The sequence below is a fragment of the Ochotona princeps genome, chromosome 23 (genome assembly GCF_030435755.1).
Source record: "Ochotona princeps isolate mOchPri1 chromosome 23, mOchPri1.hap1, whole genome shotgun sequence".
Taxonomy (NCBI): Eukaryota; Metazoa; Chordata; class Mammalia; order Lagomorpha; family Ochotonidae; genus Ochotona; species Ochotona princeps.
In genome coordinates, this window is record NC_080854.1 from 27,858,784 (window position 1) to 28,002,962 (window position 144,179).

Genomic DNA, 144,179 nt, shown 5'->3' on the forward strand with positions numbered 1-144,179 from the left:
AAACATCTATGTTGAATGGAATTAGGAAAAGACAACTTAAAAAAATTCTTTATAGAAATTTAGGATTTTTACAGAAAGTTAAACTACAGAAAAGGAAAAGATTTCATATTTGAATACTTACTGTGAATTCAGGGAAGTGAGGGAAGGGGGCTTGTGTTCTAACTATACCTATGGACTGCACAAGATTATTGTATTAATGTAAAAGAAGCATATGTAATCTTTTAGTGTTGCATAATTTTTACTGTTTATTTCTTTTTGTTGGAAAAGCAGATATACAGAAAGGGAAGCAAAGGCAGAGAGGAAGGGCGTAGCTCTGTGTCCTCAAACATTTCATCATTTCTCTGTGGAGAGAACTTTCAAAATCCTTCTACAGGTTTTCTTTTTCTAAGAATATCCACAGTACATTTTTTTATTATCATTATGTGCGGTCATCGTATTGTGCACTAAAACTCCAAGATTTCTTACAGAATACATATTAAATAAACTTTCAGTGTGGCCAGACAATCAAAAAGGCCTCAGTGTGTGTGAGAGAAGAAGGCTGCTTCTCTGAACAATGCAGGCAGTCCTTTGACACATTGAGCTCCTGTATTCTTATTAACTTGCTCCAGTTTTGAAACGCCTTTCTGAGTGAATGCACCAGCTTCCGTACTGCTGTCATGGTAAAATAATGTGTTGGCAAACAGCATTGAAGTTTTAGAATAGGTAAGATCAAACTTTTGGGTTTACGGTTCTGCTGTAAGACTAAAGTTGAAAATGATCATTGTTTCACAAGTTGTAAAATTCTCATAGGCTTTGCCTGGGTCTTGAGCCAAGCTCGTGGGCATTTGTGCTTGTTACGCCTTTTCTCCAAACATCTTGAACCACCAGCTCACACTGACAGGGCATACACTTCCCCATCTCCTTTATTTTCTTCTTTTGGAAACTCTAATTCCTGCAAAGCTTGTGCTCAGTGGGTCTTGTCCTGTATGATACCACAGACTGTAATTTAATTAGCTCTTTTCTTACTGTGAATCAAGGGGCAATACCTCATTTTTAATTTCAGCCGGATGTACTTTGGAGGGGAGCCATAATTCTACCGACCTGATAATGAAGTTAACATTGTTTTTTCTATTTCCCTGGGGTTCTGTTGCCTGCAACCACCTCGCCTGCCAACTTAGGTATTGCTCAGAGTTTTGGTGAATCAAGTTTCTGCAGTGAGATTCATGTGTGGATTTCCTAATTGCAAAGGAGGCCCCAAAAGAAGAAGAAACTTATTTCTTCTTCTTTTTTCTTGGGAGTTAAAAACTAAATTCCAGTCCATTAACTTAAGTTAGAAGAGAATTGACAGTAATGGTAAATGGGTACTATGTAATTCTTAATTTTCCATTGCATATCACTAATTCATTTTAATATTGGTTCTCAGGTTTTTTCATTAAACTGCCTGAAAACTTTTATCAAGTGGTTTTCAAGGTGTTTTTTTTCAACTATTCATAATTTTCCTAAATATGTTGACTTGCTATGGTTATCACTTTGACATGGATTATTTTCATTGATAAGCATTTTAAATTTGTAAAGACTTGGCATTCTCATATGTAATTTATGGTGTTATGTTTTTATACCTGTTTTTATTTAGAAACTGGTAAGATCCTAGATTTTGGTATTTTGTCTTGCTTCTTCTGCCCCACTCCCAAAACCCTCAATAGAACTCCTGATATTTTGTTTTTCAAACTGACATAAAATTAGTTTGTGTTGAAATTATAGTCATAACTGAGACTCATTGTCAAGTACGCACTTTGGTGCAAATGGTGATGTTTTCTGTGTTTTATTTCACTGTTTTGTGGGAGAGAGTGGGTATGTATCTCAACACAGAATCAGAAGTCATCAGAGATAGACTAAAGACTGTGGGATTCTGTGATGGATATTCACAGGCTACTTGGTCAAAACTTGAAATCCAGGGCAGTTTTGGGGGTAGAAGAAAACAAAAACCAGTCAAGTTAGTTAAAGCTATGGCCCATAATCTGTGGTTAAATGGTAAAAGTCAAGAAGCCCAAGGAAGGACTTAAGTTCTTCCAAAGCCAGGAATCATGAACAGGGGCACCTGCTGCCCGCTTTGGCTGACAGAGATCACTGTCCAAGCTTGTCAATTGTCTTTTAGATGTGGAAATGACTGTTATCAAAGTGGGTTACAGTTTACTTCTGTATTTGAAACAGTCAGACTAGCTATTGTTTCTGGAGAAAGGTTTCATACGTGGCCCGTCTCCCCAACCTGAAGGGCAGATACAGGAGCATTAGAATTGACTGAGCTTGAGTTACATGAACAATGGCCATGCAGTTCCAGATGCTTATGATACAATTTTTTTAATGAAAGGAGACTTAAATGGATAAAGTATTATATAGAATGGAAGTACAATAAAAAAGTGAAAGAATCTCTTTTTTTATACAAAACTATTGTCTATGATATCTTTGAAAACCTAAAATCCATTCATTTGATAGTTGGCAGGGAAAAAATAGTGTGTGCACTGTTAGCATCAATGTAATATATGAACATGCCACAGAGAGAACTTAGTTGACACAGAGATTGGCAAATTTAAGACTTTGGCGCATTGGTTGAATAGAAATAAGAATTTGATACGTGTGTTTATCTGTAATCAATGAAAGCATCTATGTGCCCCCCACAGCATTTAGGGTAAAAAATTTTACTTTGAGTTTTCAGTCCTCATGGAACAGCAACAATTGACTGTAGGATTTATAAGTTAAACCCAGATTTTCAAAAGAATTGCAATTTAATATTATCTCATACTATATAGGAACTTTATTCTCATTTATTAGTGTTATTGAAATAGGCACTTCTATGTTTTATACTTTTCTCTTCTTTTTGTTTCAGTTTTTTTAAAAAAATTCTTCAAGTATAGAATATATTTTTAGTTTTTTTCCTTAAATGTAAATGATGTTAAATATCATATGGTTAATTGTAATCCAGATTTATTGGTTAAAATCAGATTTGTGATTTTTGTTAGCCTTACAAAGCAAAAATGTTCATTTAGTAACTAAAGTAGAAGCATCTCCATATTGCCTAGTCTCTGAAGAAGGAAAAATTAACCAGCTTTGTAATTTACTGTATTAAATGCAAATAGTGTCTTCTAAACAAAATACAGTCTTTTCTATTTATTTTAATGTTTTGAAAAGAAATGCATACAATATTGTGCAATGTTTAGTTTTTTGAAAGTATATTAAAAAGCCAATGCTTACAAGTAAAGGAACATGGGGTGTGTATGTCACTGATACAATTTGGCTTAATTCCAGAGCAAGGCCATTTTAACATCTTGTAATATGGAAAAATGAATTAGCTTTCTATGGTTGAACTCATAGACTCTAATTTGCCACAGTATCTGAACAGTAAGTAAGTTCATCTCCCAAGATGAACAAGATGAATTACAGTGAATAGCGTCTTAAGCTCCAAGTTATAGTTTCTATACTATTTGGCATACGTATCCTTGATCCCTCTGTTGGGTTGCATGTATCAGTTAATGCACACAGGGAGGGCAGTCCAATGGTCTGGCATAATGGTGACAAGCCACGAATTACCTAGACAGCAGGTGCAGAATAGGCAGCTCTGTTGACCCTTTAATATTGTATTTTCCAGGATACTTTTTTGACACACCTTGAGATGCATTCTTGAGATGTATGGGATGGCTTAAGGAGATTTCTGATTTCTTTTGAACACTAACACTATTCTACTGTTTATCCCGTGTAGTGTGATACTTTATCACCACAAAATGATCAAAAATTCATGCTCAGCAAATTTGGTTCTTTAAAAGCTGAGACGGTCATCTCAGTGTCCCCACCAGTACGGACTGAGAACATCTTCAGCAGCTGTCCCCAAAGGTTCTGAGGACATGCTTTCACTGTTACAGTAAAGGAGAGCTCTCATTTCCCTTGCAATTTTTTTTCTAGCAAAGAGGATGCTTGCAAGTCAAACAATAAGGGAAAGAATACAATGAGCAAGATTTTGGAACCACTGTGCAGGAAAGAATGGGAACACATCAAAAACAAGGATGATTTAATCGCTCATTTTTCAGGATGGCTATGAAAGTGAATCATCCTGCAGTGACAATAAATCTCCTATAACCATTCATTATTTCTACTGCTCAAAGAGATAGTAATAAAAAGTATAAATTGTTCATCTATTTTCTAGATATTTTTCACTTTTTGCAATTGTAGTAAAAAGAAAAAAAATGGAATGTTAGGCATTTGTTATACATTGCTTATACCTAAACCTCTCTCCATGTGTATTATGGCTTTGTGACATAAGAAATAGATAACTCCAAAAAGGCTGCAATGGGAATCATAACGTTGCATTTCTGTGTAGACGTATTCTTGAATGTTGCTAAATTATAACACTAATCCACCCAAATCAACCACTGGCCATTTAAGTCAGAAATGGTAGATATGGCCTGAGAGAACTGTGTCTTTATGGTTTGCAAACAATGGACTGCTCCAACGTGGTGCAGAAGCCAACTTGTCCTGAAAAAAAAAAAAATCAAAGCCAGAGAAGTACTACTCCATCAAAATCGGTGAATATTATATGTGTTTTAAAATGGCATACAAACTAACTTGTACTCTCAGAATTCAGTAGTCTTATCAATTTGTTTATTGACTCCTAAGGATAGATCACTGAATTAAAGCTATCTTAAAAATTACTTTAAATTTGTATAATTATATGTGTGTAAAGTTGAGTTCTAAGTAATTTCAGTTGAGTTCTAATTTTGTAAACACCAGCGTCTCATGTAGCCTTATTTTTTCGGTAAAGATAATTCAAAAAAGAACATCAACACATTGATCTATTATTTATTGACTATACAAACACTATCATTTTATGACACTGAGAGCAAATGATTTTCAGTCAAATGGTGCCATTGATTGAAACATTTTTCTCCATTCATAAATGGAAAATTATTTTTTGTTAAAAAGTATGACTTTGCATTGGTGATATCATAAGCAGTGATACTTCCCCCAAAATAGTATCTATTTATTTATTTATTAACTTATTTATTTTCATTTTATTTGGAAGGCAGAGAGATGGGGTCCGTGAGAGAGAGAATGTCAGAGAGAAGGAACCCTTAACGTTTATAAAGGTCAAGAGATCTTCAATCTACTGGTTCACTCCCAAAATGCTAACACAGTGGGGACTGCACTACCCTGTAATCAGGAGTACAGCACTCAATCTGAATCTCCCGTGGTAGCCTGGGCTCAAGAGGTGGGGCCCCCACTTGTGCCTCAGAATACGCATTCACAGGGAGCCTGAATCTCCAAGTGGAGCCAGGACTTGATCTGACACTCATTGTGGGATGTGGACATCCCAAGTAGCAACTTACCTTGTTGAGCAACACCACCCACCTCCACACTCCTTTTAAATCATTTTGCTTGCTCTTATATTATACATATAGCAATGTGTAACATTACAGACTTAATTAAGATAATTTTCTGTGATGCATCTTCTACTTTGCTTTCTCACATATGTTTATAATATAATCAAAGTATAATTCTGAAAGGAGATTGAACAGGTTTCTACGGGCAGAGGGAGAGCTGTTCAAATGCTCCGAGGGGCTATGCTAGGACTCAGGCAGAAGCTGGGACACATATTCCATCAAAGGTAGCCATGTCCAAATATTGCAGCTGCCAACTGCTGCCTCCCAGGATGCACATGTGCAGGAACCTAAAGCCAAAGAACAGTGTTAGATGCAGGCATCTGAAGGTGACCAGAAGGAAAGCTTTGGATTCCTGTTGGAAGATGACTGTTAACAATAACTGTTCAGAAATGTAGGAAACAGAATATCTTTAACAATTTCTGCAGTGATATTGTCTTATTACTTATCTAAAAGCGACTTATTTAGCTGTTTCTCAAGTTAAGATAAATCTTGTTTGAAAAGAGGGTAATAAAGAGGGAAGTGAAACACCAGTGAAACCCCAGGTTAGCCATTTGTTAGCTCTATGGGATAAAACATATTCCTAAATCTCTCAGCCTTGTTTGACTTATCAGTGAAATGTGATACCTTCCTACAGTGACTTGCTTGTGAGCATCTTACAAGTGAACATAAAAATATGTGTTACCATCTAAAACTTTACTGAGGAGATATCCAAAGATCTACCCTAGATCTAGTTCTTTCCCAGAGATGTGAACTATCAAAATGAGAAATGATAGGTGCTTTTAAGAGTTCCTTTATTTATTTAAAGACAACAGATGCCCTGAGTTTCATCTATACAATTTTAAGCACACAATGGTACCAATAGTGTTTTAAAGTATATAGAAATGTGCCTGAACTAAAAAGACATTCCAAAAATAATGACCCTGAAGACTGCTTTTGTTCTTTTTCTACTTTTATCTTAGTAACACTGAACACCAAGCCTTACAGTATGTCATAGCTCATACCCAACAACGAGTTGCAAAGGTGTTAGTGTGATAATCTTAGGAGCTGGCCAATTAAAGGTGCAGCATCCGTTTCTTCTTTAGAACTCCAACATTCTGGTTTACATTTTCCTACTTCCTTCCCATTTTAAAACTTTCCATTCCTGGGCCCGGCGGCTTGGCCTAGAGGCTAAAGTCCTCGCCTTGAAAGCCCCGGGATCCCATATGGGAGCCGGTTCTAGTCCCGGCAGCTCCACTTCCCATCCAGCTCCCTGCTTGTGGCCTGGGAAAGCAGCCGAGGACATCCCAAAGCTTTGGGACACTGCACCCGCGTGGGAGACCCGGAAGAGGTTCCAGGTTCCCGGCTTCGGTTCGGCGCGCATTGGCCCGTTGCGGCTCACTTGGGGAGTGAAACATCGGATGGAAGGTCTTCCTCTCTGTCTCTCCTCCTCTCTGTATATCCGGCTTTCCAATAATAATAAAATCTTTAAAAAAAAAAACAAACTTTCCATTCCTGTCACTGACATGCATTCAAAATTTTCTTAAAGGTTTGAATTGAACAAAATAAAGTACTAGAGATTGTGACTATTGCCAGGAAATATCACGGTTTTTCTGTAAACAAATTAAATCAAAATATAAAGCTATATATTAGGGAGTGCAATTCCATTTGCTTGGGCTGTTTAACATACCTATTCAGATGAAACAATGTTTTATGCATGTAGTTGTGAAATAGGGGCCTAACATTCATATGTATAATATTAAAAAAATCCACATTAATGTTTAAATATCTGTCACTAGATTTAACCAAATAAAATTAGCATATTGGTCACAAAAATATTCTAGCCCATACCACTTTTACATGGACTCTAACACTACTACTTGTTGGAAGTTAGATTAAAAAATCCTCTTGGTATTTAAGAAACTATTACCATGATATTCTTTCTATGGATAAGCATGTAGATTTACTATTCCTTGACTTAACTTCCCTTCTTTATGTAATTATGCATTTACTCCACAATTTGAACAATTAAAATTCCCTTGTGAAAATACCTTGCCAAATTGTTGGCATGTAATAAATGGTCATGTGGAAAATTATTTTCCAGTGAAGTCATAATATAAAATAGTTCAAGTAAAGGATGAGATGCTTGGCTGCAAATCTGCAAGGAAGTGTGCTTAGGTGGCATGTTGGGGCTTCCGTGGAACTTGCTGCTGATCGATTTTCAGTGTGTGATCCTTTCTGTCTGTTGGCCTTGTACTCTGGTTTGCATTATTGTGGCTTCCAGCTGTTGTAGACTGAATCCATGCAGTGATGACGGAAAGGTTGGGCAGGTATCTGAAAGGCAGCGAAAAGCATGAGCAATTTTTGATGCTGTTTATGAACTACTACCTCAACACATATTGAATTGTCTGTGTCTATACGAGGCTGCTGTCCAGTTTTAGTGTCAATTGTTATCATCAGCCATGTGTTAAGTACCACTACATCTGGGCATCTATTCCTCCTATCTTTTGGCCAATGGTCAGAGAGAGTAACGAGAGGCATAGAAGCAGAGATGGTGAGAACCCAAGTGTGCTAACTTCTATGATCATCTTTCTGTTTATTGTATTGAGAGATATTCTTTAGAATTTCTTTTGTCTCATGGGGTGAGATTTGTACACCTTATCTTTAGTTTTCTTTTTTACTGAGATTTATAACTGGTTTGCAGATTTAACTGTTACCAATTTCCTTTTTCCATCAGTACACTGAAGAAACACTATTTGGATCTCATCACTTTTGCTATTATACATGCATTCTATCAACATCTTGGTAGCCCAGCATAGAATGCTAAAAGCCCAAAGAAAAATGTCAGATCAATATGTGCAATATATCTTGAGAGGGATCTTTAAATGTACACGTTTTAATAACTTTAAACATTCTATTCATTATTTTACACTGTTTTATTTCTCTTTCATTTTACTGAACTTCATTTAAAACAATGCTCTTGTGACTTTATATTCTCAGTTTATTTTAGCATCTGCTTTACGTAATGTATTAAATAATGTTTCATTGAAAGAATTAAATAATTGGGGGGTAAACATTTTAAAATTTGCTTTCCCTGAAAGTTTCAAACAATGTAATTGTCACTACATGATTGTTTGCTGCGATCTTTTACTAAAAAACAAAAACAAAACAAAACAAAAAACTCAGAATATAAGTAAAATTAGTCATAAGAATTGGAATTCTTTGTATCCACAAACTCAGGTAATATGGCTCATTTTGGTTCCATATTCTTACTCATTACAATAAATAAAATGTGTTTGCAATTAACTTCTGTTTTATTCGTAACAATATAGCTGTACTACCATTAACTAATTTAAAATATCTCCCCATATATTCTATATATTTTATATTCTACTAATATTAACTCTTCTTGTCTTAGATACATTGATACTGAACTGTTTTTTCAAATATTGTCAGAGAACTCAAATGTTCTCAGATAAATGAGATGCAGAGGTCCTACCTTAAAACATAAAACTATGTAATAATTCTGAGATTATACATTTTATGGCCTGATAATTTTTAATATTTAAGTCATACTAGTAGCTAAAATATTTAAAGTGCCAATAAAATGTTTTTCTGTAAATGATATTTGCCTTTTTGTTTATATGAACAAAGGTTTCATTTGTGTGATTTCAGATGAAAAATATTTCCTAGCTCTATGAATAATACATATTTCAAACTTAGCTCCTTTTGGGAAATTATTAATTTGACCTTTTTATATAGCGTTTTAAAAGAAAAACTAACAAACATCCTTAGAAAACATGTAAAATACAGTACCTAGAGATCTAACTCATATACTTAACTTTCTCTGGGATGTCCAAGGGATTGTAAGAAAGCTTAGTATGTAAGTCATAAAAATATTATTTGTTATTGATGCCTTTCGTACTTCCCTTCTCATAAATAATGCAACTCTGTCAAGTTCATTTCCCTAGTTGGCTTTCCTGAAAGTACGCCTTTCGCTGCTTTTGTTCTGTTCCATCAGTTACTTGTAAATCTAAATCCCTTTGAGAATAACGTTCCCATCCTATGTCTGTCTCCAAGGGAAAATGTGATCTTAGTTCAGTCATCTAATTAGGAGTAGGAGTTCCTGTGCTGCAGGCGTCGACATCAGCACGAGCCTGATGAGCCAGCATGCCGACATCAATGAGCACTTGATTGAATTATTCACTCCCCTAAGCAGGCGCAGGCTTTCAGAGCCCTGATATTTTCTGCACTATTGCATTGACCCCTGTTTACTGAAACACAGGGTATCCAGGCCAGGCAGAAGACATGATGTCCTAATGAGGTTATGGAGTTATATTTTTTAGAAGATATTTGGCATGCTGTTAGGAATGAGGTTTAGACAGTTGTTTTGACAGCTGATAACTAGCCAGAATCAAACAATTACAGGAAACAAGGTAGACTGAACAATTTAGAGAATATTTTTCTTTGGAACACCAGTGTCTTACAATAGCATAAAAGAATAACTGACCTAAATAAAAAATATGAAATGCTGACTCACTTGGATACTGCATGTGTATAATTAATACGTAGTAGGCTTTTGTTTATAATTTATAAAATTACAGAGTCTTAAAAGTTTTTAGCTATTAACTACTTGATAAAGGAGGATACAATTCTTTTTACAATTCAGCCTTTTGCAATAAAGTCACCCTAGCAGTTGCACGATGCTACCTCATCGTAGGCTTGGACCTAGGTTTCCACAATGATGGTACTATTGACTATTATTTCACATGCTGGTTGACTTTTTATATTTTGAAAGAATTTATATTTGGTAGATTTTATTTTTTTTACGTAAAACTTCTATGAATATTGAAAAAATGCCCACAGTGAACATCTTCACCCTCCCTCAGAATTCCTTTGGATTGCTTCTGATGACAAGTTCTTCATATTCAGTGATCTGTCTTGCGTCTTTATGGCTGTATTTTCTCAGAAACAACACAGAGATTGCATCCCACACTGCACGTTGTTTTGAATCCAATTTCTTCTTCAGAGCATAAAAAGTGCATTTGAGATCTACTCATGTTATTGTCTAAAGCAACAAATCTTTCCATTTTTGAAAAAATATTATGCCACATTACAGATCTAAGGAGTCACAGTATTTTGGTTGTTTCCAGGTTTGATTATTACATATAAAGCAATTACAACCATTTTAATAAGGCTTTATGTCAATAGATTTTTTTTTAAATTTCTCTAAACACATATATAGGACATTAAGGGTGCATCAAATGATTGGCGTGTATATGTAACATCTTTTTATCTATTTTTATTGGAAAATCAAGTCTACAGAGAGGAGGAGAGACAGAAAAAGAAGATCTGCCTTTCCCTGATTCACTCTCCAAGTGCCACAAAGGCCACAGAGTTGAACAGATAAGATGGCAGGAGCCAGGAGCCTCTTCCACCTGGATGGGAAGCAGGGCCACAGGGATTAGACCCAGCACCCATATGAGATTCCGGTGTGCCAGAGACCAGCTCCAGCTGACTTGAGAGCTTGCAGAGGATGCGTGGATCAGCATGACGATAAGAAGAAGAGGCGGGACGTGGACCACTATGGCATGATGCTCATAATGGACAACTCAGAAAAGTTGCCTTCTTTATTTATGCATATATGATCACAAGCTTTTGCACAACATCCAATTGTTTCATTTTTACTTTATTATAAAAGAATGATTACAAAATCAATCCTAAAAAACATTATTATTATTTTACTTCAGAGAAAATATTTTCAGCAAGCTATTATTCATTCAAACCTGCAGTGACCTGGCTGAAGCCAGGAACTCCACGGTTGGTAGCACATGCAGTTACACAGTGACAAGTGATTTACTTATATCCAAAATCAGTTTTCACTAAACACAAACTAATATTGCTTAAAATGTCAAGAGTACAGAGTTAAAAGATCATAAATGAAAGGAATTTGTAAAAGCATATAACATAGATTCTTTATTAAATCTTATAATTGATCATGCCTTAATTACCATCACCTTCACCTAGTGTTGATTCAATTGTTTTTTGTTCTTTTGTTAAAGGGCAGTGACAGGGATCAGGGCAGCTCAGCCAATCTACAAACAGAGGGCCTTTAGGAGAAACTTCCTTTCATCTTTATAAACTGTTTTCTTTCCCTAAATATGAGTGCCAATATAAGGCAGAAGTTTTCATACACTGTTTTCTTTCCCTAAACGTAAGTGTCAATATGAGGTAGAAATTTTAAGCCATTTTTGGAGAGTTCACATTTGTCTTCCTTTAGAAGATGCCCCATATACTTTCTGCTTTCTGTGGTGAAAAACCAAAATGCATCATTTCATGTGTTGTGACGGTTCAAGGCGCATGGTAAACAAACTCTTTGTACCTCCATGATTGCCATCTGTTCCAACATATTATCAAGCCGTTTCTTAAGGAAAGCATTACTTACATTAGGGCAAGCTTCAAGACAAAGTTGAGCACACAGCAGGATGTTTGGGGACATTGTGGGCTCAATTTACTATTGTATGCTTTTAGCTGTTTGTCATTCCCTTATGTCGCTGAAGATGTCTTTATCATAACATAACTGATCAGTTTGAGGAGTTATACCAGTTACAGGAATCATTTCACTTTTGCAGAAAGACAACAACACCCTCAGGAGAATTCCATGCAACACCAGAGAGGTGATTGAGTGTCCATACAATGGGGTGAGGCAGCAATGAGGTGACCAGAGACATTCTGCCAGGCCTTGACACGCAGCTGGAAACTCCTCATAGCTTTGCTAAGCAAGGAGCGGTGCTCATCACAGACCCATGCCATTCGACCCAACTGCATGGCTCCCCACACCAGTGCTTGTGAGGCAAGGACTTTAGCCACTAGGCTATCTCAGCAGGTGATGTTTTCTTAAAGATACTATGCCATTTTGCATCACACTAGGAAAGTGTAATGATTTCAGTGGTTCTTCTTGGGATGCTCTATAATACCTTCTGGAAATGACATTGTAGATATTTTCATTTAGTGTTGGGATATGCATAGCATTTTAAATTTTTAAATTAATTTTAATAGGCTCTGTAAAGTTCATATATACAATTTTAACATCATGATACACCTTTCCTCCCCCTTCTTTCCTTTATTAGTCTTTGAGATAACATATTCTAAATTTAAATTATAATAGAAAGGTTACTGCTTCATTAAATAATAAGTTTAACAAGTAAAAAGTGAAAAGACCGCAATTCAGTAGGAATATACACAACAAGTATGTATAATAATTGGACAGAAAAATGACCATTATAATTGTAATGTTCAAATTGTCATTTCACAATGAAAATGACATTGAGCTCATTACACGATCATCATGACTCTTAAATTTTTGAAATTTTTTGACTACTTCTGATTAGATTGTTTTAAGTTACTGAGATTTAACTTTTGAATTAAAATATTTCCTTAGGTAGAGAGGAAGAGAGTGAGCTCCAATCTACTGATTCATTCCACAAATGTCTACTATGGTTTGGACGTGGCTGGGGCTGAGAGCAGGAGCAGGGAACTCAGTCCAGATCTCTCACCAAGTGCAGGGATCCATTTGCTTGAGCCATCACCACTTCCTGCAACACTCTGCAATGGCAAGTAACTGGAGCCAAAAATCTAACGGAAGAACTCTAATGTGGAACAAGGGCACTGTAACCACTATTTTAAAAGGCCACTTTGTTCTCATCGGTTCTGCTGGTCACTCCCAAAATGGCACAGCAATTGATCCTGTGCTAGCCAAGCTTAGGAACCTGGAATGCCATCGTGGTCTTCCATGTGGGTGGTAGGAACCCAAGCTCTTATGAAATCTTCACTGCTGTTCCAGACACATCAGCAGGGAGAAGGATCAGGGGAAATGGAGTTCCTGGGAATTGAATTTCTGCTTACATGGAATGCTGCCGTCTCAGGTGGTAGCTTTACCAATAATGCCACAATGTCAACTCCATCCTTCCTTTAATTATATTTTACTGTATTGAGGCCAGGGTTATTGCCTTTATAAGATGTGCTTGGATGTGTTTTGTGAAATAGGAAAGGGAGGTGAGTGATTCTGCTTGGTTTGTGTTGGGATCTAAAGATAAAATGTGACAATTGAATTAAATGCTCTTTACAACTAAAGCTGAGCAAAGCAGAATCTGACCCCTTGGTCAAGTGGGGTCCTGTGCTTCTTGATCACACTGTGATTTCTGTTTTTCATTCCACAGATGTTTCATTTTCCCCAAAAGTCATTCTATCCTTTTCCTCCATTTGAAAAAAAATTGATATCATCTAGTCTTTAGAGTATTATTATCAGATGAACCTTCTATAACACAAGATTCAGCAAGACATTAATCAACACGATATATTTTAAAAGGTGACTATACATTATTACAGAATGCATTGCAAGTAATATTAAATTAATACAGAAGGCCTTCATTATATAAAAGTGGGCCTTGAGGTACATGTTTCCCTTTGATGTCTCATTCTCATTCCATACTTGATTTATGGGAGAGTGAAAGTGAAAAATTCAATCTAAGTAAACTTAAAGTTTTTTTTTTTTTCTGTTTCTCTCTTCAGCTTCTCTATCTCCCAGAATACATTACTTTATATCCCTAGGTTGTATTGTGAGTCAGGGGGATGTCAAAAGGAACTCAAGAGGGGAGTTTCTCATTGATTAACTCAGTCCATTAAAGATCAACACACACACAAACACATACACGCACACAACAGAAAAAATAACATCCCCAGTGTGCAGAGTGTCTATTTAGGAGAATAGATGAAGCACGAAGTCCCCTGTATTAAGAAAATTTGGAAGTCATTACTGAAACATAACAGAGCTATCCCCCATACAATGTATATCAGCCATCCAAATGAGTTAGTACATGCTGAGGAACACTGCCTGAAACTAAAGGAATGGCACTTTGCAGATTATGATTTGATAGTCCAGAGTGTAGCTATACTGCTTTGTCTGTGGTACCAATTGCAGCCCACTCAATTTCTACTGAAATGATGACTCCAATTTCACAGCAGTTGTGACTCAATGTAGGACCAGTAGGTAATCATGGATGTGCACAAAAAGCTCCCAAATTCCATTGTCTTCAATAAGTGTTGATTTTTGCTGCAACAATATGTTTAGCGTTACATTATATTCAGGTGCAAGATAGTTCTGTACAATAGATTTGTAAATTGATATTTTCTGATGACTAAAATAATATAATTATGTTTTGCACATTGGTGTATGTGCTATAAAAATTTCCAGACATACGGGTACAAATTACAGTAGGTTGAGGTGAGTGATTGTGAAATGAAGCAGTTGAAGCTTTATTTCAATTGGAATTCCAGAAGGATAGCAGGAGTTTGTCAGTAGTCAATTCAGGATCACGGTTTGAATTTAATCAAGTTGGGAACCAGCAGTTTCTGTACTTTAAAAAAATTTTTTCAAAAACTCTTTACTCATTCAAACTTTTCTCCACTGACACATTCTTTAAGAAGAAAAAATATTGACCATTTGCCTCAAGGGGATTCAAACAGCAAATATGTAATATGTTTCAGATAAAATTCAATCTGTGGATTCTAGATGTGGAAAGGAAACTTTGAAAGACTCTTGGGAAATCGTTTATCCAGAATCTTACTGTATGTATTACATATTTTTGTCTATACTTCATACATTATTGTGGCATAAGAACTGTCACTCCTCGCAAGTCTTTCTTCTTCTTGCTCATCAGACTGAAGGCTTGCAGGGATGTTTCCTGGGTAAGAACATGGAAGTGTAGATTTTAATCATGATAGCACCTATTCATTACTAACTTATGTAGATTTCAGAACATATCAAGGAGAATCTGGTCATCCAAGTTATTTCTGGCTATGACACTAAATGCTTGAGACTGAAAAATCACATAGTATTACTCTTGGAAGGATTTCCATATGCGTCAGATCTATTTACTCTTAAGGTCTGTGTCAAGTAGCTTGTTCATTTATTATAGTGGAGGCTCAAAGCTGAATGTCGTCATGCATGTAGAGACCCATTAAATATTATTATCTGTTTTAGAATCAAAGAAAATGATGTGTTTTTGATGAGAGATGTATTTGAGTTTATAATTCTGCTATGTATTTTTTAAATGCATGCAACTGTAAAATATTTTTCCTGGTTTCCTCCCTTCCTTCCTACCTGCCTTCTTTCCCTCTTTCCTTCCTTCCTTCCTTCCTTCCTTCCTTCCTTCCTCCCTCCCTTCCTTTCTTCCTTCCTTCTTTCCATCTATCCCACCCACCCTTTCTTTCCTACTTTCATTTATGGAGGAAAGAGCTCATTAAGGCAAAATGTCCAAGACGCAAGATTATTACAGTGTCATGGCCAAGGCAGGGAAAATTGTGACTTTAACCCCACACATTGTAAAACGCCTGTGCCTAAATTTAGTTTTGAATTTAGTTACTTCAAGGTTGTCACATAAAGTGAAATGCAGATTTAATCCATATACTCTTCCCCATATTCCTGCAATTGGCACATTCTTTTCTGATTACATTGCAGGTCACAGAACATAATTGTATCTCATTGTGTTGTAACAACCTCCACATTGGGTAGGATACACGTGCATGCACACACACATAGAATACTCAACATTAAGGACAATCCACTCTATTTTGTGCTATCATCTGCTCATAAATTATTTCTATCCCTTTTCTACTCCCAAGGAAGTGAAACTGCAAAAAGTATAATATTATTCCAACTTTTATTTTGATTATATAAGCAAATTAATACAAAATTATTTTCTCTATAATGGGTTCTCATGTAGATAAGATAGGCAATCTACAGTGAAATTTTAGTATTGTGAAAATGTTGAAATCTAATTCAAATTGGAACTTAGTGCTGATATTTTTATGCCTCTTTTACTTATGCCTGGTTGTCTCACAAAGAGATCCAACGAAGATGTATTACATGATTACTGAGCTTACCTTAATGTATGTAACTGTGATGTGTAATTGTGTTTTGGCAGGTTTTTTTTTTTTCAAATGGAGAGAGCATAAACAGGAAAAGGGAGAGAAGGAGTGGGTAGAGAGAGAGAAGCAGAGAGAGCTTTGAACTACTCTAGTATTCTCCAGATTCTCCTTTTAACTGGTACTGAAACAAGCCTAGTTGGGTTCTAGAGACTCAGTTCAGGTCTCTTGCATATGGAGCAGGAATGTGCTTGTTGACCCACCACCTGCTGCCTCCCAGAGTGTACAGAAAGATCAAGCTGGTAGCAGAAGCAGGACTCAAACCCAGGCACTGTGATAACAGATGCCAATGCCCCAACTTGTTGCTTGTCACTAGTCCAACTTCCTGTACTGTATTAAGTATATTTTCACCGTCCAATTTTATATTTCCTTGCATTTATATCTTTGGATGAATTTTGCAAACCAATGTCAGTTTTTTTTAAGCATTCAGTTGTAATAACAAATCACTTCACAATACATTTAATCTCAGCTTAGGGAATGTTTTACATACAAAGATAGTAGAATAGAGTAAACTGGGCTTTTTTTTTCTACACACTAAAAGTACTTACACAGAAAACTTTCATAGAAATAGAAATGATTTCAGTGGCAAATTATCTCTAATAGATGATTCCTTTCAGCTTTTTCTCATTTTTTAAGAAAGCATTAAATGAGAAAAAAAATAACGGGTGAAAATTCCAAAAACATTCCCAAATCTTGCTCTCATCCATTTTCTCTTTGTATTACACAAGCAGTTCAAGTCCTGGATGAAAGGAAATGGGGGTACCAGCTGGCGTTTATCTGAACATTTTTAGGTTACCCTGAGAGCATTCCTCCCACCAATTTCCACCTAATGAAATAAATCCTTGTTACAGCGAAATGAGACTTCCAGGAGGAAGCAGGTGCAGCCACACAGCTGTACTGACATTGCTAAGCTGGTTGTGGGTAAGGTTGCATCTGGGACTGTCACATTTGCTGCGGAGTTAAAAAGGATGTTGAGAGAGTAGCAAGAACTCTGGGATGCAGGCATCTCATAAATAATGGCCACACCAAGTTTGTACCTCATTAACCAAGGTGTTTCTTTACCCCTGCCACATGCTTTATCTATGCATTGCTTTACATTTCTGTGCGTTATGTCTATCTGTGCAAATTCGCATGTAAGGACATCACTGTGTGCTAAAACTGGAAAAGAACATTACTGGTTTGTGTGCAGGTCACATTCCTGGAGACTAAAATTAATTTCCAACGGTTTTGCTTGAAGGGGAGTTTTCATCTGAGAAGAATAACAAGAACCAGAGTTTCTTCAAATTATTTCTGCATTTGTGACAATCCTAGCAATGTCCAATAACTTATCTGAGACAAGCAAATCTTATGCTAAATATTTCACTCAACCATAGTATATCGATAACTTGTTTGATTAATGTTTTGTGTGAGTTTTTCATGTTAAATACAAGTCAAACATAGGCGCAGCACCGGCCGTGGCGGTTCACTTGGGGAGTGAATCATGGGACAGAAGATCTTCCTCTCTGTCTCTCTTCCTCTCTGTATATCTGACTTTGTAATAAAATAAATAAATCTTAAAAAAAAAAGAAAATACATAATTCTACATTGAATATTTAGTATTCTATTTTCACTATTTGTTTTTGAATTTCTAATAAGACAGAAATTTTAAAATGCAGTATTTATATCCTGCATGCAATTTTACCAATATAATTATGCATACAGTGCTAAATACTTTTCCAATAAATGGACTATACTTTTTCTAAAAATTTGAGTAAAAAGTAAATGTGTTATTTTCCATAAAAAGCAAACAAAAATATATCAAGGACCATTGATAAATCATTGTATACTTATTTTTCTTTTTTTTAAGATTTATTCATTTTATTACAGCCAGATATACACAGAGGAGGAGAGACAGAGAGGAAGATCTTACATCCCATGATTCACTCCCCAAGTGAGCCGCAACGGGCCGGTGCGCGCCGATCCGAAGCCGGGAACCTGGAACCTCTTTCGGGTCTCCCACACGGGTGCAGGGTCCCAATGCATTGGACCGTCCTCTACTGCTTTCCCAGGCCACAAGCAGGGAGCTGGATGTGAAGTGGAGCTCCGGGATTAGAACCGGCTCCCATATGGGATCCCGGGCGTTCAAGGTGAGGACTTTAGCCTCTAGGCCACGCCGCCGGGCCCGAGAACTATGTATTTTCTAAAGCATTAGTGTACAGTGAGTATTGTAATAAAATTTTGAAAATATGATCAAGCATAAAATTTCTTATCATTTCAGTCTTTAGTGCAATGCTTTGATCCAGCTATCTCATGAACTTGTAACATCTGAATACAAAGAAACAATATAGTTTCATTGGCTTATGTTACATAAAAATACCTGAATGATATCACTTATTTCTCCATGTTGAAATTTCATTAAAATATATTGGTTATATGAAACTAAAATTACGAAAACTGCTCTCCCTTTAGGCTATAAATTTGGTCTCAAAACTCTTTTGCATTTTCCATGACTATTAGAAATGATAATTAAAAAAACATTGGCATATTAATCTCCAGATCAACATAATCAATTGACTGAAGAATGACTAATTATTTTTATTAGCTTGGAATGGATAGTTGCTCAATTCATCAACTGTGATGTGTGAAGCTTTAATTAGTAATTGAGATGTGATGAAATGCCCATTACATTATATTGTGTGATCTGCTATTCTTGGCTGCCTATAAAATAAAATTAATAAATTATAGAGAAACCCTGCAATTGTGAAAATAAAATGAGATTTAAAAAAGAAAATTGCTTCAAAATGTACGTGCAAGGTGGCATGATAAAGAGAAAAATTGCTGTCTTTTGTATCACTTTGAATACAAGGTTTTCTTTGGTTAAGAAAAAAAAGGCAGAAATATCCAGAATAATTAAAAACCATGTTCTACCTTTTCCAGCGTCTTGAGGAAGGACTGTAGCTGTTCTAAGCCTGTGTTTCAACTGCTTTTCAGAAGGGCAGAATTTTTCTTCCCTGGCCAGACCAACAGGATGGTTGCAGAAATTCTACATGTGTATTAAAATTGAGACACATTGATTTAAGTTAGCGTGGGGATTCTGAAAGCTAAAAGATGGCTTAGTAATTCTTCAACTGTGACACAATATTTGAAGTAAATTATGTTTGAAATTAAAATAAAGCGATGAGATTTGGGAATTATTTCTTAAAAACCGAATTTGTCAAGTGAAAACTACATCATGGAATTTTATTTGTTTTCAGTATTTTTAATTCACTTGATAAATGTTCATCTCACATGCTTTGGTTGCATGCACTTGAATCCTTTCACTTATGTGGATTTGCAATCTCAAACACATATAATTATTTCTTTATGAAAATCACAATCTATAATTCAGTTTTGTTTTCATAATAAATAGTCTACCTCTTCAGAATGGCTCTTTCATAAGCATATCAATTAATTACATAATTTAAGAACATTTGAAGAAATCCAATATGTTGTTGAATTATACTTTATTAGTGAAGTAGTGTATACATATAGATATGTGAACATAAAAAGTTGAAACAAAAATTAGAAAGTATGTGAAATCAATTTAAAATAGTTGTATGGTTTCAAATACTGGAATGAAAGATGAAGTTCAGATTTTATCTTCCTAGTAGAAGGCATGTTCAGAATGTAATTGATTTCAGTCTAGGTGAAGTGGGTTTAGGAAAATTAATTTAGCTAACACCCTGTAGGATACATTTTAAATAAGAAAGATTACGGCTATGAAAATGTGTTAGTTGATACTGCAAGCTTTTGCATGAAATGATGATCATTTGCAGTAGTTTAATGATGTACCAAAGATAAAAATGAAAGAGATGAGCACTATATAAAGAACAAAATGGAGTATATTTACTGACTGACTGGTGGAATGTATACTTGTTTAAAGGAGAATATAAAAGATATTTTCTAGTTTGAATTAAGTTATTACAAAAATGACTACTCATGTAATTTATGATAATGCTTTGGAATTTGTTCGAGTTCCTATAATTCCTTATTTTTATTTACACTTGTCATTAGTAGTTTTATCAAATACTTTTATGTAAAACATACTTTGTTGTTTTAAATCAGATTTAAATAATGTATGGTGCTAATGATTGTTCTCACTAAATCATTGAAACAAAAATTGTGAAACATCCCCCAAGCCCTGGGTGGAACTTATTCACTGGCAACTTTTGCTGAGGCAGTCTCATCTCTTTTGTTCCACAATATTGCTGACTCATCTTTTGAACACTGCTAATTTAGTTATAATTACATTGAGAGTCATCACCAACACAGACTATAGTGCTGTAATTTTCTTGCTGTTAATGAAAAAGGAAACAGTCACGAAATGAGGATGACTGAAGCTTTTGCAGAGGAAACCACAGTTAAATCCACCTTGACCCTAAAGGACAGCGTAAATTCCTGACCAACATGTTAAAAACAAAAACAAACAGACAAATATTATATAAGGGATGGGAGAGAGAGAGAGAGAGAGATTGATTTCACCCACAGGAGGCTCCAGGACCCAGGTAATCAGTCCATCTTTCACAGCCTTCCCTGATATTTAGCAGGGCACTGGTTTGGAACCAGAGCACCCAGGTCTCAAACTGACACTTCCATATGATATTTTGACATTTCAGGTAGTGGCTTAATCCACTGTGCCACTACGTCAGTCCAGGAGACCTTGTCTGTTCATACCACTCAAAATCCAATCAATGAATTTTTGTGAAGTCAGTATTCTATGATCTAAGACTATTTTAGGCCTGAGATCATTGCTAAATTCATGTGGTGGAGTGTTACATGGCACAATTTAATTTTACGTCTGTCATGTTGTACGTCTTCATCTGATTTGGATTAATGCACTATCATTCAACACAATAAAGGGAAATACTGTTTAGTGTGAATTGTCTATAAAGCAGATTTACCGTAACCCTTAAATCTTCCTAATACTAAAATAAGGAGTAAACAGTTTGCTGTCAAGTAATTGTGGAGGAAAGCATAAGAGTAAATGCCGGGGTATTTATGGCACATTGCTATATATATACTGGAACTCAATCTTTGTGTTCCTCAAACCACTTTAAATAACAATTTTTTGTCACATCCTGGAAAAAAGAAAAAAATCTTTAAAACTGTTTTAGATAAAATAATATGCTAACTATAATAAAAGGAAAACAATGTAGTCATTTTTATTTTGTAATATGCATTTCCATTCATGCATGATGATAACAATTCAGATGTAATAGCTGTTGAATGGCTGTATCAGCTCATCATTTGTTCGTTCATTCATTAAAGTTGCCAATCTGGTATTTGTGAACCTATTTTACTGCAAAATTTTTGAAATATATGTATAAAAAAGATCTCCCAAAAATTCAGGAAAAATATGTATTTGGGAAAAAAAATTCATACAAAAATTTCAATGTTTTGCATCAAAGTAAATCCTTTTAATTCCATTATTTCACAGTTATTAAAAGTACCCTTATAACAAATGCAATGGCCAACTGTAGACTATTGATTATAGTTGTAAGGGAGAAGGTAACACTTCCCCGTCCCTTGATATTGCAGCAGGGAGATGGGGTATGAGCAAATTAAAATACTTTCATATACTGCAATATATGTATGAGTCCACTGCAGAATTACACCAGGCCAAGGGAACAAGTGGGCAGGCCGTGGGTGAGGGAAGCATGGGAAGAATACTGCTACAGCGTAAAGCACAAAGGACTCCGTAGCCAGCGCTACTGGTTGTGACTAAGCAGGGGACTGAATGTCAGTGTCAACCATGAAATCTCAAGGTCAGAGCAGAAGACAATGGAATGGAATGATCTGACATATTCTTTAGTGGAATTGCTTGCACATTTTGTTGAGAAAGCAGTGGTAGCTGTCGATTGGAGGAGGCTGGGGTGTGCGGTGTTCCGGACCAGGTCAATGGCAGCAGGATCAGTCGCAAGGCACAGATTGTGTTGATGTGTCAAAGGCACAAGGGGCACCAAAGCACATCATCCTTCCCGACTGGGCTCACTGTTGTCGTGAAGAGTGTTTTCTGCCTTAGGCGGTGGTGTTCCACAGACTAAGAGGTCTTCAGCTGAATCACTCCTTAAACAAACATAAACATTATTACATTGAGAAACAGAATGCATGATTTCTCTAGTTAATTTAAATGGTATATGTGTCCATGTTACAAGGAACTATAAGACCCGAATGGCAAAAAAAGGGATAATGTTGTGCCTTATAGATTATCCTAAAAATATCTACAGTTCTGCTATCTTATGTTGTTGACATCTCAGTGGTAAAGTCGTGTTTCTACAAGATCATTATATTATGAAAGGGGAAAAAACAAATATTTTGTTTGCTAATACTAGTAAATCACTTTCCACTTAAAGTAGTAAACAGCATTCACAATATCACCGACTGAATTCTTTTTATTTGTTTGTTTGAAGCTTTTGGAAGCATGAAAAAAATCATCAATGAAATGTTGGAAACCAGTTGAAACAAAGTGAAATTCAATCCAGTAAGTTAGAAGTGCTTTTTCTTCATCCACTTTGGGATTTGTCAAGAAGTGAACTATGACAATATATCAATTTTTGCTACTGTTTCTACTGTGGGAATGCCTGCCACATTTATGTTCTCCAGAGATAACATTCAGAAGGACTCCTGTGCCACAGCGAAGAGTTTTAGATGCACGTGTATCAAGGAGTGATGGCAAAATCCTGCACCGTCAAAAACGTGGTTGGATGTGGAATCAGTTTTTCTTACTGGAGGAATATACAGGATCCGATTATCAATATGTAGGCAAGGTAAGTATCATTGAAATGGCAAATATATGCAAAGGAACTTTGAAGTTCATCGTCATCATGATCTTAGGTCTATTTTTGAAATCTCTGAAAGACATTATTTATGAAACACAAATTTCATTTGGATAAAGTGAGGGATGAGAATAAATTTAAGAATTCACTATTTAGAATTAGTTCTGTCAACAAATCATGAGATAAAGAGGTGACAAACGTTGTAATTTCAGAATTTATAATTTAAAGTGGTAGAACATTGTCAATATTGTTATAACTATAATATTTGAATTATATATACTCATATTGTTGCTGTTTTGAAATGCATACACACATTGCTACTGGCTTTAGCATAGAAAAAAAAGAATTATTTAAACAGTTAATCTTGGGTGTGGGCATGTGGTACAACATTCTACACCACCAGCTCAGCACACCCACATCCACAATGGGAGTGCTGGTTCCAGTCCTGGCTACTCTGTTTCTGATCCAGATCCCGAATAATGTGCCTGGAAAGTTGGCGATCATGTGCAATCGATGAAGTTCCGGTCTGCTACATAACAGAATCAGATGGCATTTCTGGCTTCTGACTGGTTGCTTTGCCCAGACCCCACCCCATGGTCATTTGAGAAGGGAACCAATAAAGGGGAGATTTCTCAGATTCTGCCTTTCTAATCACAAATAAACCTTAACAACCAATCTTCCCCAGTCAGAATGAGAAATCAGCTGTGGTTATGCAACAAGGTGGAGGAATCCACCATGGTGGGAGGGTTTGGGGAGGGGTGGGGAGAACCCAAGTATCCATGTAACTGTGTCACATAATACAATGTAATTACTGAAGTTAAATAATAAATAATTAAAAAAAAATATGACCTTAGGACAAAAAGTACAATTTGTTTATAATTAAAATTATTCCAAATATTTTTGTGATTTTCTTAAGACACATGAGTAAATTTATAAACGAAAAGCAAGTAAGACTAACTGGTAAAAACCAGATGACAGAAGTTGAGCTTTCATTGCGCTACATTATAGCTAAAATGTTTATTCAATAAAAAAAGTTTAGAAATATTTCATTTTCATTTATTTTAAAATCTTTGGTGTCTAGTCCTTTTCTGATTATTTTGGTCTTTTTAAAAAGAGAAAACCTGACAACTTGAAAAAAGTGTCATTAAAAGAAAAGCCAACAAAGCAGTCTTTTCACAGAAAACACAAAGCAATAGACCAAGCACAGGTGTCACTAACAGAACTTTGAACACAGGGAGTCAGCAGATCGTGTTGGTTAGCGGAACCAGTTACATAAGACTGTGATGGAAATCAGGGCCACAGAAGCTATAAACAATGTCCTTTCTTCCTATGCTTTGTGTGCATCTATTTTCTTTCAGTTAGTCCTCAATGAGAATTCAGTAAGTGTAGGTAAATTGAGCTGGAGCATTTGCCCTGGACACTGTCGACCTTTGTTGTCCATCACCAGAGGATTTGGGAAATGGTAACAACAGGTGCTGGCAGGATGTGTTGGTAGAGGGAGGGGCTAACGACCCTGGGTCATTAAGCTAATCATGGCACTGACTTTTAAAAAATGTCTTCTCTACAGAAATTTGAGAAGTTAATTGAAACACAAATATATAGAAATTTCCTACCTAATAGGCCCCCAATTTTTCCACCTTCCAAGGAAAAGGTTTCCAGAGTTGAACTTGAAGAAATGTGCTTGTGAACTGTTGCATTCATATTACAACTTTTTATAAACATTTACAATTTTTCACAGTTTAATATTGAGACATGTTGCAGTTATAAACTTTAGTTTCGGGTTGGTTTAACATCTTCTTATACGTAATTTCCAAGCATGTGTAATTTCTGTTGTCTTGTTCAGCTTCCCTGAGTAGATCATTTCAAATTTCTTGTGTTATGTGTTATGTGTTTTCAGGGCTAAAATAAATAATGGCATTAAAGAGTACACACTTGAATCTACATTTGCTATGCAGGGATGTTCTTGGTTTTATATAGTAATTAGTCTCAAGTGGTACAAATCATGCCAAAATAGATTTTATTCAGAAACTGAGAAAATCCCCAAACAGCAGAAAAAAAATAATAATGTAAATGGCAGCAACAAATCTAATTCTGAGTCACTATAGTAAAAACAGTTCACTGTAGGAAGTAAAATATTACACATGAATATTTAATAGGTTAACTAACTACAACTTCTTGAAATAATAAAAGCATAAGGCATTCAAAGAAGTGGTAGGAGATAGGTCTCTAGGCCATTTTAAACTAATAGTATCTCATTGATATTCTTCCCTAAATGCTGAATACATTTGGTATATTAAATGTTAAATAAATTTCCATGATTATTGTTAAGTTCTCAATTGCTTAACATTCTTAAAAAAACAACGTGTACTCAATTATTCCTTAAATTCATATCATTTTTCCCTAATATGTTTGTAGTGGGCTAGAACAACAGTGATGGCTTTCCACTTTAGCAGAATCAGAATTTTGTTGGTATTCATAGTTCGAACTACTAAAATTACTTGAAATTCTCTTCTCATCAGGGAGTCACGTTATTCCTTACAGTTCACCCTAGTTTCATTTATTGAAAATGCACAACACAAGATAACCTTCATCTTCCATCTTGAGCATTCAATGGAAAGACCCTTCCTGCCTCAAAATGGATTATTTAGTCAGTTTAGAGGGAGCATTCAGTCCAGAAAGGGTACTTGTGTTGGCATAAGGATTCTATAGTCACTCAACTTTTAAATATTTCAGTTCTCAGTCTCTGACTCTGAACTGTAGATCTTTAATACTGTTTTTTTTAATATCCCCAGAATGAAAATGGTGATCTCAAAATATCCTAGATCAATATTTGCACCTGCAGTTACTTTTGCCACCCAGACAACATTTGCGTTTGGTTTTCATAACTTGGGTGTTTATGGGGCAGTTGTTATTGAGGTCTAATGTGTGCTTACAAGCAATGTTGTTAAAAATCCTACAATAATTGGGCACACTGTGGCTACAATGCCAGTATCCTCTATGGGAAGTGAATTGCTCAGTCTCAGCCATTGCAGCCATCTGGGGAGGGAACGTTGATAGAAGAGTCTCATTCTCTCTCTCCTTCTATGTAACTTCAAGTTTCAAATAAATACATCATTATCATTATAATTATTATTATTATTATTATTATTATTATTGTATGATACTGTTGCATAGGCTCTGGGATTTCTCTTACTCCTTACCCGAATCTCCCCCACCCCGGTTTGGATTCCGCCTATACTGTTACAGTAGTATAGTTCTTCACAAGAAAGAACTATACTATCATTCTGCTCTTTAATAAATAAATCTTTTAAGCTTTTTGCAATTCCTAAAATTTGTATATAATAAATGCATATATTAACATATATATCATATCATGTATAATGTATAATATATGGAAATATATAAGAATACCATGTAATGCTTAAGTTGTCAATATATATATATATATTGATGAGACTGAGAAGTTCTCTTCTAAACCTTCATAATTTGCCAGATTTTTGCCCTTTCATAAGCAGCTTCATGGACTATTGCCTCTAAGCCTGCTCTCAATTCTGATCATAATCCTTACTTTCAAGGTTTCCAGTAGTATTTGCTTTCTTCATTTTGTCCTCCTGTTGATGTCCTCTGTTAAATTATTCAGTTCTCCTTCTCAATACTCCTCTGGCATTAAACATATGGTGGTGAAATTACTATTTCTTTACTTGCAAATCCTCTCGCTTTAACAGAGGGAGAAGAAAATAAAAGTAACAGGAAGTTATGGGATTTTTTTTTTTTTTTTTTAGCTCAGGTACAGCCACTGTTTCCTTGTTTGAATTCTGAACTATCAAAACCTCTTGAGCAGGATCCTCAGAGCATGCTCCTCAGCAGGGACCCTGTGACGGTGTTGGGTGTCTGTCCTCCATCCCAGGGTATGGAGGCGGTTGGGAAACTGGGTGTGGCTTCTGCCTTTATCTCCCCCCTCTACCCCCAGATACAGGAAGAAAAGCAGAGAATGTGGAAATAATGGTCTCACTCACCTTCCTGTAACCCTTGACCCTTTGCACCCTAATCAACTATGCAAAAATCATCAAAAATGAAAATAATCATATTTTAAAACAGAGTGCCTCTAAATTTATGGAATATGTGAAACAATGATTCAAAGAATTGCCATATACTTCCATCCATATATCCCTACCAAAAAAAAAAAAAAAACTCTTGTCACAATTAATGAAGTACCTGACTTTGTTCTTGTTATATAACATTATTTCTGAAGTTTCTTAAGGCTGTCTTTAAACATAACAAAATGAATCAACCTTCAATCCTAGTGTCTTGTGTGCTTTTGCTCATAAAGATCACATTTTTCAGAATCATTTGCATATTTACTGAGCTGCTGTTTTTCTTTCACTAAATCAATCTGAGCGAGATTACCTTTTGTCATTTGGACTAAACTTGAAGATCCAGAAACACGACAATGATATAATGTGCTTGTATTATTGTCTCCAATTTGTTCATATTTTGTTTGAGATATTTGTCTTTATAAAAAAATCACTCATTTCCATACAAGATGTCACCCTCTGAAATTCATTTTTCTTTATTTCTACAGGATTGAATAACAAGCTTATAGTAATCATACAAAATAGGATATTATTACCACATTTTCTTATTAAGGTTTGACAGAATTTGCTACAGATCTAATGATATCACAGCTTTATTGTAGAAAATTTACACTGTTGTTTCATCTCCCTTGATGGTTAGGGAGAAATGTAAGTTGTGTTTGCTTCGTGTCTTAATTTTAGTAAACTGATTTTTTGACATTTATTAAATATTAGCTGAATCGAATAAAGCAATAGTGCTGAGGAAACAGTGTGACAATTTAGATGCAGTTTTGCCCTTCAAAAATTGTATTTTGGCAAGAGCTCAATTTCAAGGACCTATGAATAAAGTCAAATGACCATTCTGCCCACATTTAGACAACAATTCGTGAGAAATTTAAATTTCAGATAGGAAGCGGCAGACATTTTAAAGGAACAGTTAGCTGTATTATCTCCAATCAGCCTGAATGACTGAGAAGTTTACCAGAAAAACATTCGTAAATATGATTAATTTCACTTTTATACAGTCTATGGAGATTCTTGTGCAATGAATGTTCTTGTGTGACAAATGTTAATTTCTGATTTCTTTTTGTATCATCTGCTTTTAATTCCTAATCTCTCTTTCATCTACATACCAACTTTTGAACTAACTGAAGTTTTTTTTTTTTTTAAAGCTTTATTAAATTGTGAGAGAGAGAAAGAGAGGGAGAGAGAGAGAAGGGGCTAAGAGAGAGAGAGAGAGAGAGAGAGAGAGACTTTCTACCTACTAATTTACTCACCAAACGGCTGCCACAGTCAGTCTTGGGACAGGCTGAAGCTTGAAGCCTGGGATTCCATCCAGGTTTCTCTCATTGGTGAAAGGAACCCAAGTCCTAAGGCCTTCTTCCTTGCACTGCCTGCAGCAGAGAGCTCAACTGGAAAAGGAATGGCCAGAAGTTAAACTGTGCTCTGAGATGACACAGCTTAACCACTCTATCATAAGTCTAAAGTATTCTGGTCAGACATTCATGCTTAGTGCATAGCAATGTGCCTCACTTGGTTTTCAGTACTGTTCCAAAAACTGTCTTTTATTCCTACACATTGGCTTTAACTATTTCGTTAACTCAGTGCAGGAATTGATACATTTTGATAGCGTGCTAACTTGGAAAGACAACATTTTAGTCCACTATCAAATGATGATATTTTACTTGAATATAATTTTGTTGGTAAATAACAATATGTTTATGGGCTGCACTGTGACATTTTAACATATATATAGAATAATCAAAGGACAATCTACCTTTGTGTCCCCTTCTTCCCCCACCCTGCCAAGTTGCTACAATACTGTGTGCATACTAAGGGTTTTGAAAAACGTAGCTGTTTTTATCTGAAAAGTGGAGTCACAGACAGAAGGAGCCATAGAGAGATATTCCATTTGTGGCTTCAGTCGTCAAATGGCTGCAGTGCCCAACCTGAGGTGATCTGAAGGCAAGGGATGGGAGTTTTTTCCTCAAGTCCCACGTTGGTGCAGGGGTCCTATGACTTGACCCACGTTCTGCTGCATTCCCAGTCCGTCAGCAGGGAGCTGGGTTGGAAGCTGAGCAGCCAGGGCAAAACCTGACCTATATATAATGCTGATGATGCAAGTGGAAATTAGCCTGCTGAGACACCTGTCAGTCACAAATCGAGAATTTCTTAGAAATCCAAAATGTAAGAATCTCTGACATTTGTATTTCTTTGTATGACTGTTTAACATTATATTTTCAAGTTCCTTCAATTTTGCTGAAAATGACAGATTTTTTGTTTATTTTGTTTTGTTTTTTAGTAGTTGATTACTATTCCATTGTGTATATATAGCAGTTCCTCTATCAGTTCATTTGAGCCAATAATACATATAATTTTTAAAATATTTATTGAATTATTTGAAAGGCAGAGTGGCAAGTAGATAGAGGGGAAGAGAAAGTTAGATACATCCACAGGAGAGGCAGAGAAAGAGAGCTCTTTATCTTCACCTGCTGGTTTACTCCTCAAATCCCCACCACTGCTACTGGGCCAGGCCAAAGGCAGGAAGCTGAAATTCCATCTAGGTCTCCCAAATCAGTTGCCTCCCGGGTATGGATGGCAGGAGCTAGAATTTAGAGTGGAGCCAGGACAAGACTCCTTGCACTCTGTGAATATCAGATGTTGACTCTAACAAGTTTTTCATTGCTTTTGCCATCTTTTTCCATTTCTTGAATATTGATTTTTGAAAGTATGGATTTCTTAACCAAACTAAGTTTACACAAACTTGACTCCATCCTTCTGTAAATATGATTTAGAATCCTGTCTTGGTTTCCAAATATGTATTACCTATCTATATTGTAGGTATTGTAAATATATACAAAATTCTGCTAATACCTACTGGCAGTAATTCAGTATTAATTATTCAGGATTTTATATGAAAACTGATGTCATGTTTGTGGTAGGGTTGTTAAGTGGGGTATGGGGAGGTATTTACACCACAGAAATGGGCAATAACTACAAATCATGCCTTCAGTAAGCTGTTAAAATTTGGCAGCATCATGACATTCATTTCACAGAACTATTGCTAGACTCAAAAATAATCATTAGTGGGCTATATTAAATATCTTTTCTGGCATAATATAAAATGTTCAGGACACGCCCTCCTTTTCTTGCCTTTCTATACTTATCTCATCTGAAACAGTTATTAATTTGAAAGCAAAGAAAAAGGGAAAGACAGGGAGAGAAATCGATCTTCCATCTACTGTCTCCCTCCACAAATGGCTACAAGCTGGGAGTGTGGAACTCTATTGGGCCTTCCATATGGGTGACAGGGACCCAAGTACCTGAACCGTCTCCACTGTTCTGCTATTGCTACTAGCATGGAACAGGGTCAGAAGGGAAGCATGTGAGATTCAAACCAGTGTCTATTCGGATCACTGCTATTGCACACAGCAGGTTAACATGCCATGCCCGTTGCTGGCCACTACGGTTCATTCTAATCTAAAATGCATTACTTTTGAATTGTTTCATGGTTCTTATGCTGACACTGACTCAAAACTGAAAATAATGCTTTCCTGCCTTCCGGCTGAATTTATTTTCTTGTCACATAACTGCTTAATTATTCCTTCCTGTGAGGTGTTTTCTCACTGCTGACCCATGTGGCTTTTATCATTAATCAATTTCTTTTTAGTTTAGTTGAAACTATTCCTATTTTCTTAATCCTATTTTTTTAAATGTTTTCCAATATCTTAAAAAAAATCGTTCCTTTATGTTCCTCAGGGCTCATCCTAAGCACACAATCAGAACGTACTGAGCCCATTTCAATTATTAATGTATTTATTCCAAATACATTCCACTGACTACCCCAATGTTGACTGTGATGATTCCATAATAGAAGAGGACTACTTCTCCTTCCAGCTCTTAATATAGATCTTTACTGATACAGAGCTCCATTTTAAGACACATGCTCCTTCTCCGTGAAGAATGAGTAAAGCTATACCATTCTTCTTTTGTATTCAGATCAAGATTTTAAAACAGGCCTTAGGGAACAAGTCCTTATTAAAATAGGTAATAATTCCACCAGGTTTGAAAGCCAGAGGCTATGGTTCACCCTGAACATGACAGTTAGCCTAGCCCAGTCATAAATGCCTTCAGAAGAAATAAAAAGAATAATTACATATGATTCACAGAAAGTGATTGCTTCTGAGGAGTAAGATTTAGATGGTGCCAAAGCACATTCTATGGGAAATGTGAAGCTGGAAACAATGATAAGCAGACATTTTGTATAGATTCTATAGAGACAATTTTGGATCTAGAGATCTGAGTACATAGAATTGCAAAGATCATTTTTATTTTCCCAATACAAATGATTTACTGTGGACAGATAAAAGGATAATAATGTATGTTTCGTGTTACTCAGAAGCAACTTTCCGAATCTGTAATAAGGGAGAGGTCTTGCTGGAAACATCTGTGGGAGGGAGATTTATGCCCCGGGGCAGGACAGAGCGCTGCAGGGCGAAGCTGCAGCCTGGACAGGCTCAGCCCCTGAGTCAGGTCGCCACACCTTAAACAGCCTGTCAGATTCACCCTCCACCAACCGCAAATGGCCGCGTCCCTACTTCTATCAGACCCTGCATGGGAGTCACCCCCGCCATGGTGACCTGGACGAGGTGGCCCTGCACGTTGAAGTGGTCCTTGCCTGAACAGGACTGCTTCTGAAGACGAAGAGATCCAAGGCAGGACTGAGGTTGGTGACTGCACAAACCACAGCCGGCTGTGTTTGCCTGAGTGTTTTCAGCAAAAGCCAAGCCGAGTGCAAAACAGTATCAGTTGTGAAAGTCCAGCAAAAGCATCCAAAATCAATCATCCCTAGGAGAATAATAAAATTGGCACAACAGGAAATTAGAACGATTTCAAACCAAAATAACTCTCGCAGAAGGCACACGCTTGCTCACAGAATAATGCGCATAAACAGCAATGAGTCCTCTCACTGAAGAATCTATGTTTCAAAAAAAATGTAAATATGTGGAATAAGTAGGGGAAGTCTCTTAAATTTAGTGAAAATTTGGCAGAAAATTGCACAGTGGTTCTAAATAACAAAATTCTGCACCCATATTTTAGGAATGTCAGTAAAGGCTCTGAGGTAGGCCTACATTTTTGACCAAAAAAAAAAAAAAAAAATCAAACTATGGCATGGAATCTTTATTTTTAATTTTAAAGGCATTTAATTAAACATTAAATTCTCAAGGTCACAACAAATGAATGATAATTAGCACAATGCAGTTCTCATGTTAATGTGATCATAACCCAAAAAGCGATTCAATGTAGTTTCCAAATACACTTCTTCTATACACATGTACGTATAGCTTTAGTTTCAGAACTGTGTAAAAGGAAGTCCACACTGAATTAATTTGAATTTTCAGGATAACAAAATTCCTAGTTTTTTAATTAGTTATTTTCACAAATTATTCATAAAATAATGTCATTTTAAGTGTACAATTAACTAATATTATTTTGATAGCATTATACAAACATCATCATTATCTATTTCAGCATATTTTCATCATCTGTGCCCTTTAAACAATATTTCTATCTAACTCTCTTCAAAGATCCTCATGGTTATTATGTTATTCTCTGTGACCTAGTGTGGGTGTCTTGGACAAGTGAAGTTGTGTAGTATTATCAATTTCTGTGTTATTTCTTTCATTTAGAATATCATCTAGGTTTTAATGTTGAGGCATGTCTTCTGAAACCCCTTGTAAGGCTAATGAATATTTTGTTGTGTACATAGAAAACCCATTTTGCTTCTCTAGTCTATCAGCTAGTGTTGCGGTACCCCAATCCGTCGACTCTTGTGAATACTGTGTTTCTAACTGGGGCAGATAACAAATAAGCTGCTCAAACATGTACTCAAATCCTTGCACTCATTTTTCTTGTATGTATTTCCAGAAATAGAATTGTTGGATCACACTGTAATTCTATATTTAATGTTTGATAAGTTATGATAGTGGAATTTCCATTGGTTAAACCATTCTACCTTCCCAGAACCAATGTTTAAAAATTCCACATTCTCCTCATCTTCTTCAACCCTCGTTTTATTTTTCCTCCTTTGCTCATAATAACCTTCCTACTGGGTATAAGCAATACCTCGTTTTAATTTGATCAGATCTTCTAGTGTCTAGAGATGTTGAGTGTATTTTTGTGGTTTTTTGCCATTTGCATGTCTTTGAGAAATATCTGTTCAGATCATTGGCTCATTTTTTATTTTAACTTTAATCATTTAATGCTGAATTTTATTTCAAGCGAGCTAAAGTTATGCTCCCTATGCTCATTTTTTAATGGAAGTAATATATTCTATGTATTAACTTCTTCCCTCTTGTTTCTATTGCATGTTTTTATTAATTTGATTACAACCTTACTTTAAGGCTTACTTTAAGTTGTTTATAATAAAAACTAAGAATGTAAAAACAAACATAGCTAAGGCAAGTAATGTTAATGATATTTTTCTGTAGAGTAGATCATGAGACATCTCTCTCATTTATTGATCTGAAAGGCAGAATTAGAGACACACAGAGAGAGAACAGATGAGAGAGAGAGATCTTCTGCCAGCTAGTTCACTCCCCCAATGGCTGCAGTGGCTGGGGCTGGTCCATGCCCATGCCAAGAGTAAGAAACTCCATCCTGATCTCCCACATGAGTCTCAGCAAACCAGTAGTTGGGACATAAGTTGCTTTCCCAGGTGCGGAGTCTCCCGCACAGATTCCTCTAGTACCCCATTGCTGGAGGGGTGAGCCTGCAGCCTGCCACCCAGCCTCCCGGCGCGGGAGAGACAAACAGATGGACAGGAGTTCTGTCCAGCAGTTCCAATTTCTTTGGGAGTACAGATTCTAATATAGGGTAACAGATAGCCTCAGGCCAGGAATTTTAGGAATTCCAGGAGGGGAGAAACTAGTAGCCAATTGTCATCCTCACAACTGTGGAAGGCACCTCCCGTAGGTCAGGGGCAGGCAAGCGAAATGGCCCTGGCCAGTCTTGCTTTGAAAGAAGGTTGACCCCTGCCCTGGTTCACGTCCAGGGCTCTGTCCTTGGCCGCCAAATGCTCACCACGTATAACCCCAGTGACCTTGACTGTTAGTTGCCATCTTGTTGACATAGTAACCCCTTTGCCCCTGAGCCCCACACCCAGGTGACGTAGTATGAGCTGGGTCAGAAGAGAACAAACAAAATATTTAAAGTTTGGCAAAGAAGACAGTTTATCAGTCGATCAAACTATAACCTGTAAAGAAACAGTTAAAGCTGTGTGTTTGTTGGCAAGCAGTAAAAAGACAGGGACATCTCTTAGATTAGCCTGCCAAATTGCCTAATCTAAACCATGCAGGAACCACACACCCTAGACTGGGGCAGATACACAACACAACTCTTGTGCAGTTGCTGGACTTTTCTAGATCTTCAAGTTAAGAGAGTTTGGGTCTCCTTGTTACTGTCAAATGCTGAATGCAAAATAAATCTTACATTTTCATTTTCAACACACTCTAGATCTGTATTTGAAATATACTTTCAAAACAGTGTTTTCCCCCCCTTTTTTAGTTAACATACCTATTGTTTTAGGCATAGATCTCGAAGTGCTGAGAGGGAACTTTCTTGTCCAGTTTGATTCTAGGCAGTCATCATTTCATCTTTCCATATTGTAACGTATTGCTCACTGCAATGATATGTACAGAAGAAATAGAAAATTAGGCTGTTGGTTTAATACAAAACAGAAATATGAAGGGAGGGTGAGCAGTCATAGATTTTACTTCCTATGGGTCTTTACATGAGATATGTTAAGCTTCATATTCTGCTACTGATAATAAATATCGTTGTGAGCACATCATTGAATTCCTTTGGTTTTAATTTGGCTAAAAGTAAAAAATCTGCTAGTGGGGTGAGGTGAAATTTTACTCATAATTAATAGCATGTAGTTCCATATCACATTGCTGATAAAATAAAAGCAAAAGATGGAAAAATGCACTCATGATTACAGAAAAAAAAGAGGTAATAACTCTTGGCTTACTCAAACTTTCTACAGAAAAGCTCTAAAGACAAGTATGTTCAACTAATGACAGAAGATTTACATTCAATATGGTCAGGTAAAAATCATGTGTAGCTTCGAAGCATATTTTTTAACTTACATGAATGGTGTTTTGCCACTTTTTCTGGTTTCATTGCTCTTATTCTACTCATTATTTTTCATTAACACAAAAAATATTTTAAGGAGTTATAATTTATCAATATATTGTTACATGTTTACTATTGCACGGTCTAGCATAACATACATCTTCCAAATTAAAAAATGAAATAATAAGCCAACAGATTCTGATTCAGTTTGACTAGAGTAAATAGTAGAAAACTTTTTTTCCTTTGTTTTATCCTTTACCTCTTGTTTTTGCTTTAACCTGTGGGCATGGTCCACAAAGCCAATAAGAACATGGGACTGATCCTCTCTGGGGTTTTGAATTCCTGTGTTCATGGTGTTATTCTGGTCGTTGTCCCATGACTCCTAATGCAATTGTGGTATTTTGCTCATAGTTAGGATTTCAGATTGTCTGGGGAATTAATGGATCCATTAGTTGTTGCTGAGATTAGCTTCCATTTACCTTTTAAGACACTTTGTAGCTTCTGTTCTAATACACCAATAACTTTATTCTTGAAAAGCAGGCACATCATTTCATTTCCATCTACTTGTGAGAGAGAGGATGACTTCAATTGGGAGAAGCATTGTGGAATTTGTACACGAAGGATAAAAGAGTGGAAGAATTCAATAGGTTCACTAATGATGGCTCGTTTGAAGCTAATCACCAAGCAAATTACCCTTACATTAAGTGCAGAGTAAATTAAGTGTAACACTTCTAGAAATGCGGATAAGTAATGTCTTTTGTTTCCTCTCATCGAAGTTGTCCTCATAATTGCCTCATAGAATTATTTGAACATTACATTTCTGATTATGAAAAAAATTAAAATTGATATCAAATGCATGTTTCTGAAATGACTAAAATAGAGCATAGAATTTTTAAAATCCTGCAGACATTACTGCTTTTAAACTCTGTAATATTCTTTTCTATTTTTAATATATACTGGCATAATATTAGTATTGTTTCCAAAGGTGAAATATAATGTAAAATGTAAAATGTAAGTGTGAAATGATTAAAAATAATACTAGTTATCACTTCTTAAAGACAATACCCTAACGACGCTACTAACACTTTACATATCATACTTTTCTTTTTCAATTTTTGATTTATTTTCCTTTCCTTGAGGGGTGGTTAGACATAGACAGATAGCACCTATGGGTTGCTCCATTCCCTTAACGCTGCTAGAGCAAGGCCAGTTCTGAAACCAGGAGTAAGGGATACAAGCCAGGACTGCCACACAGGGAGTGATCCAAATGCCTGTTGGGCCCACATCACTGTCTCCAAGGGTGCACATTGGCAGGAGCGTGGAACCTAGACGAAAGCCTAGATTCAAACCCAGGAAGTCACATCTGGGATGCGGTCATGCCAAGGGACATTTTAACCCTAGGATTAAATGTGAGTCCTTGTTCCATTGTCTTACCACATTGGCTGGGGTCATTCCCACTTCAGTGAAGACATTGCTATTTTGCTAGTAAATTACAAAGTTAAGATTCAGATCTAATACCATATAACCAAGAAGATGGATTGCTTTACGGTTTCCATTTGGGAAACATACATAAAATATTAGAGTAATTACATTTTTTCTATTATGTTTTCTGTAGACATGATTCTCATTGACTGCACAAATCTATTAGCAGTAAATCATCAGATTGAAATTGCTTTTTTCTAAAAATACACAACCAATTACATTGAAAAGAATCCTAAAGCTTCAACTTCAGCAGGGATAAATAGCCAAGATTTCTTGAAAGCATGACCTAATCTCTCAGTGCCTCAATTTTCACATTCTTAAGTGAAATAACAGGATCTAGTCTTGCAAGTTGTAATTTTAGAAATCAAAATTAGATGGTAAATGTGCAAACTCTTTAAAAAAAATCTACCAAGACTTTCTCAAATGCCCAATATCACTAAAACTTCAGGCACACAACAATGGAATAGCACAATAGCTTCTACTAAAAAGCATATTTAATTCAATGCCATTTTAATTGTAGAGATGGCAAGAGGAATTTGAAGGAAATAGAAATGGAAGTGGCAGCAGAAACTATTAATTGCATGTTGGCAGTGTGCTGTGTTGGTCGATGGGCCTCTTTCCCGGTATATTTCCTGCTGGCTTGTTTAATATGCTGGAAACACGAAAGCCAAAGGAAATGTGAGAATATTGAAGCATACACACACACACACACACACACACACACACACACACACACACCTAGAAAAAGTTTCAAATGAAACAATTCCTTTGTAGCATACGTTTAATTCAATCAGAAAAGGTAAAGTCCTTGGCTTGATGAAATGAGATCATAAATTACTAAACAAAACACCATTTAAAATGTTAAAGGAAAAGCACAAATCATCAGATGTTCACAAATTTGAAAATAAAATAATGAAAGCTGGTATTCATTTAAGAGCAGTGATATAAAAGCAAACATTTAAAAGTCACACTTTAAAATATAACATGTAGGACCATACGGTTAAGTTGTTTTCTGGGCAATGGCAATAAAGCAACTGAAATATGGCTTATAAAATAAGAAACTTCATGAATTTTGGCATTTTAAGCATTTAAGCTATTTTACATGAAGTGATTCATATCGCGTTTTCGACAGTAATTTTAAAGTAGATAGCAATATTTTCTACTTAAGAATTGAGACTTTGGTTTCAAAATACCTATTTTCACCCAGTTTGTTTTCCAAACTCATCAATTACAATTGTCTCCTGTTCCATTCTCATGCAAAACTACATCTGTTTTTGGTAATATTTTAAGCACAACTTCACTGTTTTGTAAAGAATTGTTTCTTCTTTATTTTTTTTTTTTCTGTTGGGTTTTTCTTTATCTTGTGCATGCTATGTTTTCAGTGGCACAAAATACTCTGAGTTTGTTTTCAATAAAAATATGTTTCAGTGTACACAAATTTCGCGTCAGTTAATTAAATAGTGGATGTTCTGAAGGAATGTTGTTGCCTACCACTTCACCCCCTTACTTCTCAAAGAATGAGGTATATATATTAAAGGAATCATTTCAGGAAAACTTGGAAGGTACAATTACTTCAGATATATATTTCTGTTATGATATTTTAATATGTATATATATAAAGAACTTTAAATTTAAAAGGTTTCACTAAGTTTGAAATAGTTTTAATCAAGTGCTGGTACATGTCAAAAACTTTTTGAGAAATTCTAGAAATCAAGTGCATATGTACTAATTATTGGAGTATTATCAGAGTATTACAAAAATAAATTATTCTCAATTACTTTTTTCTGTAGTAGAATGGTCAGCATAAAAAATAAATGGACTTATTTTTAATGAAGCATATTAAATACTTTATTAAATTATATTAATAGTTTTATTCATTACTTATAATTTTCTAATCATTAAATTTTAAAAAAAATCACCCAGGTATTTGCCATTTAATCATTAGTTCAATCAAAATTTTTGTTTAATAATTGTTAGTAGAAACACTTTTAATGTATTTTTCACTAATTGTTGAGCTATAGCTATCTCTTTGATTTTAATTAAATCTTACAAACAAGACCTGGTCCCATAAAACATTTAAGAGATTTTAAATATTCTTAACATTTGAATATTTTATCACAAAACAAACTTAACACACTTTAACAGCTTTGTTTGATTTAATAATGTAAATCAGTCTGTAATTATTATTAGACAAATTTGAGACTAGGTTCACTTCAACTCAGTAGAATTGCATGATTCTTTTTTAGAAGGTATCTATTTTAACATGATTATCTCCTTTCTACTGAAAGCAAAAATAAAGTGACCACTTAGGTATAAATTAGAAGCCCAAGAAGCAAGCTGGTGATCACATCAGATTAATCAAAAGCACAAAGAATTTTTTCAAGATTAGAAGTGGATAGGACTGCTGCCAGCAATATCCAGTGTCAGAAGACGGAAGAACTGATAAGAGCAGTGTAGAAGAAAGTTGATGAGCAAGGGACATCTTCTTAATTACAACTCATTTTATTTACTTCATTCTCAACAATCAACTTCTTCTACCTCCCCAGCTTCTAAATGTTTTAATCAAGGCACATCTTCCAATAAGATCTCTTTCTAGAAGAAACAACAGCTCCTGAGTTGAAGATGATTGCTAGTGTCCACACTGATATTTGTGCTGAAAAGTGGGGATGGGAATATATCTTCATATCTTCCCATTTACATAGTTTATCTTGAACTCCGCTAATCACTTCTCTCATTTCTTCCCTTCTGGTATCAATAGGTAATTCATCTAAGTTAATACACGTTCTAGATGAGTACAAATATTAAATAATTTGCCCGACAGTTTTATTTGAGCATAAAACATAAAATCCTTCCCTAATCATTCCCAACAAAAATGCACTTCCATTCCAGGGGAATTCATTTAATGCTAGACATTATTCTGGGAGTTTTCTGAGCTTCACGTATCTTGGTTGTCATGCAACAGTGATACAGGCCCATAACGTGCTCCATGGATGAGTGAGACTTCACCCTCTCCATGGGCCACAGTAGGACAAGAAAAATGCATTAAAGGTGAACCTTGCAAAATTTACTCATTCTAAATGCATTTGATCCCAACATTTAGTTAGTCACCAAACCTGTGGAGCGTGTGACAAACCCACTGCAAAGCCACTACCCTGCTGCTGCCTACAGAAGGCTAGGTGCTTAGACAGTGTGAAGTTTTTCTCTTCATATGTTGGTCAGACTTGTAAAGAAACAGAAAAGTCGCAGAAGCCTATAATCGCTCCAGAGGATCAACAAATGAACCATAATATAATAAAAATGCTTCAGAGTCATTAATTATCTTTTTTAAAAAGTAGGGAACAGGTGAGACTATAAAAAATCATTAAACTGAAGAAATAGCAAATACCAAAGAAAATTTTAATATGAGAGGGTCTGGATAAAACAGCTGTAAACTGAGATATTTCTATGGGGAAACAGAGAGAAGAGTGGAGAATAATGGTCAAAAAATGAGAAGAAAATAAAATATTAATGAGTGTAATATCTTTTTTCTGAAGATAATAATTTTAGACTGAAGGACTGGAAATATTACCATGTAAAATGAAGGAAATTAATTTCTAGTATTGTTATCATGAGATTTTACAACTGCAAAGCTCAGACCTGCACTCTTAAACATTCTCAAAATGATCTTTGGTTTTCAACTTCATTATATGAAAATCAGATAACGACTTTTCAGCAGAAACATCAGGTTTTAGAAGGAAACAGTTCAATTTCTAAGATTTCGGAAAAATAGTATTTGCCACATGAAGTTTTATATCTGGTTAAATTATTCATGAAGTCATTGGAGGAAGGTCATCAGGAAAAATAACAGAATAAACACACAAACAGGGAGACAGAAACAATTTGAAAGGCTTAGAATACACACACAAGAACTATGATTTTATTATTTGTCCTGATTCCTGTGATACAGGATGTTGAAAAGAGGTTAACTGGATGCTTCAAGCTTAGAGTTTCACGTGTGTTGCTGTGAGTTAAAATGTGAAATAGCTCCTGAGGCTGGTTGGATTTCTCTCTCTCCTCTCCTCACTCTTTCTTTCTGTCATTCATGCTGTTGCTCTAACTTTCACTCTGTCTTCCTAGGGTCCCCTTGCTTTTCCATGTGTTGTTTGTGTGGCTTAGTAGGTGTTCCCCTGGCATTGTTGGCATTAGAAGCCATGCACTACTTTTGTAGTGATCTGGTTTAGCACTTAATGAGCACCACGACACAGGGCAGGGCTTCTTTGCTTTTTAAATTCAGTGTTGGAATGATGAAGCTGCAAGAAATTCGAGAGTAAAAGAAATGGTCTCTACCCCTTGGTTAGGATTTGAAGAGAGAAGCATTAAATTCTTTTTCTTTGACTGGCAATTGATGAGGTATTGAAAAAGGATTTTAAAAAGAGATTTTTGTTTTGTAGCTACCAAGGAAAACAAAGCTCTATCTCAAAAGACATAAAAAAATCCATATATAAGAAAATATCAATAATAAAAATCTCAATGAAGAGGGTGGAGAGTAAGATTCAAAATATCCTAACATTAACAAGAAGACAAATGTGCATGACAGGAATATAAGTACAATGAGGTTAAGGGAAAGACATGAGGAATAATATGTTAAGAATGAAATAAAACCTTAGTTATAGGCAACTGCCTCAGTTGCATTGTATCTAGACAAGTGTTACACTGCCAGAAGAAAAGGCACCAATGGCTCACAGACATTATGAGCCTGGTTAATGTCAAATTTGTGTTAACCATAACTGTATGCCAGCATAGTTGATTATTATTATTTTTTAAGTGGCCAATCATGTTACAGAACTCACAGGTAAATTATGGGGCTAAGACCAGGTAGTTTAGAAGTGGGAAAACAGAGGACATTTCTGGGTCAAACCAATGTACCTGCCTTTGGAAAGATTTTCTCAGCCTTGGAGCAGCAAACCCAAAAGCATTTCAGAACTATCAAAACATTCAAAGAGTATCTTTAAGACAGTCTTCTCTACATTGAAGTTTCTTAGATGACATCAAAAGAATATTCCCCATCCCCGGATACTGATGCAGTTTGACACCTGGTAATAGTTCCCTCTCCCTCCTTGCCAGCCCCTTTCCCAGGCTGCTTCCAGGTGGATACAGGAAAAAGGGGAAGAAAAGGAAATTTGGGAGCATTTGACCCATCCACCTTCCCACATGCCTTAGCCCTCTCCATCTTAATTAGTGGTCCTCATGACCATTCATTCAAGATAGTGAAATAAAAAAGTAGAAACATTACATTAATAAAACATTGCTAAATGTTTCAGTACGGAATTACCTAAGATTGAAAATTGAATGGGCCTACGGGGGCATCATGTAGATTTTTGGTTTTTTAGAGAGATCTTTACCCAACATGCCACAGCTCCAGCCCCAACATCATGAAGTTTTGATAGAAATATCAATGTACCCCAAAGCAGCACTATACATTTTCAAGAATTTGGACAAAATATTCTATAAGCTTTCCAAAAGAAGTAAATCCCTGATTTTTTATTTAAGGAAAGCAGATCAACATGACTACATATTTCTTAACAAGGGGAAGACACTAAGGAAATGATGCATTCAGTAGTCTCAAGAAAAATAAAGTCTAGCCTTGACTATTTTTACTCAATGATAGAATACATGTGACATCCAGTATTTTCATGTCACATCAAAATCAAAGAATAAACAACAAAAAAGAGGAAAAAAATAGATATTGGAAAGGCCAAGGATGCTATTGAGAAAATATCCCAGGGTGACAGATGTATAAAAAGTTCTGACAGTTATATACAAAGTTTGACTTTTGCACTATACTTTTTGTAATGTGTCAGAAGGCTCTGAGATTTGTCTTTGGAAAGATGAAATCCATTTACCCTCTGAAGCTGAAGAAGAAATGTAGTCCATTTACTGAAGAATTTATGACTGGATCACTAAATGAAAAACAACCCAAGAAACAAGAGATGTGAGGAAATTAAAAAGTAATATTTATTGAGAAATAAAATTAGTCATTGTGGTGGTTGAAGAACAGAAACAAAAATCAGCTCTTAAAGCAAGTGTCAGCCTTAATAATATGAACAAAATTATATTGATATTAATACATGGGAAAAGATGCACTTGTCAAATAGCAACAAAAAGGTAATAATAATGTGATAATATGCAAAATAATTACTGAAGATATAGGGAAATATGATATTAAAAACAGAAAAAAAGTTATAAAATTCTCTACAGTGATGACGAAGTCTTATGAGACATATACAGGGAATATTCTTTAAGTATTAGAAGGATTAGCAATCACGTTTACTAAAAAGGACCACAACCAATGAAAAGAGTACATTAAGAATATCTCACAGTAACACAGATTCTGGAAACCTATTAGAAAAATAGAATGTCAATGTCAGAGGTTGAAATGGAAGAAGTGAAATAAAGTACTAAAGCAAAAAGGTAACAGTATATTGAAGGGCACTGAAATGGTCTGAGAAGTGGACATATTCACGGGATTGATGATATAATGAAACTAAATTTCACCCAGTTATATCTGAAAATTTTTTGTTTGGTTTAGAATTCAGACGAGTGAATCTGTGCCCAGGAGAGCAAGTCCACGTAAGAGGTCGATCCTGGCTCCTCCCTGCTTCATTGCTTCCTTCTTTTCTTTTTAAAAGATTTATCCATTTTTACTGGAGAGACAGACAGGACAGAGAGAGAGAAAACGACCTTCCCTGACCACAACCCGAGCCCACACAAACCCAGGAGCCAGGAATTCCCTCCTGGTCCCACATGCAGGTTCAGGGTACCAGGCATCTTTGGGCTGTCCTCTACTCCTTTTCCAGACCATAAACAGGAAGCTGGAATGGAAGTGGAACAGCCAGGACATGAACCTGGCCATCATGCAGGTGGGATCTTGGCCCATGCAAGGCAAAGACTTTAGCCGCTAGGCTACAGGGCCGGCCCCTGATGTTTCCTTTCTTAGCATGTCTCTTTCACATGTACCGTGTTGCTTCTTCCACGTGACTGTTTGCCATGGTATGATGCATCCAGAAGTCTAAGGTCCTCATTACAGAATGAACAGATGGCACTGTATCTTGGAGTTTTGGCTTCCAAAACCTGGCATTAAATAAAACTCTTTTTGTTGTAAAATTCCTAGTCTGGGCTATTTTTATTGTGACACAAAACAGACTTAGACAGCCAGTATATGATTGTTAGTCATTGAAAAGATGATGGGAAGGCATGAGATGAAGAAGAAAGGCATTTGACTTGTAAAATAAGTCACTCCAAAAGGACACATTTCATGTTTTCCCTGATTTGTGGTTATTAATACACAAATTGAAAAAAATGTAAAGTGTGTGAATAAAATTAACATTTTAAGATTTGATGGTTGCCTATACTCCTGAGGAACTGTCTTGATTATTTGTTTTAATTTGTTTGCTTATCACTCCTTGAATTCTTTGTGTAACAGGAGGCGAGGCTGTGATTACAGAGTAAATTGAATGTATTTCATTGCACAAATTAAAAGTAAAACAGGAGGACGTATGGGAGTGAGGGAGAATTCGATGCCCATATAACTATATATATGGTACAGTAATATTTCAACGTCTTCAGTAAACATCGATAAAACTATTAGGGGACTGTCTGAAACTGTGAAATAGGTATGATTATGTATAAATAATGTACTTTTATTTCACTTAAATACATTTGTAAAATCATGAAAACAATATACAAAATCATATAAATGAAAGCCTCAAAGGAATTATGTCATTAAGTTTTTGAGTTGAAATGACCAAAGACTGGAGGAAACAAATAGATTTCTAAGCATGATATAAACATAAGAAAAACTTTATACAAAATACATAAAATTTTTCCTTTATATAAAATTTTTATATAAATTTTAAAAATTAAGGAAGGTGAAACGCAAGGATTATGTCATTATAAATGATGTAAATTAGGCTAGCGTGTTTGAAATGCAATGAGGAGCCTTCAGTGAATTTTGTGTGCAAGTAGGACTATGTATCAATTTGCATTTTAAAATGATTGTTTTGGCTAGAGACTGATCCCAGCACAGAAATAGAAGCAGAGAGAATGATGGCAGCGTAGGTGGCAGCTTATGCTGGCTTGTGTTTTAATGGTAAAAGTGAGGACTATGATAAGAGATTAGAGGTAAACGTTGAAATCATAGAAGATTTGCCTACCGAATAAATGGGAAGAGTAGGGGAAGGATTCAATAACCTTTGGTTCATTAGCTTGAACAAATGACTTGATACCATGTGGTTTTCTAAAGGGAGAGGGAAGGCATGGTGTTTGGTAAAGGAATTGATATATTCTGTTTAAGAGAATTGTTGCTACTCAGTTGTTAAAACATGAAATACAAAAGGAAAAGATGCACACTGCTCTCATGATGGTACTTTATAAATATACATAAATATTCATAAGTTACAAATAAAACTTAAGCTGGATCTTGGGTACCATATTAGATACCGAAAAAGAAACTGTAATTCTATGTTTCGATACAAACATTGAAATTTAGAGTTTTAAGTGTTTACTTATTGATTTCTATGGTTTTTAATGTGCTGTATATCTAAAGATATTCCTCTTATTGTTTTTGATATTTGGTAATGATTCACATTTACCATATTGTGTTCTCTTTAATTTCATTTTCCTCTGCCTGGAAACTTACGTTTAGCATTGCTTTTACAGAAAACACGTTGTGGCAGATACCCTCAGTTTTGTCTAAGAACATACTTAAATTGCCTTCCTTTCAAAATCCATGTTGGCACAATGATTGTCTATCACTGTCATTCAATCATTTGGCTTCCAGCATTTCTTTTTAGAAACCAGCTTGCATTCTTAGACTTGGTGACTTGATGTTAACGTGTCTTTTGTTAAAGATGCTAAATCTTTCTTCCAGAAGAATTATTCTTGCAGTTTTACAACCTGCTGCAAAACTCTATTCATACTTATAAAGTTCACACATTGATATTTTTAAATTTTTGAATGATCTTTTATTTCACATGTTTTTACTTTTCCACCTTTCCAATACATTTTCAATTATATTATCTTTGTCTTCCAAAGCCAGTATGTCAATTGGCTGCATTTCCATTTTCTGCTGTATTCCCTATGTATTTCCCATTTCACCACGCCTTTTGCATGTGTAATTTTTAAATTCTTTACCAAGCACTATGTATTAGATCATAAAACTTCAAAAATTGGTTACTTTTCACCAATTTTCTCCTTTTTGCTTATTAGATGGCATTTTTATCACATGCGATCATTTACTTTGCATGTCAGTTTGTCAGTTATTTGACCAAACCTAGTATCAATGTAGCTGTAATGATATTTCTTAAATGGCACTAGCGGTTAGGATGATTAACATTGCATGAGGATTATCCTGCAGAACGTCTGTGGGCCTTATCCACATAGTGGAGGCTTTAGGATTAAAGAACTGAAGCTATCCAAAGGGCAGGGAATAATACCTCAACACCTCAATATAAACATCACTATTGCATTTTTTAAAGATTTATTTTATTTTTATTGGAAAGTCAGATATACAGAGAGAAGGAGAAACAGAGGGGAAGAGCTTCTGTCCATTGATTTATTCCCCAAAGTGGCCACAACAGCTGGAGCTTTGCAGATACAAAGCCAAGAGCCTGGAGCCCCCTCCGGGTCTCCCACGTGGGTGCAGGGTACCAAGGCTTTGGGCTATTCTGTACTGCTTTATCAGACCACAAGCAGGGAGCTAGATGGGAAGAGGGGCAGACAGGATTAGAACCCACTGCCATATAGATCCTGGCGCATTCAAGGCAAGGACTTTAGCCATTAGGCTACCACATTGGACCCCATCATTGAGTTTTTAACATGCTATTCTGTCCTGTGAATTTCTGACTCAATATTGCAGCATCAACGTTTGTCCCAATTTTGCTAGCCACCTTTCCCCACAGCTTTGAGGGTGCTCATTCTCAGTACTAACATTAGCCACTTCCTTGTTTGCTCTCTCCCTCCGTCTCCCTCTTCAGCCTTTCTCTCTCCCTCCCTCTTCCCCTAACTCTCCCAGTCTCTCTACCTTTCCCCCTGCTCTCCGTCTGTGTTGTTATTGCAGGATGCCCAAGAAGACGTCTCTAGTTGTAGAGGAAGTGGGAAAATGTTTCCAAAGTGCTCAGTGTCATTTTCAGGCCACAGAGAACACTTAGCATGATTTCAGGATTTTCAAGACAAATGGGAAGGAAGACAAGAGCTTCTACAAGACATTATCCTGCTCTCCTGTGTCCCAAATAACTTTCTTTAAAATGGACAACATAAAACTAGAAAACTGATGCCCACTGTCTATCTTCCAAACCACTTAGCATTGTTTAATTTCCCCTAAAATATTATTGAAATCACTGAACTTGGAAGCAGATAATGCATGTAAAATAGCATGTGTGAGAGTGAAAAACTTAAAACAGTCCATTCAATGTAATGTTGGTATGTTTACAGCATTAACAAGGAAATATATCTAATTTCAGATGAATCAAGATGTAACTATTTTAGATAAGTGTTTTTATGTAACTCCGTAGTCTTCTTTGCTAGGGAGTTTGAGCTGTTGTCGTGTACTGATTCTTTCAAATGCAGAGAGAAAAATAGAAACAGAGCTACAGAGTTACCTGCTTTACTTCCTAAATGCCCACAGCAGGAGGGCAGGGCCATGAACCCCACATACATGACAAGGACCCAAGTACTTGGATCGTTATCTAAAGAACTGATGCATTGAGACAGGCATAAAATGTTGGGAGATGTTTTCCAATGCCATTCATACCAAAACAGTGCCCAGAAGAGGAAAACACCATCTCAAGATGTCTTCACAAGCACATCCAGCAGACTTCACACATGCTAGTTCACTTCCTTGGCCTCCTTGCTTGGTTTCTTTCCAGGACCCACCAAATGAGTAATTACTTATTTATTTCTGACCAGATTGTTTTTGCTGGTTTTAACAAGCTTTCAGACTGCTTTCTGGTGTCGGGCAATCATCACTAGTATTTTTGTTGGATGCAAATTCAAAGAGGTTTGATTTAGTGATTTATTTTCCAATTGATATTAAATTACTCACTGGAGCAATTAGAACAGCATGCTAATGTTGATGCTGCCACAAGAGAACAGCATATTTGCCATATTCTGGATTTTCTAAACAAATATGAAATGTCTTGGCTGTTTGAAAGACAAGCAGACATAAAATTATCATGGTACATTAGGAAATCTGTTCAATTTCTGATAATTTCAGGACGAATGCACACAAAAAAAGAAAAGCAGAAATTGTTAAATTTCACTCACTGGTTTTCTTTTGATGGTCCATTCTCCAAAATTTGTCCATTGCAGAATTATTCAAGATAAGTTCTGATACAACTCTTAAAATACAATTCTGACTTTCTACAGAATGTTCTCGCAGTTTCCGCAATGTAGTCAGATTACCAACAACTATTAATGTACAATGATATAAATATTTTGGATGAGAAAGATGATCTTCAACATATACCCAATATACAATTTCTATACATAATTTTGTAGTGGCAGTATTGATCAATAAAATTCTCCAATTTTTAAATTGTCCTTCAGATTCTCTTCTAGCCTAAGGTGTCCCTCCTGGGAACAAATTACTTCAGGGAGATTGCTTGCCCTCACATGTGGGATGGGTCCTCTCTAACAAGAAGCAGGTCCTCGAATGACAGCACTTCCGGGCGTGCCAGCACCTGGGGCTTCCTCGACTCCCAGAACCAAGAGAAATAAACTTGTGCTATTTGTTGTCCAACAACACGAGCAACAGAAACAAAGTTCTGAAACACAGTAACTACCTTGAAGTATAATATTTCGTTATACGAATAGCTTTCAATATATGGATTACAAATGGACCTAAATTTCTTACTATTAAAAAGATGATCTTACACTAGATAGATCACAAGATTCTTTTTATCTTGCAAACATTTCATACAAATATGTTTAGATGAGCACTTAGCAAAAAAAACGTTACAAAATTTTTGGAACCTAGTCACAGTTTGAATTCCCAGGCTTTCATTAAGTAATTGATGGTTAAAATGTTGCTTTAAATTCAACTTAATTGTTTAGTTATAAATATTGGTGCTATTCAATATAACAAACACAGGGTTAAAAATAAAAATATTTGAATAAAAATCTGATAATAGGAAAATGACTTTTAAATGTGCAGTACCAGTTGTTCAGTTTTCATTAGTTGTCTTATAGCTTGCCATGTCCTTTATCTGCTTTTGAATCTACAAGGAACGCAGCAGGTTGTGAATTTTTAATAGGCTTTTCTCAAGGAAGGAAAAGGTCAGTATTAACATAAAATTCTTCTTAAAGATTTGTGGCACAAATGTTTCACACCGGAGAACAGGTGTTACTGAGAAACTAAAGCCACAACAATTTAATATTTCTTCTGTTTAAAGAATAATGCCTCATATAATAAAAATAGCACAAGACAAATCAATATAAAGTTATTTCTCTCAACATTGATGGTTCAAGACTTTTGGCACATGATTTATTAATCCTTCTTCCCTGGAATACAAACAACTGGTTTTATTCAAGTGAGTGTTTAATAAATTCAAAGACTGATATCTAATATTTAATTTAAAAAGTAGGCTAATAAGAAAACTGCAGTTACAAGGACTGATTCCCTCTGATTACTTTTTAGTAAATGACCAGGAATGGAAAATACAATTGTGGCACACAAATAAGAATTGAGGGAAGAAGTCAATACCACTCTAAGGGTGTACAGTATGCAAAAATGAGATAACTGAAATGACAAATAGAAACATTGAATGTAAATTTTCTACTTCTTTTTTAAGAAATTGGGATTAAATATCCCTTATAAATGTGTCTAGATTTACATTCTGTTTCCCAAGAAGCTCCTCTAAGCTCCCTCCCCTCCATTGACTGCTTCCAAGCCAGCTTTCTACTACTGCACACCCTGGGCGACAGCGGGTGTTACATAACTCAAGCAGTTAGATTTCTTCCACCACCGGAAGACCTGGCTTAGATTGAATGTCCCCAAGCTGTGCTCATCCAGTGCATGGTTGTGGTAGATACTCAGGGACATAGCCTGAAGATGGAGAACTTTCAGCCTCCCCCTCCTTCTCTGTCTCTCAAATAATTAAAATAGACATTTTAAAATAAACTTTGGAAGAAGTAGGGATACATGGGAAATCGACTGTATTTAAAGAATTTTGACCATTACTTTGTTTCTATAAATGCCAGGAAATCATTCTGCATCCATTTACCGGTTATTATTTAACTCTAAGAAGGCATTTGCGTTGTCAGCCAGAGATGATTCTCCATGTTAGGAGACCTGGAACACTGATATCTCCCACACTTGCTATAAAGAATAGCTTTCAACATCTTTAGTTGTCCGTTTTCAAATTTGTTTGGTTAAGATAATCTTTTGTTAAATAGGGACTATCATCGTGTTTCCGCCATGATAATTTTGCTCTTTATTCTAATGTTCTATTCATCTCCTAGATAAGAAGATGTTTAAGGGCAATTTTTCATTAATGCAAGGTCTAATACAAGAAACACTTCTTAAAATTCTGGCTTCGGGCCTGGCGCAGTAGCCTAATGCCTGAAGTCTTTACCTTGCATGCACCAGGATCCCATATGGATGCCAGTTTGTGTCCTGGACGCCCCACTTCCCATCTAGCTTCCTGGTTGAGGCCTGGGAATGCATTGAAGGATGCCCCAAAGCCTTGGGACCCTGCTCCCACGTGGGAGACCCTGAAGAAGCTCCTGGCTCCTGGCTTTGGATCAGGTCAGGTCTGGCCACAATGGCCACTTGGGGAGATGGCCAATTGATGAAGACCTTTCTATTTCCTTTTCTTTAAGTCTGTTTTAAAAAAGAAAAAGAACTGGCTTCTTAAGGTTGAAACTTACACATTCACAGGTGCAATTTTCTTTTTTTTAAATTATAGTTCCACAAGCGAAAGTAGAACTTCTTTCATTGTTTTTTTATTAATTTCATTGCATTATGTGACACATTTTTTTTTATGCACTGGAATTCCCCCCACCCCTTCCCAAACCCTCCCCCCGCCACGGTGGATTGCTCCACCTTGTTGCATTTCCATAGTTCAAATTCAGTTGAGATTCCTTCATTGGAGGTTTTGACCAATCATAAAGTCCAGCATCTTATTGTCCTGGTAAGTTCATTTTTGATTCTCAGAAACACAACCTAACTTGATATCCTTGTTTCTGAATCTGTATGGCCATGTTCAATTTTCTAACACAACAGAAACTCCCACAGTATGTGGTCCAATTACAAGACTTCATTTTCACTCTCTGCAGTACAAGTGAAGATAAAATCCTGCTGAGATTTAAATTCAGAAAACTGAACTTTATAAAAGTAATAGCTCACCATCCAAAGAAATGTTGAGGTTTTTTTTTTTACATTTCTAACAGAACGGAATGGAGTAGCTCATTGTAACGATTGTACCTTACATTATCCCCTCCCGGAATCTGTTTTTGCATTATTTTGTTGTGTATTGTTCTTGTTCAAAGATGTAAAATTTGTAAAATGTACCAAAAACAAGCAAACAAACAGAAAGCCAGGTTCAAAACTGCATGCATTATTTATCTGGCTTAAGAAATGTTCAGTCATTACTCTGGGTTTTGTGCATTGGCTGTGCCGTGACGCTTACGCATGCGCTTTCAATTCCATTGAACTAAAATGAAGTGGCTGATCTGTTATCATTAGTACCTGGCTCTTACAAGAGTAAATAAATATTATTCAATTAAAGTTACTGAAGGAAGAGACAGTAATATCATCACTGTCTACTACAAACAACAAAGTTATTCAAACAAATGACTGAGAAGATCAATAGTTCTTTGAATTATTTTGATTCCCAGAGAGAACGAGGAAATAAATACTGCTTAGATCTGTCACTTAGGAGCTTGTCACCGAGTTGCACTTGTACATAATCACAAAGTTCCCAGGCAACTATGTGCCTTTTGCATCATGACAAAGCCGTCTTCTGACGTTCTGAGAGTGATTCCCCAGACAATGCAGTTCTGTGTTGCTTTTAAGAGCTTTTTACTGCAGGCAGATATTTCCTGAGTTTCTCATCTTTATCATTTTTGAATAGCAAAAGGCACGGTAAAAACATTTTTATTTGATTTTTAAAACATTTTTATCTTAATGTACATACCGTCTTGGGGATTATCATCTGTATTGATGAAAATGAGTTATATATCCAGAAAATGGCTTATTCAGATTTGATGTCTACATGCTAATTGTTACAAACCACTAAGAAAAAAATAGACTGTACTGTAGAAACACAGATAATTAGTAGCATACTATTAACACTACTATGCTTACTTTAAATATTTTGGTTGTCTACCTCAAAAATTTTCAGTTTGCCACATTGCATTTGTTCCCATAAACACAATTCCCTTTCAATGCGAGCAAAAATCTCATTTACTTAGTACATAATTGTTTTGATATTCTTACACTTAATTATATACAAGTATATGTTTAAGTAATTTAATGAATAAAAATGAAGGCGATTTAGATCAATATCTAACTGAATAATATTTCATGTGATTGGAGAGTATTATCTCCTATTTTTAATTCTCAGAGCTGAATGTGTCTTCTCTGTTTAAATCTGCAGTTTAGATTCATATGTGTTTTATTGTTTAGGACAGTGCCGGGATGTGCTCATCCCATGTAAAGTGTCTGGATTTCAGTCTTGGATCCATTCCACATTCCAGTTTCTTGTTACTGTGCTTCCCGGGAGGCAGCAGGTCATGAATCAAGTGGTTGAATCCTTGCCATCCATTTGGAAGACACGGATTGTGTTTCTGGCTTCAGCATGGCTCAACTTGCCTGCTGCATGCATTTGAGCAGTAAATCAACAGATGGAAGATTTCTATCTGTAGCTATCTCTCTGTTTCTCTGCCTTTTCAAAAATGCTAAGTAAAAATTTAGAAACAGAAGTGGAAAAACTAAAAAGTAAATGAAAATTAAATGACATGTATCTATGATGATATTTCAGCTGTAATAAATGCTTTGCAGAAGTTAAAAACTACACTTGTTTATTTCTTTTTAATAAATAATGTAGTTTTTCAAAAGTATGTTCTCTTCTTCTTTTACATGCTTGTTGTAATTATGTGACATACAGAGTTAGAGTAGGGCTGAGACAGCGAGATCTTTGATTTATCAGTTCATTGCCAACCATGTGTAAATAACAGAAATTAGAGCAGGCAGAAGCCAGGGACTCCTTGGTATCCCCTGCGTGGGTGGCAGGGGCCCAAGCACTTAGGCCATCATTCACTATTTTCCTGGGTGGATTATCAGGGTGATGGATTGGAAGAAATGCACACAGGTCTCCTGTTTATACAATGATGCCTACAAGTGCGAGCTTAACTCCTTGCCCTCTAAAATTGCCCCCGTATATATTCTTTTGTTATGTATAATAAAATAATTATCATAATGTATAAAACTGTTTGCTGATTGGGTTGATCAACTACAAGAGATTTTTTTCTTTCTTTTTTTCTAACTACAAGATAATTTACGCTCATGAGCTTTGTCAAAGCCAAACACTACTCCTGTGATCAATGCCCCTCCCTTTACAGTAAGAAACTCATAGGAGGCAATAGATATGCTCATGTATAATATCCTTATTGAACTTGAAATATATTCATTATTCTTTGTCCAAAGACCCTTGAAAGTGTTTCCAGACTTAGAAAAGCTTGTTCTCCAGGTCAGGAATAAGAAGGTCAATCTCACTGCTGTACATACCCATACACAAGCCCGCTAGCCTTTGGGCATCTGTTCTCCAAAAGAATGGAGGGATCTCACCTAAGGGACATGGGCTCCTGGGCTAGTATTTATACTGGGACAGAGTGTGTCCCGGGCACTGCCCACAGAATGTGTGAACACTGCTGTAACAAATACAGGTTAGCTCAGTGTGGTTCCTATAGCTATACTCAAGGGACCAGGAAGTTGTCTAGCCCAATGCTGCTTTACTTCTACACAGAACTTGCCTTTTGACAATTTTATAATGTCTCCGAAATGATTGGATATTATAGGTTGTAGTGTTAGTTTATTTAGAACATTAAGTTGTATAGACCCGTATTTTGTTGACATTTATCTCTATTCCTGCTCTGAGTATCTCAATAAAATGTTTATAGAATAATTTTTATGACATACAACAAATGATATATGATGTTCTTAAAGTAGGAGCAATGTCACACATGGCTTTGTGTAAAATATTACTTATTTGCCAGAGCACTGTAGTCAATATTAAGATTATAGCATAAGATTTTCCTTATAGTAAAATAATTTTCTACATCCAGACATAGATGAGATATCAGTAATTATAACAGTATTCATAAACTGACAGTTAATGTCTTTAAAAGGATTTATTTGCCCATGACAATGATTATTTACCAAGCTAAACAAAGAAGTAAAATTTTCATTATTTTTTATTTGAATTTAAAGTCATGCTGATATACTGAAGGTTGTTCCTAGTGCTGAAAGTGTGAAAGCTTAGTGTGTTCAAACTTATTCCAACCTCATTTCATGAAACAAGATAACTGACCCCATTATTCTGGGATGGGATTTGAATGACCCTTTTTGAATTCTTTGAGCATTACGTGCCTTTAAACATTATCAAGGATATACTCTTTTTTTATTTCCCCTAGCTTCATTCAGACCAAGATAAAGGAGATGGATCACTCAAATATATTTTATCTGGAGATGGAGCTGGTACTCTTTTTATTATTGATGAAAAAACAGGTGACATCCATGCCACACGAAGAATTGATAGGGAGGAAAAGGCTTTCTATACTCTGCGTGCACAAGCTATTAACAGAAGAACTCTAAGGCCCGTAGAACCAGAATCTGAGTTTGTGATCAAAATCCATGATATCAATGACAATGAGCCAACATTCCCAGAAGAAATTTATACAGCTAGTGTTCCTGAAATGTCTCTTGTTGGTAAGTTCATTTACATAATTTGTGATTGTTTTAAAATATTTAAACATATTTTAGCAGTTCATGGAACTTGGTATCATCTTGCATTATTTCTAAGTTTAGAATCCATCTATTCATAAAGTTTTATCCTAGAACAGATGTTAATTATATTTAATTATTGGGGAGGGCACATATTTATTCTTCTGTGACTAAATATGCCCTTTCGTGAAATAAATCTACTGTGTGAAGATGAATTTGAATATCAAGCCTGAGCACTTATAAAATGACTGCATTTATTATATGCTGATATATTGTAGCATTATCCATAGAATGCATAGAAATATACTGTTGGCTAAATATTGTATATTTGCCTCAAAATGTACTTGTAACAATAATATGTACAATCATATGTGAGTACGATTGTCAGAAGACTAATATATAGAAGTTTCGTTAAGAGGTCATTATTAAAGCCAAAAATCATTCAAGTCTTCAATGAAAACCAGTGCTTTTGCTCCTCCTTCTGGTACTGTGCAGAACTAAGCTGAATTTGGATACTTCAGGTACTTCCGTGGTGCAAGTCACAGCTACAGACGCCGATGACCCTTCCTATGGGAACAGCGCCAGAGTCATTTACAGCATCCTTCAAGGGCAGCCCTACTTCTCTGTGGAGCCTGAAACAGGTCAGGACCGATGAATCAGTGCTTGCTATTTTAATCATCTTTATGACATTTAGAAATAGAAAGATGGGAGTAAGAGAACAAAACTGTAACCTTAGTACGCAGAGAAAGGTGAGGTTGCAGCACTTAAAGATGTTAAAAATTTAACATTCATAGAAAAATAACTGCTTTGTTATTTTTCTGTGTGCATTTAGATCACCGTGCAGGATATACTGTTATTTGAAGATAGAAAACTATTACAAATTATCAAGTATGTAAATATGTCTATAACTATATACAATCAATTTTAAGTAAAAATTATTTATAAGTCTCAGAATGATTGCTTAGTGGCTAAATCCTCAACTTGGATGGCCCAAAGCTTTGAACACGGCACCTGTGCAGGAGATCTGGAAAAACTCCTGGCTCCTGGCTTCATATTAGCTAAGGTTTGGCCATTGCGGTCATTTGGGGAGTGAGCCAGCTGACAGAAGACCTTTTCTCTGTGTCTGCTTCTCTCCATAAATCTCATCTGCTTTTCCAATAAAAATAAATAAATCTTTTAAAAATAATTTTAAAGATCATAAGTTTTAAAAAATATTTGTAAGCTTAATCAAATCATTGAAAATTCAATGAAAATAACAAGCATTTGTTTTTCTAAGGCATTATCAGGACTGCTTTATCAAACATGAACAGAGAAAACAGAGAGCAATACCAAGTGGTCATCCAGGCTAAGGACATGGGGGGCCAGATGGGCGGCTTATCGGGGACCACCATGGTGAACATCACGCTGACTGACGTCAATGACAACCCTCCTCATTTCGTCCAGAGTAAGTGCCTTTGAGTGGTTGTGCTGCAGATTAACAGATGTAATGGTTTAAAAAAAAATAACAAAAGAAATGAATGATGAAGATTTCACTTAAAACATATTAAAATATTGTACACAATTATATATATATATATATAAAATACACTATTATTAAAGAGAAAGTTAAATATTTCAGCTGTCTTTATGGAAACATAGAAGAACCTGCTGTAAAAACCTTTTCTTATACATGCCTTGCTTTTATATCCATAATTTTAAGAGTTATTTCTATCATTAGAAAAAGAAAATAATGCTTTCTTGGAAAATACAAATAAAATTTACAATAAACTTATCTCAATTTTCATGAAGAAGATTCTAAACTGAGGACAAATTGTTTCAATGAAACTGTGATTTGGTAAATATTAAGGAGTCTTCCAGAAAGAAATGCATGACAGCTTTTCAAACTAATGAGTCTTGAATTGACTGACATTGTGGAATGGCAAGCACACCAAAATATTTTATATTCCTGATCTATATGTGTATCGGTTCTGAACTGACCTTTTCTTTTCTTGAAGTAGGTTTAAGATGTTAAAAATCATCATCTTCTGAACATAAAAACATAGATTTTTTTTTCTTTCACACATTGGATAGACCACATATCTAGTACCGTACAAGGCAGTTTGAAATTTAACCTGAATGAAGGCATCAAAGACTCAACCAGTTTCATATTATGCTAGAAGATCCTAATTTTTGGGACATAATTTCATGTCAAGTATGAGAACCAGGGCAGACCTGGCTGGACAGGCAGTGATACCCTCTGGCATGAGCATAGACTAGAGGATGGAGTTTGTTGGGTTGAGCTAGTATTCAATATCCAATGATGTGCATGAGATCTAAATGGGCCGTGGATAACCCCATTCCTGCAGACCCAGGAACCAGACCTGGGTGCCGACCCAGGGGGAGTTGTTTGGAGTCACTGACTTGGCAGCTCCCCCTGCTGTACTTGAGGGCTGAGCACATGCTGGGCAGGGTTGGGCTGGGCTGCAGCACCCTTTGGTTAGCAGAGGAAAGAGGGCGGAACAAAATGATCAACTACCCAGTGAAATTTGAAAGCAAACTTCTGGATGAATGGAGACTTTGAGGCAGACTATGTTAGCCAATTGACTTTGGAAGGATTTCATCATCCTTTGACAGCTATATCAACAGCATCTCAGAACTGTCAAAATCACTTGAACAGAACCCTCGGAGCATGCTCCACGACAGGGATCCTGGGATGACATCAGGTGCTGGGGAGGCTGGGTGTGGTCTCTCCCATTGTATCCTCCCCTCTCTCAGATACAGGACGAGGAAAATATGTGAACAATGATCTTGCCCAATTTATCCTGATCTTTGACCTTTCCCACCCAGATCAACTATGTAAACATCATCAAAAATAAAATCAAATACATACATAAAAGAAAAAATAAAATCAATTAGTATAAATAAATCATTTATTAAACATAATAATAAATAATTACTATTTATTTGTAGTGAACAGACATTTGGCTCCCCTCCACAGCTGACATTTAGAACATGTTAAGACATTTTTGCTCGTTTTAACCGGTGAGTATTACCAGCACTGAATAGGAGGAAGCTAAGGATGCTGCTAGACTTTCTCACAAATAAAATAATGAAGGATTACCTAGGACAAGATGTCAGTAGTGTCTATATTGAAAAATTTGCGTGTGTGACGTGAAGAACTGTTTGAATGAAATGAAAAAAATAATTTATCTAAAAGCATTTCTCTAAGAATGAGCAGATAATTTTGAAAGCTAAAAGACTAAGAACAAGGACTCTAGAGTGAATTTTCTGGAGGAGTCAAAGATGTAATTATTCCTAAAAAGCTACATTTCACTGTGCTGGTGTAAAAGACAGATGATATCTCTATGTGTTCCATTTATCTGGCCTTCCTCACTAAATATCTCAGTCCCATTCATATCCTCTCATTTGCTTCTCCTAACACCAGAAAAATAAAACAGACTTCCTACCAAAGGTCCAGGAAAAGCTTAACTGACTGTCACCTGATCACTGTAGTGCTTTGCAAAGCAAAGAGAGCAATAGGGTTTGTTTCCTAACAGCCTTTCTCTGAAGAGCGCTCCTAGGAGTATGTCACTGTATTGATTTTCTTCTGGGCCAAAGATGGTGATTCACAATGGCTAGTCTGCAAGGGCAGGCCAGATCCACCAAGCCTGACTTGGCGCTCCAGAAAAGGTTTGTGTTATAAAACTCCGATCTATTCAGTTGAGAAGCACAAGAGAGAGGCACGAAGAATGGTCAGATCTAATCACTCTCTGTTATCTTTTCCCTGAGAAATACTGAGAATGTAGCAAAAATCAATGATTGTTCATGATTACGATAATTCTGAAAATTAACACAAAATTTATCACTTAAAAAGAATACTTGTATTGATGATACATTATAGGTTTTAAAAAAAGTTTTTTTGGATGTAAAAATATCATCAGATAATATAAAAAGGCTCTCATTTCTTGAGTATGTCAAGACTATGCTTTTATATTTTCCATCAAATGATCTCTAAATATCATATACAACTGAAATCTATTTAGGTACTATAAATAACTCCAATTCTCAGCTCTAAATAGAACTTTCATATCTGTATGTTTGTTGTGATTATTTTTGATGAACTAATGATTTCAAGCCACTAGATTGATTAAATAACAATTATCTTGTAGCCCTATATAAACACAGCAACAGTGTGAAAATAACAGCTATAGTTCTTGCTGTAGTATATTTCAAGTACCACAGAATGTGACAAATATTAAATCAGTCTTCACAAGATCCCAATGAGGTAGACATCAATGCTTTTTTTAGGTAAGAGAACCAGGTATCATGTCAATTAAGTTACTTGCTCATGATAGTGCAGCTAGAAAGAAATAAGAGGCGGTTGAAGGTTCTAGGTTATTGGACTTTCGAAAATATTCTAATAAGCACCAAAAGAGAAGCTACTGTATCAAAAATTCTTTAACTTCTTGGGATATCCTGTTTACTTAATGATGTACAAATTACTTCATGCAGATTATAAGACCAACTTCAGGCAGGGCACTTATGATTTTTTTTTTCCCCACTGGATACAAAGATAGGAAAGCCATATCTTGGTTGGTTGTTCTGGTTTGAATCACGACCCAACTTGCATAATTCCTTTTTTTTTTTTTTTTGCGAATTCCTCACACTGAATTGCCAGTTATAATAAACGAGCTCGCATCAGGCAAAGGCACTAAAGGAAATTTATTATATATACCATAGACATATAGATAAATGACAGGTGTACTCTGTGAGCTGGAACACTACCAAAATCCCTACCTGGAACAAGATATTTGCTTTAATAACTGCTGACTTTCATTTTGTAAATAGAGTCAACCATTCATCCACAGGGATCCAAGATAATGTATGCCGCAGGCTGATCTGCATATTTTAAAACCATCATGCACTTCGCCAGCAGAACAACTGTAGGGTGCAATTCAAGGCAGATGATTCCATATGAGAAAAAAAAAAGCAAATGGACTTTTAAAACATCTCTTTTTTTCATTGTTATCATCCGGAATATTTTAAAATATCACTCTATTCAAAAGCAATTGTCTGTTACTTATATTGGTTAAATGTAACGCAATTTTTACTCTGATCACAAAGTACCCTCAAATATTTGTAGAATTTTCCCTTATAGTCACAATGCCTGTAATTGTGGGAATTAAAAGAAATGACATTAGTAAAGCATTTGTTAATTTGTTCAACCTTGACTAAAGTGCTGCTATGCATCAGGAACTATCCTAGGAAATAAGTGCAATGATCCTAAGAAATATGACATAGGATACACACACAAGCAATTTGCCTTTGAGCATGTGTGCAGCTACTCAAACTGCATACACAGAGAGTACTCTTACCTTGTAGTTTCTTAAATATGTATTGGTTATCTTTAACATTACTGTTCAAACTTTTGTGTTATGTGTATGTATACTTTTATTTTATATATGAAGTTTATATATATAAGTATATATGATTTATTTGAAGGCAATTTTAAGTTGATGTGGACACTGAATTTAAAAACTTGTAGGAAGATACAGAAATATTTATGCATTTATAATAATAATGATCATCAAAATAATATATTCACACACAATTGAGGAATAATAAACAACATATTTGTCAAGTACATCAAAATAATATATTCAACATATTTGTCAAGTACATCAAAATAATATATTCACACACAATTGAGGAATAATAAACAACATATTTGTCAAGTACACTGAATTTTAATAAGATATGTTCAAATCCAAAAGGATCAGAAAGAAAACAAATTCACTTAAAAAAACTGTTTCTAAAATAAGCAGGAGTTTTCTGGTTAAAAAAAAAAAAAGGATTCTTCAAGAACGTTTCAGTTTGGGAGAACAAAAGGAGAAACATGAAAATGAGTGATAAGTGTGTAATTTGACAGGCTTGGATCCCAAGTTGCAAAGCAGAAATTGCGAGAGGTGGGGATTTTCCTGTGAGCAGTGTAAGCATCAGGGAGAAGTTAGACACAAAGACACACTGCTAGATGTATTAACTGAGGGACCTTTTTCTTAGAGCATTAGGTATAGTGCTTCCTCATGTCTAGTTATCCTGGAGGCAAAAAGCACACTGTTTGCACAGGACAGAAACGGGATGAAGTAATACTGAGACGCAAGACGTGAAAACACAATATATTTAAGGGAATGATCCACAGGCCTCTGCAGTTATCACCATTAAAGATTTGAGGATTAAGAAGATTTTTACACCAAGTATAAACGATGATTTGAACTTGCACATAAAATTCATTTGAAGGCAAATAGCTCCAAATCAATTTGAACAATGATTTCATATATACCTGTAACAAGATGTAAGCATCTGTGAAGGGAAATGTATCAATCAGAAATGCCTGTGGACCATATGATAACACTTCAGAAAGTTTGTGGGAAAATAAAAGCTAAGTTTAAGCATAGGTGTTCAATGCATTGGCTAAGACATTCTTTGTGGTAACAACATCCTATTCCAAGGCTTCAGTTTGAGTTTCATCCCTGCTCCAAATTGCACCTTGCTGCCAGCACATCTCCTGGAAGGCAGTAGATGACGGTTCCAATAATTGGGTACCTGCCACCCTTGTGGGAGACACAGATTGAGTTTCTGGTTCCAAGCTCCAGCCTGGCTTACCCTCAGTGTTTAGTCAATGAAGTAGTAGATGAAAGATTCATTGTCTCTTTCATATAAATATATTTTCCAAAACATAAAGTTTTGGCATAAAATATTTAATTTCCTGCATAATCATTCATGAGCTTATTGAAGATTCAAGTACATTTGCAGTGAAAATAGAAGTGTAAGATCTCACCTTACCTAAGTATTGACTGACAGAATCTAGAGAAATATACAATGTTCCATATACAATGAAACATACAATTTTCCATACACAATAAAGTGCATAGTTTAATGAGAAATTGTGTACATACAATTTACACACAAACCCACTTGGGGGCCCAGCACTGTGGTGTAACAGGTTAAACTGATGCATGCAGTGCTGACATACCACACAGTCTCCCATTCAAGTCCAGACTGCTCCACGTTGGATTCAAGCCCCAGGTGCAACAGTGGAAAATGTCCCAATTCCTTGCACCTTACAGCCGGGTGGGAGATATGGGTCCTGGCTTCTGGCTTCTGGCTGCTGCCTGCTGCTGCCTGCTGCAGCCCTAGTCATTGTGGAAAATCAGAATAATGCTCTCTCACGCTCTCATCATTTCTGTAACTCTGATTCAAAGTAAACATATCTTAAAAAGGAGAGAAACACTTGAAATTGTCTTTTTACTTCAGTGAGAAGTGGCCTATATGAAATGACATATTTGCAGTTTGTATTGTGGTAGCCTCTAGAACCCTCTTGAACACTACACCTGGGTAGATGTATATATAGAAATAATGAAATTCAGCTTAAAAATGTATGAGTGAACAAGATTTATCTTAACTTCCCCCAATCCTATACTTTTTGGTTTGTACAGATTGCAATTATGTATATGTATTTATGTACATAGATGGATATCCAATAAGTTGGAGACAATTTCAAAGAAATGTATCAAAAAGGATTCCCTAGATTTGGCAAATCGGTGCTGGCTGCTGCAAAGGCTGCGTGGTATTCTTTCCTCAGTGGCATACTCAGAAACTAAGATACGATGTGTGCAATTCAGTGAAGCATCCTGTTTTGCTTTAATTTAACTTAAATGCTCAAATCTGTTAGAGATCCTGTCTCTACTGCTCACAGATTTAGGCTTTTCTCTTTTCTCTGGTGAGAATCTTCAATTCCGTAGCCCTGGTAGTTTGTCGCTCTCTGGTGTGACTTTCAACTCTCCTCTGCTTTCTCCTAAATGCCCATTTAGCATTGCACAATTTCCTTAACTACTCTGCAGTTGCCTCCAAGGAGCTTTATCTGGTTTTTAATTTCTTCCTGTTAAGCTCATTAAAAAACATTTTTTAAGCATTATACAATGGAATGGTTTATAAACATGCATAATTGTGTCATTTTTCTTAAAGCAAGTATTGTTTGAGATTAGTATGCAGCATAGAGATGTTCCAATATGATTACACACAAAACAAATTAAAAAATTAAACTAATGTTAAATTATTTTGTTGATTCATACACCTGATGCTTTTTTAATCCCAAGTTTGGAAAAGTGGAAAGTTCTTATGCAAATGAAATTATCAACAAAGGCAAGGATAAAGAGATTATACTTCTTCAGAACTTTACTTTTCCAATGCATGTATTTGTGGCCACGTTCACTGCTTGCAGGTAAGCTGCTATTCTGCTAGTTAAGCTCAGGTTAGTCTTTTGTAATTCTTAAGGAAGTCACCTTGTCTACACAATCCCATCTTTTTTTAATTTACTTTGTCTCTCTTGTGGCTTTCATTCAAAGTCTCTTATATTAACCTATTATATTATTCATAGTAATTTTGTACAAAGTGTAAAATATATATATTCTACACCCATATACATGCATGTGTGTATATACAGTATAAACCAAAGAGATACCTCCTCAAAGGCTCACAGCAGCAGTGACAGAGTCAGGGGTGAAGCAGCAGATGGAAACTCAATCCAGCTCTCCACAATGTCTTGAGTCATCATTACCACCTGCCAATCACAGCAGGCTGGATTAAGATACAGGGGTCAGGAGTAGACCCATAATTCACAAGAAGTCCTATTGATTAGATGTTGATAGAGTAAGTGCCCTGCAATATCGGTCTCAAATCCTAGCTAACAAGCAAAACATAAAAGAAAATTAAAAATCTTTAAAAATAAAAGTTCATATATTATGTGAGGTTATTGATAGCTTGAAAATACGTTAATTTAACTCACTATACTTTAGTCAGTTCATAGGAGCGCTTCTTTGCAATATTGTCTTTTAGATTTTTATGATTGAAATACAACATTCCGTATATGAATCAGAAGTGTTAATTGTTTGTCTCCTCTTCATAAAAATGAACAATCAGACTAGGAAGATACTCACCAAGTAAAATAGTTACCCACCCTAAACTTCACAAGAGAAGCAGGTAATTCACTGTGACAACCAGGAAGAAATTGAAAACAATTCTAAATGGGAACTGATAGGAAAATGTACCACATAATTAAAGTTCCATCAACTCCAAGATAAAAAAAAATGAGTATGCAAATAGATGTCCTAAGGGGGAAATGAGATGTAAGGGTTACTGGCACTCTGCTGCCATGGTCAGTGTGGCATCACCGTCTAAGCTTTCTGTCTGATTCCACTCTGCCGCTCACCTCACATGAAAAACACCTCTGAAACAGGGGTACACTGGTTCTCAATTGAAGTGAGTTTTGTTCATTTGGCAAAACTAGCATTCCTGAATTCAACATGCAATATTTGAAAATAATGAGTTGTCAATGAGCTACCCTTCCTTACATGTAAACTATAGGAAATTTTAAAGTTTGAGATACGTCCAATAAATCTTACCATTAAAATGATTTCTCAGCATAAATGTAATTAGAGTGAAAATACTGTCAAATTTTACAAACCTGGTGTCGGTCAGTGAATAAATATGTATTGAATGAATTAACCACTAAAGTTGCCTAATAATTAAATGAATGTTAAAGCATGTGTGATTGGCATGTAATCATATATTTTATTTATAGTCACCTGACTTACTTGACAGAACTAACTTTGTTTCATTTTGTTGAGTGCAGTCAATATCAATGAGAGCTTTTCAGGTAGTTGGAACATGGCTGAAACATTCGTATTAATGTTTTAAAGAAAACAGATAATATATGCATATTATGGCTTTCTGTTCTCTAAAAAAATTGGAGATAATAGATGATCATTTTCATTCCAACAATGAAACTATTAGAATCATAATACAAATCAATGGGAAGTGGTAATTTTTCTGTAAAAGCTTCAGAAGATATTACACTAGGAGTGGGGCATTTGTCCAAGGAGCTAAGAATTAAAGTCCAAAGGCACTATGCCAATGTCCTTATGAAACAGGACACTCAGTTTTCTCACACTGACCTGATCTGGTAGATGAAAACAGAGCAGTGATAGGGCCAACCAAGGAGAAGAAGTTCATGTAACTGCAGTGACACACCTACGTGCCAAGCACAGTCATAAAATTCTGACTTTAAGAGAACATGGTCTGCTCAGAATTTCAGCCTGCAGTGCGGTAAGGAAAGATCTTCCATGACAATGTTCCTACTTCTTTGTGATATTACCACCCAAATATTAACTCTGCATTTGCTGGGTTATACTCTACTTTTTCAGAGTTATTAATTTCCATCACTTGTGGGTAGAATCTGACAGACACAAGGAGAGGCAACCAGGAACATTTCCCCACCGGGATTAGGACAGGCACCCATATGAGATTCCTGCCTGCTCAAGGCAAGCACTTTAGCCGCTAAGCTACTGTACCAGGCCCACTATGGATATTCTAATTGTTAAGCAGAAACATATACAACATTGGCAGAGTGGAATATCTCATCACTTGAAAACTTCACAGGCATGTTTGTGAAGACTATGAATGAAATATTCCACTAAATGTTAAAATCAACTGATCTTTCAAATGACATATGTACTTTAACTTTCTTTATGCTAAAATATATACACATGTTATATAAATAGGTTTGTATGTGTATATACCTGCATATATGTGTGTATATATTTACATGTATGTGTATGTGTTATTTTTGCATATGGTGTGTGTATGCACATATATACCGTTTGCAATTAAAGTTTGATATCACTTTTATTTTAAAGCAGCTGTCCTCAAGATGGCTTAGTGTATCTTAATAGTGGCCAAAGTATCACCCATAATTCCTAGCAGTTAAAGATGCCTATAGAAATATTGCAGCTTATGTGATCTGAGCCCATGCCATGAATCATCAGGAATATCCTGGGTCCAATGCTTCTTTTGCCTAGTGCAGTGTCCTTTGGTCCTAGTTGACTGGCAGACTGTTGGCTGCTCCAGTAAGCATGGTATGAAATGACTAAAATGGGTCTATGCCCCCTGACCTGAAGTGATTGAAGAAGCAAAGATCAATTCTGTAAAATGGTAAATAGCTGTGTCCCAGGAGGGGAAGAGTGTCCACCTATTTCTCTAAGATCCTCGTTTTCTTCCAATTTGGGGATTTTTTTTTTTTGCTACTTTTATATATCGTTCTCTATCAGTAATTCATTAACATTGTCTTCTCATCTAAATAAATCAACTAAATGATCTAAATTACATTGAAAGAAACAATGTTGTACTAAACACCCATCTTACATACAATTAATAAAACTATAGTGTACTGTCTGGTATGACTAATTATACCAGGAAAGATTAAAAGTGCAATTTTCCCTGAAAATATTTCCAGTTAGATTACAGTTGAAAACCTTTAAGGGATCATAGGTGAGTAGACATTAAAGCAACTGAGCATGGTCATTGGCACATCTGGGGTGTTGCCAAACAGCATCCCAAATTGGTTGGAACCATGCTGTGGAACCTCCATACTTGGTCCAGCCACCCAATGAGCAGAAAGCTAATCATACACCTTTTGGTGGTGGAATAAAGTAGGTGCTTATTGCAAAGCACAGAGCAAGGAGTTGGATAGCTACTTGCTAATTCCCCTGGCTTTCTTGAGGAAATAGGGTTGAGGTTTCTTGTAGATTTAAATTGGGAAAGAGAAGTATGGAATCAGATTGTGTGTGAGTTCCAGGTTGGCCAAGGGAGCTAGTGAGCTTCCCTTAACTGGTCAGCAATGCTCTGCTTCTCAGGGATTTTATGATGGCCAGGTGGACTCCAGTTGGCCTAGGGCTAGGGAAACAGAAGTTTCATCTTTTTACAAGGCTTCCAGGGACAAATCTTCTAAGGTGAAGCAAAAACAAAGAAAGAGACAGGCAAAGCCAAGGAATGCATTGAGAGTTACTTGGAATGCTGTGTTATATGAGGTAGATCATAGAAAATGACAATATGAAATTAACTGGTATGTGATGGCAGTTTTAATGACATCCTTTGGGAAATAGCTTCCAAAACTGAGTGGACATACATGCCTGTGTTAATTTTTCAGGGTTGCCAGCACATTAATTTTTTAGGGCTGCCAGCACAAGGTCCCAGAGACCAGGAGTGTTTAACAGGATAAATTGATCATCTCACATTATTAGAGGTTAGAATTCTGAGGCTTCCCTTGTTGGCTTGACAGAACACCTAAAACTCTCAGCCCATAACAGTGTTAATGACTAACGCAAAGGATTAGTAAAGGACAATATAATTATATGAGGACAATGGGAAATGAATTTTATGTGAAGGAAATGGCATGGCAAAAACCATATAAAATGATGCATTAAATTAAATTTTGACTGGAAAATGTAAAGTCCATTTTGGTGTAAAACATTTGTGGAAATAACTAAAGGGGGAAAAGTGAATGTTAGGAAGTATATAGCCAGGCAGGAGTAGTTAAGAGGTCTGGGCTTTATTATGTATATTAAAGAGAATTATTTAAAGTTTATGAGCAACCAGGTGTTATAATCAGAAGTGTAACTTCAGGTCAATTAATCTGTCAAGAACAGGTAGTTTATGATGAGGTGCTAAAGCATAAATCTCATTAGCAGGAGAGGTTGTTCATGCTGCAAGCACAGTGAAGTACACCGAGGACTTCGATAAATTCTTGTTGTGCTCTGCAGTGAAGGGGAGTTCGTCAGAATTAATGCTTTGACTCTGACATGGTGAAGGGCATGTTTATATTTCTCCCAAAGACTGTCTGTTCTTTCCGCTGTCACTGGTGGAAGAGGGATTCCCACACATCACGGCTGATTTCATAAGAATATGAAATGTTTTTTTTTCCCATCAGGTAAAAAAAGTGAAAATACCAAATAGCTAAATTTAACAAAGCCGAAATAAACCAATTAGCAACAAGTACTGTATGTTCTGTGGTTTACTGTGATTGCATAAATTCACACAGGTACATATGTGCACTAAATAATGAAAAGACAGCATGCACAGTTTTGGTAATAAAACTTATGATACTATCATAGGTTGGCAATCACTGTTCATAATTGTGTGCACATCCATAATCCCCGGAGGTTCCATCTTTTCTGTTTGTTGATTGTAATCTTATAAGTATAACGCATATTCAGTTTATTAATTGGTCAACAACTAATGCAGAGTGTAAGTTTTATAATGCTGTTTCCTAGATATTTTTCTTTAGACATTTTTACTGTGAAACTTCTCTATCCATCTCCTTTCTTTCCCAAACTTATTTGTTACAGAAAATGTTCATCTTCGGGTGCTTGAATCTTCCCCAGTCGGCACAGCGATTGGAAGTGTAAAAACCACAGATGCGGATATTGGGAAAAATGCTGAAGTGGAATTTCGCATCATCGATGGTGATGGGATGGATATGTTTGACATCATCACTGAGAAGGACACGCAAGAAGGCATTATAACTGTGAAAAAGGTACCCAGTCTCCATTTAATAAGCACCTGAATGTTCAGTGAGTAGAATTATTGCTGTGTCCTATTCACTCACGCATGCTCCATTCACATGTATTGCCATCATCTTCATGTGTGATTTGTGTTATGGTTCAGCAAAACGGACATGAAACTAAAGTGCTCCTAGGATATTTAGAACACCTGTTCATATTTATTGAAACCTGAAATCAAACATTACACAAGAATTGAAGACAAGTTAATACATACATGATTAAGTTTCTAAGGAATGTTGAAAGTCTACCAAAATGATATATTTTTTTTCTTTAAAAGTAATTAACAGCTGATAATGGCAATATTGCATCACAGTTGGAGGCATAAAAAGTAACATGGCACCCAGATGTGTGAAACAGTAATTGGAGTTGCCAGGAAGAGAGACAGACTGGATTGGAACATAATTTAATTGTTCACATTTTCCCTTCTGTTATATAAATTAAACTTTTTGGCTAACATATGTTCAGTGCTACAATTTAAAGGTAACCAGCTTTTTATTACAGAGGCAGTACTGTTGTAATAAGAGAAAAAAGGAACAATAAAATTTAGATGCTAATGAAATGTCACACATAAAGTAACCATTGGGCCTCTAGTTGACAATAAAACTATTCTGTGTTTATGTTGCAAGGCACAATGTTCACAGCCATCATTTAAAGATCAAACACCAGCGAAGAGGGGAGTAACTTGCCTGCTATTTTTTCATGACCGATAGTAACAGTGACACAAATAGAACGCAGGGTTTCTCAGAATAAGGTGGAAGAGAAAAAGAATCTACATCAATAATATATTTTTGTGTAAGCAAAATACACTTTAGAGAAGAAACTTGCTTTTATATTTATTTTTCACACCTATGCATTTTGTAATCATGTCAATATTTATGACACCTTTTTATCTTATGATATACATCATTATCAAGTGGCTATTAACATTTTCCCATTTTGATTATATATTTGCTTTATTTTAAATACTTCATGTAGTTGCTGAAAATTTATGTTAGTTTTCAAAACTTGGAAAAGTTTGTGCAGTGGATGAGCATGATACGTTGGACAAAAATATCTCACCAACAGTTTTCAGAATAGCAGAAATTTTTGCCCTCCAATTGAACATTAGACATCAACTGAGGACATACTCAGAAACAATCCACCAGGCCATTTTTCAGGATGAATCATCATTTATGAGATACTTTTGAATACACATCCCAGTTTTATGAGATTTAAGTGTAAATGTTACATGCCAAATAAAAATAAATGTTAAAATCTATTTTTTCTATTTAAAATGCTTTATACTTGTTATTCAAAAATAAAACATAAATTCTAAATGGTGTCTGATGATTATTTGAATTATTTAAAACTTACCCTTTAATAATACTGATTTAACCTTTTAAATTAAAAATAAATTTCTATAAACAGATCTCACATATTTCATCTGTACAATTTTAGATACATATTGATATTTATGAGTCTTCCTCCCTAAATTTTTCCTCATTTACATTTTAAAATATTATACTTTTCTATTTGCTTTATTGTCACAGGCTTCATTCCACCAAATAAAATATCTCAGCAAGTGTGACTGAGAAAGACCACGGTTTTGCAAAAAATGTAGACAAAGGTTATGAACATAATCAAAATGCAAACATCATTTTCACTCATGTATGTTGCCTTTTTTTCTTGTACTGTATATATTTGTAACTCAACAAATCAAAGGAAAATGTATGATATTTGGGGTTTTGTTGAAGAGAATCTAGGTTATTTCGCTAAGCATAATGCTTAATAAACAAGCTGTCAGAGTGTGACCACGATTTAAAAATCACAGTGTAACTGGAGGGGATCACGTCATCACGTCCCTCACTCTAACTGGGTGATTGTTTTCATTGCATAGCCACTGGACTACGAAAGCCGAAGACTTTACACTTTGAAAGTGGAAGCAGAAAACACCCACTTGGACCCGCGCTTTTATTACCTGGGGCCGTTTAAAGACACTGCAATTGTGAAAATCTCTGTTGACGATGTGGATGAGCCTCCCGTTTTTAGCAGATCTTCCTACCTGTTTGAGGTCCATGAAGATATTGAAGTGGGCACCATCATCGGCACTGTGATGGCAAGGGACCCAGATGCTACTTCCAGTCCCATCAGGTACCTATGCCTGTGTTTATGAGAGGAAAGCTCGTGCAGCTAAAATACACGCAGAGACCATGAAATTCTATCTAAATAAGCTAAGGCAAAGGAAGACATAGACGCACCTGCACCGGTTGAATGTGCATTTGTTGAGCACAGGGTTGAAAGCAGATCATTTCGATTATGTTGTGCCAGGGTGGGCACAGGCTGCATTGTTTGCTAGGCTGGGCGTGAGCTTTCGGCAGGCACCTGGCCTCTGTCACCTCCTACTCTCTGTCAGTGTTTGCTGAGCTCATCCTGGCATGGACCAAACCCACAGTCTGCTGTGCGTTTACAGGGCAGTCAAGTCACTTGTGTTTCCAGGTTATTGAATAAAATGTGTGGTGGTGAGAAGTTTTTCTGTTTGAACAAATTACTATGTTGCCATGCAGATATATTATGATTTCAGAGACTCCTTTTACACTGGTCATTAAAGAAGGGAAGTTTATCTGTGTCATCATTTTGTGATATTGTTTCAAAAGCATTAAATTACTCCTGAGCAGTCTTTTCAATATTTTTTTACTTTCCTAAAAGCATAGAAGATGTGATCAACATAAAAAATTCAGGAGGATGGAAGTTTTCCTCAGCATTTGTCATGTCTTTAGAAAATATATGTATTATCTCTGTACAATGACAGCATATGAACAAGTGCTTATTTTAACCCAAGTCCACCATGCTTTGGATTATCATGTGTTTCCCTAATTCTCAGTAGGTTTGTTTGTTTCCCTGTAACCCAATCAATAATTAGTTCAATTGGTTATTGCACAATTTCTTAGGGACCTCTTACACATGCAGCTTAAAGAACACAGCCTCCAAGCTTAAATCCCCTGGAACTCTCGAATGGAGTTAGACATTCTGGAATCTGGGGTGGACACTTAAGGTAGCAGTTATGATGATGAAATAAACCAGTTTTCCATAACAAAGTGCCTGGGTTCCTGTTGGACTCTGGCCCTGGTTCCGTGTTCCTATTCGTATGCACCCGGGGAGAAAAGAGTGGGCAACCCAAAGTAGAAGGATTCCTCCAATCATGTGGGACCCCCAGTGAATGTAAGAATGGTCTGCTTTCCATCTGTGTTTCTCTATCTTTCAAGTAAGATACAAAAAGTTTAAAATTCTATATTTCATCATTTCCTAAAAGAGAAGTCAGATGTGTTTTTATATTACTTCATTTGCATGATTTTGCAGAAGTGTCATGTATATTCACATACAGCACCACAAGTTACACATCTGCAGGTGAAGTCTGTCCATGTTAATTACATAGAGCTCATGTTGGAAGCCACAGTTTCCTTAAATTGTTGCTTTTTTTTGGATTTTTTTTCTGTTGAAGTTTTAACAGCCAGTTTACACGCTTAATTTTCCCCATTAAATACTTACCAAGTATTGGCCAGGAAGAGATCCTAAATAAAGCTGTTTTTAGGGTTTTTTTTTTAATTTAAAATGGTATTTAAATATTTCAGGGTGGCTTTTTCGTGAATTATAATGCAATCAAATGGCATTATTAAATCACAGAATCAAGCTATTTTCCCATACAATGAAATAGATCTTACATATGCATATGTTTATTATCTGTCAAATATATATGTATTTTTGATGATTGAAAAACAATTAAAAATGGATTAAGATGCACAGCTGCGAAGAGTAGGAGGACAGAATCCATTCACACGTACCACATGAAAATAATAACTGCATTACTTATAACAAGAATTGTATAATTTGACTTGTATAGTGTAGCTTGAAACAGAAAATGTTCATAAGATGTTAGTGTGGTAGGATATGCAAATAGAGAATATTGAGATATGTGAAATATGTTTAATGAAAAATAGTTTTATGAATGTAATGTATTTATGAAATAGATCAATCTGTGCATGGCATTAAGTGCGTTGCATATTATGGAAATTAATGTAATTACCAGTGATTTTTAATTGAAATGTATTTGGTTGAAATGGCAAAAAGAAAAATAAATTAGCACATAATTTGATAAGAGAATTAAGAGATACTTACAATTACATTTGAGAAAGAATAGCTATGATCTCTTTGTATTTTCTAGGCAATGAATATAATCCTATATAGATCATAATCTTTAATCCTATAAAGATTGCCATTTTGTCTCCTTGTTTTTAAAATTTTATTTTTATTATAAAGGTAGATATAAGGAGAAGGAAATAGAGGGAGAGGTCTTCTGTCTACTGGCTCTCTCCCTAAGTGGCCACAATGGCCAGATCTGAGCTGATTCAAAAGCAAGAGCCAGGCACCTCTTTCAGGTGTCCCATGTGGCTCCAGGGTCCTAAATTTTTGGACTGTCCTCTATCGCTTTTCCGGCTACATGCAGTGCGCTAGATCGGAGGTGAGGAAATCACGACATAAGTTGTCGCTCATAAGGCATCCCAGAATATGCAAGGCAAGGATTTGGTCACTGACCCAGTGTGTCTGACTGTTATTTTGTTTTTAAAGTGAATCACGAAGAAATTATTAAAAACACATGTGAATGGATTTGACAAAATCAGTGACGCATGCTAGCCATGGAGTATTAATCTATATATTACAACTTTGTTTTATATTTTAAAGAAACAAGGGAACTTATATGCCAAAAATATCCAAGAATTCAAACATTTTCCATTTCTCTTAGTAGGCAATTGTGAGTCGCTGAGTTGGATACAAACATGTGAAAGAGAAGTTTCAGTGTTAGCATTAAACAGTATTTTCTGAGCTTCTGCTAAAATATCATCCTTGGTGTTTTCATAATCTGTTTTCTATTTGGACTATGAGACTCTAAGTTGGCTGTTTCCATAATAAGCTAGTTTGTCAACTCAGAATAGATTTTGGAGATTATTTCAGATACAATAACACAGTGATTTTCTTTATTTGTGGGTCATCAGCTATAGTTTGATAAAATGAAATTGATGCCAATGACATCAAAAGATTGATAAACCAAGTGCTAGCCTTTAGAAGAGCATCCAACATATTGGCTAAGAACAATCTTCGCTGTAACTTTTCTTCCAAAAAGTACATATAAGCTTTAGGTATGCATTTTAGAAACATTTATAAAAATCATTTTAACATTTTTTTATTTTAAAAAACTTCCCAGTTATAAGTTACCCATGTATAATTACACATATAGTTAAGTCACAAGAGATGTGTGATACAATACCAGGAAAGTACACAATAACATCATAAATCGATGACTTACTTCTCTAAAGAAAAATTGATGTTGTCTCCTATTGTCTCACCAAGAAAAGTATTTTACTTCTGAGAATGATCTTTAACAATAGATTCTTGTGGTAATTCTTCAGTAAAACCCCTCAATCACCAAGTAAAGTCAATGGTAATGTAATCTCTGTAATGCAAGCTATTTTGTGGGTAAATATATCAAAATTATGTGACTGTGTAGAGCAATAGATAATTATTTAGATACCACAAAGATTCAGAAGACTGGCATTTGAATACAAGACAAAGTACCAGTTCACACTTTAGAGAGAATATGTGTTTGTGTCTGACAAATCGATGAAACAGTCTACATCCTACAATAGTATTATCTATTTCCTGTAATTATTGGTTAGTTTTGTGTCTTAGTGCTCCATCATTTTCTCTTGCAAATGATCCATAACACGGCTGTTGCTTTTTTCTTTGCACTCTATACTCAGATTCTCCTTGGATCGCCATACTGACCTTGACAGGATCTTTAATATACATTCTGGAAATGGATCACTTTATACATCAAAACCCCTTGACCGAGAGCTATCTCAATGGCACAATCTTACTGTTATTGCTGCTGAAATCAGTAAGATGAATTTTATGCATATATTTATGCTTTTCATCTTTATATTTGATAGACATATTTCATTGTTGTCAATTTATATCTGTAGATGTATTGTACATTAAATATTCTTCATGGTGTATTACATACTAAATGTATTTCATTAAGTATGCCTCATGTGCATTCTCTTTGCATGTACAAATTATCATTTTGATTTCTCAAGAAGCCTCACAACAATTGTTTTTTTCTTAATCATTGAGAGAATGATCTGTATTGTAGGACAAGCAGAAGTTATTGTTCACAAGACTGGATGCATAAATGGTGGACTTATTTTAAAATGAAAATATTAGGTTCTTAAAACATTCTTGAGGAATGTAAGAAGAGCATGTTAGAGAATTAAATCAAGTCCTTCTCAGGATTAAGGCCCTGTGGAAGTGAAGAAATCACATGGCCAAACACCTGCAAATCTTGTTGGGATTTCTGATTCCCAAGCTGGGTGTAAATCATGATGTAAAATACACGTATAAATTCCACATTTGAGACATTAAGTTGAATCTACAAACAGATATTGAATAAAAGTGATCTGAAGTAGTCATCCCAGACCTTGGAAGGTAAAGGACTGAAATAGAGACACCAAGTATACCAAAAGGATAATATTAAGTTAGACAGATAGTCAACAATGAATTCATTATTCTCTGCTTCAAGATCAAGTGTTTAACTGGGCTTCTCTTTTTATTTTTCCCTGACATAGAGATTGACCTTTAAGTGATCCAGTCTTCCTATAATTATATTTCATGTGTTCTCTCTGACATAAGTCAATGTTCATGCAAAATATAAACAAATAAATATAGAGGTGAACACGCACATACACACGCTCACAGGTGAACTGGATAACGGAGAGTAGCGTCCTGGGCAGTGAACACACACTGCAGTGTGCATCTCTACTCCCAAGGAAAAGGACTCCCACTTGAAGATTTTACACTGGATTTTCTTCCGTTACCTATGCCTACAATGCCACGATATACTTGGAAATAGCAGAATGTTGAACTTGTGGCTGTTGCTGAAGGACTGTCTATGGTAATAGTATGAAGGAAAGGAGTAGGGAAGACGGATGAGAGCTGGAGGTAAGGGATGCAGAGGGACCATCCCTACACCTGCAGAACCATGTCATGGAAATCATAGTAAAATTCAAAAGAAGAGTCCTTTGGAGACAAACGGGAAGTTTCAGAGGTTTTCCTGTCAGCAAAGTTGTTCTTTGTCTGTCTCCACATTCCACTGTTAGGTATGCCAACATGACACTGATCATTCCAGAACCCTAACGATTTGTGCTTCCTGCCTGAATCAGCATCTTCATTCATGCCCAATGAGCTAAAAATCGAATTTTCTATTAAAGATACTTGGAGAAATTTAACTTCTAAAGCTAGCTGAAGTAATTACAATTCTGCATAAAGCTAAGCCAATTACTTCTTCTTTTTAAGAACTAAACCTATTTTTTTTTCTCCCTTAAATGGATCAATCTGTGGAGCAATTGCCAAGAATGCCTACCTGCCACACCACAAGAAGGCAGGGCCCCATTATGTTGTTCTGGGTACTAAATGCAATGAGCATAAGAGTGGAATTCATGTACAGGGCTGTTTTTTTAATTAACTTTAACCACTGGCTTTAAGGTAACTGTCTTCCACACTAAGCCGTGAGCAGGACAGAATAAGCTTTCTATCAATGTGTTTCCAGGCTCTGCCTCTAACATTTCACAAAATGACATGGCAAAGACATCTGCAGGCTGTATGTAGTCTGTCACACCAAAAAAGTTAAGTTTAGATGCTCAAAAGTGAGAGTATCATTTTTTGTCTCTTTAAAATAGTTTGCAATGCTAGTTGTAGAACAACAACAAAACCATAAAAAATTAGTCACAATCAACGATGCAATAATACATTTTGGAATTAGGTCACATGTTTGGAAGAAATCAAATTGTTGAACCATGTGTATGACTGGGGTCCATTATCTTTGTTTAGCACAGATTCTTACACTAAGCAACCAGGAATGGTGTGTCTTTCTAAAGCCTGGGAATTCTTTCCACACAGTGTTGTAAGTTTTCCTGATTTAGGAGATAGGAACAAGCCTTGGTGCATAAACACAGTCTCACCTTAGGACATACATTTTTAGGTTTCTTTTTCTGGCTGCCACATTTTTCTACATTATAGCTTCCCTGAAGTGCTCTGTAGGAGAGGCAGCTGCTAACTGCATGCCAGCTGTTATTCAGAGAGTCTTCCTTGGAATGTGTGATCCTCTTATTTATACATAAGCTGCATCATCTGCCAGCAAAAACGATTAGTGTAAGCCCTGTGTTTTGGACAGGTAACTCCAGGCTTGGTGCTTCACAAAGCACAGCCATCCCTGTGGATTTAGCTTTTGTTTTGAAGAGCCGTGAGTTATTTTTAAAGAGGCTGAAGAACTCTAATATGTGCTAGGGAAGGGTTGACACTGTCATTTTCTTAGGTACAGAATTTTTCTGTCTCTTCTGGCTGACATGGCATAGTTAAAATGTGATTCACTATCAGCAAGAGATATTTTTATTTTGAGCCATATATGTAAAAATATTGTGCTTCCGTCTATCTACTCTGCAGTTAGGTTGAGACTGCATTCTATACAATATGGAGGAAACCTATCTTCCCACTCTATCCCGCAGCAGCAAGCAACTAAAAAATTTCATTTGCAGAAAAACATTATTTTTTTGCATAGTAGAAAAATCATCTAGAGAGCAAAAAAAAATAATAAAGGAATTATATTTTTCTCGTTTTCCTCATCTTTCAAATTTTGCCCAGATATGACCATCTTCAAACATGAAGAGTTGGAGTAAAGGTGGTTAATGATTTTTTTTATTTTGTGAATATTTTATATGGGGAAAGCTGGTATAGTTCTTACAGAAGTGAAGTGATATGATAGTCACAATCAATATGATTATGTTCATAATCATCACATTTCATTACTGATCCATATGCATCATAAAACTGATACCTTAGCAAGAACTTGTTTTGTAAAATAACTCACCTACGTCCCCAAAGCACGGTGAAAATGGAGGTTTTACTTTATGCATATTGAATAAAACAGATTACTAGAAAGTTGAGGTAAATTTACCAATGTCACAAAATCAAATTGTATTAGAAAGAGAATATCAGTTGGAATCCTGGATGTGAATTTTCAAAAAAACAAAAACAAACAAAACTACTTATTTAAAATGTAGAGTTAAAGAGAGACAGAGCGATCTTCCACCCTTTGATTCACTCCTCAAATAGCGTATAGACCCGAGGCTCACACAAGCAGAGGTCAGGAGCTGGGAGCTTCATACATGTCGGACATCTTCCTTGTAGTTGCAAAAGCTCAAACCCTTGGGCTTTCTTCCATTGATTTCCAAGACATATATTGAAGGAGCAGGTTTATAATTAGAGCATTCAGGAGGACTGGAATCAATCTGGGGTGCTGCACTGCAGGTGTCTGCTTATCCCTTGCTGCCACAGCACTGGCTCTGACATGGACTATTAATGCCCCAACTTGTTGGAAAGTGAACAAATTACAACATTTTATTATCAAATAAAAAACATCTGATTCTGACAACTGAGTATGTCTGTGAGTTAAGAGTGCTGAATTTGGTTAAAAATGTATCAAAGATACGTTTTATATTTTCATTGAAGAGAAAGGGAAGATAATCACACTTCAGATAAATTTAGAATACTATCTCTCGCTGTTTTTAACTATGTCCCTTCATAAATGTAAGTGGGAATCAGTTGTTACCTATTATATTTAGAATGCTGATTTAATTATTCTAATAACATTGCAATGATGTGAACAAAATGGTAGGATAAATTATTTTGCATAGCGATACACTCCTTATCTGTATGTGATGGTGTGTTTTAATTGGTATCAGAAAACTATTTAGGTGACATTTAAAATTCAGATAAGTTTCACAAAGGTAAGTGTTACTACTCATACCCCATATTGGTAGAAACCCTTTAATTAGCTTGCTCATGTCTTCGTTCCTCTATTTTTTAAATAGTTTTGCTTTTAGCTAATTATTTCCTTTCTCCTTTTATATTGCCCTTAAGCTTAACTTTGCCAAAGTTCACACACATTTAGCCTGTGCAAAGGCTGTAATATTAATATCACAAAGGTCAATACTTATAACCTGAATTTGAGATACTTTTAAAAGTGAAATATCTCAAAAAACATAATTGAGCAAACTGCAATTATGATAAATTATCCAAAGCTAATGTATAGAAATAGACCTGTCTATTTTAAAGTTACATTTATAAATCAAAACAGTTTTAAAGGCATATTTGTGGGAGAATTTTACGTACTTGATTTTGAGCATTTGTAGCAAACAAAATGATTATAGTATATGTTGTTATGCTCATTCAGAAATGAGAAATGGTTATGCATAACTGAGTCAGAATCGCTGACAATTATATTCACAGCATATACGAGCTGTTTATTTCACTGTACATTTTCAAATCAATTTGTGAAGTTAGTAACTGTGTGCCACATTTGTTTTTCTTACATATCTATTGCTTAATTTGAAAGAAAGAGTAACATAAGAGAGACTAGAGTTAGAGACAGGAGAGAGGGAGAAAAAGAGAGAGAGAGAGAGACAGAGACAGAAACAACATCCATCTCCTGGGCAACACCCAAAATGACTTCAAAGGTCAGGTGTTCCATGTGCCTCATGACGCATGGGGCATCCTCAAGTGTTTGTCCCTGCTCTTCCCGCTTCTGCCAATATCAGCGGAGAAACCGGAACAGAAACCTTATCCCAAAGTTAGCTCAAATGTGTTGTAATTTCTAAAAGGTGAATTCATGTACATAAGGTGCTTTATTCTCCAGAGTACTACAGGCCAAGGTCAGTGGGGCTTGGGGTCCATGTCCCCATGTTTGAATAAAGTGGAGAATAAAAAAAATAAATAAATAATAAAAAGGTAAATTCAGAAGTAGCTGTTGGAATACACTTTTGATCTAGGTAGACAATGCAGTAGGTTCTAATAGAATGACTATCATTTAGAAGAGAGTGGCCTGGAGCAAGTGAATAATTTTTTTAAATGCTTATTTTAGCCAAAATGGTAAAGATTCAAAGATACAAGTATATACAGTAAACTTTTAACAAATAATTTTCCCTATTTTATATATTTGGACAGTAAGGACATAAATATAATACAGACTCAAAGCATTTTTAAAAGGATTTTCTAGAATCAAAATAGCACCCTTGGGCCTAATAATAAATGGCGGGCGAGTTAATTGCATTTGTTTATGTTAGTAGATCTAATGCAATGCTTATTGCATGTGAGCCGTTAAGATTCACAAGACGCCTGTATAAATGAAATCTGGTATACAAATATGTCTCTAAACACAAATGTTCTTCTTTTCCAGATAATCCCAAAGAAATGACACGTGTGGCTGTTTTTGTGAGAATTCTAGATGTCAATGACAATGCCCCACACTTTGCTGTGTTCTACGACACTTTTGTGTGTGAGAACGCCAGGCCAGGACAGGTGAGGACCACGTGCGAGGTCTTCAACTGTGTGCTCAATCTATGTATTTTTTCCTTATTCTTGAGAGGAATGATAACAGAGATACAAACACTCATACATTTTCTCAATAATACTGTAATTTAAAGAAAAAAAAACTTGACAATGTTGTCAAAATTGAAAATATATTAAATATCCTAGGCTTCATGTTTTCTTTTAAAGTTTGAAAACAATGATAACATTAAGATTTTATCATCGTCCTGAGAGTTAAAGTGTAAGACATCTCTCAGTTATAAGATCTTTAAGAAAGGTAAAGCAAGTCCCTGAATTCCTGGCATGACACTAGATAAATATTGATAATTGCTAAGCTTATGGGAAATTAAATTTGGAGGAAACACGGAGACAGATGTATGAGTTCAGCAAAACAATGAATAAATGCTCTGTAAATGCAAATATGATTTGGAATAGGGCAGTCAAATTTGCTCCGTAGTCCTATACGTTGCATCCATCATTGCAACAGCCCACAAGGAGCTTAATGACTTAGCTTAAGTCTTTTAAAACATTTTTCCTACATCAGCTTTGTTTATAATTCTTGAAGTCTTTGCCTCGATGGACTCATTCTGTTGTTTGAAAAGCTTCAGCTTATATGTCTGAAAGAAATGCCCTTAATTGGTTTGAGTGCTATGTTCACAGAAGGAGGCTGCATGTTATAAATAATAATTGGGAATCAAATATGTTCTATTAGAGAGAGGAGCCGTGGTGAAACTGCATTGTGTTTTGACATCACTTGATGTTCTTTATAAAAATCAATGTCGTTGTTACATTTTTATGCAAATTATATTGTGGAATCGCTCAGATGCTTCCTTTAAAAGATGCTAACAAGTATTCAATAGCCTGTCTGTTGTTTGAGACGGTGAAATTGCTGCAATTGGATTCATTTTTCTTACTTGAAAATGTTATGGAAATGTTTAATTTGGAATATTTAAATGACTTAGCTGCTTCCAAGTTACTTCTTAATGAAACTATGCTTGTCCTAAAAATGATATTCCAGATAGTTCTCTGCCTGGCAGGCTCAGCATGATACAAGTTGAGGTTTTCAGAAATAAATTTGCTACTGTTGCATGCACCGCTTGCTCTATGGTTCTTCTATTTGATGTTTAAGAGATGCCCTTTCAGAACAGAAGAATTATTAGCAATAATGATTTACAAATACGTTCAAAATTTATAAAATACACGTTTTTGTACTTGTGGCATTTGTGGAAAGTTCTCTGTGTAGTACTTGGCTGATTGGGAAAGTCTCTAAAAACTCCCCAGGTTCACCTGGAAGCACAAATCACTTAACTGGGAAACCTGTTGGACCATGAGAAAACACATCCTAAGAAGGAACTGCCATTTACAAGTTTATGCCTTGGATTGTAGTCCCTTACAAAAGCAGTTGACATGTGACTGTCCTCTTGCCCATTGTTCTCTTGAAGCCTTTACAAAAACTGCTCACTTTAGCTAACTCATCTGCTGAATCACTGAATTCTTTAAACCAGCTGCAGTAACACCAGTCTCAACTTGCTGCTTTACACAGAACTTTTTTTTTTAACTTATTACTGACTCAATAATGCTTCCTACTTCCTAGGCGTTTAAAATTTAGTTGGCCTATTTAAGAAAAATGATACAATGAAAGATGACTGTAATAATAAAAGCAGTTAGCCTGTCTTGACCCAATTGATAAGAAGAACATGATTAATAATTGCTATATTATTTGTTGCATTTGTAATAGACTCACTTAATAGTTATTTTTAATAAGACTAGATTGTTGAATACCATTGGTTATTTACTAGCCACTTACTGGTTGCATTTGCTCCAAAAAAAAGTTGTATATTTACTCATAAGAATTCTGGTATAGCATCGAACCTAGCTCAAAATCTCAGTGCTCCTTTAGATGGATTTCCGGTGCTTTTAAGAAATTCATTTAGTCGCTTGGTCCACCTTCCTCCTAGGAAAGAAGCAGCAGTTTAGGACTTCGAAGGTGCTTTAGTTATTTATGTACTCTTTCAGTCCTCCCAACAGCTGCAAATTCAGCACTTTTTACTACTTCTAAGGACAAAACCTGGGGAATAATTCCATTCATTTGGTGTGTAGATGGAATGAGAAGAGAAATAAAAGCAATTTTCACTCTCCTCTTTTTTGCTCCCTGCTATTTCCTATTCTGTGACCTAAGCAGCAGTCAGAGACTTTGCTCCTGGGAAAGTCTGCAGCGTGTAACAGACTTTGTGAATCCTGCTCTCCAGTGCCTAAACAAGGCTACTCGACTACACGCTTTTCCTATTTAGAGTGGCAGGAGAACTGGGAATAGGAACAAGATGGACCTAGCTACTTTTCTGTTCTTGTATCATTCCTCGCACATGTCTATTCCTCCTTCCAACAAACTATGCTTTAATAAGCTTGGTCTCAGGATTGCTGTCAACATGGCTGGGATGCTCCTGCTACTGCACTGGAGAGCCCTGAGAGATGACTTATGCCCCTGCAATCCATGTGAGACAACCCCCCCCCCCCCACCCCCCAGCTCATGACACTCCTGGTTCCTGGCTGGGGCCAGTGGCAGCTACTGTGACCATCTATGGAGTAGACCAGTGAATAAGAAATTTGAACTTTCTCTTCTTTTTCTTTCTCTCCCTCCTCTCTTCCCCTTCACCTTCTCTTTGTCACCATTTAAATGAGAGAAAGGGATCTAAAAAAAAAATGCTGTTAAATAGCTAGAGACAAAGCTGCATTTTAATTTCATAGTGAAATTTGCAAGTAATCTCCACAGATAGAAATGCAACTTATATGCATTTATTAATGATATTTAACCAAATTAGCACAAACACTAAGAATAAATATGGAGCCAAATAGCAGTCAAGCTCTCACCACACCAAAAACAATTACATCTCACATCCCCAAACCAACAATGTTGAGATGCTTCCTGAACAACTGACAGAAGTGCACATTACCCAAACAAAGGGAATTCCAATCCTCCACAGAAACAACCTCAACCTTTCAGCAGAAGCAACTAAACCACAATGAACCTGAAACACATGTTTCTCACCTTGAATTATCTTAACATTCCTTCATTGTTCCACAAAGATTTTGGCCACTGACCCATCCCTCCAGGTATTGATAGATTATAATCAGTTGATTCTATTTTTTAATAAAGAGATAAAGAAAAAAAACAGAAAACAAACTAAGCCTTATTTTTGTCTCTTCATATTATTGAAATCAATATAGATATAACTCATTTTTGTATGTTTCCTAATTGTGGCAATATCTTTTTAGTAGAAATGGATCAAAGTGAATTTTTCTTTAGTTGAAACAAAATATATTAGGTAGAGAGCTGGGGGACTAGTTTCATTTCCTTTTTTCCAACTGATTTTTTTATTCTGACTGTTTATGGCACATTTACACAAATTAGCATTGCCATTTGTGTAGTTGGAAATGATTTGAATAGATTGAGAGGAAAATTTTAAATGTAAAGAAGGTAGATACCAGAAACCAAGTTATGCCTAGAGTAAAATGACAACAAAAAGTCAAAATGAAAGATAGCAATTGCAAAATAGTATAAATTATGTCACCTTTCTAAAAACTCCAAAGTCATAATAATATCTTATACATTATAAACCTGGAAATGTGCTAAGTACATTCTTTTCTTCTTTGCAGCTAATACAGACTATAAGTGCAGTAGATAAAGATGACCCATTAGGTGGACAGAAATTTTTCTTCAGTTTAGCAGCTGTCAATCCAAACTTCACGGTGCAGGATAATGAAGGTAAACTTTGAGATTTGTTTATTACCATTTCAGTGAATATTCTTGGATATTTCTCATAATGTAGCTACTATTAAACCATGCGATGTGTCAATGTATCAATGTGAGTTACAAAATTTGTTTCCATTTGATGCATGATGCTACATTGTCATAAGGTCTTATTTGACAGTATTCAATTTCTAGAATTTAAAATAATGAAATTTGTGAGAAGTTGTTTTAACTACTAAAGAAAAAAACTGAATCAGGGACGGTGCAGTAACCTAATGGCTCAAGTACTTGCTTTGCACGCACCAGGATCTCATAGGGGCGCAGGTTCTAATCCTGGTGGCCCCATTTCCCAAGCAGCTCCCTGCTTGTGACCTAGGAAAGCAGTCCAGGATGGCCTAAAGCCTTGGGACCCTGCACCAGAAGAGGCTCCTGTCTTCTGGCTTCAGATCAGCTCAGCTCTAGCTACTGCAGGACCTTGGGCAGTGAATCATCTGACAGAAGCTCTTCCTCTCTGTCTCTCTTCCTCGCTGTGTATCTGTCTCTCCTCCTCCCAATATTTTCCTTTCCAATGAAAATAAAATAAATCTTAAAAAAGGAATCTTGAAAAACCAGCAAGACAGAAAATCCCTTTAAAAAAGATTTATTTTATTTTTATTGGACAGTCAGTTTACAGAAAATCGTTATTGCAAATAAAATAAAACCAGTATCTGAAAATCCAGTAAATAAAAAACTAGAATCTTATATTACTCAAGCTAATGTATCTTATCTACATTTTGGTTGCACTGTGTAATTTATAGGAAAATCTTTAACAATCTCATATAAGCTATTTTTATGTCTATTTTAAATCATGCGTAATAGGATGAAACAAGATTATTAAACAAAACTTTATAAATATTACATTTATTTTAGATAATACTGCCAGAATTTTAACCAGGAAAAATGGATTCAACCGACATGAAATAAGTACCTATCTCTTGCCTGTGGTGATATCAGACAACGATTACCCCATCCAGAGCAGCACAGGCACGCTGACCATCCGGGTGTGTGCCTGCGACAGCCAAGGCAACATGCAGTCCTGCAGCGCGGAGGCCCTGCTTCTCCCTGCAGGCCTCAGCACTGGGGCTCTCATCGCCATACTGCTCTGCATCATTATTCTGCTGGGTAAGACACTTGGAAGAACACAGGATCTCTTTTATAAGGAATGCTTTAGAGTGACTCCAGACAGCAAGTCTGCTCTTGGAGAAATTTCATTCCTGTGACCAAGGTGCCAGTTGTGATACTGACTTCCCATATCAGAGTCCCTTCTCTGCCTCCAGTGCGAGCCTCCTGCTAACGGGAAGCTTGGGTAGCAGCAGGCTCAAGCACTCAGGTCCATCCCTCCTTTACACAAAACCCAGGGAGAGTTAACGTCACCTGGGTTTGGCACAGTACAGGCTCTTATGGGCATTTCAGGAATGAAACATCGTTTGGAAAATATTCCTGTCTCTGCCTTTCAAATAGACAAAATAAATGAAGACAAATTACAAGGAGTTTAAGGATAGACTATTGTTAAAATACTTCTAAAATGCTAATTTAACTACAAGTTGTTAAAAAAAATTTCTTCTGGAAGATGATGCAAGACAAGAATTTTCCTGACATTACCAGAGTAATTAACATGGTGTCATTTATTAGACTGCATGAGAACTGATAAATTTCACGTTTATCATTCAACTTGTTTTTAATGTAAGAAAATATTTTGAGGAAAGATGATAAACAGGCTAGTAATTGAATACTCCAAATAGTTATGTGGGGAATTTATATTTTGGCTTTCTAGGGAAAGTTATTCTTGAAATATATATTGAAGATATAATTCCCAGTAAGAAAAAGGATAGCAAGCTTTAATTAAATATTATTAACAGTCAAACACTATAATTGGCATAATATTTCCAAAGCTTTTTATTTTTTTGATTTACTATGTAGGTTTACTTTCTTTCCTTCTTTTCTATTTTTTTTTTTTTACATAATGGAGTTGAAAGTCACAAATTCTCAAGACGCATTATTTCCAAGTGATTAAAATAAGGCACATTGCAGTTAATCACCATGTATATAGGTTTCCAGAGGAATCTGAAGTTGATTTCCATCTTTTCTCTGCTTATGACATTTTGAGCCCCTTGTATGTTGTATCTTCACTGAAATCATTACATTAACCTTTTACTTGATTTGCTTGCCCCAAAACAATGACACTTGAGTCTATAACCTAGAGAAAATTGCTTCTTAACTGCTTTGGAATTAAAAATCAAATTAAATTTACTCTCTAATTACATTAGCTTGAAACTGTTTTTGTGAGTATCCCTCGGACCTTAATCAAAAAATACCATACGCGACACTTCAAGAAGTAAGGAAATGAACTTGGACTTGAAGCCAATCTTAGCAAATTTCCATTATTAGACACTTTTTTTTTCCTTCTCACTGAGTAAAATAATTTGGCAGATAATAAGCAATCTGAGGCTTAAACTCTTTGCAGCATTGACCTGAGGAAGATAAAATGCTGTATTTTCTTTAAAGCTTCAGGAACAAATGATTTTCTCTTTCTGCATTTTTTTTTTTAGTTCAGATTATAAGGGGGTTAAAGATTTCCTTTTTTTGTTATTATTTATTTTTAAAAAGTGTTTGTTTTCCCTCTCACACAAGCTTAAACATAAACAGATTGAGTGTAGGTTGTCAATAAAAGGAGAAAATATAACTCAAGACACCCTTCATAAAACAGCATAAGAATTTCCTTACAGGGCCCGGCGGCGTGGCATAGCAGCTAAAGTCCTCGCCTTGAAAGCCCCGGGATCCCATATGGGCGCCGGTTCTAATCCTGGCACCTCCACTTCCCATCCAGCTCCCTGCTTGTGGCCTGGGAAAGCAGTTGAGGACGGCCCAATGCATTGGGACCCTGCACCCGTGTGGGAGACCTGGAAGAGGTTCCTGGTTCTCGGCTTCGGATCGGCGCGTATTGGCCCGTTGCGGCTCACTTGGGGAGTGAATCATCGGAGGGAAGATCTTCCTCTCTGTCTCTCCTCCCCTGTGTATATCTGGCTGTAATAAAAATGAATAAATCTTTAAAAAAAAAGTAAAAAAAAAATGAATTTCCTTACAGTTCTTACACTTTAAACGGTTATCTAAAGTGGCTAAATACAGATACTTCCTCATAGAACAACTCAGAAACATTCTTAGCCTGTCTTTTTCATAAAAAAAAAAAATTCACATTCACTTCTGAATTAATTTAAAGTGTTAGAATGGCATTTTTGGTGATCATGTGTTAGGGTGGGAAACTCTAATGCTGTCATGTTTGTGTATTTACACTTATTCTGCTTATCATGACCATTTTTTCTGGGGTAGGGGAATGTGTCCTTTCCGAGCAATACAAACTTCTACATGTTAGATTTATAAGTGTTTGATATTCATTGATTCAAACTTCATATACGCTTTGAGGAATTAATTCAATGTATTAGTTTGAATATATTCATCGTTGCCAGATAATCCTACATTTTTTCAGGTTTGTTCTAAAAAGCATACATTGCCATGGAAGACTTGAAAAATGTCTTAACTTATGTCATGTCTAAATAATATAGTCTTTCTTAAATGTTAAGGAATTGCTTTTTAGAAATTAAAAAGAGAATTAGTCCATCAGCAAAATCAGCACTCCATATCTTGTGAACAATGTTGCTTTCAGTATTGTGGTCAAGTTGCAAAAAAGGGGGCACCACTCTTTTTTTTTTTTTTAAAGACGTATACATTTACTAATTGATAAGCCACAGGTGTGGAGAGAGAAAGAGAGAGAGAGAGAGAAAGAGAGAGAGAAAGAAGAAAGTAAGAGAAAGATTTCCATATACCAGTTCTTGGCCTAAGAGGCCTGTGGCCAGGAGCCTGGAACTCCATCAAGGCGGTGTGATCATCCACTGCCTTCCCAGGCATCTTAGCAGGAGGCTGGATAGGAAGCGGAGAAGGTAGGGCTCAATGTGGTGGTCTAACGAGATGCCGACATCAAGGGCAGCCGCTGAACCCACTGCACCACAGTGGTGATCCCAGTTTGGACTTTCTTAGCTTATTTCAAACTGAATTCAGCTTGTGTCTTTTAACTGTAATAGGCTCCTAATGTGAGTGGTAAATTTTCTTTATCATCAGTAAACACCTTTAAATATTTAGGGGGAAAAAAGAGCCAGAACATGATCCTGTTTACATTTCACATCGTTTAAACAGAAGTTAATATTTCTGTCCTTAAACACCTCCAACTCTTGCATGTGGCCTTCAGCATCCTCTCCTTCCCTGGCCTAACTCTGACTGCCCTGAGAATTAAAGCAATCTCATTCTAAGCTGTCAGGAGAACAAACAACAACAGAACACACACGTGGACATGGCCATGACTTTGACATGGTCTTGACTCGCCCTCTAATGTATCTTCTTGCCTCTTTTTTTTTTTTTTAACCTAGTTATAGTGGTGCTGTTTGCAGCTCTGAAAAGGCAGCGGAAAAAGGAGCCTCTTATCCTGTCTAAAGAGGACATCAGAGACAACATTGTGAGCTATAACGACGAGGGTGGCGGAGAGGAGGACACGCAGGCCTTTGATATCGGCACCCTGAGGAATCCTGCATCCATTGAGGAGAAGAAGCTCCGGCGAGACATTATGCCAGAAACGCTCTTTATACCACGGAGGACTCCCACAGCTCCAGACAACACGGATGTGCGGGATTTCATTAACGAGAGGCTAAAAGAACATGACCTGGATCCCACCGCACCTCCGTACGACTCCCTGGCAACCTATGCTTACGAAGGAAACGACTCCATTGCTGAATCCCTGAGTTCGTTAGAATCAGGTACTACTGAAGGAGACCAAAACTATGATTACCTCCGAGAGTGGGGTCCTCGGTTTAATAAGCTTGCGGAAATGTATGGTGGTGGGGAAAGCGACAAAGACTCTTAACCTACAAACTACGTCCTGTTCGAACAGAGCAAGTAACTTTAGGGCAGTCTCCGCTTCACAATATTTGATATTCAGGAGAATTTTCCTGTCACTCAGCACAATTTTTTCCCATCTAGTTTTTAATTTGTTCATTAATTCCATTAATTCTTTCTTGTAGGATGTCTCATGGAATATATATGACAGTTTATTTAATCACTTCCAAGAGCCAAAGCTATGGAAATTCAGTGTTGTCCATTTTAGTAAATTAAAGATGAACAGGATAGGTTTCCCTTAAGCAACCTCACAAGCAAGCCGCTTCTGTTAGATACACACCCTACCCTTGCAAATAAAGCTTTTAAAAAAAGAAGACGACGACGAATTTTAAGGTATATCCTGTTCTGTACATTAAATTAAACAAGAAGTACACGTGATGTTAGTAGGTGTGATATGCAACCTGGTATACAAAACATTTGTGTAATTTCATTTCATCAAATTCTATCTGCTAATGTTTTATATTTATATTTTTGTATTTATTTTTAAAAAAAATAAACCAGTTTTTGCAACTACTTGCTTTGCAGCTTCTTTCTTCACTAAGAAAAACTTTCTCCAAGAACTAAATACATTGCGTTAAATAGAACAAGAATCCAGAGTCACTGCAATTAATATGAAGTATGTAACCAAACTAGTATGATCCATCCAAGAATGATTTTCTCAGTGATCCTGGTTAGGCTGTGAGATGTGAATATATATTCATTTCAAAGTAATCTTTATACACAACTAAAATTATCTTTGTGGGTAGGGGCTGAGTACCTTGTCTATCTCCTGGGTGACCCCGATTGTCCTCTCTGGGTACCTGGGTTTTATCCCACTTCTACTTCCAATGCAGTCTCTAGCTGATTTGTACCCTAGGAGTCAGCTGGCTCAGGTCCCTGTCACCCATATGGGAGAGCTGGAAGTTGTCCAGGTTTGGCCTGTCCGAACTGTCACAGGAATGTGGATATTGACATAGGGAGAAGAGATTTCCTTTGTGTCCTGTTCTCATACAGCCACAGCTCCTCTCTTTTTGTTATTCTAGCTCTCGGAAACTTTGCCTTTCAAATAAAATTAAAGCAGGACACATACATTTTAAAAGTGTATCATTCAAACAAATTGAAAGCATCTTCTCCTTACGCTGAAGACGCCGGCAGTTCAGCCATTCCGTTTTGTTCTTCACTAAGACACTCTCTGAAATAATGAAGCATGTTCTCATTTGGCACGGTATCTGTGCTGTGGAAGATTATAGACAATAACAGTTCAGAGAGATTTCAGACAAAAATAATCCTTTAATGGAAAATATACTTGCCTCCTGTGGTGTCTCTGAAAATGCCTTGTAATGACAGTAATAATACTGCATATTCCATTAAGACACAACATTGCAATTATGTCAAGTTTTAGAAAATGCATTACACATTTATTACTAACAAAGTCTGTTTTTCTGTCAGTGGAAAAAAAATAATAAATAAAATTATTGCCAGTTAATTATCAAAAAGTTCTTAAGAATTAAGGAAGCCAGATGCCTCTAAGTCCTTGTTTCTCAAACTCCAGGACATGGTTTATTTACTAATGGAGCGCTTCCTTGGTCCTGGACTGGAAGTCACGCTCCCTGCTGAGTGTGTTATAAACAATACCAAAGATTTATGTGGTCTCCAATTAGCAAAGAGAAAAATGCCATCTTTCAGAATAAGTCAGGGTGCCATGTGGACATCTTCCTAATGAAAAATTAATTATTTCAATCTTTTGGAATGATATTTTTTCCAATATCCTGGTTGACAGAACCACATCATTTTATGCATAAAATATCACTATAAGTATTCCTTAATTAATCAACAAAAATATGAAAGCATTAAAGCTGGGCAAGAGTACAACAGAAAACCAGAAGGAAAACTGTGGGATTTTTTTTCCAATTGTAGAATTATCTTGAATTTGGAGCATGACATTTACAGCGCCACAGGTAGGAAAGAACAACCTCCCTCCCACATTTATCTGAACAAACCTCCTGTATAATGTCAAATCCTGAGACAGGAGCTTAGCACTCTGACCATGATCTTTGTCTCTCTTCTTTCCCAATCACAAGGTTTTAGATACATTCTTTCTTGTGATTTAGAATTTGCCCTTGTGTCCACTACCTATATCCCATTCAAATGTGTTAATTTTCTTTCTCATATAGCTTAAAGAAACTTCTCCTAAAGGATTTTGCTAATATCAGTGCATCTTTGCTATTTTTTAAGTTAAATCTGCCTCTGGCATGGCATCTACTTTCCTCTTAGAATAGAATTAAGCATTGAAAAGCAATTTGTTTAACATTTTTATTTAACACCTTAAGCACATAATTAAAGTGCTTACTTTTGTTTCTTGAAGAATTAAGTTTTATTGTAGTCAGAATTTGATGACATTTGTAATAATGTTGAGCAAGGGAATATGCTCAACTGAGGGCTAAAGGAGCAATTGGCCCCCTTGTCCAGGGTTCATAGAATTTGGATGAAAGTAACACCTTAAGTTTAGATTACATTGGGTGAAATTGTAAAACCTGATAAAATGCTAGCTCCCACAGGGCACTGGGCACCTAAGCAGGTATTACATAAATACTTGTTGGGTGATTGATTAAGCTTGGCATTCCAATACTTTGCTTTCTAATTTTGGGAGTGCAGAAAATGTCAGGTTTCATGCCTTCCCCACCCTCAACAAAAAAGGCAACATGTTTCATTCATATTTGAAAAAGCATATTCTAGAAATGTCACAGTAACCTTTTAAGATGACAGTCTCTGCCTAGGAATTTTTGACAACAGCTATGCACAACTCTGCCAGCTACAGACTCAGGCTTTCTTACATCATCTTTCCAAAAGTGATAGCCTGGGCAGACAGCATGGGATGACTGGCTGGAAGCAAACACAATCTCGATGCACTTTTATAAACTTGTTTTGGAGACAAAATTAGAAAAGTGAAATTTAAGTTCTGGTTTTTTTATGTTGGCAAGTAAATGATTTAATTTATTTAAAGATAAGCTTATTATACCTTTAGTTCCCTGCATAAGAAAATTAAATACCTACGAATACTGAATGCAATTAACATTGTGCCTGAAGACATTCTTCAATATCCAGTCCTCAGTGTTGTTGAATGGGTAAGAAAAAATAAAGACAAACACAATGATTATTCTCCAGATTATTTAAAGCATAATGAGGCAACATTTTAATGATAGGCTTCAATATATACAATGTCAGTGGTGAATAATACATTTAATGTAATGTTTCATAAACTTACACACAGTTTATTAAGACTGATTTGTGATGGCAATAATGAATAAGAAATTGGGTGACAAAGATGGCGATGGTGATATGTTTATTTGTGAAACGTGCTTTTTGACCATTTTGATTCCCACAAATAACCTTATTTATTGTCACAATGATCCTGTTAGGTTAGTGGTATTATCTCCATTGTAGCTTTAAAGCAAATTTGGGAACAGTAGCTTAAATACAACAGTGCAAGGGCTACTCTGAGTACACAATGGAGCTTAAAAGCAAAAAATGAATCAGTTCTCAGCTAGTGTTTTTAGATAAAACCCTAAAATTGGGAGCAATAAAATAGTCAATCTTGACATTCTAGGGTAAAAATGACAAAATCAGCAGTGTTTTTATGGACAATGTAACTCTTGCTTTGAAAAGAAGATAATGAGGCCTGGCTTCGTGGCCTAACGGCTAAAGTTCCAGCTTTGCAAGCACCAGAATCTTATATAGGCACAGGTTCTTGCCCTGGAGGTCCCACTTCCCATCCAGCTCCTTGCTTGTGGCCTGGGAAAGCAATCAAGGACAGCCCAAAGCCTCTGGACCCAGCACCCACAACGGAGACCCAGAAGAGGCTCCAGGCTCCTGGCTTTGGATCAGTTCTACTTGAGCCATTTCTGCCACTTGAGGAGTGAATCAGCGGACAGATCTTCCTCTCTATCTCTCCGCTGTCTGTATATCTGACTTGCCAATAAAAATAAATACATCTTAAAAAACTGAAGATAATGCTTAAACCACAGGAATGTAATATGACATATTAAACATTTAAATTAAAATGAATTAAAAAATAAGAAAAATGACTACTAGATCACCTAATGGGTATAATCACATACTAAGTTAGAATGACAACAAATAACACTTGTTGACAATAATAACCGGTGTTCAAGAAAACTTCTTCCAGTGTAGTTTTACACTGCTTTATATAAGGAAAGCTAAATATATAATATTAGTGGACATATTTAAAATTTTATATTGCAATGCTTTAGAATTATGTGCTTATGAGTGGTTGTATAAAAAGGTAGTATGCACAGGCATTTGGCCTAGTATGGAAGATTCCAATTAAGATATCCGAATCCTGTATTCCTTGGTTGGCTGTCCAGCTCCAGCACATGACTCCAGCTTCCCACTTGTGCAGATCTTTGAGAGCAGTGAGGTTGGCAAAGGTCAGTAGATGGCTGCTTCATACGGTGAAGATCTGGATTGAGTTCTCAACTGACTTCAGCTTGGAATTGGCCTAGTGTTGGCCACTGGAGAGAATGCATCTCTGTCTGCAATGGGAACGAACGATCATTTTAAATAGAAGAGAAAATTTAATTCTCCCTACCCATTATTATGATAAGATGATAATGCTAATGTATGGAATTCAATCTTTGCAGCAAATGATGGGAATAAATTTCCCATTTTGGCTTTTTTAAAGCTTATTTATTTATTTATGTATTTATTGTACTTCTTTATTTGAAACAATGGGTTACAGAGAGGCAGATTTATACACAGAGAGAGAAAAAAAAAGTTTTTAATCCTTTACTTTTTTCCCCCAATTAGCGGCAATGATGTTGGCTGTTCTAGGCCCAAGGCAGAAGAAGTGTGAATCTCCAACCAGTTTTCCCATGTAATGTAGGAGTCCATGGACATGGGCCGTCTTCACTGCCTTCCCAGGTGCAGCAGGGACTCAGGTCAGCACTTCCGTGGAACTCCACTGTCATAATGCAGCCTTAACTCAGTGTGTTTCAATGCTGGCCCCTGCATTTGTTTTATTTGTTTATTTTCTTAGAGTTCCATTGTTTTTAAAGATTTATTTACTTGTATTGGAAGGACAGATCAGATTTTTGAGAGAAGGAGAGACAGAGAGAAAGGTCCTCCATCCATTGGTTCACTCCACCTTGGCTTGACCACCTTGGCCTGAGTAGAGCATATCTAAAGCAAAGAGCCAGGAGCTTCTTCCATGTTTCCCGTGTAGATACAGGGTTTCAAGGTTTGGGCCATAATTTGCTGCTTTCCCAGGTTACAGGTAGGGAGCTGGATGTGAAGTGGAGCTGCCAGAACGGGAACCAGTGCCCACATGTGGTCTCAGTGCTTGCAAATGAGAACCAGGCATTGAGCCCTCATCCCAGGCCCCATTTTTTTTGTTGTTGTTGCTGTTTAATTATTTAAATTCCTCCTCGTTCACATCTTGCCAGGATTATGGTGCCAGTAGACCTTATGTTACAGTGAGTTAAACTGTACTTTGCAAGCCCTATTTCACATGTTGGAGTGCAGGTTCAAGTCCCAGTGTTCTGCTTTTATATAGCTTCCTGTTTATACATCACGTAAGAAAGAAGATAATGACTCCAGTGTTCCACGGGCCTATGGCCCATCTGAGCAACCCAGATGAAATTCCTGGCTCTTGCCTTTGACTCATGTGGCCATGTTGTGGACATTTGGAAAGTGAACCATCAGGTTTGAGATACAATCTCTCTCTGTGTCACTTCCTCTCTCTTGCTCTGCCTACCATTAGGTATAACGTTTTAAAACAATCTTACAGTTGGCAAGGCCTAAGAGACTGTACAACTATTCGTCATATTTTTCTTATAGTGATGCTGAATAAAAATTATGTAGAAACCTCAGCAGTCTGCTAGAAATAGTAATCACTGCCTAGTGATCACAAGCACCTATTAAGCTGTGGTTTGTGTATGCCTCTCATTTTACATCAACAGGAGTTGACCTATTTATTTCTCATAACAGAGGACTATGCAGCTATCAACCAATGATATTAATAATGTAAAGACATTGAGAACCTGTTTTTATAGTTTTTGCTGATTCCTAGTGAAAAATATTTATTTTTCTCACAAGTTTCCTAAATTATGGTGCTAATTAGTGCCTTTGAAGAATATTATAGAAATGACTAAGGATTAAAATGAAAATGAATTTTCCCATTTATTTTTTCCATGAATTTGCATTTGTCAAAAATGAGAGAGATCTGTAGCTTAATTCAGAACCCCAGACTTAAAAAAAAAAAAAAAAAAGCAAGCCACTCTGTCAGTGATGCAACTCTTAGGTATAAATCCGTGTGAACAACCTCACTGCACACTTGCCAACGTGATTGCCTGCTTGTCTACTGATGTCCTTGTCTGGGTCAAAGGAATCATTCCTGCAATCTTTTCACAGGAATGAAGAAAAATAATAGCAGATTTCTTTAATTCCACATTTACTCTGAAGCACTCTATAGTCCTTTAAGTTCCTAACTTTTTCTACAATATAAGATAGATATCTAATTTCTTTAGATTCCCATTGCCAATTATTGCCATTTAAATAAAAGTTCACTTTCACTAGATATTGCAAATGCCCTTGAACAAAACCAGTAAAACATCCAGGGTAATTCATTGCTGTCTGGTTAGATTTTCATTTTATTTAAGCCAAAAACAGTAGAAAACACAGACATATTTACCTGTGCCAGAAGCATGAGAATACCAGGTAATATTATTGTTCTTAAAATTGGCATGTGCGAAGCCTGGCACAATAACCTAGTGGCTAAAGTCCTTGCCTTACACCTGCCAGGATCCCATATGGGCACCAGTTCTAATCCCAGTGGCCCCACACACCATCCAGCTCCCTGCTTGTGGCCTGGGAAAGCAGTTGAGGACAGACCAGGCCCTTGGACCCTGCACCATTGTGGGAGACCTGGAAGTGACTCCAGGCTTTGGATCAGCACAGCTCCAGCTGTTGTGGCCGCTTAGGGAGTGAGCCAACAGACAGAAAATCTTCCTCTCTGTCTCGCCTCCTCTCTATATATCCAACTTTCCAAAAAAAAAAGTTTAAAAATATCTTTAAAAAAAGAAAGTAGATGAGGAATATAAGCAATGAAACGATATTCAGCTTCACTCATACACACCGGAAATTTTAAAACTATAGTGGTACATAATTGCCTGTATAACAAAGATTTAAGTCACATTTTTGGCAACACACTATATTTACAGCAAAACTGATATATAGGAACATTTATTTAAGATGGTGATATAGGTGCTGAATTCTTTATTATGACCACACAGTACAGGCAATGAAAGTCAAACTGGACAACTGGAATTGCATCTAACTCAGAGGCCTCAGCACATCAAAGCCAACCAGCAAAATCATGAAGAGACATCTGACAGAGTAAGAAAAATATTTTGCTAGCTATTTTTCTGACAAAGGATTAATATCTTCAATATGTCAACAGCCAAAAAAAAATTGACAACAGCAACAAACATTCCAGTAAGAAACAGGCAGGAAAAACTCAACTGATAGTCACCAAAAGAAAAAAGAATCCAAAACACTAGAAGACATATTAAAACACTCCACATTCCTATATTAAATTTAAAAACATTTGCTGGGTGTCTACTAAATGTCAGTTCTAATGTGACTCTGTTTTTCAGGATTAAGTAAAACATACTCATATCTGTGTTCCCACAAAATTAACTTTCTATAGTGTATCTACATTTGTATCTATCTTCCCACCTATATTTGATAAGTTCAACCTGAAACAATTATATGGAAGACAATTACATCTTATATGATACCCCCTGACGTTTTCAAAATTTAAGTTTAATAGGCATGCTCTATAGCTCACTAACATGTTTTGCAACCAACAAAATGAACTTGGAGTCTAAACAGATTTTTTTAAGTTTGTTTATTTAGACTTAAACCCCAAAATCTTTTGGGATTCAGGAAATGGGCCTTGGCACCTCCTGTTTTCCTTGCTTTCTTGTAAGTGAGGACAGTTCCCTAACAGCTCTGTTTCAAGCACCATGCCATCCCTTACCTGTGATCATCCATTGTAATTGACACTCCCGAGACACCTGATGTTAGAGGGAGCAGTAGTAAAGAGAGGGAAGACAGTGATGTCTCATACTTTGTACATTGTTGATTCCTACCGATTTGCATCGACTCCAGAGCTCTCCTACTCTTATTTTGCTGTGCCCATTGGTTTGCTTTCTTATCTTCAGTGAGACAATGAATAAACAGATCTCTTTCTTGGTCATTTTGCTGAGAAAAACGGCACAGAAAATGCTTTTTCCTCATCTCAGTTGTATCTTCTCCCCCTGCAACACAGTGATTCTTCAATGTGGACTTCCATTCCTTTTCTTCCTAACACTTGATCTCTCCATGGAATATACTGCCACTCACTGTTCAGGATCCACTACTATCTGCTAAGTCCTGTTCCTTCTAGCACATTCTTCACTTTGTAAGTTCAGAGCTGAGCCTGGGGACTAAACATGCCGGTCATTCAATCAGTGATTTGGATTCTGTCTCAAGTCTTAATTTTAAAGTTCATTCTCTTTATATCTTGACTCGTCACTTTCAAGCAACTGAGAAAATTGTATTAGCTATGATAAAGAAGAAATATCTAAGATAAAATTATTTAATGTTTATTTTCAAAGAAATACAATAATAAGGGGTTTATATATACTTAAAATTTTAAATATACTTATGTTTAAGATTATAATTATTGAGGCATTTTCATGATTTTCATGTGAAAGAAAAACATTATTTTGTTATAATAGACCATAAAACTTAGTTCTCAGAGTAATATTTTTCAGAATGAGAAAGCAAATGTACTCTTTGAAAATTATTTTTATAAGTAAAATCAACAGAATGGTAAAATATGTCGTAGCTTTTATATTAGGTAAAGTTGTCTTAGGTGTGGAGAAATAATAGGTATAGCATTTAAATATGCTAATGCACCTTTCTATTTGTAGTTGAGTGTGTGAATAATCAAACATTTTAGCATGTGCTTAAATAGCAGGAGAACACATGGGCTTTAAGGATGCATTTAAATAGTGTGTTTTCTTTCTAATCCTTGAAGCTATTTTTTCACAGACAGCGACACTTCCAGAGAGAAGGAGACATTTATAAATGTCATTAATAACATATGCATTTGTGCATATGCAAATTCATTTATACATAAATGCACATATACATTTATAATGCTGTTATAGGTACACATAGGACTGCATTGTATTACATGTAATCTATACATCTATACATTTAAATAAAGATTGCATAACTTTCTTCATAACACTCCTTTGTACAAGCCTTTTCTTTGACCAGCCCATTGTTACAGATATCCACCACAGATTGAATTTATTGCTTTTCTTTGGGGCATGCTATTTTTTTTTTTTTCCCTTCTATTTTATTTTTAATTTTATGGTGCAATTCCGGGGCATGCTATTTTTAAATATTATAATTTAAACATAGAATTTGTTGAATTTTGACTGTTGTGGTGAGTAGTAATCGCTATGTCTGGCCTACAGAGTGTGTTCCTCATGTCTTGTTTCAGTAAATTCACTCTCCCTAATCTGCCCAGTGCAAAACACATTTGTGATTCTGTAACAATCAATCAGTTCTGTCTAGAGCGTCATATAAGTAAAATCAGTTCATTTATAACTATCTTGTTACCGGCTTCTTTCATATAACATGATGATTTTGAAATTAATTTATCTTTCTGTAAATGCCTGTTGTTTGTTCTTTTTATTAACAAAATGAAATATACTTGAATGACAACATTTTTATTCTTAATCTGTTAATGGACATTGGTGTGTTTTCCTCTCCCTGATTATGACACATATGAAGCTTCTTTTACAATGAATAGTCTTTTGAGAGTAATTGCTGCATCCTATGGTTTGTGGATTGGTATGGGCAAGTGTTGGCATGATCATGTTTACATTTTATAAGACACTACTAGAGGTGATTACAATTCGTGATTACAGTATTTTGTATTCCCAGCAAGGGAGCAAACAGACTCCAATTTCTCACATACTTGCTGTCTTTTAATACTTTCAGACTTTGACTCATAGGTTAAGACTGCATTGGATATGTCCACAGCCCGAATTGGATGGAGTACCTGGGTTTGTAAGCAAGTTCAGCTTCCCAGATTCATAGTAATCTATACCCTGGAAGGGAGAAAGTGGTGGCTCAAATACTGGGGTCACTGACATTCATGGTGGAAACCAGATGAAATTTAGAGCACCAGGAACTGCCTGGAGAGCACCAATGGATATGATCGTTTGGGGTTAAACCATCAGGTGAACCAAAGGGCTTTCTTTGATCTTTGTCTTAGAGATTATAAAATAGGGCCCTGTGTAGTTGGCTTAGTGGCTAAAGTTCTCACCTTGAACGCACTAGGATCCTATATGGATGCCGGTTCTAATCCCAGCAGCTTTGTTTCCCATCCAGCTCCCTACCTGTGGCCTGGGAAAGTAGTTGAGGACCCAGAAGAGGCACCTGGCATCAGATTGGCTGAGCTCAGACCATTGTGGCTACTTGAGGAGTAAATCAATGCATGGAAGATCTTCCTCTCTGTCTCTGCTCCTTCCTGTATATCTGACTTTCCAATAAAAATAATATTTTAAAAAAATTATAAAATAAATTTTCAACATCTTTAAAAGGCAGTATTTCTTGATGTTGCTGTTTGCATTTCCTTGGTGAGTAATGATTTTGTGAATTCATCCATGTGATTCAGAAGTCTTTTGCACATTTTATAAATTGTGTTACACTTATAATAGTATTGTAACATAAACATATAAGTCTTTTGACAGTTATATGTCTAAGTGTTTTCTGCCAGTTTTTGAATTTCCCTTTCATTTTTTTCTCAAGGATATAGTTTAAAGATACCTTAAAATTCTGATGAAGTACTATTTGGCAAATATTTCTGTTCATTTCTGATTATTTCTGTGTCTTGTTTAGGAAAGCCTTGTATTTTTAGGTATAACATATTCTCCCAGGCTGCTTAAAGCATTATAGCTAAATATTAAGATTCAGTTCTATTACCCACTCCAATTCAATTTCTTTTTTCTGATATTTTTGAATTATATATATTTATTTCCCTCATTTAGTTACAATTTTGTTGAAAAGCTAGGTTTTTGCTAGTAGTTTGCAATCATACTTGCATAAAAAGTTAATTGAACCTGGATTTTGTACCTGTTTCTCAGTTCCATTCTATTCTATTTACCTACTTGTAGGTCCACAAATACTTCACATATGATAGACTATGAATTCTGGGCTTTGAGTACAAATTCTAGAAAGATTTGCCTTTGTGCAGTACTGGGTTGGTCCGTATCTGATGAACGAACCACCAGAAGGGAGAATCAGCCTCCCTCTCAGTCTGTTTCTATCTCTCATCACCTTGTAAAACAACAACAAAAAAGAGTAGAAATTGCTATTTAAAAAAGCAAATAAACAAGAGTAATATTATATCTTTAAATCTATAATATGATCTATCATGCCTTTAAAGCCTCTCTGATTAATTTTGTATTTTTCATTGCAATGAATTTATCACTCTTACAAAATTACTATGAATAAATATCATTATAAAGATTACTATGACTTTTAAATTATTATTATCAGTAACATGTAGTTATTCTATAGAAATACACTATATTAAATGTTGGTGGCAATCATTAACCTTACTTATTTGTGTTTCTAGGTTTTTTTTCTGAGCAACCAGTACATCCTCTAAGATCTTCAACTTCTGTAGAAATGATCATTGTCGTATTTCACTCTGATCTGATGTTTTCATCAATGTATCTAATAAGATATTCTATGTTATGTTAGCTTAATAATTTATCATGATTGACCACTGAATGCTGAATAGAGAATTCTATGTTAACTACAGGTATGAACCCACTGAGTTCCCATGGTACTTCTAGAGAGAATTACTGTTAATCTGCCTAAGGTCAAACAAACCAGTATTCACTAAGACTAGTCACACAAGTTCGTTCCCAAATCTATGTTTCCAGTTACTTTATATAAAAGTAGTCATTTGAAATAATTTACATAGATTTGATTGTTTGTATCATATAAAATAAATATTATAGAAATCCACATACAACTAAAATTATGAAAGCATTTTAAAACGTTAAAGCTATGCAGCTCGGGGCCCAGCGGCGTGGCCTAGTGGCTAAAGTCCTCGCCTTGAAAGCCCCGGGATCCCATATGGGCCCCGGTTCTAATCCCGGCAGCTCCACTTCCCATCCAGCTCCGTGCTTGTGGCCTGGGAAAGCAGTTGAGGACGGCCCAACGCATTGGGACCCTGCACCCATGTGGGAGACCCGGAGGAGGTTCCAGGTTCCCGGCTTCGGTTCGCTCACCGGCCCATTGCGGCTCACTTGGGGAGTGAATCATCGGACAGAAGATCTTCCTCTCTGTCTCTCCTCCTCTGTGTATATCTGGCTGTAATAAAATGAATAAATCTTTAAAAAAAAAAAAAAGCTATGCAGCTCTATGCTGCTCAACTCTATAATTTTCTCTCCGTTGAGTATTTGGGAACTCAGGTGTGTAAGTTCTGCTACCTTCTTAAGCAAGAAGCTTGCTTTCTTGGCAGGCATTCTTCTTCCAGTCAATTTCATTTGATTCAGTGATGAGAAAAATACAATAATATTGAAAGACTCCATGTTTCCTTGTCAATCACTTAAACGTATGAACAAATTTTAAAACCAAAGATGATGTTTTTATGTGAATAGTTAGTAATTGTAACAGATCAATGTTCTTGAGTATTTTTGATTAGTTGTCTAGATCCTCTGGCCAGTTGACTACTGAAGTATCTGTGGACAATGTTTCCTGTTATGGTAACATTATCATAAAACTGGAAAAACAAATAAAATATAAAATTCAAGATAATGACTGTATTCAAACTTACATACTAACTAAAGTTATTATATATTCCGTTCCTCTTTATTCTCATCACCCAAGATGCAATATTATGTGAATGCAGTTATTTTAAATTTTTAGTATTAATCAGAAGCCCTTGTTTATGCAATAATACTTTTTTGGGTTCTGTAACTGTATTGTAGCCAGTTAAAGCATTGTATGCAGTGCCAGCATTCCATAACTGTGCAGGTTCCAGTCCTGGATGCTCAATTTCAAAGTTACTTTCCTATTAATAAACTGGGAAAATGCTGGAGGGTGCCCTTGTGCTTGGACCTGGGGCCTGGCCCAATCTGGCCTGGCCCAATCCCTCCCATTGCAACTGTTAAGCAAGTAAATCAGTGGGTGGAAGACCTCAGTCTCTATTTCTGTCTCAATCTGCAACTCTGCCTTCCAAATAAATAAATAAATACAAATAATAATAATAATACTTTATTTAAGGTATGCTATTTTAAATGCAATAATGTATTTCACCTCTTTGTTAAGTGTATTGGCAGATCAGCCAAAGAAAGTGTCTTTATAAGTAGCTGATCCTATCTCACATCTTTTTTAGCTTCATTGCAATGCCACCTGCTTTTTCTGTTGTTGACATGCTTATTTCTTTACTGTTTCCCTCTCTCAGGTAATTTCTGTTAGTCCTTGATTCTTAATGATGATAAAAAAGCAGATTGCTTTTAGAAAGCAATATGTGCTGGTCTCCTTTGTTCGAGAATATTTGTTTCAAAAAGCATGATTTCCAGGATGGAATAAAACTGAAACAAGGCATTCTTTCCTCTGTTCAAAGTTCTTTCCCACTGGTGCTTTCCTTCCGCAGCATTCAACCTGTCCAGAACAGGACACATCCATGTGCTGGGGTAACCTGCTGCTCCCGATGTGTCAATAGAATGTTTAAACAGTTAAGGGAAGAAACACCTCTTCCAAGTGTGGTTCCAGCACAGGAGTTTCTCACCTAAGGAGGTAAGAAGTTCCTACAGTAGAAAACGCCAAGTTGCCTGCAATTTTGAATCACTTACACGCGGCAATTAATTTTTGCATCTTAACTTAGAATTCTAGAAATTCACAAAATTTTCTCCTCTAATATCTGTGTTTCACAAAATTTATTTCTTGTGTTTGACATGAATCAAGACCCCATATCAAGGCACATTGTAAAGTGCATTAATTCTCAGCAAGATGTCTGCCCTTCTATCCTAGATTTGATCTCATTTGGCTCTACTATTTTTTTTTTAAGAAAATAGAACAATGCAAGATACTTGGTGTCTTCCAGAACAAAAAAATCTCACTTGTGCAAAGGATGTAGTCACTTGTAGAAGTCAGTCTAGCAGCTTAGTACAAAACAAACCACTTACCACATTATCCAGTAATGCTGCTCCTTAAAACCACCACCTTCAAGACTGGCACCTCACGTGGGCACCAGTTAGAATCCTTTGTGCTCCAAATGTGATTCAGTTCTGTTACTGTGCCTGGGAACGCAGTGAAGGATGGCCCATGTGTTTGGGCTCCTGTACTTATGTGGGAGATTCAGAAGACTCCTCGCTTCATTTAGGGAGTGAAGTAGCAGATGGAGAATCTCTCTTTTCTTTGTCTCTCTCGGTAAAAGTTGCCTTCTAAATAAATAAATAAATAAATAAATCTAAGAAAATAAGCAAACCCATGAAAAAGCCTTATCTGGGGGTATTAGTAACAGATATGTGAAAATTTTCTTTACGTTTTTCCCAATTTTGCTGTCAAGTTAGAATACTCTAGAACACATTCCATCTTTTTGATTGTAAAGTCATTTACGTCACACACACATAAATCTTAAACTAAAAGAAATACATTTTAAGAAATTTACCCAAAGGTGAGATGTTTGCTATGCCAAAATGTAAGAAGCAATATGCTATTACTGGAAATTTTACAAACTACATAAAATTACTTTCCAAATTGTTTTTTAAAATTTTATCCTACATAACAAATACAAATGCATAAAATTGCAAAATCATAATTTTGAGCTCAAAAAGATTATTATGATTTTTACATGGTTGTAATATTAAATGGCTCAATTTACTATTGGAAAAAATGAATGCTGTTCTGCAGTTTCTCTTGAAGTGTGAGGCACCAATTTAACTTTTCTAGGTTAACAGTCAGTAAGAATGATTCAAAGAACGATGAAACCAGAGGACTGTTTCTTTGTTGAGAAAGTTCTTAAGTGAAATGTTGGGAAAAGAAAACAAAGGAGGAGCGATTTGGCAATGAAACGGAGTATAGCTGATCTTTCCTTTTTGTGACAGTCTGTGTTCAAATAGCATTTGAGAAACTTTTTTCTGAATAAGGTGTCTTATTCATCTACCTTTCATCAAAATAACAAACACCCAAGAGAAGCTACTTGTGAAGAAAAACTATATACTTTTTGACCCATAGTTTGAAAGGATGCTGTGGTTTTGCTAGCTGAATGGCCTTGTTGGTCTGGCACCTCGTGTAGGTGGAGTGCAGAGAAATGACCAGGTGAGCCCTGCAGCGGAGTGAGAGCTAGTGGGCTTCATTCAGGCTTATGTAACACTTACTTGTGAGAACGGCCTTCCAAGGTGAGGCACACCCTTAATGTCGAAGGACCTCCCACCACGTCAGTCTTCTAAATGCCACAAGTGGATCAGGTGCCCACCTTCTGGGCCCCAGCCTCTCACAGACCTGTGAGGACACTGAAAGTAATCATTGGGATCCAGTAGATTTATATGTACATAATAAGGTCTCAAGATATCTTACCAGCTCCTCAACATGACAGAAAAGTCCAGAGGGGTTGTAGGAGAGTACACAATAGAATAGCGTTAACTTCAATGGGTTGCAAAATTTAAACAAGGAGATACAAGCTGAAAATCATGAAGGGTCATCTTGCACTCCATCTAGGAAGAAAAATCACTCTCTAGGCTCTTCAGTGATTTGTGGGTCTGTGGAATCTTATTGACACTGTTTAAGTATTCTTCTCTCTTTAATACATTTATTTTGTAGAAATGTTGAATAAGACAACAATCAGTAATGTAGATTCTATAGAGCAGGAGAAAATGACAGATGTTGAGCTCCACGTTCGAGGCAGAAATTGGTAGCAAAGAGGACTGGAGAATTCTTAACCTAAAGCATTGAACACAAAGTTAGCAAAAACATTTTAAATCTCTCAGCATAATCTAACTTTAGAAAGTAGGAAGAAATAGGGAACAAATTCTACTTATACAAAGGTTTATCAAGGAAATGTTGCCATTTCTCAAGGACAAGGAAGAAAGAGTCAAAGAAAAGTAAACTCCAAGTTTCTATCATTTTTGATTGTTGCATCAACAAGCTGCACCAGCCGTTGTGGTCACTTAGGGAGTAAATCATCGGACAGGTCTGCATCTCTGTCTCTCCTCTCTCTATATATATCTGACTTTGCAATAAAAATAAATAAATCTTTTTTAAAAAGTTCCTTCTCTATGCTATAACATCATGAGACTCAATAAGGTTTTCTTGAGTTTGAACATTGTACTTTTAGACTACACATTCTTAAGTTAGTGAAATTTATCATTCATGCAGTTGATTTTTAATGTGAAAATTACACAAGGGTGTAGGATGGAATATTAAGTTTTATATCAGCACCTAAATTTTCTCTTTAAAAATTTGGACTGGACTATAAGATGCTGGACTCTATGTTTAGTATATGCTTGCAAAGAGGAAATCTCAACTGAACTTGAACTGTGGTTATGCAACAAGGTGGAGTAATCCACCATGGGGGGAGGGCGTGGGGAGGGGTGGGGAGAATCCCAGTACCTATGAAACTGTGTCACATAATACAATGTATTAATGAATAAAAAAATTACACAAGGGTGTAAGGATGGAATATTAAGTTTTCTATCAGCACCTAAATTTTCTCTTTGCTGACTGAATATGTATATTTCAATTTTAACTTGTATTCTGAGTGTAATTACAATATTAATTCTTTTCTTGCTAAGTAAAAATTCCTTGAGGATAAGTCTAATTTTTAATTTATGTTATGTTCACAGAAACTGTACATAGGTCCTCCTATTCAACAAACATTCAGACAATATTTGCGAATAAGTGAAAGAATTATTTATAAATTCTTCCCAAGTATTTTTTTCTGTTGGAATAATGCAATATTTTTCTAGAAATGAGTCTTTAAAACAGTAATTATCTTAATGTTCCAATTTGTTATTTGAAACCATTTTTTAAAGACATAGTATTATACCTAATGCAATGGAGAAATTTGCTACAGTTGGAGACTGCAGAAAAAAAGAGGGGTACAATAAACCTTTTCAATGATTATAAAGGAAAATTATCTCCTCCTCACACGAAGTTCTTTCTTATCCAATTTTTTTTTCTTATCCAATTTTACATTTGTGTAGATTTCAGGAAAGATTGTTCTTTCTAAATTATTAAGAGATTGTCTGACACCTAGTGGGCACTCACTAAATGAAACCTGAATAATGTTAAGAAAGTAAAAGAAAGAAGAAAATGAGGGCAACACCAGCAGATTACATAACGCATCTTAAAATGCCTAAAACCAAAGCTCAGACAGGGAGAAGGGCTGGCATCTTAAATGCTTCCCTGGAGCTTCCTTTGGAATTCTCCCGAAGGTTAATACAAGTCTCCTGAATTTTTAAAACCAAGAGGAGAAATGGAATAAGAAATGTTAATCCAAATATACACATATATTTTAGGATCATGATAAACTGATGGCACAAATAGGATTGAAAGAATAACCAAGATGTAATTCTTGATACATGCACATTTTTAAAAGAAAACAAAAAAGAGAAAATCTGAAACTGTGGCCAGAATAGAAGATTTCACATGGTTTTATGAAGCTAATAATTCTTTGTTTCTTTAGAGGCTTAAAATCAGGGATAGTGAAACCAGATAGGAACTCAATAAATAAGCAAATGAAGACATAAGCACATTATCTGGCTTGGATTAGGTAGAATGTAACAAAGGCAACGAAGACATTAGCATTAGAATATGCTGCACTCTGTACTAAAGGAAAAGCATTCTCTTCTATCTAGAAATAATTTTATATTTTAATCTGATTATAAGTTAAAATAATTGTGCATTTAAAAAATTTATATGATTTTTCATTAAAGTTGATGATCACTTTGCTTTGTTTTCTTAAAGTTTCCATGATAACATTATTCAAATTGTGTGCTTTACAGAAGTTAGTCATGCACACACACACATAAAGTTTATTTAGGACCTAAACAGAAATTTGCCTTGTGACTTCCTTCCTTATCCAGATGTATTAAACAGATTCACAAAATGTCATAGGAAGTTAAATTCTTTGCCAACCACATGTATATTGTTTGTATGTAATCACAAACAGGGTAATCTTTATTTCTATAAACAGCTTTTTTCTTGGTGCTGGTGAACAGCATCTGTTTTGTCTTCTGAGTGGACAAGTCTAAGTAAGTCGTGGCTCCTCATCTGCAGGTCTTGGGGCTGGAGGGGGAGCAGGGGGCAGAGTGTGACACTGTTGATGGAGATGTACACAGTGGAGGCGCAAGAAACACTACGAGATCCTGGAACCTCACAGAGAAAACATCAGTCCAAAGCTAGAAGGAACAGAACTGGATGTCATGAGTGGATAAATGTGCAAAAATATTCTGGTCAGCAGAGATGAAATTTGCAAAAGAAGGAAGGAGAGAATAAAAAAGAGTGACATTTACTTTATTTGCTCATTAAAATTGTTTTTTAACTTAGGCAAGTAACCTGTTTGATCTTCTGCTCAGTGATTTGTGGGACTAAATCTAAACTGATTAACAAATGAGACGAGTTGCGTAGCAAATAAAGCCACAACCAGCAATATTGGCATTCCATATGGGCACTGATTTGTGTCTCAGCGGCTCCACTTCCAATGCGTTTGTCTGTGAATGGCCTGGGAAAGGAAACTGAAGACTACCCAAGTGATTACACCCTTCTCCCCATGGGAGAGATACAGATAAAACTTCTGAATATTGCCTTTGGCCTATGATAGCCATGGTTGCAGCCATCTTGGTGAGTGAATCAGCAGATGGGTAACCTTAGTCTTTCCAACTCTCTCTTTAACTCATACAGGAATGAATCGTGCAAACATTAGAACAGCATTTCTTCATTCTTCCCCAGGATTCCCTTTTTAAGAATCTCTTTAGCATCCACTTAGTCTTTCAAAATAAACTATAGCAAATGACCCGATATTCACTCTTATTTTCTAAGTTTGGACTTAGCCCTCACGTGGGCTCTTTCTTCCTGGCAGACATTGTGCAACATGTAAGTGATACATTCTGTGTGTAGAGTCTGACCTAGGCACTGGAGTGTCAGCTCTACTTTCCATTAGCTCGGGAGCATTTAACATATAGTCAGTTTGTCATACCAAATCTTGTTTTCATCAGGCCTACTATAAAGTTAATTCAGTATGTTTGCTTAGCTAAACCACGGTAGTCAGTTATTTGGTCAAATACCAGGCGTTGTCATGAAGATTTTTTTTTTCAAATGTGATAAATATAATCAAAGTAAGAAAATTACTCTCCATAATGAGAAGGACAATGAACTGCAAATCGTAACAACAAAAACTAAAGCTTTGTGGAGAAAGATTTCCACATTGGAACAGCCACATGGGAATCCAGTCAGTTTCCCATTTGCAAATCAGGCTTAATAACTTCTACCTTCCAGCTACTATAATCACATGCGTTAATCTAATCCTTAAAATTAGAGTGAATATAAAAGAAATGGAATACATAAGTATACCACATAAATAATATGTATAATGCAGACTAGTATAAAAATATATCTATTCTTTATTTTCCACATGTGGAGTATAAATCTCACAGTATATTCTACCATCTATTTCTCTGGAGAACTGTGACAGATACGTATATCCATTTCATGTCCATTAATAGGATTTCTGGCCTGCAGTGTGTTCTCCTCCCATTTAGTCTTCTACATAGCTGCTAGAACAATCTTCCTGTGAGACAAAGCCTTGGTGATAATTATAAAATAGTAACAACAGTCAAATGAAGAATCAGCTCAGTACAAGTTTTGTAGTTTGACTACAAAACTCATGCAAGGTGTATGTGCATGCTGGTACTGCAAATATAACAATCAAAGCCTTCTCCACATCAAGTGATTATTACGGAGTGGCAGTACTCCAGCCAAAGTCGGCCTTACTCTGTTGTCCATAGTTCAAACAGACATGAATGCTACTTTCAATTTAACATGCAGAAGTTGTTCTCCAGCTAGGTTGCCTGGTTCCTACCCTTCACCTTCTTTTCCCGCAAACAATACTTTTTGGATTCTGTTTGTTGAATAACCCACAATCTGTCAGATAGGTGATTTTTGCTCATCTTTCTTTTTATAACCGTCTCTCTCCTACCTAGTACATCAGACAAGCTGCTTCAAACAACGCAGGTTCCTGTTTAGCAACAATCTTGCTTGAGAAGGTTCCCGCAATGACCACCCACCACAAAACATGTTGTGGCATCCTTTTTCAGAGGTAGCATGCACACACATGCTACACCCTTTCTTCTTTCCTACTCTAACCATTTTTCTCTCTGTCTTCAGCGTCTGCATTTCCTATTTCTATTTCTGTGCAGCTTGTCTGGGTGAACGGCTGACACATCAAGTGATTTATTAACTAGAAGCAGAATGCAATGTTTGGGGGAAATTGTGTAGAGTTTAAGGAAAAGTTTTACATTTAAAATTCCAGAAACCAAATAACTGAAATGAAGTTTTATTTAATTAATTGCAGTGTATAAGCTAATGATGTAGGTAATAAAAACTACCTAAAGCACATAAAATATAACTTGAGTGGATTAATTATGACCCCAAGGCTTTCCTTTTTCATGAATTCATAAGATTTGAATAGGAAAAAATAAATCATTTCATAACCTAAGCTCAATAAGATTCTAGAATCTTTGAAATCCACTGCATAATTATACATACTTTCACTTAGTTTTAAACATCTTACCCAAGAGTCAAAAAAGAAAGAAAAACGAGAATTTCTAACTTCAGGCAAAAATAAGCATCCCACTAATTAGCATGATTCAATTATATTATATATGCATGAAATTCTGGTCCTAATGCACCACTTTATGCATTCCTAATTATTCATAAAAGGAGAAGGATCTGTGTGAAAATAAGGACCTAAGACAGTTATGATAGAAAATATGAAACAGAAATTGCTCACAGAATTTCAACGTATAATGTCTGGCAGTTTATTTATTATTGTCTTACAAATTAAAATCTTCACATATGAAAACATTTTTTTCAAAAATTATGACTTTTGGGCCCGGCAGCGTGGCCTAGCGGCTAAAGTCCTCGCCTTGAAAGCGCCAGCATCCCATATGGGCCCCGGTTCTAATCCCGGCAGCTCCACTTCCCATCCAGCTCCCTGCTTGTGGCCTGGGAAAGCAGTTGAGGACGGCCCAATGCATTGGGACCCTGCACCCGCATGGGAGACCCGGAGGAGGTTCCAGGTTCCCGGCTTCGGTTCGGCGCGCACCGGCCGTTGCGGCTCACTTGGGGAGTGAAACATCGGACGGAAGATCTTCCTCTCTGTCTCTCCTCCTCTCTGTATATCTGACTTTGTATTAAAATAAATAAATATAAAAAAATTTATGACTTTTTCAGACAATAAATAATATAGTTCTAGCTCTAACTGGTTAAAATACGCATGCCTAGAACAACTAATTAAGTGGAACTTAATGGAGTACAAATTTTTTAAAAATGTTAATATAAATATGGTATCTACCTTCTGACATTTTTTCTTAGATTTTGTGAGCTTAAAAACACATGTTTTCTGTTCTTCTGCTTTCTAATTTTTCAAGTGAATATGAGGATAATTTTTCTCCATACTCACAGAGTTCGTGTAGACATCAAATACAATAATCCTTGTGAAAGCCCTTAGAAAATGGCAAAGAACTGCACTGATATTGGCTGTTTTTTTTAATGTTCATATGACTTTAAGTGTGCTATACGATCCCAAATTAAATACTGGATATTAGAAAAATAGAGAAGTTGGGACCCAGATGTGTTTTAAAAAAAATGTGCTTTAACTCCAGCCTATATGTACATCGCATGTTGAGTCTTAAAAACAGACTTATGCTTGAATGAGACAAGCCACAAGTTCCTCAGCCAGCGTCCTTTAATGCAAATGTCACTAGATGAGTTCACAGGATGCTGATGTTGAAGCAGGCCACTTGAACAGTCGTCTCATGAGGTGGCAGGAATCACAGAGTGCAAGTCATCACTGTCAGAGACACAGAGACAGCATCTAAAATTGAGCCTCCTTTCAGACCCAAAAGTTGGTGCTGGGTTTGACCTCCAAGATGATTCTGGAATGTAGCTAAAGCACAAGTAGACAGAGAACTCATTTTTCCTGGTCTTTTCCGCGTGGCTCTTCAAACGATCACTTGTTTACTGAAGAGGAAGAAATAAGACAAATAAGTGTGCCCATTTCTCCACACTTATTCTCAAAAGCAGTGCAATCCTCTTCCTTGGGATACTTGTCACTTAAAATGTGCATTTGTTACAGTTTCTCCTCTTGCGCCCAGATGTATTGGTATTACATAACTCACCAAATGCATCTGCTAACAAGAAGGTTTGAATTTCATCTGGAAAAACAGAGAAAACAACACACACTCTGAAGCAAGTGCTTAGACAAGCTACATGAGTCAGGGCTCTTTATTCATGCTTTCTGTCACCAGCAATGGGCATCTGGTCATTGGTGTCTTTTTTTCCCAAGTTATTATCAAAGATATGAAGGCTTCACTCTTAATTGACTGGTGCAACTACAATGCAAATTTATCAAGAACAATATATATTTCTTGGGTTGAAAATGTAGCTAAATAAGAAAAATAGTAAAATGGGAAAGTGATATTTAATTTTTGTCTCTCTTATTCTAAAATGCACACACACACACACAAACACACACTGGTCTAGGTGAGACTGAAGCCGGGGACCAAAAAATTCATTCTGATTGCCCTGTATAAGTGTCAGGGACCAATTAATTTACCCAGAGCAGCTGCCTCCCCAGAATTTGTGTGAGTTGGAGCTCAAAGTGTGACCAGGAGTTTCAGCTGAAAATCTCAAGCCCTGTCTGAACTACTGCCTCAAGTATCAGCACCTGAAATAGAATGTCTCAAAAGGATATGCTTTGTGGCAGTATTAAGAGTGCAATTTGTTTTCTTCTCACGAATTCAACCAGTTTGGTAATTTTTTACAGCAAAAAGAAGAGAAGACTTGGGCCTGGAGCAGTGGCCTAGTGGTTAAAGTCCTTGCCTTGCATGTGCCAGGATCCCATATGGGGGCTGGTTCATGCCTCGGCTGTTCCACTTCCCTTCTGCTCCTCGCTTGTACAGAAAGCAGTAGAAAAGAGTCCAGAGCCTTGGACCCTGCACCTACATGGGAGACGCGAAAAAAGCTCCTGGCTTCAGATCTGTTCAACTCCGGCCATTGCAGCCACATGAAGAGTGAACCAGTGGATGGAAGATCTTTCTGTCTCCCGTCTGTAAATATGACTTCCCAATAAAAAAATAAATAAATCTTTTAAAAAGAAGATAATATGTACATACATTATAATATCTTATTAAAAGAAAAATTAGAAATAGTGATGGTTGAAATTTGTTTTCTGATTTTAAAAAAGATTTACAAAGGAATAAAATGCAGTGTGTCAAGTGTGTAATCCTGGTTTGAGAAAGATTGTATGAAGAGACACTGATATACACACATGTGTACTATTTATGTATAAATATGTACACAAATACATCTATCTCCATACACACATATGTGTATATTTTTATGCATTATAAATAATGTGCAATGTACTTTAAAATGAATTCAGGAAAGGATCTTCTATCTATCGTCAAGCATATGCAGTTTGTATTTTACATGTAGTCTGACACATTGATAGCAATCAATCAATGCTTTTAAACTATCTTAAAGAACATGAACAAAAATGAAGTGAGAAAAACAGAGGAAGAAGTGAAGAGGAAAAACACTCAAGATTAGACATCTCTTAGATCTACTGAAGCCAATGACTTTGAACTTACTGTTTTCCATTTTGACTGACTATGTAAAACCAGGTTTAAGTTCTGGAGAGTGTAGGAATTCAGTGAGAGTAGGAATTTGTCATTTCTGACAAAATAATCAGAAGTCATTAGATCTCAAAATCAGATTAAAACAGTAGAAAGTAAAACGATCTTATAAAATCATGTCCTGTTGATTATATAATTAGATATTAAGCCAATAGTCAATGAACTTAAAATAATTATAATAATATTTATTATTACAAATTGGAGCAGAACATATCTGTATTCAATTGTTTTCATGACCTTCAATGGAGTAAATTGCAAGCCAAAAAATTAATCAATTAACTTCTGGTAGAAGCAAACAAAGAAGCACACTTAAGGTAACATCTGTGATGAGCAGAAAGTTGTTAAAATCACTGAAATATTGAAAGATCTACATGGGAAACTACCATAAAATGGGAAACAGATGTGTCATTTTTTTCTTTACTGTATCATTAAAGAAAATTGAGGAGAATACTGATACAGAATATGACCGTGGAGAACAGAAACATTAAGCAAGAGGAACTTTTAATTAATTATGAACTACTTCAAAGCACTTGCTTGATTGGGACGAAAGATTTGTTTCTCTTTAGGTCTGTACCGACAGGTAATGAAAATTACTGTTTGAGATATTGTGCGCTATGTCAGTTCCAATATACCAAGACAAAGTGGCTGTAAATTGTGGGAAATCTATTTGGGGGGAATCACATGGAAAAGTTACAATAAGCCTGATGAAGGTTAAACAGAACATATATTTTTGTTGAAGCTACAAATCTATAGCAAGCTCAAGCCAGTAACATAAGTAATGTCTTTGATTGAAAAGAGAAAAAACAAAACCTGTTTTGTATTAAAGAAAAATACATTTGAAAAACAATGACCTTTGACTGAATGAGAACTTATTTGTGCTTCATTTGTTATAGCTGACATCCATTTTATTCTGTCTATATTTATGAGGTGTATATTTAAATATCTGTAGTGGAGTTCCACTTCCTTTAAGAAAATACAAGTCGTTTGAGAAAGTATTAACCTCAGTTTGTTGTTGTCTTTTGCTTTATTAGTTTACAACATTTAAAAGTACAAGCCACAAACTATTTCAGTGCTGATAAATGCTGTCAATGGAAAAGTATAATAAGTGAGTTACATTAGTGGTCAGCAGGGCATTCTGTCAATGGAGAAAAGGGCGCTGTTCACAAAAATAGCCATGCAATAGGAGGCCCTCCTACATAGAAGATATGAATTACTGTGGTCTTAACACATTCATTGGGAAAAGGGGACTTGCTTCTTTCCTGAGTTCACATTTTTATTTGGAATGTCTTCTCTTTGTTGCCTTTTCTCTGTCTTATTTTGTTACAGTGGTTGGTTTTCAAAGGCAGTACTCCTCTATTCTTACCTATCTGTGTTAAGATTATAGTAAAGAGTCTTGGAGCATTTCAAGGGTGTTCAACCTTTGAGGAAGAGAACAGACATATTTCACAGTAAGTGTTATACCTATATTGTTTCTTCTTGTAGTGAAGTTTAGATTGGTTTGCTAGCATGCGTTCTCAAGCCGAGGGTTTCTCTAAGCTTGAAGCTCTGTATCGTTTACACAGATGCATTGCAAGAGTTCTGTTACCTTGGCTTGCTTTTCCCATTGAACCAGGGGTAAACATGAAAATAAAATTATGAGTGGCTCGACAAGAGCCTAGACAGAAGAAAATGGTGACTGAATGACTAGATCTCCTGAAATACTTCTGGGACATGTTCGTAACCTGAACTTGACCATAATCTTGGGTTCTTGGAGAGTTCAGAAAGACAAGTGAAGGTGCTTATCCCATTCCAGGATGAGAGCTTTCTTTTCTTTCACTGCTCAGGCAGTAAGTTGAATGACCCAAATATTTTTCTGTAAACAGAATTTAAAGGTCCTGTCTGCCTGGTTCTACTATTTGCTTCTAGTTGAGATGTGACTCTTGCTGATTAGATAGTTTAAAGTGTATGATGCTTAAATTGGGTATCTGTTCCATGTCACTGCATTGATTGGATCATTTGTGTTGTGCCCTGATGTAAGTTTGGTTGATTGAGTGGTTCACAGTGTTCTCTTAGTTGCTTGGATGGTTTTTGCTTAAGAACTCCTGAACACAGCTGATCCAGGCTGCCCCCTCTTCTACATGTGGTAGAAGGGAACAGCCTACCATTAGGCAAGGGCTGGGGAAATAAGACTCCTGTACTTCTTAGAGTCTGCCTCTAGTCACATGGGATACTGGGAAGAGGCTTTGGATCACCACAGCTCTGGCCATTGTAGCCACTTGGGGAGTGAATCAATAGATGGAAGATCTTCCTCTCTGTCTCTCTTCCTCTTTGTATATCTGTCTTTCCAATAAAAAAAAAACATCTTAAAAAATAAAATAAATTTTAAAAAGAGTCTGTCTCTGACTCATTTCTGGAATTGGTTTGGTCACTTGTAACAGCTCTTTACAAAATTCCTCAAAAACATGGGTGTCATGAGAAAACCAAGTTTGAGAATCACAAAACTTTACAACAAGTTAATCTTTTCATTTTTTTTTCCCCAAAAGCTCTTTAAATGTCTTCATAGAGTTTTTTTTTTTTTTATCTATGGTCTAGTAATCTTGTATCGTCTGCCGGAATCTGTGAAACTGTAGGTAGATAACTTCACTGTTCTTTGAATTTATGATTAAGTGTTTGGGATTAAGTGTTTTAAAAATGGCAAAAGGAGAAGAAGGTAGAGCTTATTTGTGACATACGAACATACTGATAAAACACAAAACTAGTACCACTTTGAATGTGACTGAATGACTAAGTTCAGTTTAAATATTGAAACAATCTCCTGTTTGAGGCATAGAAAACCCTTGCTGTAAATAGATTATTAGTTAATCATGATAAATAAGATTATATAAGAAGTAAGTACCTTTCCTGGGGCTTCTGTGCAAGGCTGAAGACAAATAGGCCTCTTCTTTTGTAATACAGTGATAAATAATACTAATTAAGAGCCAAAAAAATAGTAAGAAATCTGAGATAAAACTAAGGTCTGGTCATTCAGGAATTGTTGCAGATACTGTTGTTTGTAAATAGCTTCTGAAATTTCTCTCCTTATTTCTGCATTATGAATAACCCATTGGGCAGTGTTCCCAGTGCTAGCCAGAAGTACCATTGGGCAATAGTCATTCCCATCTCCTCTGTTCTGAGCCACATCGTTAGGAAGGTGAATTTGCACAAGACACTTTGCTTAGCAGGAAAGGCTCCACAACTGGCAGATTCCAGCTGTAATTCCTCCACAGGTACTGTACACAATTAAATAGATGGATGACAGCTAGATTCAGATATTTAGAATATAGTATTTGGCAATTATTTTTTTAAAAATTGTGCTTGACTTTGTGTAAAATTCCTCACGTGTCTAATTCATCGGAAATACTCAGTGAACAACTAAGATGTTCCATTAGTGATCCTGGCTGTGTCTTGTACTTCTTCGAGCTTACCTCATTTTAATGTACTTATCATTATCATTTAATGTACTTATGCATTGGGTCATGTGGAAAACTTTCAGGTTAAAAAAAAATCCCCTGTAAATTTACAACAGTTCATAATGAGTAGCAGATTACATTTTGATGACACTGTTGTCAGGGGATTTAAGTGATTGTTTCTATTGATATGCATCACATTATTTGGTCCTCTATGTGTATTTCCTCTTATCTGTCTTTGATTCCTGTAGAATAAGGTGTGTTATATTATAATTCTTGACAATTATGATCCTACTTCTTGATTGCTCTCATGACTAGATAAATACAAGATTGCACTTTGATTTATCTTTCCATATTAAATCTCATTGCAGTCCACGATCAAAGAAATCTCCTAGTGACTAAACATAAACATAGAAGGTAATCATCAACTGATTTTTCTGATATGAATCTAAACACAAATTCTATGAGAGAAATTTGAATGTTCTTCCCCTGAGACTAAGGAACTGTATCATGAAAAACAAGAAATGTATTAAAACATAAAAATAAAATAAAAAATTATAAAAGAAATTCCATGTTTTCCAAATATTCATTTTGAATATGTAAATTCATTGCTCATTTTTAAGCCATTATGTCCAAAGTTTCCAATTCTGCAAATATCCCAATGATGTATTCATCTCATTTACCTGTATGGGTGCCCCATATGTAGAACACAAAGGATTAAATATAATCCTTTTATCCCAAATTAAATGCACATTTTGTTTGTGACTGCTTAATTTAGAGATGACTGAAGGTAATTGATTTAAATGCCTAACTCAATACATCTACCCTATCGTGGAACTCGGAACCACATTCACATATATATTGTCTCGAATCACTGCTTTAACCTAACCATACTTTCAGGTCCTCACAAAATTGCACGAGGAAATTATACTCAAGTGTCAAAACTAGAACGCTGGGAAAAAAAAAAAAACCTAATGGAAGATGAGTATTTATTGTACAAATTAAAGCCTACATGCACTTCTGAAGGAAAGATGTTTGAGAAGAGTTTATTCCCCTCAGTCTTAAATTATTTCCCGTGCCCATTAATCATCTCTTTCCTTGCTCATGGCTAGTTGCTTATAACATGTACATTTAATTTTTACCTGTGAAAACATAAGCAGAGGAGATGAGCAAAAGGAATAATAAACAAAATTCTCTCAGAATATCAAATCGCTTTTAATTATGTGAAACCAGAATAGAAATGCCAAAATAGTCCTCCACTTCATACACATAAGCGTTCTTGATATCATCACAATACCTTGTCAATGCTTCTAGTAAAGGTAATTGAATCAAATGTAGATGTTTCCACTCTTCCCTGTGTTTGCTAATTTCATTGATGTTTAATATGATTATGTATTTTTGTCAACATAGAAATAAGGACATTAATTCTTCAAAGAATTGCATTGTTGAGGGTTTTGGCTGAGTGTTGTAGATGCCAGTTAAGACACTGTCTTTACTGGTTGGAGTACTAGGGTTGCTTCCTGCTCAGGCTCCTGACAGACGCTTTGGACTCTGCTTCCTGTCATCTCCAGAGACAGAGAACATGACTCGCGTGAGTGAATCTTTGCCACACAGGGAGACTTGAACAAGTTCTAGCCTTCTGGCTTTGACCTGCCCCGGACCTGGAAGTTGTGGGATTTTGGGGGATGACTCAAAGGACAGAACATTAATCTCTCATTCTTTCTGCCTCTTAAATGAATGCTTTTTAAAATTTTTATTTTGCTTTATAAATTGGAACATACTGATATGAAAATGTTGCTGTATAATTTAAAGAGATTTCACAAAGTAGTATTGCTATTACAGAATATCACTATAATCTTGTATGTGCTATTTAAGTTGGATTAACAGTAATCACCACAGAAAGTACTCATTACCTAGAAATTTAGATTGCTTACTACTGCTCATCAGTTAATATTTAATACTATTTTGATGTGACTAAATTCAATGTAAACATGCGGTCTTAAATTTTCCTGGAAATAACTTCCCATGTAAGGTATTTTACCATTAATTTACACTTTGAATTATTTTCAAACATGAGCTAATAGTCTTTCCAATCACAATAATAAAAAAAACTTTAAAAACTCAGCAAAAAGAGGTAATTAAACATAGCATAAATAAACAAAATCTGTAAAATAGATAAACTTTAAAACCCCCAAATCTGTTCTTTACAAACATAGTAGGATGGACACTTGAACTGCAATTGAACTTGGGATGTTCACATTCTATATCGAAGTGCCTGATTTGGGTCATTTCTCTTTTCTTTCTGGTCTTTTCCTGCTCATGTACATCATGGGGCAGGAGATGGTGGCTCACATACACTCCCTGCGTTTCTTGTGGGAGACACGGATTTAGGGATGGGCACCAATTTTCACCCTCGCACAACCATGGCTGTCACATGCATTTGGAGAGTGAACCAGTGCAGGGAAGATCTCTGTCTCTTCCTTGATCTCTGCCTTTCAAATAAAATTAAAATGAAAATATACAAAATAAATAAAAGATAGACTTAATAAATTCCATATATTGCTGTAGACAATATCTCCTGGGACTGAAACTATTGATTCAGTAATTTTAAATTTAGATGAATAATCTTCCTTCCCACCAAGTAAATGTAAGTTTACTAATAGATTTACCTAAATGGCATAGTGACCTATTTTGTTTGCTCCAATGTAGAAATTAGTTATGTTCATTAACCAAAGAGAGGCTTAAAATTTTTGTATTTATGAAATTGTAAACTTTTCAGGCATCAGAGTAATATAGAACTTGTAAGCCATCTACTATGGCTGGCTCTCACAATTAAATGTTGTAATGGCTTAGCCCTGATTGCTGGCTCCAGTCACTGGCTTTTCAAGTGAACAACAGAAGAATATGATCTAGATGTTTCCATCCATTTTCTGTCATTCCATGAATTTGCTACAAAAAGGTTCCTAGTCACATTAAGTGTAATCCAGTTTATCAAGATGTGTTACCTATGCATGCCTCTAAAGACCATGAGACAACATTTATATTCAAGTAACATCCATAATATCAAAATTTCAAAATATGCCCTCACATGTTTAACTTGAAAATATCACCATTAGAATATAAAAATGAAATATTTGAGTAACATAACAAATATTTTGGCACAATTCCAAGTTTTTTGCAACAACTTTACACTGGGAAAAACTTAGCAGTCTCTTCAGTGGGAAAAAAAAAATTTCCTAAGGTTGTTTAGGTAACACAAAGAAAACAAGATTAAGAGTAAAAATTAGTTGCATTCAAAGCAGCAGCATTTTTAAAATCTTTATTCATGTCATAGTGTTGTATGAGCACATATCCCCAAATGAAAATTTCACTGATTTATTTTATCACTGCTGAATTTAACATGCTGAAATATTAACTTAGAAAAATGTTTGAAGACATATGTTCATATGAGCAGCATGAAATTATCACAAGTTCTAAAACTAAAATTAAACTTTTTGAAACTAAGAGAAACCAACAGGGTTCTGTTCCTTATTGGTACAACCAACTTTTTGCTGACAAGTTGACTTCATTTGTTTCCTTAATGCTGGACAAGTCATGAATTTATCACTGAAGAGGTAAATTGTACATATCTTTACATTGGGGCACATCCATGTGCAGGGACTATTAAGTACCCACTGCACACAGTGGAGCATCTGACAGGAGGATCCAATGTCCAGCAAATGAGAAATGGCTTCCAGTAGTAAAAGGTTCTACAGTGCTGTCAAGATCTGCTTTGATAGGATGCCAGAGCAATTTTATAGAAGCACAGCTGAAGCCTCAAACCAGGAAAATCATTATAGCTGTCTTTTACGAAATAGTAGAATCATTAGATTTGATATCATATCATGCCACCAAGTCATCAAGAAGAATATGTGAGTCTAGAAGAATGGGGGCAGAAACAGGACTGGTTCTCTTAACACCACTCTTAGTGATCCATTGGTTAAGCTTCTCTGCATGTGCACATTTTTTATGCATGTGCCGTGTTAGGTTGGCTACCTTGGAATGCAAACAAAACCCAGAGGGCACAACAAAGATTCCATCGGGCTATCAAGCTATCGACAATGGCAGTTGCCACTGTACGTTTGACTCCTTGTGTCCATGGGATGTGAGGTGCAACAATGAGTCACTGCCATGGCAGGAGTAACTGAAGTAAGGCTGTATTCACTCGGAGTGAGCAAGAAGCAGTATGTTCTCAAGCAGATGGTGCACCTGCGTGCCTCTTTCTACTTCAGGTGTTCTTGCCATGGTGAATACCCTGTGCAGTTATGCTAATCAGACCCTGAGAAAGGTTTAAATCTGTTAGAAGAGCAACTATGGGTTGTACCCACCAGGTATTTCATTGAGATCACTGAGGATGAGAGCTGCAGGAGCGTGTGCTTGTGTGTGTGTGCGCGCGCACACGTGTGATGACTCCATCTCTTCTAAATTTCTCCAGAAAAAAAATGTGCATGGGGATCGTGGTACAGCTTCTTGGGTCAGTAAACTCTTTAGGCACTGGAAGTCCTGAAAACCCTTTTGGTAACTGCTGCTCCTTCTGTGGAATCTATAATGAGTCTAACCCTCGCTAGGCAACTGTGTCTGGGTCATTGCCAGTGTTCTTGAAGGATGCCTGTGATAGAGAATGGCATGGGCACTAAGGTCTAACACAGAGAGAAGTAGGATTTCTCCTATGGGCAGCACTGGAGCAGTAAGTGTAGACAATCTGGTGTGCTAATTGAGCTTCCGCAAAGGTAGTTAGAAGTTCTCTCTCTACATAGCAAAGGTAATTTTAACAACATCAGGGGAGGCATTCAGGAGAAATTTGGCTCCTACTTTTCCAATTATAGTAGCAGACAAGGATGTCATTTTCTGTCCTAATTACATTTCTTCTGTTTTTTTATTTTAAATTATTGTATTTGTATAAAAAAAGTCATTCTGTTTAATGCTGTATAATATATCTAGTGTATATATACCACATTTTCTTTATCCCGTCATCCACTTGTGGAGAACTCTGTTGATTCGGTGTTTTAACTATTGTGAATTAAGCTGTAATAAACATGGATGTACAGATTACTCCTTCATATGCTGTCATTATTTCTTTTTGTGTAAGTTCCCAGGAGTGGTACGTCTGGATCACAAGTTAGATCTACGTTCAGATCTCTGAGGACATCTCTAAGCAGTCCTCTATAATGGTCGCACTAGTCTACATTCCCACCAGCAGTGGGTTAGGGCACCTTTCCCCACTTTGACCTCTGCTTCCAGGCACTGGAGGAGCACTAACCAAGGGACAAAATACCAATGCAAGATCTCCTTCTCAAAGGAACCAATGCTATTTCCTCTTGGGCCACCCAACAATATTCTGTGAGGCTATGAAAGCAGTGATTAGAGGTGGAGAGAAGCCTTCTGAAGTTAAGACTCACTCTCACATGGGTAGCACCCCTGCACCAAGAAATCTCTCACAATTCTAACATCTTCCTGGAGTTTTCTCCATGGGCAGAATCATCATAACACAATACTGTGTGTGTTTATCTCATAAACTCATATAGTTCATTGATCATACTGTCTGTAGAGAGTAATCTATGGCATCAAAAAGCTTGCTGTTACTCAAAGCTTGGTTTGAATAAAAACTTGTTCCTGACTAGCAGAGTTATAATGGGGCATGAGCTTGGTGAACACAAAGCAAAGCATTTCAGTTCCTGACGACACGTTTCTTCTCCCCTGGAACTCCTCTTAAGAGCAAAAATCAGATATTTGGGCTGTGCCATTCATGACCTTTATGACACTACCACTTATTTTGCCAGTAGAAGCAGCTGTCTTGACTTCCAACATCACCGTCCTATCTTTGGATTGAAGACACACAAATACTTGTTATTTGCAGAACATAAGGAATGCTGCAACAACTTTAAAATTCCAGACATCATCTTTTAGGAAATCTGATGTTGATATCCTTATAGTTTGTGAATTGATATAAAATGAATCATAAATATTAGAATCCTTTACGCCTAGGGCCTAATAGCACCACCATGGAGTACAGCACAGATGGATAACCTAAATGCTAGTGAAATGTTTACTGCTTAGAAAAGGCTGGAACTTGAACATTCCAATCCACTGAGACAACCCAGTGCAAACTTTAAAAAACCTTTTTCTGGGACCCACAAGGCCCAATCGGGGTCCATATGGGAACCTGCAACTTCCCCAATAAGAAAATTATAAAGTGGATCGCTTGCTGCTCAATCAGAACAAACCCTGGCCTTGGACGTCCTGCCCTCTGCACTGGCAGGTTCAACACCCCACACTCTTCATGTCCCTATTGTCCTCCTAAAAGAAAATCTTTCATATTTTAACTAGCATATCCTCATGTTTTTTAAAAACTTGAGATCCTAAAACCTCACAAATATAAGCACTCTGTTTCCCCAAAGAATAGGATTATATGAACTTAAATGTGGTTTTTTATGTTACATGCTGCCATGTGAATATTAGTGTCATGAAGTAATTTAAGCTTCTTTCAAAATTTGTAATATTTCTCATATTTTATTTTTAGAGATTTCATTTAACTTTGCATGGATATTACTGATGACTTATAATAACTGCTAAACCCTTTAGTCAATCATTGGTATGCTTTCAATTATTTGAATATATTGGGCATGAATAATTAATTATTTTCAGTACTCATTTTCAGATTTTTCATTATTTAGCTTGCAGAACTTCTACCCATAGCCTTAGAGCCATTCCCAGTATAATTCATTTTCATTTAACCCTACTGTGTATGTTAAAGGAAACTTAAAAATGGATTTCATGCCCAGCGCGATAGTGTAATGGTTAAGGTCCTCGCCTTGAACGCACAGAGATCCCAAATGGGTGCCGGTTCTAATCCCGACAGCCCCAGTTCCCATCCAGCTCCCTGCTTGTGGCCTGGGAAAGCAGTCGAGGACAGCTCAATGCTTTGGGATTCTGCACCCATGTGGGAGACCTGGAGGAAGTTCCTGGCTCCTGGCTTTGGATCAGCACAGCACCAGCCATTGTACTCACTTGGGGAGTGAATCATCAGACGGAAGATCTTCCTCTCTGTTCTCCTCCTCTCTGTACATCTGCCTTTGCAATAAAAATAAATAAATCTTTTAAAAAATGGGTTTCACTGTTTGGGGGCTTTCATATGCCATTAACTAGGCCAGGATTGTATGTAAGTTCGCCCATTTTCACACACACTGTGTGGTTGGCAATAGCTTTCACCTGTGCGAAGAAATGGCAATTAACTCCAAGAGAGGAGAAATAGCTCAGGATCAATGGGAGTATTTTAGGGCCAAAACTCCCACTCAGGTTTGTCTGACTTAAAGGGCCAGGCCCATTAGACCATTAAAGTCTACAGCCAGTATATGCACATGAACTTTGCAGTATATACTCCAGTGACATATTTATATATATTGTTAGTATTAACACGAGCTAACAGTTATTGCCATGTTACTCAGATGTATGTTGCAGAGTCTTGATGGCTACTGAAATACTGGTAAAAATGTACACAATTTTTGTGGTGGTGATTTCCATTTTAAGATGTATGAAGAAGTTTATAGGCTACAAAAAATGATCAATGGTGAAACAGTTATGCTTTACAAATAAATTTTTATTGAAAAAAATTATAAGTTACAAAATGTAGATTCACGTGATACAGAGAAGCCATGCTTGGATGGTCTATCTGCTTTTAGGCTTCACAAGTTTCAGCTGTTCGTTCAGGACACCCACCTGTCTATAACACAGCTTTGATTGTGTCTACTAGTCTTCCAGGTCCTATTATTCCAGCCTTTACAGGAGAATAGAGTCCGCATCTGTTAACTGATTTAATATATTATTCTTGTCTTGAATCTAGTCTTAATTTCTTCTTATTGTTATCTTTTAAAATCCAACCTATTCATTCTACTTAACATTCGGAATGTATTATATCTCCTTTCCTGAGTTCCCTGTGTCACACACACACACACACATGCTGGACTATTTTAGCTGTCACTGTTGCCTTGCAAGGAGTCTGCTGTAGGGAGTGGTTCTAAATCCTGCCTCAGGCTGACCTCATGGTAGTCACAAGTAGTATCTCAAATTACCAAACCAAATGCGCATCCTGATACTGGTCTTTTAATCTACTAATTTATACTCTCAGATTTTTTTTTATTTTAGTGTTAAAATGTCATGAATTTTTGAGAGAACTTTTCATTGACTGCAATTTTGTTATCCTATGGTTTATTTCTACACTCATGATTTGTCATTTTTCTAACATATTTTTAATGTCTCATGTGTCAGCTATTGGTTCAGCAGGATATTGATCATTATATTTTTTATCAAGATTAAGTGACTTAATACATGGAAAGCAATTATAATAGCATATGCAATATAGCAAACTCAATAAATATAAGACATTGAGAAAAGCATCCTATACCTTTGTAGGGGAGTGCCAACCTGCCACAAAGCTGGAAAGCCATCTGGAAATATTCAGGGTAGTTACATGCATAGTCCAAGCCTAGATAAATATCCGAGGTATGCATGTAACATAAATCATAACAAAGCATATGATAAAACTGAACATAGGCAATGTGAATATTTTTTATGTGAATGAGCATTTGCAAACAATCTAAATTTTCAGCAGTAGGCAAATGCCAGATTAACAATAGCAATGATAGCAATCCATGAGCACCAGAACTTAGATACTGAATGATAAGTGAGAATTCTAGGAGTTAAGCAGGTATTTGATTTTTAAAAATGGAAATTATATTTACATACACAAAAATGCAAATTGCACTTATTGACAAAACTGCAATTGCACTTACATATTCAATGATGCTTACTGACTTTTTAATAAAAATATTTACCAATGTCTTTGGAATATAAGTGAAAACCAGCAACAAATTGAAACAAATCAATGACAAAAAGTACCACATCATCTGGTTTTTGGTTCAAAGAAATAGCAAAGAGATGCTAAATTATTGTAAATTAATTAGGAAATGAATATATATCATGTTTCCTTTGGTCTCCCAACACTATTTTATTTGTATATGGTTTGCTTTTGCACCAAGAGCACATTTTTGTGCTGTATAATAATTCATTATTTATAAATTATTTACAATTATAATTTCTAGACTTTAGTCCTCTCGGTATATTAACCACATTTAATTTTCAATATTTTTATTGCTTCTTGACCTTTTGAGTAGATCACGGATAATTTTCAGGTTTTTCTAAATTTGATCATTTGGATCCAGGGGAGATTAAAATATTTTCTGTTTAACTCTGTTGCTAGAGATATTATAAGATACAAATTGTTTTGTCTAACGATCTTTTTCTGGCAAATTTACTGAAATTTCTTGGCAGTTGTAATAATTTGTCAGATAACTTTATTTTGCATACTATGGGTAAATTACATTTTAAGTATATAATGATTTCTTCTGATATTAATGCCACTTTAAAGGCTGCAATTCCTGTCAGTTATGTTCATAGTATTTATTGATTGATCAGCTGTTTGTAATCCTTTTACTTGATATAATCAGTGTATGTTTTCATAACGCTATATATACTTTTTTTCATAATGCTATATATACATGTTATTCTTATACTTTAAAAAAATTACCTGAAAAGGAAAGAAAGGATAGAGAAGCAAGGAAAGAAGGGAATGAGATGCCTTACCGTGAAATAATCTTTGATTATCTTTCCAAAAATTTGGAGATTTTGGGATTCACCTATTTGTACCACTGAGAAACTTTGACAAGCACTACTCCATATAATTTTGTATCATGTCAATATTTTGACATTTATTTGAAATAGTACCTTATATTATACCTAGTTACTTTATCTTCTAATTTTTCAGTAATTTCTAGGATGTTTTACTTGCCACAAAGATAAAACAAGTTTTGCGAGTGATTTGAAATTGTTGGTGTTGTCAAATTCCTAAATTTGTGCTTTAATATTTCCTGATTTGCTTCACTTTGTTCTTTTTAAAATAACTTCCTGGGTATGAAACTCAGTTGTATATATTTTCAATTTTGCACTTTTTTCTGAAGGAAGCAGATTTTTTGTATCCCACGGGTTAAGCTATTTTCTCTCTTAAAGCATCTGTCTGTCATGTCACTTTCATTTCATTATTCTTAGAGTATATTTTTATTCCACAGATTAACTTTGATGTACCTTTTTATTATAGAAGCCTAATTTAATTGCTCTACAGTCAGGGATCACAGTGTGCAAAAAGGTGGATTTGGACATTTGTTGACATTTCTTTCCTGACCTAGCACATTACCAACTTTTACGCATGATGATTTTCTTTGGAGGAAAATCTGGACAGGTGTTGTGAATCAGCCAAGATCCATCTAGAGACCTGTGTATCTGAGGTTGGAGGTGGCATCTAGAACCACCTTAGTTTCTGATCCAGGTTGTTGCTAATGTATTCCTGGGAGACAGCAGATAATGACTCAAGAATGAAAGACATGAAAGGAGTTTCCACCTCTTCAAAACAACTGGCCCTGCCCTGGCTACTGCAGGCATTTTTATGAATAGGATGGGAGACCGGGAGGTTCCCCTTCCGCTCACTCCTTTGCTCTCTCTGTCACTTCCTTTCATGTAAATGCAAATAAATAAGCTTTTAAACATCACACACATTCTAATAGAATTGTTGAGTAGAAATGTATCTACATGATTATTAACTGTTGATTCCAATTTTACATATTGTGTATATTGATTTTTGCTTTCCTGACTCTAGAAATCCATCCTTCTGCAAGACCTACATTAAAGTGTTCTTTTTGAGTCAACTTACCCTCATCCTTTTGCACTATGTTTTGTGCTAAGATTTTTTTATTTTATATGTTGTTTGAAAAGTAGAGTGACAGAGAAGTTGAAAAGGGAGGGGGGGGGAGAGAGAGAGAGAGAGAGAGAGAGAGAGAGAGAGAGGAGAGAGAGGTTTCCTGTGCAAAAACCTTGACTGGACCAGTCAGAAGTCAAGAGCCATAACCTCCATACATGTGAGCCAGGTGCATGGTTAGTGGTGAAATTTTTGTTGTTCATGCTCTTTTCTGCTGTCTTCTAGGCATATTAGCAGGGAGCTGGCTTGGAATAATGGAGTAACCAGGACTAACAGCAGCCTTCCTGCTATGGTATGCCAACATCTCCAGGAGGTTAACCTGCTGGGTCCCAAAGCCTGCCTGTACAGTGGATGCTTTTAACTAGTCTCTATCAAAATTTTGAGTTTTGAAAAGCTTCAAGATGAATCTTTCACTTAAAAGACTAAGTTCATTCATGATAATGATAAGTATGGCATTTTATTTGACCTGTGATGTAATTTTTTGCTTCCTTTGAGCCTTATTTACGTTCAATCACTTGTGTAGTTTATTTTTTAGATTTTTATTATCTTGGGGATTACTTGTAATATTGTTTACTGTTGATATTCAAGATTTTTTAAATTTTTGACTATATTTATTAACACAATTCAAAGGATTTCCATATGTTAGATTTTCATCAAGTCTGCATCTATTCAATACTTTATATATGAAACTGCATATTTGTTTATTTATACCACAGTGTCAGGTGTTTCAAATTAGTATAATGGAAGTAATATCATCATTTAATCTTGTCAAAATTTCTTCAGTTATCTGCCTACCTATGATTTATTATTTGCGTATTAAAATGTGTCCCTCCATTTAGTTATTGCTCTACAGATGCTTTAATTTATCTAAAGTTTATACATATATTTTCCAATTGGTAATCCTTTCAACTTTGGTATTCATAGCCAAGAAAAAATGCATTTCCAATCATCCAACTGTTTTTGTATGAGATTAAAAATAGTAGTAAGTAAGGTGTTTGTATTATGAACAGTAGAATTCAGTGTAAGCAGAGGAGTAGCCAGGTACACAGGTGAGTTAGGACTTAGTAAGATTACTGAGAGGCCAGCATGGGTGGTGAGTAATGCCCACACAGAGGAATCTAGGGTGGACACGCAGTTACTGGACAATACTTTCAAGTGTTTATTTTCATTAATTATTTTCATAAGTTTTGCAGACATGAGATTAAATCTTTATTTGCTTACATTTTCTGCTTTTCTGCCTATGTTTTTCTTCATTCGTTGCTAAAAAATTCTTAACATAATTTTCTTTTGTATGCTCTCAAGAGAAATACTTTCATTCTGAGGTTTCACAAGGCTTAGAATATTCTTATCCCTGTTTTATTTTGTTCTTAAGATTATCTTTAGTAAGGAGAATATTTATTTACTCATCACGTAGGTTTGTTTTATAATGCATTACAGCATGAGAAATGAAAATCGAAGAAATATGAACACTAAGATATGCTGAGATCTTATTTGAAAGAAAAATTGAAGGTACAGTATGATTGCAATATAAAATTGCAAGTGTGTGATGTATGTATTTATGTGTATCATCTTGTCCTGTTATCCTATGTAGTTGAAATACTTTTACATGCAAACACTGCTTAATATGTGTTTACATAGATGTCTATACATAACGGTGCACACACACAGATATACATGTATGTACATGAAATGTGCATATTGATCATTATTGTGCAACACACTTTTCTGAATTTATGTTGGCAACTCATGGTAGTTGTCAGAGAAAGATAAAATATTAGGTGGACTGTGAGGCAGTCTAACATAATTCACCAAATTGATTTGCTGCTCAATTCCAAAAGCCATTACTTTGAACAATTTATTTCACTAAATTGTCACTGAATTGTCCCATTTGTTTATTCCATTTGGACACTGATAATAGATGTTTTCTAAAATTCAGGAAAAAAGCAAACCATGTCTAATCATTATTGTGGCAAAAAATCAAACCTATTACTTTTGTAATTGGTGAAATACATTTTGCACTATTCTATGTTAATGTTCTGTGTTACACGTTCTGAATTATGCCATTTAGAAATTAATGAATAATAATGCCACCTCAGAAAGGAAAATGCAATAATATCAAATTGTATCAACAAGAAAATACTGTATATGTACTTATATTTATATATAATCACTGAACTTTTTCAAGTGATTTTTATATATTTAATTTCAAATGTTTTTTACTCAAGCACAAAAATAATGGCATAAAAGCCTATGATATCCAAATATGGAGAGTATCTTTGATAATTTCCATGTCATTACTTTTGGATAATTACATAAACTAATTAGAAAACTGTTCAGAATTAACTGAGATTCCTTAAAAATATATTTTTTTCTTACTTTTTCATCTGTTTACCCAACATTGCTCCGAAATGAGGTTGAGGAATCCAAGAATTGTCCCATGATTTTGGCTCAGAAACTTAGGCTGTCATGATGAAAGGAGTTTCAAATTTTAGCAAAAGCGGCACTGTGCTTGAAGATTAGCCATTAGTTTCCAAGATGTGCCAGCAGCAGCAGCTGCCCCTTAAAACTCTTACTTGCTCATTTCATTTCTGCTCATTGATTTATCTAAAGTGAGTGAGAGGACAAACCATAAGGGAAGGGGGATATAAGTCTCTTTATGTTGTGTTCATACTTTTGGAGTTAATACATTCTATTGCTTTTGTCATTCAAGGATCATTCAACATGCAAGTTAATGTTTTGGGCTGTAGTTCAGAAACTTCCTTAAACAACTGACTATCCTCTCCCTGTATTGTGTGTATGTAAGCATATGTGCATTCTCAGTTATGCAGGTCCACTTATGTATGCATGCAGGCATGCATATGCATATAATGAAAATATATGGTTAATATGACAAGTAGAGATACTGTGTGAGACATGTAATTCATAGCTCCTCTTGCATATATAGCAAGTGTCATCACTGTATATATTTAGGGTAGTAGCTGTGATAGACGACTGCCATCATTATTTCATTGTTTTCTGAAGATTTATTTGCTTCTTTGAAAGACACAGTTAGAGAAAAGAGAGAGAGAGAAAAAAAAGAGAGAGATTCTACTATATTTTGACCAGAATCTGCATGGGGTCTCCCACAGGAGTGGAAACAACCCAAGTGCTCAGGGTATCTGCTGCTTTCCCAGGTGCACTAATAGGAAACTGGGTCAGAAGCAGAGTTACCTAAATTCAAACCGGTGATCATGAGAATATCACACTGCACACAAAGGTTAACCCACTGAACCACGATGTAAGTCTCTGTTACCATGATCCCAATACTCTGAGGTTTTGTTTTTGTTTTTCTTTTTTGAAGGCACTGGCTGTAGGACAGAAGCCGTGCACCAACAGGTTGAGCTGCTGGTTGGGATTCCTGTCTCTCTGATGGGAGTGTCAGCTACAGCCCCTTAACACCACCCCGTGGTCCACCTCTCTACTGCTGTTCCTGGGAAGCAGCAGGTGACACTCGGGTCTTTCAGTTTCTCCCACCCCATCTGAGTGACCTTGAAGAAGTTTCTGTATCTTAATTCTGGCCTTGTCTAGTCCCTGCTATTATGACAATTTGGTAAGTGAACCAGTGGATAGAAGGTGTGTGTGTGTGTGAGAGAGAGAGAGAGAGAGAGAGAGAGAGAGAGAGAGAGAGAGAGAGAGAGAGGAGACAGAGAGAGAGCATTTACCTTTCAAATAAATAAGTAAATGAAAATTTTAAAAGTTTACTGAATGCATTCACTAAGTTAATTTACTTCAACTCTAACAAGAAATATTTTGAGAGTAACATCAGCATGTGATGGTGAGTTAAAAAAAAAAAAAAGACTTGTCATTAGATCTCCAGGAATAAAGAGATAGAAAATGCTTAATTTAGAAAGGAGCATTGTTATTCACATCTTTGATGGAGTGTGCTGGGGATGGGAGCTTGCTTTGGGAAACAGTTCCTTCTTTAGGGCTTAAAACTTCTGCATCAGAATGAGAGATGAGAGAGTGATTTTATTCATTGCTAGCTTAGAACAGATTAGCCAAACAACAAGAATGCTCCAGTGCTGCAGCGCAAGGACTGTGGTGGAAGCATTTTCTGGCCTACACTTATGGACTGGGGTAACCAACAGCACCTAACTAACCCTAATTTTAGGAGAGCTAGGCAAGTATTAGCTTAGATAGGTAAGAGGTGGTGAAAAAAGAAATCAGAATTTGTTGACCTTAACTTATTTGCAGGGGGATGAAGAAACAAGTCCGGAGGCAGACGCCAGAGTTTTTGTTTGTGAAATGGAATTCACAGATTTAGGGGGTGACAGCTTGCCAAGAAGGTCCTACTAGGAGAACTAAAGGCGTCATCTGCTTCTCTCGTGTAAGAACCTTGACAGCCAGTGCTGCCCAGAGGGCTTCACTTAGCAGAAGGCCACATCCAGAAAGCCTCTACCCACACTTTCCCAGAAGACGGGAGAAGGGAGAAACCAGCAGGGCACCACATTCATCCTGTCCATAAAATTCCCATTCTGAGTACCGGTCCATCAGTCTCTTCTAGGATGCTCACCTGGTTTATTCGTGTAGAATTTCTGTCTATGTTTTCATTAAAACTAAAACCTCCTTTCACCAGCTTATTCACCAGCCTAATGCACTGTAGTTGAATAGAACAAATTTATGAGGCTCAAATCAGCACGAACCCTAGTAATATCTACTTCTGAGGTGACAGTCTATAAAAAATGCCTAGTATGCCCTTCGGAAAAATCATCAAGTCTCAAGTGACATGTAGGTGTTCAACCAAAAATTTTAGAAGAGTCTTTTTCTCTCCATTTTATTTAGTGATGTTTTACTTTGCCATAGATGCTATTCCAAATGGCAATGGGTTGTCTTAACAAGCAGAAAATATGGAAATTCCAGAAGGTATCTATAGCATTTTTTAACAAATCTGTGAGCTGCATAAATTTTGAAATCATTAAAAATATAGTGAGAAAAATTCTCACTCTCACAGGATTTATCATTACTGAACATCTGGCATTTGGAATAAAGATCTTCAAATAAAAATCAGGAAATTTTATCATATTATTCACAATCTATAATTGGTCTTTTAAAGAAAATTCTTCCAAATCTATAATTTGCATTTTTTTCTTTGAAAATACTATTATACATGATCTGAATATGGTAGAATACATTAAATTGTATTGACACAGGAATAATATTATTAACACTTACATAATTCAAAGTAAATGTGTGGAATGTTAGAATCTTGTGGAGAAAGACCAAGTTTAGATCACACGTCCAACACCAAAATATCTGTCAAATAGGTGATTTGATAAGACTTATTTGCTTTTAACAAAGCAGCTGTGTGGTCGTCACATGCATTGCAACTCTTGAAAAACAAAATGCATGATTAGCGGTCATTAAGGAAGTAAAGTTATTGTATGTACTGGCCTGTCTTCTCCATGTCTCTGTGCAGTGCAACTCTTGACTAATGACAAAAGCATAAACATTCCCCTTCAAGAGCCTGGAAAGGCTGTCCAATCATAGCATAGGTGAGTTTTCTTCAAAGTTTTTAATTACAGGTCACCTACATTGTAAGACATATGGTAAAACGGCACAGTGGATAACAAAATACAAAGACAGGTGGAAGAGATGCTCAGGGGATGCTTTTTCTAAGATAATGTCAGTTTTGAAACTCTGTGACATTGTTTTTTCCAAGGGAAAGTGCATGGGGTGAAGACAGTGCCAAAATTAGTTCCTTTAAAAATTGTTCATTCAGATCAAGTGAAACACTCACTTCCTCATTATTACCTTGGAAGAAGATATTGAAGTACATGATGTTGTCTTTGGTAAACTAAGCAATCTTCCTACACAGCCTTTAGGAAATGACACAATAGAAGTACAGTGAGTATAAGACTAACATTAATATAATATTAATCACAAAAGAAGCCCAAAAGTTTTAAAATGTACTAAACATACACAACAATAATTTTTAAAAATTCAAACGGGGAAATATTTTATGCTCTTTTCAACCTATCTCTGTTGGCCTGACTGTCCTTAAAGATCAAAGAAGGAGGGAAGAGGCTGAGAACTTGCTAACCCAAAGCCTGTCCTGGAGCTAGTTACAGCCAGCTTCAAAAGGCTTCCAGGAGCAGGAACTCCACCACTGCTAACAACAGAAAAAAATTAAAGGAAAGGAAAAGAAAGGGAAGGGAAGGGAAGAAAAGGAAAAAAAGGCAAAGGAAGGGAAAGGGGAAAAAAGAAAGAAAAAAGAGAACAGGAAAGAGGGAAAAAGGAAACCCACAACATTTATATGAATCATGCAAAAATATTCATTTTGCGAATCTCATAATTCTCAGATTTATCTGATTTATCACAATGGATTATGTAGACAAACTATTTGGGAAGTTTGTAACCACCCTAAATTCCAGAATTAAGGATCAAACAATTGGCCATGACCGTGATTTGTTAATAATAATTTAGATAATAAATGGCACTCTTATGTTTTAGAGGTACTAATTCAGAAACTTCAGTCTGTCCACACTGCAACAGTGATAAAATAAAATTTGTTGAAAGGTTCCTGGCAGAAGATCTCAAGAACAATGTGAATATCATTAGGCATAGAAAGATAGTAAATGTGTTAAAGAAATAACTGAATAAAAATAGAAAATAACATCTCCATTTTCTAACATAATTATCCATACATTTATTTTTTAGGGCAAACAATGAGTCATTGTCCTTTAATACTTGAGTTCTCCTTTTTTAAAGAAAACATGGAACACATGATGAAAAAGTTACTTTTCTTCTTTATTTTTTTTTAAAACCACCTAATCCTAACACTTTGTAACTAATTCATTCTATGTAAAATACTATGGGACTAAGTAAAGCTAATAAAGGATAAATAACGAACTATCATGGAAAGTAACAACACAACTGATTTCTTAAAGCACATAGAATAAGTCATTTTACTATTCAATGTAAAATCATGTAAATTTAGTATCATATTAAACAAAAAATATGTCAGAGCTGCATCTTAGTATTGTTATACTGGAAAAATGCAAGAAAGATATATAGAGTCAAATAATTCTATTTTTTGTATGTTTCTGATATTTTTTAAAATTGGTAAAACTGCTAATAAGTTGAGTAATTGATAATGTAAAGTCAAAACCTATGAAAATGAACCACTGGGAAATTTACATGAAAAAATAGTAATTTGAATGCATTTCTTGCTGAACTGTGCAGGAAATCCATTACTGAAAAATATTTTAAGTCACAGCCTAACAAGCAAGTTAGTGTGGCATTGGGGAGACATCCAGCTAGTCGGTATTGGTAGAGACATATGTTTTCTTTATTGATAGTGTGTCTTCTGATTAATTGGTGCCTTTGTCTAAATGGTCATTAAATATTCTAAGTATCTGTGCTGCCTGTGGTCAATTGTTGTAAAAACGGGCAGTGAGGTTTTCATCTGTGATACTTTGAATTCAAACGTGTGGCCTCCCTCCCTCTCCTTGCAGAAGCAGTTTGATGATGGGACATGAGGAACTATTCACTGTGATCAACTGCAGACACAACTTTCTTTTTCATAAAGTATAAATTCTACTTAAATCAAGCCAAGTATGTTCAGTAAAGGCATTTCGTTTTATGTGATGAAAGCTACAGAATTAACTTAGCACATGAATAAAAACAGTGTAATTTGGAGTTTAGGAAAGAAATCGAGTACTTCTTTTCAGTTGGAAGTGTTCATTTCTTCTCCCAGCTGAACATTTCGTATTTTATTAAAATTTTCAGTGAGAGTAGAATATGTGTAACCCAAATCAGAGCAAACATTTGATGGAGATGCTATCACTTCAACTCATCATCCCTGGCAAAAACAGCTTAATGCAGAATTAATCATAGCATTCATCTTTTCCCCTGTAACAATATTTGGAATATATTCAAATACAATTTTGCTATCAGTGAGAATATTAATGGTGTTTTTTCAGTCTTAGGTGAAAATAATGGACGCTATTGAAAGCTGGAGGAGGTTGTCTTTGTTATAAAATTGGAATATGACTGAACTATCCTGTACTATAGTAGACAAATAAAACATGTAAGTGATGACCTCAGATGTGTCATTTCAACAAATTTCTAGGTATGGAAACTCTAACCTGACTTGTTTTTTTCTGCTTAGGGTAAAATGTAAAGAAAGATACAGTAAGGAAAGAACTGTTATGCAAACAAAACATAATTTGAAGATTGCAAAAAAACAAGGAGGCATAATTTAGAGAGAATACCAAGAAAATGACTGGACAACAAAGACATATAATTTATGACGTTTGAAATGGATCGATAATCTCAGCAAAAACACTGCTTCTGGGACTGAAGTGGATGAAAACAGTGGAAAAATGAATTAAGGCTGTCAGACCTCTGGGATTTTACAGGCAGGACATGATGCTATAGCTACCCTGCTGTGAAAGTATTTTATTCTTTAAGAAAAGGGAGGAAATTAGCCTGACAAAATTTGAGAAGCCCATTGGGGCTATCATTGTCACTGTGGTTTCCAAAGCACTGTTTCAGGGAGTGGGATGTCTACCAGGATGAGTCTACCCCATCACTGAACTTTGGAAATGACAACTTATTGGCTGATTTTGCATGCTTGCAAATTAAGAGAGAATGTATTCTTAATGTGTCTGTGGCAAGCTGACAGATTTTATCCCAAATAATAAGGCAGGGGCAGACACTTAGACACTCATGTGTCTTCATTCACCAGCAGACATTGGCCAGCGGAATGTCCTACACCACTGCAAATGCAACATGGTAACAGGGTTTTTAAAGCAATAATCATCCAATCTAGTAAGATAGCACTGGCATGTAATAGAAATCATTCAATCAACCAAGTTTATATCAGTGCACAATACAAATTATTTAATGAACTGTAGTGGAATGAAACACAGACATTATATCAGTTTAAGCAGTAACAATTGCATCCTGGCTAGCAGAGAGCAAATAAACCAGGCCAACAGATCCTACCAATTCCATGTGCAGAAACAAATTTGGGTCAATCAGCTTACTATGTATGCTGTGAAACAAAATAAAATTCGGATCCTAGAATTAGATATGTTCTTGTGATAGGTACTTTCACTCACCTTTCAGGATTTTTAGGAATGTCCAAGAGCCTGATGTTACGGACATGTTCAAGAAATGTTTCAGAAGATGCAGCCTTATTTTCATCATTTTATATTGTCTGGGATTTTCTGAGAACCAGAAGTCATGGCAAAGGTTGGATTATGGACACATCCCAAAATGTTTCAGATCTGTCTCCATTTTCCATTGTCTGGGCTGTCACAGAGTCACAACACAGAATGCTCCCATCGATGAGTGGTCTAAAGCAAAAGATTTGGAATTGGAATTTAAAGATGATGTTGCAATTGACAAAAACTTTTGGTGACAATGGATGGCATGATATTGATCATAGGAATGGAAGAAAATAAAATTTTGAGAAGCTGCATAGTAAACTTTTAAAGGCCAAAGGTTATCCCAAAAACATATATGTTAAAAATAATCAACTCTTACAGTCTTGGAATTTAACCTTATTTGACAAAAAGAGTTAGTTAAGATGAATTCATCTCGGACAAGGCTGGACACCGAATGTAATACGACTTCTTCGTACCATAATAAGATAACAGCACAAATGGAAATTGCGACTCAAGAAACATCAAATATTTTTGGAAAATCACCAGTAGGCATGTGAAAGCCATGAAGATTTTCCTTACAGATTGCAGAAACCATGTGTTCCTGTTGAAAGGTTCAGATTTCAAGCTTTCAGAATTGTCAGAAAATATATTTATACATTCCTGAGTCACACTATTTGTGTCCATTTGTTATGACAACTTTATCTGGAAAAGAAAAATGTTCAGTTATTGAAACCAGATCAAAGATTTATATTTTCATTATTGCTGATTACTAGAAACGTTGCTTCATTTAAATTTTTGTATCATCATTATAAATGCATCTAAGTATTATAAATCTCGGAAGATAAAATATATGCTGTCCTAATTTCCTAATATTCTGCTTTCTGTGTAAGAAAGGGACAAAAGAGACAGTGCATCGCTCATCACTTTCAAACTAATGCTCCCCAATTTAATATCAACATTTGACAAATGCCATAAACTGAACTGGGATCAAAATGTGTTTAGACCAATTTTAATCTGTTCCTGACACTATTATTTTGAGACATCAACATCCAAGTGATGTACTTTAATTACAAACAGCATGTGAGGTCTGGTGGATTTGGTCTTAAATCAGACCATGAGACTAAGGTTAAGTAAAGTCTATTGTTTGGATGGCTAGTTGACATAAATACTGACATTAATTTTTTTTTGTTTGTTTCAATGGCATCTTGGCTTCGTAAGACAATTTAAAGATATGTTTTGTACTTTCCTAATCAGTAAAACAAAATATTTTTTATCTCATGAAGCAAATTCAGTCATCCGCATATACATCTAAAGTAACAGATTTTCAACTGACCAAATTTTAAGAAGTCGGTTGCCTATTTAAATCAGGAACATTTTTATGTCAACTGTGAGCAATTACTTGTGCCCTCCAATTCCTGAAACTTGCATGATGACTAGTAAAATCTCTTGAACAACTGAGAAAAAAGAACACCTTGTACTGGAGCACTTTTCATATCAATTATCTTTTTCTCTGTGTTTGATACTAGTCATATTGTCAGTCACAACTGCAGACTTGCTGTGGTCCAAAAATAGGAACACATTTCATTTTCCAGTATGTGAGGAGACAACTACTGCTCCTTTCAGAAACACAATATGAGAGTTAATATTAACTGGACTTTCCTGTAATTCTTTTTAAAGAAACATGACACAGAACCACTGAAATCTGCTGTGGGGAAATTAACCCAAACATTCTTAATCCATAATTCATAAATCAAAAGCTAAGATGCTTCAAAATGTTCCAGATATGAATTGATAGTGATATTGCTTCCTATAATTTGTTTGTTTGGTCATAGTGTGGCCATATAGTTTATCATTACTAACATCATAGTGTTGAGTGAATGACAGGAAAATAGCCCCAAAAGAATTACTTGGGATAAGTTAAGAACTATGCTCACTCAATTTGCACATCATGAATCTTGCCAATAGCAGAAGGGCTCTGCTATATTTCACATTTTAACAAAGCATGTAATTAATGAATTAAAAATAATAAATAAATTTAAGAAAAAAAAGGAGAGGTCAAAATTATTTGTTTAATTGATTTCCATAGATACAATTTTATTTTCAATAGAGCATAACTGGGAGAAAAGCTAGCTACTTAAAATAGACATACCAAATACTTATAAGTTTCAATTTGGGTCAGTCTAGTCAGTCTTTAATTTGATTCAATACTGTAAAAAGTGTGTTTGTGTACTCTCACACATGAATATGCTAGTAACAATATATGAATCCACCAATAGACATGCATTAATGCATAGGAATTTAAGACAGCTTGACTGATAAGGTTTTGTCACCCCAGACTTGGCACCTTAATTCTAGGATCCCCTATGATAATATAATTTAACTAAAATAACTAACATGGTTTGTATAAAAAACCTGTAAACCCTTCATTCGAGTAACATCATATTACAGCTTCGTTAAAAATCAGTATGGCAAAGGTCCTGTGCGGTAGCTTAGTGGCTGTAATTATTGCCTCACATGCGCTGGGATTCATATGGATGCCTGCTAGTACCCTGGCTACTCCACTCCCCATCCAGCTCCCTGCTTGTCCTGCGAAAGCAGTAGAGAACGGCCCAAGGCCGTCCCTGCACCTGTGTGGGAGACCCAGAAGAGAGTTCTGGCATCAGATTCTAGCCATTAAGGATACTTGGGGAGTGAACCAACAGTTGGAAGATCTTCCTCTCTGTCTCTCCTCTCTAAATCTGACTTTCCAATAAAAAGAAATAAATATTAAGCAAAAATATTATGGCTACTAAGAAACATTAAATATAATTTAATTTAATTAATATAATAGATAATATCATATGATATAAACCTTGGCTTGTTGGAGAACATTTGTTTATTATATCATTGTTGTATTTAACTAAGCCACAGATGTACAAATATGTACACATTCAGGTGTATGTTAAATGTGATTTACACATGAATTTATTTTTTTATTTCCCTGAAACACTGATAAAGTGCTTTAAAATTTAGTTCTTTCATTTACTTGAGTGAGTGAGAGAGAGAGCTGCTAGCTTATTTTCCAAATAACTGTCACAGCCACAGATAAGAAAGGCAAAAGAGGGAGGATGGAACTTTCATATTAGTCCCTGACACAGATGACAGGGGCATCCAAGTGCCTCTTCCCTACCTATTGTGTGAAAGGGTCGGCGTTATTCAAGAAGTTTAAATCAGAGCCAGAGCTCATGTCATGCCCACATGCACTGATATTAGACATAAAATCTAATCTTTTGACTGCTAAACACATACCCTGACAGAATTTTAAAAAGTCATTCACACCAAGAAGTTGGCTCAAATTTTATGAAAGTTTACGCAGATAAAGATTTCACATCAAACTTTTGCTAACTTTCTTAATTATATAAACATTTCTATTTATATCCAGATTTTCATTTCAATATGTGGTATATTTATATAAACACTAGTGTATTTATTTATTTTGGAGCTTTACATATACCCATATACGTATGTATAAATATATTTCCATTTATGAATGAAATTCTATAGGTATATGTGAAATATATCTATGATAATTTGTAGACCACCATGTTTTATGATGTCTCTGTAAATCTGTAATTGTATAATGACAGTGCTAGGATGAAATCAATCATATCAAATAAAAATTAACCAAAATCCAAAATAACTTATTCAGTAAGATAAATGGATATTTGATGTGCCAAGTTTGCATATAAAATTACTTAGCAATTTTTAAAAATGTTTTTATCTTGATTATTTTTAACAGGAACATTTATTTGTACATGCTACCTTCAGAAGCTTGCATATTTTTAAACTTAATTATGCAATTTCCTTCTTCCTAGCTGATATTATGGTCTAATTAAATTTGTTTAGAAAAGCTGTAATTATCTAATAAATGTCAATGGTTTTATTTTATCACTTGCATAGGTAGGTTAATTAAAGAAACGTTTTCCTTTCTATTTTCTTTTCAACATTGTGAAAAATACATTCTGATACAAGGGACAAAATTGGAATAAGATAGATTACAAGCTGAAATGGATTGTAAATCAACTTTCAGTACTGTGAATATTTTATAGCAGGCATTTGCAAACTAAAAAATCTGAAACTTCTGCAACAATGCATGCATAATTTCCCTCTTATATGTCATTTCCCAGAGATGAAAGTAATTTGAAAATACAAGGTCAGAGAAATGATTACACCTAGCAAATAACAATAAAAGAAGCTAAGGACAAGTACCAGGAAGCCGTTTAACATTTTCCTTTTCTGTGGATATCTGATACCTAATGCACACCTTCCGATAAGCTTAGGAAGCTTGATGTAGGAAATCCTTGAGGTAACAGGAAGATCAAACCTCAAGCATTTATATTGTTCCTTTGATTTAGCGGCCGCTGTTCTTCTGCCAAAACGCAGTTGGTGCTGTTCATGTGGGACTGAGGTAGCTCCTACATCTGATAAATGGTGTGACCAGGACAACCTTAGTCTCAGCAGGAAAGACATTGAACAAATTGTCAGCATGATTTACATACAAGTTGTCAACAGCATCTGGGTTGCTCTGTGAAAGAATGATGCGTAACAGATGTTCTGGGAAATGCTACCATCTGCCCTTTCTCAAAATATATCCCCTGTGAAACAATGCATTTTAATGGGTACCAGAGAGATACGTTTCCTCTGAAGAAGTTAACCATCTTCAATATTTTAGTGTTACCAGGACACGTCACAAAAGCAAAACGGTCTTAAGAGTGTAAACGCGATCAGGTCAAATGAGCAGACAGGTCCTTGAAAAATCCTTAAATTTAGTCACACAGGTAGGAAAGGGAATGGATGGTGGATGACTCCCCAGTGAGTGGTCTGAAAAACTCCGAGCAGGAGGGCGGGAACTCTGCCTGTGTGTATCTGTCGGGTGATGTCACACTTGTGGATTATTTAGTGATTTGCTTCAATTCTCCTGTGTACTCATAAGGTTTTGGAAGTATTTGTTTTACAATTGTAAAATGTAAATAGAAGAAGAAAAGTAAATGCCTGTTTCTCTAAATTAACATTTGTATTTACCTGTTGTATCAACACATTTGGTACTGTGTCAATTTGCTGAAGGTTAAGAGTGCAATGGCTGTTCAGTTTTAGCAATATTAATAGGTCGAGACTTTGAATGCTGAAAAATGTTTGCTGCTTTCTCAATCCTTATCTGTGCTGTATGAATTATTAATTTAAGCAAAAGGGTTTTATCTTGTGCAAAGATGGTGATTAAATTTGTGCTTTGGAGTTCTAGATATGATGAAAATCTCTTCAGATTTTAACCATATTTTTAAACCTACCAAATACTTTTAAGTACTAAATTGTTAGTAAGAATTTTATTGTGAAAGCTGAAACCTAGCCCTAAAATTCAAAGTGTAAAGGCAATCACAAAATGTTACTCCCTTTTTGAATTTAAGTCATATTTGCTCATCTGTCTCTCATACTTATATATTCATGAAAAATAAGAAACCAGATATTTATCTTGACACTCATGTGTAACTACATGTGAAACCAATAAACTTCCTATTTTTTAATGTAACCCATTAGTGGATAATTAAATATGCACTTTTATTCTTATTTATTTAAAGTACAGAAGTAGAAACGGAAGAAGAAAGACAATGAAAGAATCTTCCATCAGTTGGCTCACTCTCCAAATAGCCAGGACAACCCCCCCGGGAAAGAAAGGAGCAAGGAATTAAACAAAGGACTTCCCAGAGAAGTAGCCTCCACAGCAAACACTACAGCAAGCAATCACTTCTAGAACTTTGATAGCAGTCATCTTCCTTCAGAGCAGCCTAAGCCTGGACTGGAGCCCAGTCTTTCTCTGGAGACTGTTCATGCAGTATGCTTTGCCCTTCCCCAGTCCCTGCTCTTCCACTCACTTAGCCACATCTGCCATGCGCAGAAAAGAATGTGACAAAGTCTATTCCCACAACATAGCTACAGAGTCAACTACGGCAAATTGCATCTTATGCTAGGGGCTTGACTGGGTCTGGAAAGACAGCAAGACTCCATCCAGATTCTTTTGCTCCTGTACACAGGATTAATGTGGGAGATGTGGAGAGAAGAGAAAATCTGACTATATTGAAAAGCAAAAGCCTAATATGCGCTCACAAGTGAGTGTCAGGAAACTCAGGAGAAAATTACCCAACATTGCTTCAGCTCATGCTTGGATCATTCTGACTGAAGATGGAAATGAGAAGGACTTTGAGGTGGAGTTCCTGAATGCACACTGTGGGCCCCAAAATGGTTTCTTGAGTCTGGAGATAACGGAAGGTAGGGCTTAACTGTTCCAGAAAGAATGGATGCACAGACTTCAGACAGTTTAAATCAGAATGAAAGCTGAGGGAATTACGGTTGGCCACAGACTTGGGTGTTGGCAGACCTTAGCTTCTTACTCTTTGTTGACTGCCTGCGTCACCTTGTCAGTAACCAGAATGTAGAAGTCATGAAAACAATTTCTGCATGTAACATGAGATGGGCATTTGTGGGGCAGGCAACATGCTAGGCTGTCTGGGAAACGGAATCCCATACTGCAGCGCAGTTGGAATCCCACATCCAGTACTCCACTTCTAATCTAGCTTCATGACATTTGGGTCCCTGCCTCCCAAGTGGAAGACATGTCTTCCTTGGTTGGTGTGGGTCTCTGGGGAATGAGTGTTAGAAGATTGTGGGAAAATGCCACGGGACTCTGCCTGCTACCTGGTGGACATGGCTTAGAGCTCATCTGCCCATAACCTGAGGCACAGCTTCCAGCCCTACACATGGAACACGACCTCTAACATGACTAGAACGTCAAAGGGAATACATGTGGAACATGACCTCTGACATGACCAGGTCAAGAGAAACAGACATGTCATATAGCCAATTATAGTGTCTTTGGTGGGTGGGTGGAGTACTGGAAGACACCCTCCTGACCTCCCCTTTCTTAATCTTTAAAAGCTATAGCTTGTGTAAAATAAAACAGACATTCTTCACCATTTAGTCTCTGGTGGTTCCTTGGCAGAAGAACACCATTACCTCACCCTCAGTGACGTTGGGGTTCTCTGGCAGGCTTAAACCCGAGAGGGATTCTTTCTCCCTCTCTCCCCCTTGTAGATGAAAACACATAAATATTAAAGCAATGCGAGTGGCTCCTGCCATTGTGGCCATTTGGGGAGTGACTCAGCAAACAGATGTTTCCCTCTGTATTTCCTATAAATCCGTGTTTACAATTAAAATTGATTGATCCTTAAAATAAAATAATCTTAAAAAATTAATTATTTTTGGAAAGCAGTAGGTAAATAAATCTTCATAGTGTCAAATAATAGGAAAAATACACTTGAACTGAATTCAGGTTCAAAATTGAAATACTAATCTCCACATTAGGTATTCAGTTCTGAAAAATGAGAAGTTGTTAAGGGTCTTTGATTCTTTGCCTTTCCTTAAAAATTTCGAGTATAGCTTTTCAAATTGTATAATAATAAAGAACACATTAGATATGTTTCCCTAAAATTTCAGCGATTTACTCAAATACATTCATTAAACTTTGTTATAAAATTTTTGAAATGTTGGTTCATTGGAAGTTTTCTTACTCTTAGAAAACAAGCACATTATTCTTGTTCTTATTTTATTTGTAGTGTGTTTGGCTTCTTTTATTTATGATCTATACGACTTTTGCATTTCTTTCATATTGAGTGACACATCTCAATCATGAAATAAATTTCCACTATAGTTTCAAGATTAATGAAAAAGTAACTACTGCATTTTTATTTAAAGCAATTCTTTGTACATATAACTTTCTTAATTATCTGTGCCTTCATCTACTTTAAACATTTGAGGAATTCAATCTTGGATTTAGTCAAATGGTTGTACTACTTAACAATGATTCCATGTCACTCAGGTCCACAGATGGAGGCATATCTGTCAAATGTCATTACTCTTTTCCAAAACTTTCTTGATTGATTCAGAAATGATGATTGAGAGAATCTCCTTCTGAAGACAATGGTACAGGAATCTAAGAAAGGGATTGCAGAGAGAAATGTACTCTTACATGTATTGCTGCACTATTCACATTGGTTAACATAGATAAATAACCTGAATGCCCATCATTAAATGAAGGGGAAAGTAACTAAATCCAGGTACTTGTCATGAAATATTATGCAGTTTTTAAAAAGAAGGAAACCTACCCTTTATGAGAAATGGAGGTAGCAAAGGATACTAATCAAGACAAAAGAAGCAAAAAAATAATTCATGATCTCAATATATGAAACATAAAGTAGTCTAAGTGGAGAAACAAGCTGCTTT

The 144,179-nt window shown here is 35.9% G+C and overlaps 1 protein-coding gene across 1 annotated transcript; it reads left to right on the forward strand.

Moving 5' to 3' along the window:
- Positions 1-22,924: 22,924 nt before the first annotated feature.
- LOC101535759 (cadherin-10) lies at positions 22,925-88,850 on the forward strand. The gene is made up of 11 exons (XM_058680054.1): positions 22,925-23,155; positions 54,526-54,820; positions 55,357-55,476; positions 56,112-56,279; positions 68,056-68,243; positions 70,148-70,401; positions 74,064-74,200; positions 79,592-79,713; positions 83,377-83,485; positions 84,380-84,631; positions 87,928-88,850. Exons 1-11 carry the CDS (start codon positions 22,925-22,927, stop codon positions 88,416-88,418), a joined length of 2,367 nt encoding a protein of 788 aa, XP_058536037.1. The 3' UTR covers positions 88,419-88,850.
- Positions 88,851-144,179: the final 55,329 nt, after the last annotated feature.

Coding starts and splice junctions, on each gene's coding strand:
- LOC101535759 (XM_058680054.1), top strand. CDS start 22,925: ATGACAATATATCAATTTTTGCTACTGTTTCTACTGTGGGAATGCCTG. Junction 54,821..55,356: donor TCCTGAAATGTCTCTTGTTG/GTAAGTTCATTT, acceptor TGGATACTTCAG/GTACTTCCGTGGTGCAAGTC. Junction 56,280..68,055: donor CCCTCCTCATTTCGTCCAGA/GTAAGTGCCTTT, acceptor TATTTGTTACAG/AAAATGTTCATCTTCGGGTG.